The 112,275-nt window shown below is 35.4% G+C and overlaps 3 protein-coding genes across 4 annotated transcripts; all 3 read left to right on the top strand.

Moving 5' to 3' along the window:
* The first annotated feature begins 5,950 nt into the window (after positions 1–5,950).
* LOC128993355 (FERM, ARHGEF and pleckstrin domain-containing protein 1-like) lies at positions 5,951–86,730 on the top strand. The gene is made up of 24 exons (XM_054417201.1): positions 5,951–6,096; positions 24,174–24,331; positions 39,455–39,664; positions 49,610–49,714; positions 50,130–50,352; positions 51,264–51,387; positions 52,216–52,303; positions 52,927–53,082; positions 53,797–53,957; positions 55,473–55,547; positions 57,975–58,081; positions 58,965–59,120; positions 75,106–75,265; positions 76,235–76,334; positions 76,583–76,672; positions 77,303–77,497; positions 78,123–78,309; positions 78,614–78,723; positions 79,553–79,696; positions 80,342–80,481; positions 83,149–83,279; positions 83,635–83,879; positions 84,611–84,762; positions 85,633–86,730. Exons 3-24 carry the CDS (start codon positions 39,458–39,460, stop codon positions 85,715–85,717), a joined length of 3,141 nt encoding a protein of 1,046 aa, XP_054273176.1. The 5' UTR covers positions 5,951–6,096; positions 24,174–24,331; positions 39,455–39,457; the 3' UTR covers positions 85,718–86,730.
* On the top strand, positions 59,137–66,200 carry LOC128993354 (uncharacterized). The gene has a single exon (XM_054417200.1). The coding sequence runs from the start codon at positions 59,366–59,368 to the stop codon at positions 64,742–64,744; it is 5,379 nt and encodes a 1,792-aa protein (XP_054273175.1). The 5' UTR covers positions 59,137–59,365; the 3' UTR covers positions 64,745–66,200.
* Positions 86,731–91,321: 4,591 nt separating the features above from the next.
* LOC128991983 (pre-mRNA-splicing factor 38B-like) lies at positions 91,322–111,381 on the top strand. 2 transcript variants are annotated; one of them, XM_054415305.1, is made up of 11 exons: positions 91,322–91,695; positions 99,358–99,495; positions 100,363–100,487; positions 102,041–102,192; positions 104,481–104,541; positions 105,450–105,569; positions 107,477–107,625; positions 108,585–108,863; positions 109,759–109,809; positions 110,191–110,250; positions 111,206–111,381. In XM_054415305.1, exons 1-11 carry the CDS (start codon positions 91,677–91,679, stop codon positions 111,225–111,227), a joined length of 1,176 nt encoding a protein of 391 aa, XP_054271280.1. In that variant the 5' UTR covers positions 91,322–91,676; the 3' UTR covers positions 111,228–111,381. The 2 variants fall into 2 exon arrangements, with proteins under 2 accessions (XP_054271280.1, XP_054271281.1); XM_054415306.1 differs by lacking the exons at positions 109,759–109,809; positions 110,191–110,250; positions 111,206–111,381 and having other exon boundaries at positions 107,477–107,629; positions 108,585–108,670.
* The last annotated feature ends 894 nt before the right edge of the window (positions 111,382–112,275 follow it).

Here is a 112,275-nt window from a genome sequence, read left to right as displayed (position 1 = left end):
GTTCTTTGTAATTACGTTGGTTAAACGCCTAATGCAAGTTTTAAAAATACTCATAAGACAACATCGAAAATGTTTAAGGATTACATAGCTTATAAAACTTAAAGAGTACGGTAATACTTTGTAATATTATATAGGTAAAAAAAAACAAAAAAAACACAGTCTTATGATAACTATATGTTTACTCTACATTAAAGTTGGACTGGTTGATTAAATTATAAGTTAGCTCTGGGGAGAATTTAATAATCCTTTTTTATAATCAATTAATTGATGGTATAGTTGTAATAAAATCTTGCTTATGAAAAGTATGATTACTCCAAATAGAAATTTCATAAGTTTAAACCTTTCTTGCTCGCAAATATGTTCATTTGCCAACATGCTACTTAGAAGGTCATTATGGAATTAAATATACAGATTGGAACTTTAAAAACAGTATTAGTTTTTTTTTTTTTTTTTCCATCTATTGTTTAAAGATGTAAATGCATGATGCCTAAAATTGAAACTCATTCTTCGACATCAATGAATTTTAAGAATTACATAAGTATTAAAAAGTAACGGTAAAATTAGAATTTGTTTGTTTTGGGAAACAGTTTTATTATTATTATCCGTTAGCTCCACATGAAAATTGATTGATCCATACATAAACTGTGGGTAAATAATCGTGAAACCTCGAGCATAAGAAGTATGAATATTCCACATTTCAAATTAGATTCTTGTTCAATCACATTTCTATGCGAATATATCAGTCATGATACATAATAGTATGTCATTATCTGGGTAGTCATTGTGTGTAGTGTTGTGCTGCCCTACTCCCTACTACACTTCATTCACACTACCGTATTGATCGTCAGCCCAACTCCCCCGCCCCGTTTTCAAATGTTGACAAAGATTTGGTCCAAATATCCGCCCTTCTCGATGTTAAACAGATGCATATTCTATTTCCATAACGTTTTTCATTCGTTATTTCTTTTGAGGTTGTATTTTTATTTTTTGTCAAGAAGATTTTAACTGTGTTTATGTTGTTTTTTTTTCTTTATACTGTAGTCCCTCTAAGATAAAGTACCGTAGCAAATGTATTACACATTTATTTATCATTACCGTAGGTCTAATGGTAAGACCTGGTCCCGGGACCGATTTACTTTTTTTGTGTTGGGGTCCCCGGAGGCCAAAAACACCATCCGTTCAAATTCATATATATATGTTAGCACGATAACTCGAGCAAAAACGATCCGATTTTGATGAAATTTGCTATAAACGTGTAAACCTTCATCGAACCAACATGGGAACAGGGGTTTATGGGGGGTTTTATGGGGTATAAATGGGTTTTTATAATTTTTCACCCTGAAAACATAAAACTTTGCAATTTATATCCAAACCATTTTGTAGAGCTGAAACAAATAATTTAGTATTTTGGCAAACAATTTAGCATTGTTGTAAGCCTAACGGTTACGGAAAAAATCCCAAAAAGTATAAATTTAAAATTACAATGTTATTCTTATGGAGAATAAATAAACTGTTGTATCTTGCTTGTCTATGGAGATGTTTTAATGAAATGTTGACATTTTGTTTACCTCATACTAAGCTATCAATATTACAATAAAAACCCCTATTTTTTCCCTGTAGAAGCAAACCTAAGTACGCATTAAAATTATAGGAAATAAATCTGTCAATTTTAAGGGAATCATTTAGTGGAATTCCAGCCAGGTATATGGAAATTCGCTTAGTCTGCAGGTTTGCTGCGGCGGGGGTATTTTTCCTATACAGTTTTAAAACTTTGGACGATTTGTAGTGTAGGAACGTTAAAATCAATTGAACACAGAAATACACATTTTTAGGTAGCCTGAATGATTATATTTTTTTCGATATTTTCACGGTTTTATGATTGTAAGTGTATAATTTATGACACTGTTTTGTAAGTTGTGCTTCAAAGGCTTCAAAATGCATAAACCTACATTATTGTCTAGTTATCATCATTAATGTACTGTATTCTGCTTTAATACATTTGTGGAAAATGCATTTCCTCAATAAAGATAATCGTATTGCTTACTTTATTACAATGTAGTTTCAGTTTAGCAAGTTCGTTAAATGCTTAATACAGTAACTTTTTTACAATACCAATAAGCTAACTAACTCTGGCGTTTGATTATGCCAATGCTGTATCTCTTTTATCATGCAATTCATCATGTTGCGATCATAGTGTGACATATAATTTCCCTCACGATTACTAGAAAAATACCGGTATGGATCATAAACATAAACAAATGACGTTTTTGCCCCAAAAATAAACATTACCTATTTAACATTGCTTAAATGGAACTGCCAAAACATATGTTCAATGCTATTAGTATAGGATTCGGGCCAACAACGTCATTTGTTTATGTTTATGATCCATACCGGTATTTTTTCTAGTATTCGTGATTTCCCTACAACAAAATAGGGACGCCACCTAGGTGCGTATTTTAGTCCAAATATGAGTGAAGGATGAGTGTACAGTTGAGGTGAAATGCCTTTTGTAGCTTTGTTACTGACTGGATACTCAATAGCCAAAGCTATGACCAGCTGTTTCATCAGCTGTTTGATTAAAAGCCTCATGATCAAGGACAGCTGGGTCCAGTTATAACTTTTCACAGTTTCGGAAGCGGCAACCTTTTGAATACTATGCCCTATTCAAAATATATTTTATGAAAGCTATTCAGATTTTCCTAGTGTTTTGCGTGCGAGAGAGACAAGACATGAAACGGTCACCGCCGGCCACGTAATTTGTAAGGAACAGGAAACCCTTATTGTATCAATTATGGATACGCCGCTACATCCGAGTGTCGTCTAGGTACAAAAACGCCGGCGGAACTGTCTAATGGCGACCAGCTACAGCGGCAGTCAACCAGTACAGCGATGGACCAGGACCACACGCGGATATATGGAAATATTTGAACATTATGAAATATACTGGTATCCTTCATTTAGATCAAACTATGCGTGGTCCCTAAGCGTTTCCTTCATCACTCAAAGTATTGTAGGCCTACGAAGTGTCAATCGCCAAGATACCAATCAGATTTCTTCTAGATTCCATTTTCTTTGAGAATGAATTTTATTGGGTTGTATCTCATAAAACATTAAGTAATTACGATTATTTTGCTCGGAAGTTATCTAAAAGTAATTAATGAAGATGATTAGTTTACTGCATTATATTGGTTCATAAAGTCATCGGGTAATTAAATATGATGATATTGGATCGTTAAGTTTTTAATCAAATAATATTAAGACGGGTTTTGTGTTGCAATAAATTTGCTTGTAAAATAATTAATTTCTTGAAGAGACTGCGTACTAAAACCGCACACTATTCCACCTTATTCGTAAAATTGCAGAATTTTAAATTGGTTGGTCATGTAATTTAAACTCTTGGGTAAATTTTAATCCTATTTGCTAGCAAACAAATTTTAGGTCACAATGTCTATTCCGATCAATACATTCGGCAACAAAATTATAAGTAAAAGTTAAATTTTAGGATGTGTCAGATACAGTGGAACCTCGATAACAAGACGCTCGATAACATGTCAACCTCGATAACGAGTTCATCTTCAAATCCCCTAGGATTTATTTTACCCTCAATCACATAGCAGACCTCGATAAGAAGTCAACCTTGATTTTCAACCTAATCCCCGTGAGAGTCTTGTTATCGAGGTTCGTACAACCAACACAGGTAGAACGTTGTTAAGTACGGATGTATTTAAATGACACCGATGTTTTGTGGACACCCTGTGTTACATCAGATGGAAATCCTTCTGCAGTACACGTGCGGTAGTTTAACACTCAGTCGTCATCCTGGATATAAATAATTCTCCAGACCCCCTAGCGACGATCACGACGCGGAAGTGTATAACGACTGTATCATGTAACAAGAGGAGAGTGTCTTGAAGACGTTTGATAAAATACTTGGAATTATGCGTTTGATAATATATTCTAAAAAATATGCAACACAACCCACTTCGTCTCGTTCTTTGGATGAGTGTTTTTGTTTTGGAAAAATTTCAACCGATTTGAATGTTTGGCTGAGGGATTATAGTGCTTGCCCTATCAAAAGGTGGCCTGAATACTGTGAAAAGTCAGTAGCTTTTGGATTCGTAACTACTGTAGACCCAGCTGGCCGATAACACATGATCCTTGCCAAGGAAACAGCTGATCGTAGTCAGCAAAACAACACTGATCAACTCAATCCATTACGCACCAGGACCTATTACGGACCTATAGTCCGTTAACAAAATTAAGGCAGTTTAATGGGAAGTCTTTCAGGGTGTTCCACAATGTTTTTAACAGCTGCCAGCAGTTTCAAATTAGGGTGTGGAAGAAGTGATGGATTCGCATCCTCCTCAAATCACCAAAATTTTTTGAACGGAATTTGAGTTTGTCACCTTCTAATTATAATGACCCACGTTTATTTTATAATATGGGGTTTAAGTAAGATATAATTCTTGCAACTTCCCACATAAACTACTCAAAAATCATCAAAATTCTATCATTGCCCCCCCTCCCAAAAAAAACCACGCCTCCCTGTTTTACAATACCAGTTTACAACTATAATAGTACATCGTGAAAATATTTTGTCAGTGTCGAAAGACGGTTTAGAATCCCGAGGTAATGTAAACAACCAAGCCCGGAGTGTGTTTACAGAAACCGTATACGACGGGCTACCAATTACGCGCGACTCCCAAAGCCGAGACAAAAGACTTCTCCCTCGGTTTCACACCCCGCTGGTCACGAGGGGCGTAATTTTCTTTTGGGCCGAGATTAAAAAAGCCCGCCACAATCACGAGTCGTAACGAGTGTAGGAATCAAAGAGAGAAGGAGTGAGACGTCGATTTTGAGATATTACTGTTGTGACTTTATTGTAATGACGTAGTTTGTACCCACATTTATGTGTTATAGTGTAAGCTAATGCAGGTGGTAGTCAGGTAGTGTGAGGCTTTTGGTGCCGGAAAGATACATTGTAGGACAAATTTAAGAAAGAATATTGTGTGAAAAGAAAAGGGAACGAGTGGAGTTTGAGAGAAGATTAGCCTAATGTAATTTGTTTTGAATGTTAAAATAAGGCAATTGTTCAGCCTATTAAATGGAGTAGCCTATGTATCTAGGGTAATGTGAGCTGTTGTGGTTGCAATGATGCCAAGACGAATTTAAGAGTTGATTTACTTCTTAATTAATTATCTTACCAGCTTGTGCCGTGGGCGGACTCGCTTGCTGAGATTCCTTCCCGTCAAGTTCAGCTGGTGAACTCGTTTGTAGAGTTTAGTTTCTCTGTATCCATGTTGTGTTGATTAGATTACTAAATAATTTCAAATGTAGCAAGTAGCTTACTTAGCCCAAGTCAATCAAGGAACGTTACTGAATTTGTATGGAAAAGTATTGACTTAAATTGAAATGACCTTTGAATACGTCTGGAAAATTATTTAATGACACTCTAAACACGGAGTACCCTTAGTTTGTGGTGATAGATTATTTTATGGGGTATAAAAATAGCTTTCAATATTTCTAGAAATTTTGTAGGTTAGTCAATCGAATAGTTTGATGTAATTGGTTTCAACGACTCGAGTTCACAGTGCAGGAGAACCTCGATAACAAGAATCTTAAGATTATTAATACGTTTTGTTATCAAGATTAAGATTGACTTCTCATAGGTTTGCAATAACATTTGAGGAGTGAGAGATATTCTAGGGTATCTGTAAATTACACTTGTTGTCAAGGACGACTTGTTATCGAGGTTTTACAATTTGATATATTTTCACTGGCGATTCGATTGTACGATTGCGGTAGGTTTCTAGCGGTTGTTGAGTTAGTTCCCGAGTTTGCCGTCGGCGCGCCACCGTCGCTACGTGTTGCGGCTGCGGGCAGGATCTGAACTGAACTGAGAAACAGAGAAATGAGAAATCTTCAGTTCGCTGTAGAATTTCGTTCCACCGTGTCACTAGGGGCGGGCCGAGGTGTAGTGAAGTGAGGGATTTTCCAAATTTTATACTTTTATAGATCAAGTGACGGTTTGTTTGACGTAGGTTATTTGTGTACATTTGTGGATATAAGTTGCTGACGTTTTGGCTCAATCAGAAGGTGAGTTTAGAGATAACCTAATCATTTTCACTGTTTAGAAAACACAGGTTACTTTTTAAGGGTATTTTTCAAAGGGTTAATCATCTATAACGGGAGGTTTTTTTAAGACATCACATTTTCGATGCTAAATCCATAGGTGGCACACAAAAGTGTGTGATGATAGTTTGGATTGCCCTCTAAACTTGTCGATATCGTATTGTTATATATTTTTTCCTAAAACGTATAGATTTCTTACGACCATGACATTGTCGAGTAATCGACTATAATTAGGAAAAAACTAATCGATTTAAGAATTACTTCTTCAATACATAACTCACTAAGACGTCAATCAACTCAAATGTAAACATTGATTATTGATTTACAATTTTGATTAGATTACTAATGCAATGAGTATATTAGATGCATACTGTAAATTTGTTTAGCATTGATACTGTTCAGTGTATATGTTAGTTTCTAGATTATTCAAAATCCACTAGATTTTAAAATTATCTTGTAGTTTTCTTGTCCAACGTCCTTATATGAACACTATTATTGTTGACCCAAGCATCAAAACCTGTAAAATTGACAAAACTGTTTTACGAAACTCTTATTCAGTTAATTACTTATTGTTACATGAATGCTTAACCTAGTATGATAAATGTTTTTTCCAATCAGCTTTTCCCTTATAACAAAGATACAATGAATCCTCGATAACAAAACCGCCGATAACAAGTCACCCTTCATAAAGTGATATTTTCTAATCCTCTGGAATTTATTCTACCCCCTAATCACATGTTATTGAAACCTCTCGATAAGAAGTCAACGTTCCTTGATAACAAATCTTGTTTAATAATGCCCATGAGAGTCTTGTTATCGAGGTTCAACTGTATAATGCCACTTCTCTATTTCTCCTCTAATTAAAAATAATATTGCATAATACCTCTTGAATTTCCTTTTATCATTTGCATTTATTATTTAAGTTGTATTTACTAAAGTGATCGTCAACTTTTTTAACGTTAAGCAACATAAGCTACTCGTACAAAGGGGCGCAGGTTACAATAGGGAAAAGCGCGGTACGGTAACCCCAGGATAAATTAACACAAGTTATGCCCCATCTCACCCTTGGAATGGGGAAGCACTAATTCAACAAAGTTGGGTTTTGTCCCAAATTCACATCCTAGGTGAAAAAGCTAGGGCCCGGAACTGTTATACTTTAACACATTACGGCTAATCCTAGAGCGTTGCGACATAATCACTTAGATAAAATCCATTGGTGATTGGCGGGATTTGAACCTGGGACATAGGTGGCCGAATTCCTGCGCTCTTCCACTATATGCTGTATGATGCAATTTGTCTTATGGCACTTCGTCTTGGGCCTTCTGCATGTCCTGACTGAGCATTGGTCAGTCCTCAGGTAGACAGGTTTTATTATACAGACTGTAGACCCAGAGAACCTTCAAAAATAGGTGGTCGAATTCCTGCGCTCTTCCACTATAGACTGTATGATGGAACTGCGTCTACTTGGTCGTTATGCTATCTTAAAGTGTTGTTCAGTCCTCAGGTAGACAGGTTTTATTATACAGACTGTAGACCCAGAGAATCTTTAAACATAGGTGACCGAATTCTTGCGCTCTTCTACTATAGGCTGAATGATGGAACTTCGTCTACTTGGGCGTTCTGTATGTCTTAAAGCATTGGCCAGTCCTCAGATAGACGGATCGGTGACAAGTTGTATTATACAGACTATAGACCCAGTTTGCTCCCCAATTCAACTTAGTCTTAACGGGGTTTAGAGGTCCATTTTTACATAAGTTTAGTCTGCATTCGGTCGTTTGGCCATCTACTACACGTGCTGTATGCTGTGGTGATGTGACGTCATCCTGAGTCGTGCTGCTTCAGTGACAAACTCTTAACTGCCTCTGGTCCGCTCCAAACGGCAGTTACGGCAATATATTGCTCTCTCATTTATTGTCTTGGAAAATATATGGCGGCAACATGTCTCTTGGGACTTGCTCTTCAAGTCGCCAAGTATCTTCTCTAAAGAGTTCAATATTTGAAGTTCAAGCAAACCATGCAATGAGGAAACGACGATTTCCCTCAGTATGAATTGCAAAATAAGTGAAAATACTATAGACATGCAGTCTACAACAAGAAATAACACGCAAAATCAAGTGAAAGCAGAGATGAGTCAAAACAAATAACTACAAACAAATACCGACATACTAAAAAAAATATATATTTTAAATGGCTACTTACAGTTTTCTTGGGAATGAGTAAAAATCATCGAAGAATAGTGGGTTTTGCAATACAGTAAAAGTTACCTGCAATAATAAAAGTTGCAATAAAGATGTTTATTTTTATTTTAGAAGACATCTGGGTAAAGACTTAATAGACGTGGTTCAATACTTATACAAAGTGATTTTAAAACTTGACTCATTTAATTTAATGTATGGGGTTTACATATTTAAAATTAATACTAACCTACCTAATTTTAAGAAGTGGGTTAAAATATGTTAAATTTTGCACGTAATGGCCCAAACCCATTGGTTTAACCCGTCCAACAGATCAACGTTTGCAAAGTTGTTGAAATACCATGGATTTAAAGTCAGGTTATTTCGCAGTCAAGGTTTGTTTGTCAAACTACGATAAGACAATACAACTGCTGTGTTCAGCGAAAAATCATGTCGTCAGCTGTTTGATGCTAATTGCAAGAATGCGTGGAAAAACGTATCAGCTGATTAGCTGGTTGGATATATCAGCTGTGTCTGATTTGTTATCAGGAGGTTGCCGGTTTCGATCATGAGAAGTCGAAGCTTTTTGACGGTTTGTAAATTGTAAGCTGTGAGAGTTGTGCTAGTTTTAAAAAACAGCTGATCGTACAGCTGTTTTACAGCTCTACAGTGCTGTACAGCTCTTTCAAAGATGTTTTCTTTACTTTAACCCATTCTAGATTTTTTAAATTTTTGATTGATTATTAGTATTGTTGCTAAAGTTTGGTGATCTAGAACAACTAAATATAATTTTTGGTAAAATATATTTTTGTTTCAGGTAAATCTAGTTCCTCTCTACTGACCCTCTTAGTAAGTATAGTAAGTAGGATAGGTTGGTAAGAATAAACTATCTTGAAGTAACACTTTTTACTATATTTTTTCAAAATGTATCAAATATCTCGCTGAACCGGAAAATGATGTGATTTTCTTTTCCTGTGAATAATTCTCTGAACCCCTTTAATGTTTTTAATCTTTTAAGTACCGTCTTACATACCGTTTGGTTTGTTTTTACCTTTGCGTGTATAAAAAATATTGATGATTATTTGTTAAGACTATGAAAGGTCCTCTAGTATTTTTGTCAAGCGCGACACGTAGGCCTCTTGTACTCTAGCGTGGTCTTGATTCAGAACAGGACAGTTACTTACGTATATGTCTGTTTGCCCATTAGGATGGAAACCTAGGCTATTTTCACCCTTCAGTTAGTTTATACCATCATTCAGTCCAAAGGTGTACCTATTTCTTCACAGATTTTACAGACATAACGTCTAAGGCGCCAAAATACACATAGAATCTTGTTGCAGCTCTTCTTAAAAATCTATAGTTCACTTTAGCGGCTGTATGCAAATGCATTGTGCAATGTTTGCAAGTTTGAGTGCCTGTATGCAATGCATCGTGCAATGGTTGCAAGTTTGAGCGCCTGTATGCAATGCATTGTCCAAGGTTTGCAAGTTTGAGCGCCTGTATGCAATGCATTGAGCAAGGTTTGCAAGTTTAGCGCCTGTATGCAATGCATTGTGCAATGTGTGCAAGTTTGAGCGTCTGTATGCAATGTATTGTGCAAGGTTTGCAAGTTTCAGCGCCTGTATGCAATGCATTGTGCAATGTTTGCAAGTTTGAGCGCCTGTATGCAATGTATTGTTCAATGTTTACAAGTTTCAGCGCCTGTATGCAATGTATTGTGCAAGATTTGCAAGATTGAGCGCCTGTATGCAAAGTTTGCAAGTTTCAGCGCCTGTATGCAATAGATTGTACAAGGTTTGCAAGTTTGAGCGCCTGTATGCAATGCATTGTGCAAGGTTTAGGTTGCGGTAGTTGCGGCAATTTTCTAGTTACGGACAGTAGGAAGTGGGCTATTTAGCTCAATCACACCGAACCGTCTCCAATGTCCCTCCGTCCGGTCCGTCCTCCGAGATTTTTAGATTCAAAGAAAAGACAATTTATGATTAAATTTCCACTGTATTTAGGGCTGCCGATGATCAAGCAAAGTGATTTGACCTTGGTTGATTCTGATTGAATAATCCCTGAGGGTCCTTCTCAACTAAAGGATTCCCTTCAAAATTTTCTTAGAACCAAGCGTTGTTGTTAAAAATCTTCAATCAAAAATCTAAGGCCAGATGGGTTTCGTTTAAGTTTAATATTTCCGGGAAGATCTTTCTACCTTTTTCGACCTGAATTTTAAAGTCAGCACGGAGCTTGATAAGAACAAAGACCTCAGTATCTCTTATCAGAGAGACAATAAAGTTAACATGTGTGTAAATAGTCTGCTTGCAATTAAACTCGTCTTCTTACCACGTTTATTAGTTTATGGTTCTAATGAGCTGAGGGGTTTTTGCACAGTGTAAAAACTAATCCATGTTATGTCATAATGTGTAAATGAGATGGTAAACAGTTTAGGTATGTATGCATAAAAAATAGCAAAGATTATTTGTAAGAAAGGTATGATCGAACCTCTATTTTTGTCAAACGAGACACGTATGTCCAAGCGTATTCAAGCGTGGCCGTGAATCTTAAGATAATGATCTTGAAGATTTGTTCAACGGTTGTTTAGGAGGTATAACGGCACTCTTTGGTGTGTTGATAAAAATGTTTGATCAAACATCAGAAAAGAAAATAGCTTATTCCCTATATGGGAAATTCGCTAAAACATGTAATGTTCAATATGATTGATCAATGTGATGTTTTGAATAAATGTAGGCATATTTGAAATAAATGAATGAGTTTGAATTCACCACAGCTGAAATCCGGGGACTTGTTTGATGTAAGACTGATCTACACTGACTGGTCTTAATGTCGCGAAGATATCTATTTCAACAAATTGATTAATTACGTTTTGATCAAACTGTAGTTGTAAAATTATATTTGTTGGGTGAATTAACTTCTTTGATCTAATCGCAGATAAGCAACGTTTGTACGGAATTTGAGTTTGACTAATAGAAGAAAGGCAAACGTGTCTATTGTTGTACGAATTAACTTTTTTGATCCAATCGCAGATGCAAAGATAGACGGAGTTTGAGTTTGATCAATAATTTATAGAAAGACAATGGAAACGTGTCTGTGGTTGTACAGTATTCGAGTTTAATCAGTCAGTAGAAGGGTAAACGTGTCTATTGGATGAAATAGTTTGATCAAACCAAATTTGCGAAGGTACAAGATAGGAAGGAAGCAACGCCGCAGCCCGAGCGACAGCTGTCGCCAATCGATTTAGACATTTCCTCGCTCTTGCATCTCCGTGTTTTGATTTCTTCGCTGATCTCTTTACACCCTGTGGTTGAACGGAATCTAAAACAGTACGGAAAACTCGCAATGGTCTCAATATGTTAAACATCTTAAATTCAACATACAGCAATAATTACTTCACTTATATAAAGGCGTACGTTTTTGATAGCGGTTGGAACTTCTGACGTCTCTAAAATCAATCTGTGGCAAACTATTTGACTCCTAATTATAGTTGAGACGAAAGACTATTGGTCTAGTCTAACAGATCGACGAGACGATGGGACAGGTCAACGACCTTCTCATTGCTCTACCTCTGCCATTGTCATCTCTTCTCTTGACAAACCCGTCTGACGCACGTCTCTTCAACAGTGACCGTAGTGACAGGTTCAATGTTATATGGGGTGTCCCACGAAGAGGTTCATGTTTTTGAACGAATATTCTTGACGCTTGAAACTCAACATGTAAAAAAATACATCCTTAAAAATTTGAGCAAGTGCCGGGAAATAACTTTTGGTACAAGTTGTGCACTGTACTTCTTACCACGACTCAAAAATACATACAGAATACCACACCTCAGTGGAATTAAAGGTAGACTATTATATTCTCTAATATATATGAACATTATTTAATATAAAATCAGAGCAAAAAAGGTATCATAGCAAACGATCAGGCAAACTTACGTACCAATGTAATTAGAAGTTCAAGTTCAAGGTTACGTTCAATGTGCAGTAAATACGCACTAGAAGTTAAAAGACAGAAAAGCTATTGTATATTTCCGTTCACATTTGTATTGTTAAATAGTAAAAAGCTAATTTCAATTAGGAATAAATTGTAAACATACACTAGGTTGCGTAGCAGACAAGTGGAGAACTGATTTGAGGGCACAAAGTAAATTTAGAGCAAGAGAAATCAGCTGACTGTTTTCCCCTTGCTTTAAATTAGAATCTTTGATATCAGCTGTTATCGAAAATAGCGCTAGGCTTTGCCTTGCTCGTAAACAAACATCTTGCCCCGAGATGGGCAATTACGAAACTTTTCCAAACCTTTCTTTGTTGCGAAACAAATGATTTGCCAAAGTGAGGTGATGGCTGTTGACAACATCTAACAGCACATCATGCGTGGGGAAAGTTACTATTGTAGTGGCATTAGTCGTCACCTTGGAATTAACAGCTGATGATATTGCATAATAAACCCAACAGCTGTGTTAATCATGTGGGCAGTCAAGGCTTACTGTCAATGTGTCGTTAGCATAATAAAGTGGCATTAGGTGGTCAAATTATATTAACAAATAATTTTAACTTCTTCCATAGTTTTACATACACCAGCACGGTTCCATCAAATACTATTTTTACGTTTATTCGTAGTAGTAGTATTTTATTACAATTAAAATAATGTGAAACAGACCAATGAGGTTCAAGGATTTGGAGAATGGATGCTTCGAACGACTAATCAGCTGTTAAGACCAATTTAATTGAGTGGTGGAATTAGTGGTTGGTACAATGAGTCGTTGCATCACTGTCAGGGGCAATAAGAGGTTATAAACGATAACATAACCTCTAGAAGTTGTGAGAAGTGATTGTGTGTGATAAAAAAACTGTCGTAGGTACAGTAGTGTACGAAATTCACGTAAATAGTGTTAAACGACACTTAGAAGTTTTTAAGGTAATCGCCAAGAACTTAAATTTCTACTCGTGTCGTTAACACTATCTTTACGCGATCGTTGCGTAAACTACTGTATCATTTTTCAAAGTTAAGGACATTTTGACCGAGAATGCATTAGAAAGCGACAGGTGGGCAATGCGACGTTGTAACGGGTTTTAATCGTTTTAATATGCGTTACAATAGAGGATGCGGGCCTTGGCTATTACTAAACAAGATACAAGCTGGTTCCCAATTGAAAGCGACAAACCTGTTTTTTGACTGAGGACTGTAGTGAGGACCAGAACTCAACTGCTGGTTAATTTTGTAGAAATTGTAGTACCAAATTTGACTGTACTAAATAAACCATCTTGGACGGTAGCTGAGTGAAACCACTGTCATCTATAGAGAAGTTTAGAAAGTGGTAAGGTTTGTGGTAAAAATGGGGTTCGGGCCGGTGATACTAATTTAGGGAACCTAACTAATAATAGAATTTAAAAAAATAATGCTCATTATTGCACACACTGTTGCTCATATCATGAAGGTTAAAGATTTTAAAATTTGACATCATTGGCTCCAAGGCCATGACATCGTTGGTCATGATGGTAAAGTTACAATACAGTAGTTTGAAAGTGCCATCCACCACACCATGTCCAGAGAATAACACGTGTATTACTTCATCGCGTGCCCTTTATATATTTTTTAAGGCTAATGACCTAATGACTAATGGCCCAATGATCTAATTGTAGTTATCTTCTTATTTTTCTTCTTCTTCTCTTTCTCCTCCTCTTCGTCCTTCTCCTCCTCTTCCTCTATCTCCTCTTCCTCCTCCTCCTACTCATCCTCAGTAAGCTAAACAGTTAGTTAATTAGTAGATTACTGATGACCTTTATTTATAAGGTCAACAAAAGAGGGTGTCGTTTGCAATTTTAGACCCAATTTCGATGGAGGGTGAGGAGGCAGGTTTCATCATACAGACTATAGAAACCAGGTATTCGGTAATTAGGTTTTTAATTTGCAGTTTCGTGGATTTACACGTATTAGGCGGTGTCACTATGAGATGTATTAGCAATCAATCCGTATAACTATAAACCATTGCTGGTTGGTATAACACGTCAAATCTTTCAAACAGAGAATTGAACTGCGTGCGAAGCGCTAAATGAAAGTTTACACTTTCACTAGTCACAGTTGGTTAGTGAGGGACAGTTGTGCGTGTAGCGTATACACCCTTCCTGCAACACGCCCACACGCGCATACGCCCACACGTCACACACACAATCACAGCTCGCCCACCAAACACTACACACCTGACGTGACGTCATACATCATAACTTGACTATAGTCTGTATGGCGGAACCTGTCTCATGACTCTGACTACCTGGGACTGGCCCGGGCCGTAAACAATTAGTCCAAGGTTTACTGGAGGGTCTGGAGACAGGTTCCTTTATACAGACTATAATTACTCAGTAGCCTACTTATAAAAATACCGTAGATCCATTTGCAGACTGCCATTCGAGTTCAGAACTACAGTATTGGACTGTTTTCGCTTGAAGGTTTACCACTACTGGTATTGGGGGTAGACCGTTTAGACCATTAGACTAGTCAAATATCCTAGGCATGACATCACCTTGTAAGGGTTCACTTCGTGTCTCTGAAAAGACCAAATAATTATGAATACTTTTTAACTCCTAGCCACAAGCTCCGCGGGTAATATATTATATAATCATAAAACGTTTGAAAACTGTAAACAAACTACATGTTTACCTTCAGGTACTACTCTATGTGTGACCAAGTGTCAATTAATTGTTTGAATTCCAATAAAGAATAATATTGGTTTGCATACACGTTGGTCTTGTTAGTTATAAATTCAAATTCATAGCTCTTTAATTCGTTTGATCCAAGTGTAGGCCTACTGCTTTATTTTGGGTTGTAGAGTCGGGAAAACCTTCCTTGAAATGCTTGTTAAGCGTGATCATTGGCTATATGCCTCATTGTTTAAGTTTCAACTCTGTCGGTTGTTACATTGTCCGAAAAAAAACCTGCCATCTAACATTTCCAGGTGTTCAGATTCAGGGTAATTTGGAAAAGAATCTTCAAAAAACTTAGAGCAAAAAATGCAAGAGAAATATGTTACAGTTCAATTTAACTTACAAGACACAATATCTATCAGTGTACTGCTAGATGACGCATCAAGTAGCCTTAATAATTAGTACATCGTTTTGAATGGCTAACATAATCTCGTCAAAGACTGCGCCAATTGGGATATTTTTAACCGATGTAATTATTGGTAAAGATATAAACTAGAACAATGTCCCTAAACACCACTGCTCACATCCCATTGACGCTCCAATAGGCTGCTCGATGGATCATTAATTCTCGCGTGACGGCTTCTATTATCTTGCCCAGACGTTGTACCGCTTTTATAACAAGTTTATAAACCTCCAAATTACGTGGCAGGGCATTTTAAAGATATGATGTATACAATACAGTAAGTCCCGCAGTTGCTTTGTAAAAGATATATTAAGTTACATGGCTGTTGTTTAAAGCGTCATATTACATACCGTAGTAACTATACTGTTGATTATTCAGTGCTGTCTACTCAGCATTGTGCTAACTGAGAATGTGTATAAGCAAGAAAGTTTACTATTACGACACTCGCGTATGTAGTATTAGTATTCCATTCCCCCACATTCACATCCTGGGTCATAGGGTTTTCGGAACATTTTCTCATAACTTCAGGATGGACCTAGAAGGTTGAGGCATCGATAAAATAAATTGGTGATTTGCGGGATTTGAACCCGGGATTTCGGAGACCGAAGGCTTCACAAGACCAGTTCACTCCCAACATAGGGTAGTGTTATATTACCAACCTATATAACAGTTTGATGATAATGGTTCGATAATAAACTGATTATTATCTAGGTGCTACTTACTGTAGGTTTCAGTATAGGCCTACATAATGTCTTTGACGTATGTTGCCAAATAACATGTAAAAAATTTTTTCGGTAAGTTAGTAAAAAAATGTTATTTTAATAACTACGAAACTATGAAGTCAAGTTTTACCGTTGTTGATTAAAATGTAAAATAATTATCTTGTGTTGCATTAGTACGTACACCTTGGGTTTCATTGAAGTAAATATTAAATTGTATATTGAAAGCTCGCCAAGAGTAAGTTCCCTTGCAAGTACGACCTTCGTATGCCACTTCAAAATTTTACTGATGTAATTAATTAATATTTCCAAAATATAACTAATTTTGGTTTGTATTGAACTCTTTGCTGTATATGACGTGATTTCTCATTTGGTTTTTGAACGTAAAGGCCTTCCCAATGTTCTTTCAAATGGTTTAAAATAAAGTGGAACCTCGATAACAACTGACATTTGTTAAACAAGTGTCGTTTTAAAACCTTTTTATTTTACCCCTAATCAATTGTTATTGCTAACCTCGATAAGAATTCAACCTTGATAACAAGTCTAATAACAAGGTTCTACTGTAGCATTTTATGGTCCAGTTATAACATACTCTGTTGCGAATCGTGCAGTACCATTGGTAGTAAATACAGTGCAATATATGATTTAGAATATAAATTAATACTTTTACGAGATCGCAAAAATCTTCATGGGTAATCACAAACGTAAATGCAAAACAATGTGAGAATATGCATTTCAATCCCAACCCATCTGTAAAACACAAGCTGAGACGTTTATGGTGTCGATTTCTCAAACCACGATAATGTCGTTTCGATCCCTTGGGTTTTTAAGGACGGAAATTTGAGGGTGCGGTACGCGGTACAGTCTGGTGGATCGATATGGGACTGTACTACTATGGGCGGCGGCAGATAAGGAACTCCGAGAATGTTGCCGCCCCCACTGCCACCCCCAGTGTAGTACTACAGGCAACAAGACTGAGGAAAAATTAGACTGTGATTGAAAAGGGTTGGTTCTAAGATGTAGGAATACGAGTTTGGTATATGGGTGGGTTTACATCCATCATTGACTTTACACTGAAGTAGAAATCCCATCTACAGGGTGTTCAAAAATACCCTCGCCGCAGCAAACCTGCAGACTTAGCGAATTTCCATTTGTCTGATTGGATTTACACTAAAATGCCTCCTTATAAATATCACATTTATTCCCCATTTAAGTAGAAATAGTTTAACGAGTACGTTCAAATAAACGTAGGTTTACACGTTTGTACCAAATTTCATCAAAATCGGATCATTTTTGCTTGAGTTATCGTGCTGACGGACACATATATATATAAATATATAAATATATATATGAATTTGAACGGATGGTGTTTTTGGCCTCTAGGGACCTCAAAACGAAAAAAAAATCGGTCCCGCGTCCAGGTCTTACCATGAGTACTACGGTAATAGCTTATTCACTATATGGAAAATTCGCTAAAAGGTTTGATTCTTGGGGTCGAAATAAGCAAAGAGTTGGTTAACGTTTGTGATGTCTTGTTTGGTATAGCTTTCGTTTGTTTGTATGTGTTTTTTTTTTATTACATATAACTACTTAACGGTTTGAGGTACAAAATTGAGATTCTGCCAAAATGTTCATCTTATGGACCACTAACTTTGTGTGGAATGAGAATAAAAACTCTAAAACTTTTTCAAAATGGCGGCTATTTTGAATATTTTACGCCAAATTTCATGAATCCAGTTATTAAAATAGTACCACAAAAAAGTGTTATTATACTTCTGGTACTCACAGTTATTTGGGTCGTGGTTTTAACACGATTCAAAGCCAACATTGCTGATACAAACCGATTGCTAAACCTATTAGTCTTCTGTTCATCACTCTAAAAACCGTTAAATCATTCATTGTTCTCGCTGTCCCTGCGTTCGAAATGCTGTCAAAACAATGAGTGTCGGAGGTTCAAAATCTATATTGACTGTTGAAACTATTCCCTAGTATTGTATAATATTTTAATACACCTGTTTGTAAATTTTACATGAAGTCAGCACTGCTACCTCGATAAAATACGTTTAAAATTAATTTCTTTTGAATAGTTGTTGTATATTTGCAAGATCAGTTTTAATTTATTAAGTAGAGTGAAACTAGACGCAGTTCCTTGATTGGAACGTTATTTCTCAATATTGAGATGGTACTTGTTTTAGTCGTATGAGATACCATGGTTGTGTAGTACTTACACACCAAATTTGATAAAAATTGGACCACAGGTGTCGTCTGTAGCTCTGTACACATTCACACATACAGACACACACTGAGCCGCTTAGGCTTCCATAACCCGAAAAAAAAGTAAGATCTGTACTGGGGTAAAACCAGTGGAACTTTAAAAGAGTATATGTGTGAGAGTCGGAACACAGTAAATTAAACAACAGTCATTAGAAATATCATTTTTAATACACATTTTGAATTTTACCTTTCTTGTTCTATTGTTTGAATCTGATTTATTTTTCCATTATTTAAAACTTGTTCTCTAACAATTTGTCTCGAGTCTTTCCAGAAATATTATTAGCCTACAATTAGGCTAGGTCCAAGTTAACCTAACTAAGGTCATATGTCTTTCCTAGAATTTGTACCTCTAAAATTTTGGAACCGAGTCAGGTTTGATTGTACTTCTTACACAGAAACTTTCATTTAATGTTACAATGTATAGGGTTATAACTGTAGTTTTTCTCATGTAAATATTTACCAAAAAAAAAAGGAAACTAGGATGTGTTAATAAATATGATATTTCTAATGACTCTCTTAACTCTCTTAAAGTTCCACTGGTTTTATTTCGGGTTATGGAAGCCTAAGCGGCTCAACACGCACACACAAACAACACTTCGAAAACCACTTTTTTGGTTCAAGGGGGACCCAAAACGGATATCCACTCAAAACTCAAATCTCGAATTTTTTACGAAAATAATACTTTCTTCATATTGGTGGAGAAAGTAAAAATTGGGAGGTACTGTGGTAAAACTCCAATGCGAAAATCATCACGACTATGTTATAAAATATATTGTTACAATATTTAAATTTGTCATATACAATAGAAGGGCGAAGTTTCTCCCTTATCACAAAACTCGCAGCGTACACTTGGCTTTGGCCTTGTTCCAAGGTAATATCAGACCTGGATGATATTGTTATATAGGAGGGGATCGTCTTCAATATAGCGTCTGGGTTTTTTCATTGGATAATTCTACGGTTATTTTATGCCAAGTGCCTTGTAGAGAGTCAGGCATAGCTATTGCCTTTGAATAATGCAAGTAGCATTCTAATTTTGTTGAAAAATTTGTGTCATGTTTTTCTGTATTTTTCATGCAAATTGAATGTTATGGAATATTATGTGCTCTATGGTTTCATGTCTTGTGTTATAACATAGACGAAGTATTTTGTATTGTTTTGCGTAAAATAAAACTATAACAGCTGAACAGCTTGTGTATTTTAGGTTTAATTGGGAGTTTAATTGTGATGTTATGGATATTATTGCAACTACAGTAAATAATTGAGCTAAACAAGCAGTTTTGGGCTAGGCCAGATGGATTGAAACCAAAAGGTATTTTGGACCTTTCCCATCGATTTATTACCATTATAAGGGTGTCCCGTAACTCTCTGGACACATGTATATAGCGTTATTGCTTAGGTCAAGACAAACACATTTCACCATAGAATCATGGGTTAGTGGTGCCTAGTTTACCGTATGTCTGTATTTATATATGTTTTTTTACAAAAAAAAATGATTACTCCTAAACTGTTTGAGATACATTGTTGAGATTTTGCAAATATGTTTATCTTCTTCAGAAATATTTTCGTTTAAAGTTATACTAAAAACTCATAAAAACCGTTAATGTTGCGCTATATACATGTGTCCAGAGAGTTACGGGACACCCTGTATAATCCGTATGTAATAATACACAATTAATTGAAGTTTTATGGCTTGTCTGGATTCTAACTTAAACCAACCCAGCCTAAAATAACCTAATGCTAAACAGTTATTGTTTACAATTATAACATTTCAACCTTATAAAACAGTGGTAATTAACGAAAAAGGTTCGACAATTTTCTATGGGGTTCCAGGTTGTTCTTATTTTTTCCTCGAAAACAGAACTTAGTTGTATATTTTAACCTCGTGGAGGGAACCATCTAGGACGCTGTTGTAGACAAATCTCGAAAAAATTATCACTTTCCTTAAGAATAAGAATATCCCCCTATCTTATGTTATATCACTATATTTTTTTTCTCTGCTCCTTAGAATGGGAATTGTTGTGTTATATAACTCGTGTTTAGCCTACATAGCATAGTTTACGCCCAGTCCCAGCTAGCTCAGCTCTGTCAACGTAGTCGAGGACGTGTTTCGAATCAAATCGTCATCGTGTTCAGGGCCGGATTTAGCATTTTGGCGCCCCTAGGCCCAAATAATTTTTCCGCCCCCTAGTCTGGTCACAGTTTCTTTCCTACAAACCTTTATCAAAAACTATATCATGCCTATTTAATAGGCCTAAGTTATTTGCTTGAACACCAATCTTATTCGGAATTTTATCATTAGAAGTTTTTTGAAGAATTGTCTTGGTTAGCCTTAGCAAAATGCCGTATTAAACACTTTTGGCAATTTTATGCTTTTAGCAAATGCTCACGCTTGTGGGACTGAAACAAAAGAATCGAACCCACAGAGCATTATTGCAAAAAAGCATGTACATTGATTCCGATTTCAGGCCCCAAAACATGAACTCCATAACAGTAGGCCTACGTGATACCATAGATTAAACAGACTCATTTAGTAGATTTGTCACCCTTGGGGATTAGCTGAAAACAATTCTTTTTATTTAAGCTATTTAAGCCAAGTTATTGTCCAAAATAAAACGATCAAATCATAAACAATAGGTCGTCCCCTGGTTATATTACAAGAAACTAAAACACACAACATAGAACTATCCCTAAAATAATAGAAACTAAACTACGTCAAAACTAACTTCCAGTGTCACCAACATATTTGAACTAGACATGAAAAACAATACTTAGAATTAACAACATGATAAGAAGTTGACTTGAGTTTATGGTTATTCTATGGTGGTACTGCATCCAGATTATATTTGCAAAGCAATAGTCCGGCCAACCATAAATATCCTCAGGTCTGAGCTGAGGAGAAAATGGCGCCATTAATGATTCTTCGTTATTGAATTTTAAAGATAAACTTATCGTATTTTTAATATTCAACAAAACATATTATATAATTAAACTTGACCCTGCAGGTTGTTGTAAACTGATCAAAAGATTAGTTAAATAAATTTTCTTTTTGTGAGGTGAGGGTGGTAACGGTGTCTAACACGCATGCGCCCCTAATCACTCTGATCAGTAGCGCCGAGCCAGCATAGTGGCAGTTCAAAGAGTAGCCTACAGTGGCAATACTATGCGTACCGCTCGGGCGCTTGTCAACATCCCTACAGTCTACTCCCGTATAACCAAAGTTTTAACAAAATTGATGCGTAATGTTGAAAAATAGTTTAAATTTTCTAACAATTTTTTGTTCCAACGAATTTCAAAATTATAATGCTTTATTTGGCAAGAGTTTTTTTTTTTTTTTTTTATCAACTCGCAAAATATGTTAAGCTATGGCTATTTATTTTATTTTTAGATATTAAAACATATGTTTCCTCTCGGCCGTGCGCCCTCTGGGAGCTAGCGCCCATAGGCCCGGGCCTATTGGGCCTATTGGGAAATCCGGCCCTGATCGTGTTGATTAATGACAGTGGGTGTGTTGGATTTGATTTATACATGAGGAGGGTACCGTCGACGCACGTTATGATGACGTTGAACTCGTGCTGCAAATTGGGCAATTCAACGTGGTAATGATATGTTTCCAACTGACTGCTAATGTTGGGAGTGTGGAAACTTTGTGATTGGGGTGATAGTTTTGGATTTTGGATTGTTGGGGGTAATAAATTCACTTGGGGCTGGCCCTGATTTATTGGCTAGAACGGGACTTGAACCAAAGGTACTTAAAATCATACAACCGGTGTATCTTAGCTATGTGATGCGGATGCATTGCACGACGCCCAAGTGTCAAGACGTCCAATGAAATAAACCGACGTCCAAAATATAAGCTTTGAGCTGTTTCACGACGTCCAATGAGTATAAAGTGCGCTGTCGCACGACACCATGACGTCCAAAGCGTGTAGAAAGACTCTTGCAGTAGTTACTGTACTTTTGGACTAGACGTCATGCAACAGTCGAATAGTTTATATTGGACGTTGTGACACCGACTTACTGTATATAATTGGACCTCGTGAAATTTGGACGTCGTGCAATCTTCCCATGTCATGCCTGGGTAATTCACAGAAAACTTCAAACTATACGCCAACCTATATAAAATAAAACACCCCGCAGCAAACCTGCAGACTAAGCGAATTTCCATCGGCCTCGTTGGCAATTCGCTTGTAGGTTTGCTACTGGAGTGTTTCACCTGTGGGATAGAGTAATTCGACAATTCGCTAAATGACCTTGGCACGAGTCATGCCGCGCAAGTAGGCTAAGTGATAGCGATCTGTCAAACGTCGATGAGTCCGTCACGACACGGCACGGCACGATATGCTACCGTCACGGCAAAGTCGCGCCGAGGCCTCCAGATGTGGGCCAGTGTGACGAGGTTGGTCCGCTTTCCTGGTCTTGTGGCCTTGCTTTAATATCCTCACACTGCCACGATTGTGTTTTTTTGATAACTTTCCTCCATCGTCAATATCCCCCCGAAGATTTGTGTTAGTGGTTCTTTTTCGTTATACGAATGTCCCATTATTTGTAGGGATTGCACAATTGAAATTTTGAGTCCTGCCTCGGTTCGTACTTAACCTAACCCAACCTAAAACTTACATATTTCCATTGTCATTCGTACCCCAGTCCATACTTCTCAACAACACAGCACCTCTATCTGTCTCTGTCCTTAGAATCTTCTTCAATTCACCTAACTCATGTCTTGCTGGACCTCTACCACAGCCACCTGGTGGCTGTGCCTCTACCCAAAATCTAGTTCGTGGTCTTCCCCTGGTTCTACTTTGAACCTAAAACTACCTAATTCTAAACAGGATTTGCATATAATTATGACTATCCATATACTGTAAGTACCAAATACTTTTTGTATCGTCGTATTCGTTTCATCAAGAAAAATTGGCATGACCTTGATTGCTTCACCTTCACCTTTCGTACGTTGAAATTAAGCATTGTTCGTGGGAAATAGAACATGAACAGAAGAAAGAAGCGATATTGTATTGTTTAAAGGCTTTGGTCGTCGTAGATATCTGTTACGTTGCCTAACCATTTCGGGTTTATCAGTCGATAATGATAATGTATGTCATTTGACCTTCGTTGTTGTTGTACTTTACACTGAATCGAAAAAGGGAATTAAGCGATATTAAAGTTAATGTGCAAGTTGAATATATTGTTTATGTGGTTTAATTTTGTTTCTTATATCATTTTTATTTTTCTATTGCAGGTAGACGTGAAGAGTAAAATTTATAAACCGGTTTAGGACCCTTTCCTTTGTAACACATGATCGAAGGTTTAGGTTTGATCTCGGTTCTAAAACTAAAATATTCTAACCCTTTAAAGGACTTGTAGATAATTAAAAATTTCAACCTAAAAAAACTGTGTGGTTGTGAATTATTCGGAATCAGTCCAGACTTTTCACTTGTATTCACATTCACGACAATATATTTTGTTTAAAATGTTAAACATTTTGTAGATGTATCTTATATCTTTTTAGTGTGGTTATTGTACTTAAATATAACGTATTTTAGATGGGTTTACACTATATCGCTGCAAAGCGCTCTAATGATAATAGAGTTTGCCTCAGGAACGCGACTAGCTTGCTCAAGAACTTGGGTGTATTGATTTTAGTCAATGGCTGTTAAACCGTATATTGAAGTTGTAGCTTGGAAATATTAAAAGATTCTATCATCCAACCTAGACCCAAGTTGTAGTTATGTACGTGTTGTCTGATGTCTGACTGATGTTTGTGTTGTTTCAGAAGGAGCCGAAGGAGATGGCAGCCCGGCCCGACCTATAGCAGTGACAGTGACTGTGCGTGTAGTGGTGTGTCGCGTAGTGTAAAGTGTGATATGTGTGTGCGGACCTGACTGTGATATGATCTCGACCCGACACGTTCTCTGATACAACTGAAAAGTGGTGAGTTGATCAAATATTGTATCCTGGGGTGTTGAGATTGAGTGAATATTCTGGACTATTGAAGTCGAAGTATAGATATCGGTCTAGCATCGGAGTCAAATCGGTGCAGGTCAATCATTGGAGTCAAATTATCGATAGTGGCCAATCATTTGAGTAAAAGTACTCCGACAATAAGTATCGATACCGATACTTGAAGTCAAATTATCCATACCGGTCCTGTATCGGAGTTCAAGAATCGATACCGATCTAGCATTGGAGTCAAATTATCGATACTGGCACTGTATCTGAGTAAAAGTATCGATACCGGGCTACCATCGGAGTTCAAGTATCGATACCGACCCTGTATCTGAGTCAGAGTATCGATACCGGTACAGCATCGGAGTCCAAGTATCAAAACTGGTTTAGCATCAGAGTCCAAATTGTCGATATAGGTCTAGCATCGGTGTCCAAGTAGATTGAGTATCGATAACGGTCCTGCATCGGATTAAAAAAAATATCGAAATTGATTAAGCATTGGATATCGAATATCGATCGATTCCGGCCCAGCATTGGAGTCAAAGTATCGACACCATGCCATAATCGAGGTCAAACATTACCGGAGTCAATCGGGTCCATAATCGGACTCAAAAGTATCGATACCTGTCTATTATTGGAGTCAAAGGATCGATAACATTCAGGGATTGTAGTCAATGCATCGATACAGTTTTGGACATTGAGTACGGGGTTAACATCAGAGTCAAGGTATTGATACCGGTCTAACATCAAGGTCAAAGTATCGATAGTGCAATTCGGCAATAGTATAATTTTTATTGCTATCGAATGATTTTTCTCAAGATTCCGTGTGTAAAAGTTTTTTTTTAGAATCTCAAACAAAGGGTGTTTCATAAATTCCTCTCTTTATCTTTTTGTAAAAATGAAATTGACTAAAGATGACAACTTAACACTCATCACTTGAATAATCGGTAAACATTATATTTTCCTTTATTTTTTATCTTACGGTGACCAGAACTTTATTTAAAAATAATATGCCTCTGTTGTGCTGTGTTTCTTTACATTGACTTGACGGTATTTTGCAAAACAAATCAACCGTAGTGGATTTTGTTCCACGAGCGTCTAATCTTTCCTGACGAACGAACGCAGAAATTAATTAGAGACGGTAAATATCTCGTTAACGGGTGGAAAGCCGGTTAAATGGCGTCCGTGATAATTGGACCCCTTTATATTCGGGGACAATAACAGTCAATTAAGTGATTCGCATCTTTATTCAATAACTTTCCAATACTTCATTCACTCGTCGAAATTGATTCGGTAATGCCGCGTGTTTAATCAACTTTCCGCTTGCTGAGTGTAGGAGAGGAGAAGAATAACTCATGACGTCACAATGGGGCTATATAGAGTTGGTTTGACATTCTTGATTTATTTTCTCCGATGTTATGGTAAATAGACGGTATCAGCTGACAACTTATTTTCTTCTGTCAGTTTGGCCATAAAATTGTTTGTGGATGTGCACAGACAGGCTTTACATTTTATCCGATTATGATTAAACTTGGTATGTGTGTTCTTCCATGGAATCTCTAAGAGTTTTTTATGTTTATGGAAATTAGTGGGTTTTTATGGGGAGGAATTAGTCTACGAAAATTGCAATAGCTTTTGAACCTTATGTGTACTGCGTTGGTAAGTGCGTCAATTTTTCAGGGTTAAAAGGGTTGTAACGTAAATTAATTTAAATCAAAACAATTAGAACCGGCTTTGTGGAAATCGTATTTTTATAATTTCTTAAGTTTTTTGGGGGGGAAATCACAATTAAAAATACAAAGAAAATAATTACTTAAGTATTTGTTGTGTTGATAAAGGTCAGTGCAAAAACGTCTATATGGATACTTAATTGAACAGAATAATTAGCCTTAACGTTTTTTTAGATAAGCTAGTTTAATAGTGTTGATCTTTGTACTCGGTCCTTAAGTCCTGTGTTCGAACACTACCAAACACGTATTTACGCTAACCCCACGTCCCTGTGAGCATTGTTTCACGCACACAAAGCATCATTTGTCACTTTGGAGTAAAAACTACATGTTTATATATATCTACTCAATTCCAATATAACGGTGATCAGTGATGGTGCGAGACCCGGATCAGCTGTTTCCAAGGCCGCGGTGGACTAGATTGTTGTGAAAGCTGGAGCAGAAAGCTACTATTTCCCCGGTCACAAGTGTGAAGCATGCTGCTTCCCTGGCCTTGGCAATGAACCTATACTATATGCGTACTTCGTTCACAATATTTAGGCGGTTGAGAAGTTCCCCCACCACTTTTTTGAATTTAATGTATTTTGCTTTTGCTTAATCAGCTGTGAGCTATTTTAAAGGTGAGGGGCAAGTGGAGGGGATAGATTTCATCCCCTAACCACCTAAATATTGTGAACGAAGTATAGTGTTGTTAAATGTACAGTGTGTGTAGATTCTGATTGGTTGCAACACATTTTGGCGAAAAGAATTTGTAAGGGGATGCAATAGTAGGCCTACTCTTGTCATTAATTTGATCAGTTTTATCTAACTAGTGTGCTTGTAGGTTGTAGCTTTTTACCTTGAAATTGTTATAGATTATGTTATTTCTAAGATTAGGCTTACTCTTTGGTAGCTAACGCATTTTTTATAAATTAAATCCGAAACTTTTCGTTGTATGCGTATTGTTGCCTTGCCCTTTAATTTGTTAGCTCATTTTCAACTTTCAATTTTTTTATGTTAAAATAATTCACAAATCCTATTTAGGGTTAGGTTATTAGTTGGGTTAGGTTATGTTAGAAGCGAGGTATAACATAAACCTTGTATATTTTCAACTGATAGTAGTGAATTATTTGAAAAGGTCCCCGTATTGCAATAATTTTATATAATTTGAATCAATATACAATCGGTCGATACTTAACCTTAATTTAGACCCGGGAAAACGGCCTAGTGTCTATTTACTAAGTTACGTTTCAAACATGTTCATGTGACTAGTATCGGAAAAGCTAAACTTTGTAGAGATGAAACCAAAGTTGGCGTTTGTCTAAGCGATCAAATCTAAGGACTTGTTTTTCTTTCCAAAGACCAACTGTCAAAGCAAAGATCTCAATAGCTTGCCAATGTTGGGAAAACCACTTCTTGTTCGTATTGTACTATTGACTCTGAGGTGGATGATGGCCAAGATTCTGGCTCGTAAATATCGAGATTACATTTTAGTTGGTTCAGAATATTGGTTTACTACTACTATTTGTATTCGAATAGGCCTACTGTTTATCCAAGCTTTTGTTTGGGGTTTTTGCGAATTAAACAATTGACAACCATACGCATACCATTAATACTTGTCTAATTATTTGTTATGTCCTGTCTTCACATTCTAGTACGCTAAGCTTTATCCTGGAATCATTTATAGTTACTTCAGATTAGACCTCTAGGTTCGCGGCATTAGACAAAAGTCATTGGTCATTGGCGGGATTTGAACCTGGGACCTGGGGGACCGAAGGCTCGCGCTCTACAACTAGACCAGAACGCTCCCCGTTACACTGTAAATGTCTGTAATTAAATTAAATATTCCTTGGCAAACCCTGCCTGTAACCAAAATAATTTAAATGAAATCCAGTGCAATAGTTTGATCATGTTTGTATGTTTTCAATGATTACACCCACAGATAAAATAAGATAAATATCAGCATTAGAATTATAATGTTTGAGCGTAAGGAAGTGTAGTGAAGCGTTTCGTTGGTGTCAAGAGGAACAGGGAAAAGTCAGCAATTTGGATAAATTGAACAGGAAAGGATGATGAATACGATTATAGTAGTAAAAATGGGGATTTGCTTAATTTTCATCACTAATAATTTATCTCAACTGTTGAAGCAAAGTTGAATTTTATTAAACTTAAACACAACTAATACGGATATCGAATTGTAAACGACTCTTTACATTAGTTTGGGCAGTTAAATGATGCAGTAGTGAGGTCAGATAGTGAAACATTATTTTCAGTAGTTTAGATTGTGAAATAAAGTTGTAGGACGGATGCCAGATAGTGAAACACCATTTTCAATAGTTAAGGTTGTGTAATGAAGTTGTAGGACGGATGCCAGATAGTGAAACATCATTTTCAATAGTTAAGGTTGTGTAATGAAGTTGTAGGACGGATGCCAGTTAGTGAAACACCATTTTCAATATTGAAGGTTGTGTAATGAAGTTGTAGGACGGATGCCAGATAGTGAAACATCATTTTCAATAGTGAAGGTTGTGTAATAAAGTTGTAGGACGGATGCCAGATAGTGAAACATCATTTTCAATAGTTAAGGTTGTGTAATAAAGTTGTAGGACGGATGCCAGATAGTGAAACATCATTTTCAATAGTGAAGGTTGTGTAATAAAGTTGTAGGACGGATGCAAGATAGTGAAACATCATTTTCAATAGTTAAGGTTGTGTAATAAAGTTGTTGGACGGATGCCAGATAGTGAAACATCATTTTCAATAGTTAAGGTTGTGTAATAAAGTTGTAGGACGGATGCCAGATAGTGAAACATCATTTTCAATAGTTAAGGTTCTGTAATAAAGTTGTAGGACGGATGCCAGATAGTGAAACACCATTTTCAATAGTTAAGGTTGTGTAATGAAGTTGTAGGACGGATGTCAGATAGTGAAACATCATTTTCAATAGTTAAGGTTCTGTAATAAAGTTGTAGGACGGATGCCAGATAGTGAAACACCATTTTCAATAGTTAAGGTTCTGTAATAAAGTTGTAGGACGGATGCCAGATAGTGAAACACCATTTTCAATAGTTAAGGTTCTGTAATAAAGTTGTAGGACGGATGCCAGATAGTGAAACACCATTTTCAATAGTTAAGGTTGTGTAATGAAGTTGTAGGACGGATGCCAGATAGTGAAACATCATTTTAAATAGTGAAGGTTGTGTAATGAAGTTGTAGGACGGATGTCAGATAGTGAAACATCATTTTCAATAGTTAAGGTTGTGAAATAAAGTTGTAGGACGGATGTCAGATAGTGAAGATTATTTTCAGTAGTTTAGATTGTGGAATTAAGTTGACGGATGTCAATAGGGAAACGATATTTTCAGTAGTTAAGATTGTGAAATAAAGTTGTAGGACGGATGTCAGATAGGGAAACGATATTTTCAGTACGGTAGTTAAGATTGTGGAATAAAGTTGTAGGACGGATGTCAGATAGGGAAACGATATTTTCAGTAGTTAATATTGTGGAATTAAGTTGTAGGACGGATTCATTTAGTGCTGGTGTCGGATAGTAAAACGATATTGAAACTATATCGTAGTTTGAATTATTAAATGACGTCGTTGCTGAAGAATGGATATTGAAACTATATCGTAATTACTAAACGATGCTGAGTAATATTACAAATATTGGAAAGTAATACGAAACAATACTGCAACGTCTATGTTGAAGCAGTATTTCATGCATATTGTAGTAAAAATAGTTAGAGTATAAAGTAGAAACTTGTAGGGACTGTAAAACAATATTTCTGTTGCACGACGTTTTAGTTGGGGTAGTAAAGCGATGAAAGTGAGGCATGGTCGGTCGTATTGCAATATTGTACCTCTTGTGCTGTAAAGGCAGGGGTCAGTTGTATTATTAACAAACTCATATTTCCGACTGTCTCGCAAACCCCCCCCCCTTCCACACCCCCTGACCGTCGTACTTTCATTACCTTCTCTACCCTCTTGTCTTCTGTCTCACTCGCTCATCCACTGACATCCACTTCCATTTACATTGTACCAATGTTTAACCCCTTGTATCTTGTAGAACACTTAAAAATGTGTTTTTGATTGTTTTGTCTGTTGATCAAGTTAGATTCTGCGATGATAATAATAATGTAGAAGTGTAACCAAGAGATTTAAATATTGCTGACGAAAAGAACTGTGTGTTAAAAATAGTTCAGTATAAATCTCAAACGTGTTTACCATAGGTAGATTATCTTATAAGTGGGAAAATTTGTTCCTAAACGTAGCTATGTTTTATTAGTTTACTCCAAGACTTCCCTAATATTCAATTGGTTTTTCCCCGTTATACGAGTTCCACTTTCAGGTTGAAAATGTATAATATTATCTATTTTATAATTTGTATATTAATATTACGTATAAGGTTTGGTTATTTTGAGGTTATGTTAGGGTGTAACCAAGGCACCTGAAACTTCAATTGTGTATGTTACACACAACTATGGTTAGGTACCTATTCAACTATTCTAGTACAGGTATTCTGATGAGGTGCTTTATGGTTCTCGTGAACTTAAATCATCAGCGGAAATTAGTACCTAGGACTGTTGAAATTGAAATGAAATCATACGGGTTGATAAAATGTTATTCATGTAATCAAACATAATTGTGATAACCATTAGGCTAATCGAGAATTTCATTTCAATTAAGTGTAATGCTATCTAATAAACTTAGGCTAACAGACTAAAGTCAATAATATTTTTTCACGAACATTCATGTAATTATAGTACACCGTTACAATCAGAGAGCACAGAATAGAAATATTTATATTTATATTCTGTGCTCTCTGGTTACAATGTCAATGTATTGCTGAAAAAGGAATAACAATTGCTTTAAGTAAGAATAATGTGTTACTAATTTTGTTTAAATTCAATTATGAACGGCATTTCAATTATTTTACCCATGTTTTACCACTGGGTTTCTTCACGAGGTGCTAGTAGTTGAGGCAAAGACTGATTTCTAATTTGTTAATGTGCCTCTTGGGCCTTCATTCATCTATTTTATAGCCTATTTTGAAAGTTACAATTTTGGGGTGAATTTAAATTGATTATATTCAAATGCATGTTTAATTATGTATTTTATTATATTTTGGTAGTTCATTGATGGGTACAATTCGAACTAAAATACGTGTTCGATACATTTTGTATCAGGTCCAAAAGTATAAGGCTAAACGTGTAACAGCTTGGCATACAAATTCTGTTAACTGTAATTTAGTGCTCTTTAAACCGAAAATGCTCAACATTATAACTTCTCCTATAGGGTAGGACGTAACAAAAATACACGTTTCCTAAATTTAAATATTTGCTCAACTAAACTGCAACTTGTACTTTCACAGTCACTTGGCAGTCCAAACATCAAAAGCACCAAAGCAGGTGTCACAGTAAATGATTGAGGCCCTCCACCTCCCCCACGTCTACATTATGTATGTGTTGTGTATAAGTGATGAACTCTTCCACAGACCTCATCTCTCACTTCTGACACAAATTACATTTCTAAATGTTTAAACTACTTTCTGTTACAGTTCAACTTTTACTCATTTTTTTTACTTTCTCTCCCTATACACATTTTCGAGTGTCAGTTTTGGGTTGATTATTTGTTGTGGGCCCTACTTAAAGGGACAAGTGGTTTCCAAAGTGATGTAAGTGTGCGAGTGTGTTTTATTTGTTTATTTTTATATGTACTAAGCTACAAACTACACTGTAGTAAGATTTTGAAGACATTTTATTATTTGTTACTAATCTATGCAGTTTTTGTCAACCTTTCTTGATTTATATTCTACCAGCGATATTGAATCAGGTTGTATAAAGGTTGTAGTTACTCTCACCGCTTACCTGATAAAGGCTGTTACTCCCACCGCTTATCTGATAAAGGCTGTTACTCCCACCGCTTATCTGATAAAGGCTGTTACTCCCACCGCTTATCTGATAAAGGTTGTAGTTACTCCCACCGCTTATCTGATAAAGGCTGTTACTCCCACCGCTTATCTGATAAAGGCTGTTACTCCCACCGCTTATCTGATAAAGGCTGTTACTCCCACCGCTTATCTGATAAAGGTTGTAGTTACTCCCACCGCTTATCTGATAAAGGTTGTAGTTACTCTCACCGCTTACCTGATAAAGGCTGTTACTCCCACCGCTTATCTGATAAAGGCTGTTACTCCCACCGCTTATCTGATAAAGGCTGTTACTCCCACCGCTTATCTGATAAAGGCTGTTACTCCCACCGCTTATCTGATAAAGGTTGTAGTTACTCCCACCGCTTATCTGATAAAGGTTGTAGTTACTCCCACCGCTTACCTGATAAAGGTCGTTGACAAGCTAATGGGAGAAAGCGTATCACGTTAATTCCTATTGCCAAACTAGTTATATTGCGTTGTGGGCCGCAGCATCTTTTAAATCGTGTGCTCCCACTATCTCCACGTTCCGCCATCTCCGAACCCAAATCTGTCCCGCCACCTCCGAATTCTTGAGTGACCCTTACAATCCCATCACTGCCTGCGTTGTTAGCTGTCATTGCAGGGCTGCGAAGCCCCGTGGATGAAAGATTTAATGAAAATTTAACCCGTGGGTTATGTTAGGTTAGGTTTGGACGGAAAGTCTTAACGCAGGAAGTAACCGAGGATTATAGGTGTCACTCTGAAATTCGGAGATAGCGGTACACGGAGGTGGCGGGACGCGGAGATAGCGGGAGGTAACCTTTTAAATTACCAAAGAAATGAGATTTTCTACAACCCCTATTGTTTGTCCAATGTCCCACCTGGGACCAACAACGCACTAACGTAAGGAAATGAAGACGACCGTTTACAGTGTTTGTATGTCGGATGTTCACAAAGACAATTCTCGCGACGTCCGCATTCCTCTAGTGACAGTTGCTCAGTTGCTCAGTTGCCGCTTGTTCCGGGTAGTTTCCCTCCAGATCGACAACTGACAACTGACAGCAACTGTTGCCTAATTTTACTTTCATGTGCGCCGTCGGGCTTGCAGCGGTGCAAACCCGACCCGACACGGCGACGCCCACACTCGGCAACACTGCCATGGATATTAGAACAGAAACGGTACATCGTAAACATAAACAATGACGTCACTGGCCCAAATGTCTATAGCTGTAACAGCTGGTTTGACTGTGCCATTTAAATAGTAATAAAATCGTGTTTAATTTTGGACCAATGACATAGTTTGTTTATGTTAATGGTACACATGTTTCTGTTATATTCCGTTAGTGTGTTATCTCTCCGGCGATTAAATGAATGTGTTTTGTAATGTTTTCTTGTTGTAGTAGTTTCCCCCCTATTTCTCTTTTCTATGTGTACCACTATTAAATTTGTGTTTGACAATACTCAAAAGTGGTTTTATAGCCATGTTTTGATTCTAACCTAACCTAATCCAACCTCAAATAACCTAATCCTAAACAGTATTTTTAGATTATTAAAACTTTTTATAAAAACATAACGTAGTCATTTAACAGAAAAGATCAGAGTTTTAATTTATTGCTTGTTTTTAATCGTATGACCTAAAGAGATTTTTCATTTCTCGTCTAGGATTTTTTATTAGCAAATTTCCCTGGACGAAGCTATTATATGTATGTATATGTATATGAACTTATAACTTGAGTAATTTTGGTCCGTTTTTAATGAAATTTGGCATGAAGCTTTGGAGCTGTATACAGTTGAATGTGTTTGCGAACCAGCAACATTTGTTTTCTAAATTTAGAGTCAGGGTGTTTTAGAGATTTTATTTTTTTTTAAATTGTTTTTGTTAGGCCCAAAGCATAAAATTTACTAGGGCCTAATTCTGACTAGGCCTACTGCCATTGATCGCGTTTAGTATCCAAGCATAGTTGTTTGGAAAGGTTACAAGAAATCCCAAAATCTCTACATTTAAAATTATCATGTTAATCTCCTGGAAAATAAGTAAACCGTACTATTTTGCTTGTTTTACGGATATATTTTCTTCTACGCTATTTGGAGAAAATATATATTTGCATGTACCCTACGCTAACACAGATACCACATTACATTGCACATAACCATAGATTAAACTCCCTAAGTAGACTTGTCATTCTTTTGGATCATCTGAAGGCAATTTTATTGCTTAGAACCAATGCCGCTAAGATTAATTTTTTTTACAATTTGTTTCTTTTTCAGTTATTTAATTCCTCGATTGACCAAACAAAACGATCAAATCGTAAACAATAACTCGCCTCCTAGTTATATAAAATAAACAGGAAAGCACAAATCATGAAATTAACCCTAAAATAATATAGATAAAATGTTGTCAACACTAACGCCCAGTTTCATCAAAATTACATTGAAACGAAAAACGAGCTTTAAATTTTACAATGTGATAAGAGTCTACTTGTGTTGGTTAGTCATAACATACATAACCTAACATACAATGCACATAGGTCGTAGAACAGCAAGCCACCGTAGCCACAGGTAGAGGGATCACGTATACAATATTCAGCGTCCCATCCTCACAGGAATCGTAAAATTCTACCTTTGCTGCTCAGCATGCTACCACTGTCACTATGTCACTAATTGCATCACTAATACTGTACTATATTCCTACATCAATATATATTCTGAAGTAAGGTGAGGGTGATGCATATTTTAACCGAAATATTATTAAAAAATTACATATGTTTAGTCAATATCAACCATTAAACGAATAGGCCTACAGTAATGTGGGATAAGTATTTTGGGTAAGGGTATAAAAGGGGATGTTTTGTGAGTTGGTAGCACAGTCGGTGAGTCAATGGCACAGTTGGTGAGTCTGTCGTTCAGTTGGTATGTCGGTCGCTCAATTAGTAGTGCCACAGTCTTCGGGCCCAAGGCAGCAATTTCATGGGTTCGGATACAGGTACCTGCCACTGATTTTTATCAGTACGCTTCATCCTTGTACTGCTCTAATTTACCGGTTGCTTTGCTGATGCTTGTATTGTTCCATTCGCATGTCTGTAGCATATGTGGACGGGCGAATGCAATATATAAAAGAGGCCGCCAACCTCTAAAAGAAATTACTAATTACAGTATGGTCCTATTGTTACCCATAAGCCTTAAGTAGGAATTCTGGTTAAAAAAGTACCAACAGTATACTGTAGGTTTTAAATATCGATCATATTTATTTGGTACATTTATGAAATTTACTGTTCACAGGTTATGTTAACAAATATATCGCTACTATAACCCATACAATCCACAAAACAAATATAACTCATTGTACAGTTGTCTAACTGAAGTAAAAAATGAGTAAAAGTTGAACTGTAACAGAAAGTAGTTTAAACATTTAGAAATGTAATTTGTGTCAGAAGTGAGAGATGAGGTCTGTGGAAGAGTCCATCACTTATACACAACACATACATAATGTAGACAGGGTGAGGGAGGTGGGGGACCTCAATCATTTACTGTGACACCTGCTTTGGTGCTTTTGATGTTTGGACTGCCAAGTGAAAGTGAAAGTACCTACAAGTTGTAGTTTAGTCAGATATTTAAGTATAAGTGTATGCGTGTATATACATATATATATTTATCCATGCTACAGTTGTTGCCTAAATAAATGAAGTTTATTCGGAAAATAAATTATATATAGTTAACAAAAAATTGGATTAAAAAAACCCATATTGTCTCTAAAAGTCTAACATTTCATTCCATTTTACAATTGCAAAGGGTTTTAACATTAAAGACTTACCGATTTCTTTATCTAACCTTAAGGGAGGTATACGAGTTGTTAAAAGTTGTCAGTTCATTTTCCCTCTCTACGCTATTGGGAGGAAAATCATAACGGCACATCTGTTGAACAGCATCTGTCAAGGTCTATAACACCAATGTACTAATTGCAATGTTTTACTGATCTAGTTTATGTTAACTTGATTGTGATTCACTTAACTAGATTGCGCTGTCGACCAATTAGAAAATTAGTCTGTAGCCGCAATCTAATGATTTCCTGTGTGTCCCTTGTTTGTAGATAAATTAATTACTTCAACTGTGTCATCCCCTGTGTGTTTAGTTTCTTATTAATTCTTTTAGGTTAAACATAGTAGGGAATAGGTTTTAATGTTTAACTTATGAAAAATAAAATTGGGTAGAACTTTCAGTGGTTTAAACGTATGAAAGTACTAAAATCAGTATGTTTCATTACAAGTATGAAAAGTGGTATTTTCCAGTGTGCAATTAAGTTTCATATTTGAGACAAAGCTGAACTTTTAGTATTGTTAAGTATAGATTGTTAAGCAATAGAAACAGGAAACAGCTGATTTAAATCATAAAACAATATTCAAGTGTGTTGTTGGCAATTGGAGAACTGATTCAGAGTAAGGGAAATCTGTTGATCAGGATTTTGAGAAACAAGTCTTAATTCTTGATATCAGCTGTCATGGAAAATACCTACTTTCTGTAGGGATGGTGGAAGTTAAATTTACCAAGTAAAAGATATTTAATACTAGTCAATAGAACCGTTTCCAACGAAAAAAAATATATGTACAATTGACTAAATCCAATACATATTTCTTTTTCATGCCACTGAAATAAGAAATTTCAATAAGAAGTCTTTAAGAGCATTTATAACCTCACTTTCCTACCACCCTAATGATTGGGAATATTTTAAAAACTAGTTGATGTAAAAGTGTTAAAAAATGCCAAATAAATGTATAATCATATCTTTAACAACTGAATGGGTTTTAAATGGTTTTAAAATTAATTTTTAAACATTCTTTGTATCTGCTTCACAATCATTTGTGTATAGATAACAAAAAAGTGTTTTTCATAATTTTACTTTATCCTGAGCCAAAGGTGGAACCTCTGCAATATTCCCTGCTGTTATTATGTGGTATTTGTTGGCTAAGTAAGGCAATGATCTGCTTAACAATTAGCAGACTGCAGTGTTCCCAGTGTACCTCATTAGCTTTGCAAGATCCCAAATGTTCTAGGGTTGTGTGTTTGGAAAATATACCTGAATAATTGCTTTTGTGCTCTAAGTTAAACTAAATTGATTTTAACTCATAAGTATTAAGTGTTTTTATTGATTATGTTTGGTTTATTGGTTTATTTTTTCAGTTGTCTGTGTATGAGGGTCGACTAGGATGAATGATTCAGAAAAATAGTGTTTGAGTAATAAAAAATAAATTGTTGTAAGGAAAAAACTTTGTAATAAATTTAAAATTTGAACAATGATGCTCAACAAAATTATAGATTTTTGCAATTTTATTTTACTTTATTATATTTTATTAATTTTAATTTTGTTGTCTTCTCTTAATGTGGGGCTTAGCTATTAACTATTATAGTCAATTCCATTACTGAAGGTCTCATGGTAAGACCTAGACCTGAGGCCGAATTTACTCGTAAATTTACTTTATTTACGAATTTATGAACTGGAGGTCTCCAGAGGCCGTAATTTATATATTCGAACAAGTTCGTTAATATAACAAAACACAGCTTTTTTAAAATTCTAGTTGGAAAATATGTTTGTGAGGATGGCAAAAATAATAAATTGTGAACATGCAATATATTATATACCTTCTCGTCTTATGGGAATGTACATAAAGAAAAAGGTTTGGAAACACTGTGTAGAGCTAGCAGTCATGTTCTAGCAGTGTGTTGTGCGAGTTTGTGTGTTGGTGTGTGTGTGTGGGTGCTATAGAGACCATATGGCAGTGGTGATTATTGCTCAGCATCACACTAGTGGGAGGGTTTGAAAACTGCTGCATTAGTTGACTCACCCAGGCCCGGGTCAAAGGTCAAACTCATTTAGATCCTTAACTCGCTCCAATCTTGACCACAGTTTATTGCAAGCTCCAACACTATATGAGATCATCCTTGCATTCTGCGCGAGTTTGAGTGGTCAACTTGTTGGGTTTTAATGTTCGCTGTATTTATGAGTTATGCTACATTTTTATTTAATTTCTCAGATTTGGGAAAAATTTAGTTTTGAGATTATAGTAGTTCTTAGACAGAATTGTGTTTAAATCAACCTATAGAAAAATATTTATTTTATTTATTGGTTTTTGAAATTTTGAACAAACGTATAAACCTACATTTATTCAAAAGAGTTTGCGAACCAGCATGATCGAACTTTGCAATCGGATTTATTGTGGGATTTTATGAGATAAAAATTAGTTTTCTCCATATTTGACCCTAAACACATAAGATTTGAAAATTTCCTTACAAACCATTTTGTAGTGCTTAGAAAACAAATAATTTAGTTTGTTGAATCGTTGTTGGCCAAATGGTTACAAATAAAAATAAAAAATGGTACCGTAAATTTCAAATCCATATCTTATTTTTATGTAGTAAACTGTTGTAGTTTGCTTGTTTAAGGATATATTTTGATCAAATTTGGTGAATTTATTTATTTTATAACAAGCTATCAACATTTTTCCCATAACACACCTTGTTACTTATCTTTAAGTAAACCTAAGTAGGGAATAAATGTGACCTTTTAAAAAAAATATCCAAGTGAAAATACCATCAGACAAATATGAATTGGCTTAGTTTGCAGGTTTGCTGCGGCGGGGGCATATAATTCTCCAATACTTATCACAATGATTCTTCTAAAACTAAGTTAACAAACTCAAATCCACAGCACCATTTAATATCCCATTAGGAATGTCATCAGTGACTCACTTCTTGAGACACTTATTGATGAATGAGTTTGTTCTCTTTTTGGATATCTATAAGAGGAAATAATAACCATTAGCTTAAAATGTGTCCAAATATTTTTCAGCTTTTTACTGTGCTAAGTATTTATTTTTTCATACCACTACAATATATTTTGATAGACTCAAATGTATATTTTAAAATAATGATGATTGTTGTGTTGAATCTATTACTGACTAAGATTATCAGAAAGCGTTGTCGGGATCATTAATAATTGCAAATAATAGCGAGTGAATGATGACAGCTTTGTTCAGTTTCAATAATTCATAATTGTATCTGTTCGAGAATAGTCTCTTTTATTAAACTGGATTGCGATCTCCACTTTTCAGTGATATTATATTTGTATTATGGCTACAGAAAGTCACTACCAATGTAAAGGGTGAGCTGCAAACTAACTTAGAGATAAGTGGCTTTGAGTTGGTTTGGTTTTAGATTAATCTGTTCTCCTAGAAGAATGTAAATTATAAAAAAACAAGTAAATGATCAGAATTTAGTTTGTAAATTTGGCTATCAACTCTGTTGTTTTTTATGGTTATTGTATATGCTACATTCGAAAATTTTTTCATCTCCTGCACTTCCTTATAAAATAAATTGCACATGCTTAATGTCCTCTAAACGTGATAATGAAGCCATCGAGGCCTTTAAACCATGGAAACTACAAGAATAGGATTACTTGGTGATACATAAGGTAATAACCTAATTATCTGTTTGTTGCAGAGGATGGCGATGATGAACGACTCTTCGCTGAGTCACTCGCGAGCGTCGTCATGCTCCAAGCTGCCGCACTCACACTCTACCCCTGTAGGGGTGGACGGAGGCGTGGTCGGCTGTAGTCGGACGCCTCCCACCACACCTAAGAAGGGAGGCAAAATGTTGGCCATCCGGGTACAGATGTTGGATGACTCCGTCACCATGTTCCAAGTGCAGGTGTGTACACAGCGTGATGGGTGTAAAGCTGAGGTTTAAGTCAGGAGGAGAGAAAGGAGAGTAACTAGTCTTTGTGAACGACTCTTTAAAACTAATCTTCTGTTTCAGATCTCAGAGAGCTATAATAACGGTATTGGCTAAACCAATCAAAAAAGTTAACGTAAAGAGAGGGATTAATCCTAAAAATTCTTACTTGTGTCATTTGTTTCATATTTTGGATGAGTTCATTGAACCATAGCTAAAATAAGATAATTCTGTGCAATAATCCTAACTTAAGGAAACCTAACCTAACGATCAAGGATATGAAGTTTATAAACTATGGGGTAGGTATATAACCCATATTTTATTCTATTCTCACTTTTAGAGTTTATAGACTGAAAATTATCATAATAATATTAATTTATTGCCATTTTGTATTGTAATACAAAATTATTGTAGCAATCCGTGAGCCAAAACAGGAAAAGAGTCGTTTCAACGAGTCATTTTCAGAGCTTTTTATGAGTACAACTTTCTGAGAGCACATATTTTCACCTCAAGTATGATGCTTGGTATAGTCTTTGTTGAGGCTTTTTTTAAATAATGATTGGATCTACCACAAGAGTGATTTTTCATCTAGATGTGATATGTATGGCTATGATACACGGCTTGAATATTGAATGTTATTGGATATTGTTTGGGACATAGTGTAGGCTATTTAAATTGTAGAATTTTCATTAGGGGTATAGTTTAAAATATGAAAAGTAGTTCTAGAGATTTACAATGGAATGAAACTTAAAACCAAATAAATCAGGCAGTTTTAGTTTGATTGCATCTACAGGTCAAAACCAACATGATATTGACTATCTCAGTACAATTCAGTTTAAAATTTGTTGACGATGTAAACCAAAATAGGTGTTATTATCAACGTTCTATCCAAAACTTTAACCACATATAAATTTCCAGTATGGGTTTTGAATTGAATTTTCCCTCCTATAATTTATAGCCAGGTTATTGTAGAAGGAATGTTTCTTTACAGAATCTTTGTTCAGCTAAAGTACACATTTGGTACAAAAGGCTGGCAATTTGATCAAGCAGCTGTTAACATTAACGGAAGACGTGGTGGAAGGTAATTGGATTTTACTAAGTCAGAGGTGGAATTTACCAGCCTTTCTGAATCGTTTGGTGCCCAACAGACCTCCTTGATTGTCACTTAAACACGTTGTGTACTCCCTTTTGGGCACTATACACTTAAAAAGGTGTTTTGGACATTTGGGAAGGTCTTATACTATTTTTAATCTTTTTAAGTGCCAGTGTCAGATGTTGTTGACTGCTTTACAGTAGTTTTTCTGGTGTTTGTCAAAACTGCTCGCCTACAATGTCGCAAAAACATATCAAAACACATCTTGCGATACATTGTGGTGTGATAAATGCCTAACTACTATACTGAAAGGTGTCACAATAGCGATAGATTTGAACCAATCACTTCAGTCCATCATGTCTAGTTGGAAATAAAGTTTTACGAAGGTTATAGTAGATTCGTATAGTCCGTATATAGCTAACAGATTCGTACAGTATAACTAACATGTAAAATGCTAATGTAATTATTTAATTTCACCTTAAGAAAACCGAGAATGTTCAAGTTAATTAGGTACTTCTGCAGCGTGACAAGGGGTAAAGGTTCTTAAAAGGACTAAGGGTTCTTTTTATTTGCTAAGGAGTAAAATACGAGGAACGGTTTCTAACAACAGAATCTTGTCATATTTATACTGTAATTTCAAATTATTTAACCGATTTTCCTGTATTAGTTGGTATGGGAAAATTCAATTTGCAAATTTTGCTTCTTTAAAATTAACTCTACGATATTTTATACTGTGCTTTCAAATTATTCTAAATCGACAGTCCAGTGGGATTGAGATAATGAATCAGTCAGATGTTATTTCATTTCCAAACAGTTTATAAGATCAGCTGTTTATAGTTTCTATAGTTCTGGGCAACTAATGACGAACCAGTGTCCTAAGCTGTGGCGGCCAGTCCTACCCTTAAACTGTGGGGAGCGAGCTGGTCTAGTGGTTAGAGCGCAGGACTCCGGTTCCTGGGGTCCCAGGTTCAAATCCCGCCTTATCACTAATGGATTTTATCTAAGTGATAATGCCGCAACCCCTAAGTCTAGCCTGAAGTAATGTGAAAAATAATTCCAGGCTCGTGCCTAGCGTCCTAGGACAAAAAAACGTCTTAAACTGTGTTCTCACTCAACAGGTCTAAGGGAGCCCAAGTGACAATTGATTTTCTTTTACAGGGTGAATAAAAAGTCAAGACCCCCCCCTCTAATATTTTTCCAAGTAAATATACAGAGATATCCTTTTGGTGGTCAAGCAATCGTAGCAGGAAGTTTCATTTTATCATTTTGAAATTTTTGAGTGTCCCCCCAAAAGGGGGGATTTGGGGGGCAACTCAAATATTTTAAATGTAAACCCCCTTCAAGTGACACCTCATTTTGAAGTGTTTACAAAAACTTAAAGAATGCTGAAAACTAGAGGTCGCTATCCCTTCTCTATCTAAAATGGTAGCCTGTCAAATGTTGTGGAAAATCAATGGTAAAATTGTTAATATTGGCTGTCATTTTGGATATAGAAGAGATAGCGAGCTCTGGTTTTCACCATTCTTTAAGTTTGTTTAAACACTTCAAAATGAGGTGTCACTTGATAAGGGTTTCTATTGAAACATTTTTAGTTGTCCCCCGAATCCCCCCTTTTGGGGGACACTCAAAAAATTTAAATGTAAACCCCCTTCAAGTGACACCTCATTTTGAAGTGTTTACAAAAACTTAAAGAATGGTGAAAACCAGAGCTCGCTATCTCTTCTCTATCCAAAATGGCAGCCAATATTAACAATTTTACCGTTGATTTTCCACAACATTTGACAGGCTACCATTTTGGATAGAGAAGAGATAGCGACCTCTAGTTTTCACCATTCTTTAAGTTTGTTTAAACACTTTAAAATGAGGTGTCACTTGAAGGGGGTTTACATTTAAAATATTTGAGTTGCCCCCCAAATCCCCCCTTTTGGGGGGACACTCAAAAATTTCAAAATTATAAAATGAAACTTCCTGCTAAGATTGCTTGACCACCAAAAGGATATCTCTGTATATTTACTTGGAAAAATATTAGAGGGGGGGGGTCTTGACTTTTTATTCACCCTGTATATTACAAAACATGGAATATTTCACTTTCTCTTTAAATTTCTTATATCATGCAAATCTGTAACCATTTACACATTTCATTCAAGTTTACATATTTGTTGCGAGTAAAAATATAAAATATGACTGATTTGTTGTGAAATTCGTTGCAAAAAGGGATTTTTAGTTGCATGGGATGGATTGTATGGGAGGTGTCAGTTGCACAGTGTCTGGTGGTCTGGACTGGAGTGGAAGCCGTCTCACCAGTCCATGTATGGACAATGTAGACCTGAGACATTCCTAAACTCTACACTAGCTGTTGTCAACTGTATCATCTATACACAATTCTATATTGTGTATTTTTCAATATGAACCAACACAGTTAGCTTATTGACTTTAATAGGATAGCTGAGTGGTTATAGTGCTCGCCTAACTATCTAAAGGTTGCGGGTTCGATCCTTGGAAAAGTCTTTAGCTTTTTATGGTCTGAAACTTGACCCAGCTGTTCCTAAACATTAGATGATACTGGTTGAAAAAACAGTTGCTCTTTGTCAGGAACAAACACAGGTTTTTTTAGTACATTCTACACTCATTTTGCATCCATATTCAGCTTAAAAACATAAGAACAAAACATAAAAATATAGTGTGTATCGCTGTCTTAAAGTAATGATATGTTGAGCTTAAGTTTGACCACTTAAAATATTTTCTGGGTAGAAATTCTGCTTTTAATTTTTGGATATTATTTTTGGTGTCTCGTGGCTATGAAATGGTATTTTACTGGAACAAAAAAACCATGAGGAATTAGTATTTTACAGAGGAAATGTTGGTTGAGCTAAAAAATTATCGAGAGCGTTGTTTGAAGTATACATAAAATCATACATCACTAAAAGTTCAGCACTACGTATCTTGACACGTCTAAGTCAAGAATTTGTAAAAGGACGAAATTAAAATCAGCCAAGTTGAAAAGCAGCAAATATTATTTATATGGTGCTAGTTATTGATTTTACAAAATAGGTAGCCTACATTTCAATTGCTACTTAACCTAAAATTGGTTAGAAATTATTTAGAAGTTTAATATTCATATTTTCCAATAAAACCCCTTATTTTGAGATTCTTGTGGCGTTATTTCCAGTGCTGGAAGGCATTTTCTGTAGAAAACGTTTGTCCCATTGACCTCAACAACAAAAGTGTCCGTCTTAATGTGGCTTCATTTATAACTGACACCTGTACATTAATCTTTCCGAAGTCCTTACGTGGGCAGCGTTAAAAACACCCAATTATGAACCAAAGTCCAAGTGAAAAATTAACATAAAAATTTCCTCACTGAAAATCCCCTAGGCAAGATCATTCCACTTCATTTCCTCAAAACAAACAAACAAATGGAAAAGAGAAGTTGTGTTTGTTTCCAGATATCTGTTATCTACAAGGCTACAAGATGAGTTTGTTTTATAATACCTGGTTGTTTTAAACACTTCTTTGTCACTTGGAAAAATTTAGATAAATCAAGTTGTGTAATAGAAACAATAGTCTGTCAGCATTGTTTTGTGGCATAGGCTGTGTGTATAAGTAGGCAACATTCAGTACTAGTACATTGATAGTACATATATTAACCATGGTGATGGCGGCTGCTTCTAAGTCAGGTCCAAGTGTTCAAAGGCAAAAGTCAATGGCCGCAATACCTTAGTCGATTTTGTTAAGAAGGAACATACTATGTTCAAACTAAACATTGAAGCGTGTTTTGTGTGCATTATAGGTTCTGTAATTGGGTTGACTAACCTATCCTAATTTGTTAAGTTTGGATATGTTTAGCCATTAGCCTGGTGAGTTTAAAGAGGTTTTTAATTTTAACTGATAACTCCACTTTCTTAAATTTCAATTTTTAACATCCAACACATTTCAGATTGATTGTTTTATTCATAACCGTTGTTGAAAATACAAAATTGATTTCTTCATTTAATTAATTTATCTAAATTTTTTCTGTGTTAGATTAAAGACTGAAGTTTTAATCAGTGATTAAAGACATGCCCCACGTTTTGAATCTAATTTATTAATATTTTTTATTTCTTATCCAGTTAACTGCTAGGAAAAGAGCTTACTAAAGCAGGAAAAAAGACAAGAACTGAAAACAGAGAGGTAATGTTCGAGAAAGAGGGAATTGTGAAAGGAAGTGAACCCAACAGGGCGTTAGCGGTAATAAAGATAAATCTTGTGTCTTGTTTTACCACGGTTCATTGAACTTATAATCAGCTGTATGATTGGTTATATTCCAGACGAAATCATAAAAAACAACTACATGTTTCAAAATATTCCAAGCAATATAGATTGGATGTAGGCTAGATTTGAAATTATTTCATTCAAAACAAAAAAAAAACTGGTATAATTTTTGTTGTCGGGTTTGGTAAAAAGTTATTTCTTCAGAGCAATGTTTCAGTTCCATCTTTAGATTGATTCAAAACAATCGAGAAGTCTTGTCGTGACTATGATTTTGTAATCAAGAACCTTTGACTATCGATAGAGCTAGACATTTCATCCCATTGTTAAAGTTGTTGCAATGTTTAAAAGTTTAAAGGGACAAGTGGAATTGAACCATTGAAAGATCGTCCTGATGTAAAATACTGATTTTTGTTGGTGACTTTTAACAAGTCAAACTGATAGGACGATTTATTGTAGGCTTTAGCACCTATTATATCATTTCAATTCTATCAGTATAAAAGAATGAGTTGGAAAACCAAATTTTAGACACTAACGCACTCTGTGACTCGCTCATTTAACTTGTTTCGTATTGAATAACAAACTGACAATAACAGGTCCACATGTGATGTCTATCAGTATCTAAATGTCAATAGTAGAACTTAAGCCCTAAATATTTTGGTAGGTTTTTTGTGTACTCTACATAGCAAAATATCCTTCATAAAAAAATAACTAGCCTAGTGTAAATTCAAACTAAATTTACATATTTTTCTTTGAATTATCATTACCAATCGATGGGGACGCCTTCTAGGTGTGTATTTAACCCAAATATCAGTGAAGGATGAGTGTAGAAGTGTGATGATTGGTGTAGCTTTGTTACTAAGAACAGCAGTCTTATTAGCCAGAATCGTATTTAAAGCCCAACGATCAGGAACAGCTGGGTCCAGTTTCAAACCATATTCCAGCTCCATCTATTGTTATCTATCCAACATCTTGTTACATATTTTTACATGATGTTGTGTATCCATCTTGTTTTGCTGGAATAAAAGACATCGCAGTAAAAAAAAAACTGATTATGTCTTTTAGTATAAAAATCAGAGCGAGTAAAGACTGAAATAGAAAGAGAAATTCCCTCAATTTCAGAGTAAATGACTCTCACTGGACGGGTCACACACTTCGTTTTCTCGTTTGAATCCTCTTGATTTCACATTGTGTGGTCGTCCTGTTTTCAAATATGTGTTATATTGCTTATTCTTAAATCTTATAGGATCAGGAATTTAATGGATATTTATAAGGTAAGGGGAACAAAAAATGTTCTTTACACCATAGAAATGATCTATGAAGGTTGCTACTGTTTATCAGTAATCGTTATATGATAGTTATGGAATCTTGGAATCGTTATCAATACTGTTCAAAAGGAATTTTGATTGGGAGAAGTGGTATTGATTGAGTGAGTTTTACCACAGAGAAATGTTTTGAATAATGAGTTCTCAGACCTTTTTCTGTTATATGTTTACCACTAGGTTTTTTTCAGGATAAAATTTAAGAATTATCTTAAATCCTAATTAAGGTTAAGTTGTTGTATGCTAAGTTTTAAGTTAAATTAATTAAGCCTTATATCTGAGGCATAACTTATACTGCAATTGTGTATTTTTATATCCCACCTTCACATCTATGGACAAGGCTGTAGCTCAGAAACGTTTCTAACATTACTTCAGGCTGGGGTCTAGAGGGCTGTGGCATTTTCACTTGAATCCATTGGTGATTGCCGGAATTTGAACCGGGGACCTTGGGGACCAAAGTCTCACGCTCTACTAGTAGATCACCTTGCTACCAACAATTTTGTATTGTTACATAACTGTAATATTGAAACGGAAAAGGTTTGAGGCCTTTCTCTTAATTAAAATTCATTGTAGTAGCCCTGGAACTGTAATAATGACTAATATTGGTTTTAATAAAACCAATATTAATTTCTCTTAATGCTTGGCTTTACCTTGGAAAATATAAGCACTAACTTTTGGAACACTAAACACACACATTTTACAATTTTTATTTTTCTAGAGTACATAATAGATTTAAAATAGTTTATGAAAGACAAATTTGTCAAGAGAAAATTCTTTGCTAAGAACTCATTCCAGAGTTTTTGTTGTTGTTGCAAGATTACTTTGCCACATACATGGTTATTACAACTGAAAATCAATCTGAAACAAGTTAGCATTCAGTAATGGTATTGGATGTATTCCAACCATTTTACACAGGTTATGGTTGATATTAGACATAAACGACAGAGGAGCGCTGAGCACATTTGTGTTTGACAGTGAGTGGATGAGTTATAGCTCTGTTGTAAGGGTTGTTGGGAGGGGTAGCTTTGGGATTACTGGCTGCTGTTGATATTATTGTTAGTGGATAACAAGCTAGTTGTGGCAAGCGTTCAATCTATGTTCAAACATCTTTATTTATTTTCATTTATATGGTAGGCCCTACAATGAACAGCTTCAATACAATTCTATCACTAAAATATGCTTCCATTGCAGCAAACCTGTACACTCGAATTTCAATTAGTCTGATTTTGGATTTTTACTTAAATATTTCCTCAAACGTTTCTGATTTATTCCCTATTTTGAATAACATTAGATTTAATGAGTCTAGGTTTTGCTGTTACAGGGAAGAAAAATGTTTTTTTTATGATAAAAGTGTTAAAGTTAGTAATAAATTTGCCAAATTTGATCAAAACACATATCATTGGCATTTCCTGTCTAAATTACTAAATTATTTAAGGGAGGTGGAGAATTCTTCAATGGAATAAATTTCCATGTTTATTGTATACTCTCTCAATAATTAACTGAACTTTGTTAGTCATATTCCATTTTTTCGACTAAAGTATTTGGAAGTATTTTATCAATTACCTGCTTGGTTTGGCGTTTTTCCTCCAAAAAATTGTAGTATATGGTGTTGTTTAATCTCCCGTCTGTTTCTTAAATTGTAAGAATGAGATATTTGTTGTGGTCCTGTGTGTAATTTTTGTTATTTGCAATGATAATTGTCTCATAAATGTATTGATAGACAGTTTAAGAATTTTCGGTTTTTGAAATTTTGGTTGACTCAGTTTCATTTTGGTTGCAGCACATCAGTAGAATCCCGGTTAACCGAACTCGAGTTAACTGGAACCCGGGTTAACCGAAACGGTTTCATAAAATAATACAGGGCTAAAATATATATAATACATAATATTAGTAAGATAATGTAAAATGCTTTAATTGCTTTAGATGTTTACTTTAAAATATTTTCTAACCCATTGTAACATTTCTGTAGCTGAAATAAAATACTGTATTATAAAGACATTGTTCTAAATCCGTTGTTGTTTTCCAACTCACCGAGGTAATACATAGGCTATTTTTAGCATATGACAGGTTAACCGAAAAATCGCTTATCCGAAACAGCTCTCCCCCCCTTCATTTCCGTTAATCGGGGTTCTACTGTATAGTGTAATCTTATGACCTGAGTCGCATCAAAAGGTAGAATTAGAATCATCCATTTTTAAACGGAAGTGTGTTGAAGGTTTATAACTTTAAACTTCATTCGGCCCAGAATGTGTTGAGTTAATTTACAACTGTAACTTGCATGAAAGAGCAGAGCAGGTAAAGGCTGGGTTCAGCTATTATTCAGCAATGGTAGACAATGCCTCCACTTTACTGTTGAATACATTCAATTGTTAGCTACGCTCCCGGCCCCGTCATAACACTGGGGAAAATATATCTCTTAGTTGTTACAGTATGTTGAATTTCTATACCTATTTAGGTTCATACATTAAATTTGTCAATTAATTATCAACAAGAGGCTGTGTTATGTTACTGTCCCAATTAAATTGCTGTCTAATGTCGACCAATTTCAACACTTATGGTTTCTTCTACAAACAAAAAAAAAATTACCCAAAGTAGGTACATTTTACAAGTCTTTAAAAATCACTAACACAAACAGACACAAACAAACACAAATAAAACAAGATAAAATGTAAAACCTTGATAATAAGTCACATGTGTTAGATCTTCGTGCGTTAGACGCTCGATGGTGTTTTTGGCATTTGGAGGAAATCAAAACGAAAAAGTTCTGACGAAGTTCCGTAACGAAAGTTCTGGTTACGGGTCTAGGTCTTACCCCTGAGACCTAGGGTATTTAGCCTCTGGAAGACGTTTTTCCCAATAAAAAGGTTAAATCCCTGTTTATGATTGTACCTCAGTCATGACTTTTCTTCTGATCCACACCATGCAACGCTATGAGTATTACAATTTCTGCCAAATTTTTGTTAAATGTATTTGACGACTCTTTGCAACCGCAGGGATGAAGAGAATTTTTTCAACTCGGTAGACAGTTTGAAAATGAACCTTAAGGTTCGAAACCTTTACCGCTGACTAAATACCGGATCATTGACAGTGCAACAGGTATTTAACCTTTTTACTTGGGTTATAGCTTATTTTCCAATAGGAGGCACCAAAAATAATGAGACACAAAAAAACTGAAGGTAGTTTAAAACTTTAATTTGATAGTGAATTTTCCTCTTTCTGCTGATTTTGCTGTTTTAACCAGTGATATGATGTTTACAGGCGAAGGCCGTTGGTAGAGTGTTGTTTGACCAAGTATGCAAACAACTACATCTACTAGAGGCTGACTACTTTGGGCTGGAGTATCAGGACCCTACTGGAACTAGGGTAAGTTACCACGAGAACACTTAGTAGTAATTGTGATTGATTTGTGTGGAATCTTCATTCAAAGGCTTGAGCAGTCAGTGCCATCTCTTGATTTGGGTATTCAGACGAAAGCTGTGAGAGATTGGTCAAATTTGGGCAGTAGCTTCGAGCCACATGATGCCACATTTTAGCATGGTAATAATTAAATGTCTGGTACAGTATTGTAAATTTTTAAATGATATTGATATCCTAACATACCAATTTGATGCTCTCAGCTGAAGACCAAGGATGACTTGATTGGTTTATAACCTTCTTAAAGTATTCATGATTAGAATGTCTCCTTCTCCTCTTTCCTATTCCGTGCCTGTTCTCTGAGTACTTTCATATTGAACTTTTATATTGCGTTTACAATTCTAAAGTCTATGTTGTGACACAGTATTGGCTGGACCTGGAGAAGCCTCTGGCCAGACAGGTAGGCCTCACTTTGGTCGACCCTCTGCTGCAGTTCTGTGTCAAGTTTTACACACCAGACCCGGCCCAGCTGGAGGAGGAGTTCACAAGGTACCTGTTCTGTCTTCAGATCAAACGAGACCTAGCGCAAGGTCACATACAGTGTAACGAGAACACTGCCGCACTCATGGCGTCTTATATTGTACAGGGTAAGTGTAGCCTTTCACATCATAATAGATAAACATATGTTCAAGTAAATGCTGAAATACAGCAGACGCTTGCTAAATTCATTGGGGACTTTGACGGTGCTGGATTATTAAAAAGTCTGGATTTCTGAACCTCTTATTAAAACAGCTGTTACAACACTTGCTAAGATACCGCTATTTTAGAGCATCAACTAGAAATTGTTGGTTGGCGAGCCATAATTTTGTTTTATTGTGCTTCCTAATATTTTAGTTATAATATAAAATCATAAATAAAAGAATAAATGAAAATCAAATGTAATGAATTCTTTTTGAGCTCAAAAAGTGTGCTGTTTGCTTCTGAACTATTCCGATTGCTTTCCGACTCTGCTGAATGTAAAAGCTTTAAAGAGCCTTAACATTTTTTTTTTTTTTTGCCTTAAACATTCTGGATTATTTAAACTGTCTTTAGTTATCTGATTTTGAGAGACTCAAGACTCAAACGCCCTTAGAGATCAGAAATAGTAAACAAAACTAATTTTATTTCTACACAATGAGCAATCAGCCATTTGTTGTTCTTAACAAATCAATAAGATAAACTACACTGTAATTTTAAACAATTAAATCATATGACTGTCAGTTTAAATACATCCCGAAAACAAAACATTCTATCAGAAAAGGTTATTTCAAAATAGATATTGGGTTTTTAACTATTATATTTACGACAAGTGTGACCTTCAGCTTGTTTTCAACTACAGTATTATAATCATGCTTATGATGTTAACAACTATCTGGAATAAAGCTGGCCTCGGCCAGAGATTTATCGAAAATATTTTTAAATTGTCTCGAGCTAGGTTTAAAAACAAATACTTTTAACTATGAATATGTACACTGAAATGTTCTTTAAGATTTTATCAAATTTTTGCATTCTCTTCTAGCCGAGTGTGGTGACTTTGTAGCCGAAGATTATCCAGACCCTTCGTATCTCTCCACGTACAAATTTGTGCCGCACCAAGACCGCGACCTTGAGAGGCGGATCATGGAGAACCACAAGAAACATGCGTAAGTTGTCAAAACATAACTTGTTCATAATTTTTCTCTTTACATTAATTAATTAACTACTCTTAATGTTGGTAAATAAAGACTCGGAAAATTAAGAGGATAAACTACGGGGGCCATCCAGAAATCAACAGAAATTTCGCATTGGGCTGCTTAGGGCGGGGCCATTGCCACCTTCTTTAGCATCAGAGCGTCCCTACTCAGTAAAGTAGTACGCATCCAGCTTCATTAGCTTGTGCATTACACCTCTCCTACTACTTTGCCTACAGTGGATTGCTTGATGAGCACTGTCTATGTACTATCCCACCAGTTGTGGTTTGTTGCCTACTAAATTCTGACCAAAGAGCGTACATTACATCTGGCGGGACAGTACAATGTCAGCACACATTTTTACATTCCACTGCAGACAAAGAAAGTGAGATATGATGCTCTGGCTACCGTAGCTAGATGCGACTGAGTGTAGGAACGCTCTGAAGGTAAGATGGCGGTGATAGTCTTAGGCGGAGCAAATGCGAATTGTCACTTTCTGGATGGAGGTGGTACGGTCAAATGAAGTAACTCAATTATCAGTACTGATCAAGAAAGAATATTTATGGCTGGCACTACTGCCAACTTGTTTTGCTCTTGGTAAGGTTAGTCAAGACTTTCTAGTGCAAGCGGCACTTTGATGGATCTGTAAACGTTTTTTGAAAATAAATTATTGACTTGACTTATGTTTATAGTAAGTTCTTTCGTCTAATCCTAATGAATGAATTTCCTTGGCGTACATTCCAAAATCTGAACATAAAGACAATATTCTTTATATTTGCCTAATTTATTTCCTTATTTCAGTGGCCAGTCACCTGCAGAAGCGGACCTAAATCTTCTAGAAACTGCTCGTAGATGTGAACTGTACGGCATGAAAATGCATGCAGCTAAGGTAAAGACCCTTTTTTAAGTAGTTTAAAAGTAATCGCTTTTCTTTAATTTCAATACTTTTTCACTACAAATTTTACTCTGAAGACATATGGAAATATGTTAAAAATGTATTTTGTTTCCTAAATTAATTATGCATCAGTTTTGTAACATGGTTTTTGTGGTATCGGTGAGTAATTTTCTTGTTATCATCTTTAAGTGGCTCACTGTACTTTGCCATCCTCTTACTTCAATAGACTTTATGTGAATTTTTTGTCCGAAAAAGAATGTCTTAAGAATACATTAAGGTATAAGGAATGGATACACATCAAACTTACTTAAGAAATGAGTAGCAGGTAGTTAAAGCACAGTTTTGTAACTTCTATTTCCATTATCTTCTTCAACTCTAAACAAATTGGTACAATCCCCATTGCTGTAAAATATATGGTTCAAAGGCTATTGCAATTTTTGTAATTTAAAATACAGTTACTCCCACCTCTCACCCATTATAAGGGTATTTGTCAAGCTAATGGGAGTAAGTATATGTTGTATGAGTCAGTTTGCTGATGGCGTTTATTTTATATTGACCATGTCTATTGCATGATTTGCAAGATCATATTGTGTGAATGATTGTTGTTCGTTCCGCAGGACCACGAAGGTGTGCCTCTAAACCTGTCAGTCGCCCACATGGGCCTCGTTGTCTTCCAGAACTACACCAAGATCAACACCTTCTCCTGGGCGAAAATCAGGAAAATCAGCTTCAAACGGAAACGGTTTCTGATCAAACTGCATCCGGAGGGATACGTAAGTTTTTTAATGATTCTGTGTGTGTAAAATGTTAGGGAAATTGTTCAGAAGATTCACTCGGGTTCATTGAGAGTTTGGATAGTATGTACAACCACCTCGATATGACTTGTGCAGTTTGCAAAGCTTTAATTGCAACAAGTGAATAAAGTCACTTCTGTTGTCAAGTGCTTTAGGCAATTTACTAAATTTGCTAACATAATTTGTGGTTTTAAAAAGTATTCAGATATGTTTAGTTAGAATAAGAGCTCAATTCTCAGTTGTCCAAACGAGAGGGTGTAGGCCTACATTGTATTTTGTTGTCAAAAAAACAGAGTTAAACATTTAATTATCGGTGACCTACCGGTACTTTAACATTGTCGAAACCCACCAAATTTTTTCAAAATGATTTGTATTTAAGTTATTGTGCTAATGGACACAAAATATATATTTTAAATGGGCGATACTTTGGCCTCTGAGGACCTCAAAATGGGAAAAATCTGTATTACCTACGGTAATAGCTTATTTCCTACATGGGAAATTCGTTATCAGAATTTCCACCTTTTATCCTATACAGCAGAAATTCTTTTAACTACACTTTAGTAGTATGATACTGACAAGTGTGTTTCCTTGATGATTTGTTTCTGTGTTGTGCTCTACTTGAATTTGAATTATATTTTGTTATTGCTAGTTTTTGAATATTTATTTAGTTGTGATCCTTTATTTGTATTACAGGGTTACTACAAAGACACAGTCGAATTTTTCTTTGAGGGACGAAACGAATGTAAGAACTTCTGGAAGAAATGTGTCGAAAATCATGGCTTCTTCCGCTGTTCTTCCGTTAAGAAAGTGCCGAGACAGAGAACGAGAGTTTTGAGTCGAGGTTCATCCTTTAGGTAACGAATTCCATCAATCTATTCAAACTTTTAAGTGATCCGTTGAGGTTAAAAAACCTAGCTTGTAATATTTGATAAAGTATTTTTATTAACTCTAAACTAGTGAATTCTGAGTTTGAAAAAAAAAGATAATGCTATGTTTGGAATGACTTTGCTGCAATAGACATTCAGGATTACGTAAATTACCTGCATTTGATACTTTGGCGCTATATTTACTAAACTTTGGAACTATTCGTTCACAAAGCGCTTTAATGTCGTATTTCCCAACCTTTTTCAAAATATAATCTAATGTTTTTAAAGTTGCTTGTCTATAATTATTGTTAAAAATTGCAAAAATAAAATTCTAATAGTATTGCTTGATCCTGGGGCCACTGAAAACAAAGTTGGTTCTAAGCATCACCAACATATTTCCATAATTATTCTTAAAACATCATTGTATAACTCTCACAGATCTTTGATCATTCTCTTTGTCAAATAAGCCATCTTTCTGAACTGACTGTGGATATTTTTGTAAAACTTGTTTTCAAAATACAGTAAACCTTCGATAGTTTGACACGGGCTGAGCTATTTTGTCAAGTGATATTTAATGGTTACTATTGTGATGTAAACTGACTTTAACATTAATTTGTCATTTATTGTTAACTTGAGTCTAATGAACAGTGAAATTGTTAAGCTTTTTAGTATTTAATAAATTTGGGTGGTTTCTACATAGGCTTAAAACTTGTGTTTTTACTTTCCTGTATATTAAACTCCATTTACTCCCAATAGTTCGACACCCCTTCAGTCCACTAAGTGAAGCTCGACACTTAGTGGACTGAAGGGGTGTCGAACTATCGAGGTTCTACTGTAATGAGTTGGGTTGTTTATGGGATTGTCTGTGAAGATGCTTCTACCCTGATCAATAAAGTCAAACGGGTATTATGATTGGGTTCTGTTTTTCATTTTTTCTGGTTTGCATCTTACTATTAAGTAAAGTAGCTTAATAAGCGTCCAGTATTTTTTATTATTGTTTTCACTTTTATTTTCAAGCTAGTTGCAAATGTTTACAAACAAATATGCTATACTTCGTTGACAGCTTTAAGTTGTAGACATTTATAGACTTATAGACACATGTAGAATAATGTCTACAACTTGGAACTGCTAAAGACAGATATTTGGCCTATTAATTATTTCCAATCTTTGACTATAGATAGAACTAGACATTCCATCTCCATGTTAAAGTTGTCACTTTTTTTCTCAAAATGAACATTTTTTAACTAAGCCACCGACAAATTTCGCTGATGTAAATTACCGATTTCTGCTGAAAATTCAAACTGATAGGACGACTTTTTGTAAGCTATAGGATCTTTTTTGTCACACCAATAATCTCAGTAAAAAAATAGGGTAGAAAATAAGAAGTTCACACACTAGCACTCTTAGTGACTTTATCCAAAAGTCAAAGATTCTACACAATTTCGGTGCTAATTCAATGAATTGAATGAATCAAGTTTCTCATCACTGTACGTGTTCTTTCAGGTATAGCGGCAAGACGCAAAAGCAGATCGTAGAGTTTGTCAGAGAGAACTACGTCAAGAGACAGACATTCCAAAGGTGAGCGGTTGTCTAGAACTACTGCATGTAATATCAGATTCCCGCACGGTCGCTACACAAGTAGCGGCCGCTCGTTTGCTCCCCTCCCCACCTGTAAATGTCGCTCTTTACGCTCCAAAACTGTTGTGTCCGTGTGTTCTTGTAGCCTTTGTGTTTCTACGCCGCTCTTCGTGTTTGTATTCTGCTTATTTCAGGATATTTTACCCTTATGTCATGATTGTTCCTATATACATTGTGGATGAAGCAGTTTTGCAGTTTACCCATTGCAGTGCCGAACAATAAATGTCCCCTTTCATGGTCCAGGTTTGTTATTTTTTATGTATTGTAATCTTGTAAACTTTGAATCTGTTATGAATTTAGATGTTGCATTTGTTTTTAAAGTTTTTGCAAAGTTATTTATACATGTCGACTTAATAATTTAAACAGATGTGTAGACAGTAACAGATATTTCAAATACATATTTAATAATTTTGATTTTTTATAGTAATTTTGATAATTAACAACTGTGTTTAGCATTATAATCTCTAGTATCTAAGATATATTAAAATTATAGCAAAGCATTTAAAAGATTGAGAAACCAATATTTTTCATTTAGTTAAAAGAGTTATTATGCAATTTACTCTAACTTATTTGTGGCATTTCGTTAAGTTTTGGTTCTTTAGGAAATTAATATAGTAGAGCTTTGAAGGAAAGCTACAGTACTTACCTAATGAACCCCTTATCATGCAATGAATGAATCCTCATTACTGAACGTTATGTAGGTTAACCAGGTCTTGTACAAGGTGTTTTTATAAATACTGTGTTAAAGTGTAAGCAAGCATTTATAAAAAAAATGAGTAATTGTAATGTCTGTGATTAATTAGCATTTAATGGTTACACACATCTTTTTGAATGCTGAAAAGATAGTTGATGTAGGGAGGAGGAAAAGGTGAAATGTGCCAATAGAAGTTTTTTTTTCAAACTCCAAAGATCAAAACAGAAATTCTTAAAGGCCAATTGTGCATTCCTCCTTTATGACAGATTATTGGTCATAAAAACTTAAAAGAAGACAGTTACCACTTTTTTCAGTAAAAAGTGTCTTCCACCAAACCAGCTAATAATTTAGCTTTTTGTATTATATTTTTGTCTTTTAAAATTTAGAAAAGTACATAATTTTCCTAGCTTTACTTATTTTAGTTTTAATGTATGAACCTATCAGATATACCTATTTTATATTGTTTGATGTGTTATTGCTATACATAAATAAATTATTACTGAAGTAAATGATTTTAAAAATAAATAAATAATGTGTGATTAAGTTTTAGTCCAATTCAGTAATCTTTGGATGATTTGGCTTTATTTTGTAACAACAAAACAGTACTCTAAAACACTCTACGATAGGCAACAATATTAATTAATTAGAATGAGAAGATATTTTTGATTGAACGTTTTAAAATAACGGCTTTTAGCATATTACAGCATGTTACAGTATTTATTAAATATTACAAAACTCAATTTTTATGACGTGTGAACCTATGAAGTAATATAATTACAATTCTGGATCTAGTTATGAAATTATATGATTATCTGCTATAAATATTTTTTATAAATTCTCCCTTTTAACATAATCATTCCAATACCATCAGTTGACAGTAAATACATCTTCAGAATTTTACGTGTTATATAGGTAAAGTTATACATTCATCATTTTTCAATTTTACAATAGTAGGACACACCTAATTTTATTCATACAAATGAATTCATGTATTTCACACACTCTAAGGTGTAGTGTAACCAGGAAATTTTGTAGCCAAAATTAATAATTAATAATCTTTACTACACATTAAAGATCCCAAAAAATGGTACAAAACAAAAACACACTTGAATTCCAATTAAAATCCTATAAGCCATAGTACACTTTGTAGACAAAAAAAATACAAAACACGCAATATTTGTTTCCCTTGGCAACCTTGCGTGCTGATACACTGGTAATGGTAATACAGTGCTGTGTTTCTTTATAAATTTATTTATGTATTTATGTTATTCAATGTGATCTGGCCTATCTGTTTTTTATTTTGATTTCTCAACTAAGCTAGCTGCTTCCCCCCTGATTCCTAAAAATCAAAATCCTGTTCTAGCTCATATATCCTTCAACAAAACTAAAAATTGTATAGTGTATTTTTTAAACCATATGTTTGAATAACAATCACAAACATAACACTGCTAGAAAATGACCAGCAAGTAATACCAATGATAAAACCACTCACTAAACAAACAACAATTTAAACTAGCAATAAACACATAACTAAAACATAACATGGCGGTTTACACAGTAAAAACCAATTGTGTTAATTTCGATGATAAAATTATGTAAAGCAATTTAAATAATTTAGAAAATTTAAACTAGCAATAAAAACGTAACTAAAACGTAAAATTGGTGGTTTACAGGTCTCAATCATTCCGGCACTCTTCTTCAGTTCACTCGTCGGTGGCTACAAACGTAGGGGGGAGTATTTCAGCCCACCCCCTCCTACCCCTAGGAGACAGTTCCATCGGTATGTTGCCTGCATGCTAGCTCTCTCCCTCTATTCTCTCTTTCTTACTACTTCTCTCTCTCTCTCTATCATTCTCTCTTTCTCACCCCGTCTGTATTGCACCCTTGTGGGAATCTGATGTATTCTAGCTTTCTTTTTGTATTTTTCAGATGCATTGCGACCTTTGAAATTCATAACTGTAGAAACATTTTAAGGGAATAGAGCAAAAGTTGGACGGAGTTTAATTTCTCGCTGTACATATTTAGCTTGGCTAAAGAAAAAGCTGCTTACTTTTATATGTAATTCTTAAAATGGGACAAAAATATTTATTGTGAACGCAATGGCAATGAACAATTAAATTATATCGTACAATCAAAAATGCGTCCATAATGTCAAGGAAGGCTGCATGGCATAGTGTTTTTGGAACAACATCTTTGCAGGGATTAGACGCCATGCTGTTTGGGTATTTTGTCTTATAACTTTAACTTTTTAAAAAAATGAACCTGTTAGCGGTTTTTAACAAGAATCAACGTATTTAAAAGTATGTTTCTAAATTGCTGACTCTTATTTCAATCATTGTATTTGTTAACAAACTTGATATGCATGATATTAACAATGGCAATTTAATAATCTCATTTCTCTTTGGTATTTTTATGGAAGAATTGTTTAACTCTTTGTGTTTTTATATCAATGTCTAGTATTCATTTGTGTTCAACTAATTGAGGGGAGCAAGCTGGTCTAGGGGGAGAGCTTGGGACTTCGGTCTCAGGTTCAAATCCTGCCAATCACCTATGGATTTTATCTAGTGATGCCATAACCTTATCTAGGCCTAGCCTAAAATAATGTTTAAAATAATCCCGGGCTAAAAATAATTCTTTTTGATGCATTTATGTGTGTTTTGCAGTGTCCCTGTCATGCGGCTCGATGAGTCTAGCGGGGGTGGGCCCGGCGGGTTCTCAGAGCCCGATTGTTCGCCGCCAGCAACAGACGACCAATCAACAGACGACGACAGCGATTGCGGAGCGTACAGCTATCGACAGCCGCGCTACGTTTACACCAGGTCAGCCTTACACTAGTTCGCCCCAGTCCAGCTTGACCGAGTCGTTCTGTCGCCACTGCGGGGAGGGCTTCGACTCCCTCCCTTCGTCTCGTAGAAGTTCTACACGCGCATACAAGGAAAACCGATCCAGTCAGACGGACATCGTGGATATCGAAGACTTTGAGGAACCGGTCACTGTGGACAAACGGTATACGCTGCAACGGTCGGCCAGTTGCAAAGAGTTGATAGGGGAAAAAACAAGACCCATGGAAGTTAAAATTGAACGAACCGACGCGCCGGTGACACGGTACGATGAAATGCAAAGGTCTTGTTATAGTATTGCCGGAAGTAAGACTCCGTCTTTGGATCGCAGTGGAGTTGAGCCGGTCGAGACCAAAGTGTACTCTAGCAGCTATCCCGGTACCACGAGTAGTTTGTCCACCGAAAGCGGAGGAAACGAAGAAGGAGTTTTGGAGCCTGGAGGGAGTGTTTTAGTCATTGATACTGGAAGTTCGAGAGAGGAAATGATACTGAGTCATGACGATTTAAGCCATGACTCTTACGAGCTTTTAGAACGAGAAGATTTATATGCTGAATCACGGTCTTGTAGTATCGACTCTACCGGAGATCAGATGCTTGACGATGAAATGTTTGTGATGGACGATGACTTTAGTGGACACAACGGATCAGGTGAAGTAGAGAAGAGATTGGGCTATGTGGAACCTCGATTCGGTGATCTGGATTTCAAGGAGTTCAATGAAAAGTGCAAGCAAGGATTCGCCTATAGAAGAGCGGTCGAGTTTGGTGAATTTGACGCAAAGTGCAAACCTGGAATGGTAATAGGCTTTGATGATGAAATTAATCAGGGTAGTTTGATGCACTACCCAGTTGAAAGAACCAAAAGTGATCCTTACGTCAGTGATTTCTGGAGAGTTGCGAGACAGCACCGTGCAAGATTGTTGCACCAGAAGTCAATAGATCTAACTCCTACTGAACCGTCTATTGACCCTTCATCTTATCTAGGTGATGATATGAAAAGTAGTTCCCTTGATATACCTTGTGGTAGTAAAAGTGCAGTGGATATTCCTTACACGCTGCACAAGCGACACCATATGAATGGGACTGAAAGTATCTCTCCTCTACTTCTGTCACCTCACAAACTGAGTCCAATTTCAGGAAGGAGGTCCCCAGTTAAATTGCCAGGAACTGCCCCAAAAGACATTTCAAAACCAAAAAAGACACCGGTTGATCTAGACCCTCTTACAAAAACTAAAAGCAAACCTGATCTGAATTCCCAAGATTCAGGCCTGTCTTTGTCTGTGGGAACTGAGAGTGCAGATGACTTGCATGACGTTCTTTTAAAAAATGTAGCAAACTTTGACCAAACCAAAGACGTAGAGGAAGACATTCAGTTGAAACAAGCGGTAGATGAAATAATATCAGAATCTCTTGCAGCCCGGAGAAAGGCAGAAAAATTAGAGTTAGAAAAAGAAAAAGTTCCTAAAATGGTAAGTAGAGAAGTGTCTACAGAGAATGAAGTTAATACTAATCTATTGCAAGTTCCAGACGATACAGTGCTGAGGCCTAAAACAAACAAAAAAGAATTTGTAAAAGGAAAGAGTGAAGACACAAAGTCTAAGAAAGGTTCTTTAAGCAAGTCTAGACAAGTTCACAGTGCAGATGGGGGTTTACGAAAAGATTCTTCTTTTGAAAAGAGAGATTCAGCTGTAAAAGTTATAAAAATTGACAGTGATGACGGATTGTGCCATTGTGATAAAAAAGACAGATTGAAAAGTTCATCATTAGACAGTTCAGATCCGGATGTTATTATTGTAGAATATAGAGGAAACAGGAAGAGGGCATTTCAAAAAAGAAGTTCTTCTGGAAGTAAAGGTTCTAAAGATTCAGTTGATAAAGATATTAAAAGGAGTTCTAGCTTGGATGCCCCAAAAGATGGTAAAGACAAGAAGGATTCAAAATCGGAAAAGGGAAAAGATGGAAGACTAATTCGAAGTAAATCTGATGGTAAAGACGACAAGAAAAAAACAAAACCTGATCAAAAGAAACCTATAAGAAAGGATGAACCAAAATTTGAGAAGAATGAAATTCAGGTTGAAGTTGAGATTGAAACCAATAGAAGAAGTAATCCAACCAATGATTCATCAAAGCCTGTTGATATAAATAAACCTAAAATACCAGTAAAACCACAAATACCTACCAAACCACTGAAACTAACGTCAGGAGAGTCAAAAGTACAATCAGCTAATGAGAAGCCACTGAAAACACCAGACAAGCCTCCGAGATCATTTGATAAACCAGTAGTTCCTGATAAACCACAAAAGCTTCCTGATAAACCTAAGGAATTTCAATCAAATAATGTTGAAAAACCTAAAGCTGATGACAAAACATTGCAAACCAACGAAAGGAAGGAGAAGATTCCGAGCCCAAATACTGATGCAGCTCTTAAATCTGCTAATAATTCTGGATTAAGTAACAGGGATTTTAAAGACCTCAATTTAAAGCAGAAAGATGAAAAACCCGACACTAAAAAAACTATTACATCTCCTGATACTTCTTGGAAGAAGTTTGGAGACCTTCCTGCTCCGATATCACATAAAAGAGAGAGGTCGCCTGTACTGTTTGCGAGGCTTGGTTTATCTGAGGGTTCTGCTTACTCTCCAACCCATAGACAGTCTTCTGTGACATCTCCGTCGTCATCGAGAAGATGTAAATCTTTAGACGCTCCAGTTGTATCTTTACACCGTCTTCCTCCAGTCACATCTTTCTCTAGCAAAGACGACACTCTTGATAATGAGGAAGATGTTGAGCTTGAAGAAAAAGCTCTGCGTACATATAAGTCCGGCAAAGGCAGTAATGTGTGTCTTCAAGATTCTATAATAGAAGAAAGAAGTCCAGAAGGTAAGGAAACTCCAGACGATGAGAGACAAAATGAACCACCCAGTGAGTCAAATTTTAAAGTACCAAACCTTGAAAAACTTGAGGGCGGAGAGCTAAGTAAGGAGATAAAGACACAAGGAAAAAATCAAGATGATATTACAGTGACTTTGGAAAAATTAGATGAAGTTGTCGACAGGGTAAAGGCCGGCGACAGTCTTCAGGAGGAAAATCTTTTACCTACCAATACAGTTCAAAGTGGCCACAGTAAGGTCTCACTGCCTCCATTGTCTCCCATCACCGATAGAGCTTGTTCTCCCATTATGGATTTGCCTCCATCCCCATTTAAAAGTCCTATGTCTCCTTCTTCAAGGACACCAGGAGCCTTATCTCCTGCTCCACTTTCTCCTTCACCCTTATCACCCACTCCGTCCTCTCCTAAACCACCTCTTTCTCCGACTATAATAGAACCTCCCATGTCACCATCGGCCGAGAGAAGACCCAGCACTCGTCAAGAAAGGTTGGATTCGTTCAAAAACACAAAAAGTTACTCTGTCGATATTTGGACTTCTGATGAAGGTGAAAATCAGCCTGTTCCAACCATGGAGATAGAAGATATAGATTTTACTTCTAAAGATTATGAAGATGAGACTTTCATTATAGAAAAGGAAGACGAACCTGATGTTAGTAGTACAAAAGTGGAAGATGTAAAACTAGTTGAAAGTGGAGGAAGTGATATAATGGAGGATCACCAAGAGTCGCCCAAACATGCAGCAGAGGTGGTTTCTACAACAGAAGATGAATGTTGGGTGTCTGTTGAGGATATTAGACAAATAGGCGAAGATTCAGAACCTGGAGAGGTGAAAAGTAGCGATAACCAAGACAATGAAGATAAGACTGATAGAAGTGATTCTTTGAAAGTAGAGTTGGACGAGAATACAGATGTGTCTAAAGTACTTATTGTGAAAGATTCGGAAAAACTTGAAAGAACAATAAAGGATTTTATGGAAGTTATTGAGCCGTTAGAAGAACCATCGACTTCTGGCATTAGAATGATACCTGAGAAAAGGAGTTTTGACGATGAACCGTCCAGTTCATCGTCTATTAAGCAGGTTGAATTGTCATCCACATGGAAGCCTTTCCCTCTGGAAAGTTCAGGAAGTTCAAGCCTCGAAGAAGCGATATTTCCTCCTGATGATACAGGGCATTACGCTGATGAGGAGGAAGGTTCAAGTCATTCCAATGGTCAGGATGATTTCCCCTCAGGGTTTGGATACTCGATGACGGGTGCTGAGATGATTATAAGTGGGTACACTGGTGGTATGTTTGGCTTGTCTAGAACACTTTCTCGAATCAGTGAAAGAAGTACTACATCAGAGCAGGAGCGATCGGACTTTGAAGACGATATTTCAACAAAGCCCTCATCGCGATCTCTGTCAGTTGACGACGAATCTTTACTCTCTAGCGATCGGCAACCAAGTCTCTCATCTGACCCTCCTTCAGGCCCCAACCCAGAGGACCAACCTCTGCCTGACTTGCCTCCTTTACCCAAAGAACCTGATGATGTAGAAGAAGATGACACTCTTGAAGGAAAACTCGGTTTTAAAATTCCTCCGCCTTTATTGCCAGTCGGTGAAGACGAGTGGCCTTCTCCTCCGAACTCATCACCCTTTGATACACCAGTTGTTAGCCACGTTGAAACATTTTACATGGAAATAAAACCCGAAGAAGCTACCAAAGTAGTTGTAGACTCAGCGGAGATGGACAATGAAGCTGAGGCCGAGAGTGATACTGATGAAAATAAAACACTTCAAGAAGAATTCACAGGATTCGATGAATCTTCAGTACAGGACGAAACAACTGTTAAATTGGCAAAAAGGCCAAAAACTTCTTCGGGGATGTACGCTAACTCTGCTAGTGAAGATACTTCCGTCGGAGTTTCTGATTTCTCTAGCAGCACAAGCACTGTAAAACATTGTCAGTATTACTCGTGCGCTGTGAAATCAGACGATAGTTCCCTTGCAGGTGATTTTGGGTTGTCTCTTTCAACCGAGATGTTGTCTAGTCGCAAAAGTTCGGCAGATTCCGTCGACACATTTCAACAAAAAAGAGGATCTGGGATCTTCAAAGTGAGTCAAAGGTCGTTTGACGATTACGATTCACCTTACAGTGAGTCAGACGATGGACAGTCCAAACCCCCACCTAAGCAGCGAATGGCACATCACACGTACTACTCCAACGTATCCAGCCCTACAAGCACAACAGCTCCTAAACAAAAAGTAGAACGCTCAAAATTCTCTCGGTCGGGTTTAAAGACGCCTTACTATTCCACACCTACACCTGTCAGCCACGAACATCGAGACGTATCTGAACTCTTGGAAAGAAGAGATCGAGATCGGGAACGCAGTTCAAAATCTATAGCTCGTTCAAAATGTTATTCCTACTATTCGTTAGCGAGAAGTCCACCTAGTGACGGTTCCTCTTCGTCTTTGGATAATCCCGAACCCCCTTCAACACCAAACACCATCCCTCGTGTGTCGAAGCGCAAACGACACATTCCTCCTGCCAAGCGTAGACACAGAGTTTCTGTAGACATGGAGGTGAGGGATGGTCACATTGTGTCTGTGTCGAGCCCATCGGTCGTGGCTTGCGGCAGAAACAGACATCCGAACTCATCGCACAGAGATCTGCAAGTGATAGATCCAGCGAGACAGCACTCCTCCAACCTATCAAAGCAATCGTCAGTCTAGTGGGTCGGAAAGGTGCTAATACCTCAGTACCTTATTCTAATAAATAACGGTTGATAATAAACCGCGTCTCGTTTGTCACCGTGATAGTTTAATCCCTTCTCGTTGTTTTCTTTATACTTTTGTATTCATTCATAGGTTATAGTCATATTGATTATAAATAATCTATCGATCCGTTATTACCCGTATACACGGAGAAGTGACCAAGTGAATCGACTACTCTATTATCGTATTTCCAGTGTGTTGTTACGAATAAGGCTGTGTCATTTTATTATAAGTCTTATGTTTACGATCATCGTTAATGTATAGATAGTCTTAGTGGAATTTAGATTACGATACGGGATAGGGTGATTCTCCTTATTTGATCTTCCAAATCACAATTTGTTGTAAAGGATGAACTATCAGGGGCCGAACTCTTTCAATTACATTTTGCTCAATTAATTATACAGTTGCTTCTCCATCAGTGTCACATTCACACACTCAGAAGCCATATTGGTTTTGCAACTTATGACAAGTGTAATGTGATTGAAATACCACTGGCGTTTATTAAAAAAAAATGCATTTGTTAATTGTATATGCTAATGATAATTAATTATTAAACACTGATTGCTTGTGAAAATAGTCTAGTAGTTTTATAACGTAACAAAATTTTATATTATTAATCATAAAATGTCCTTTATATTCTAAACTCATCTAAATGAAAAGGTAAAAGTTTGTTTACTCTATGAATAAATATTTTACATAAAATATAATTAACGATCTAACAAATAATTTTCATTGTCTATTACTGAAGTCACATTATATTTCAGAATAATATTAATCCTGTTGTTTGCACTGGAAATTTGATCTTGGACAAATATGAATCACGTTACCCTCGTAACATTGTTGAAATATCTCATTCTTAAAAATATATATGTGTAGATTTTGGAAGGTTAACACGCATTTCATCACTGAATTATTTAGATTTTGTAAATGAACTGCAATATACATCTCAGGGCATAACAGGAATAACAATTGTGCATTGACATTAAATTTTCATAAGTGTAAAATCCCTCTACAGTGATTTTAAAAATATATTGGTGGTATGGAAACAATTTGTTTCAAACCATATAAATCTTAGTATCTGAAACCCAATGAAAGAAGAAATACTCTTCTTGACAGATTCATATTCTTTTGTTTCTTATATTTCATTAAAAATACAGTTTCTTTATCAAAAATAAAAATAATCCAATATTGAAATTTCCTGATTTTTAAAGGTTTTGAAGGTACCAAACCCTTATAAAGATGGTTATAATTGAAAATAAAAATCCATACTTTAGTTTAAAGCAAGCTTTAGAAACTATCTTTGATTCTTCTTAATATATCATGGAATGCGTAAGACTACTATCCAAATGATGACATATGGTTTATGTAAAATAAATATATTTTTATCGACAATCACATGTTCTTTTTTAATAGGCTGTTTTCAATTTACATGTCTACTTTTATGTCAGACGGCTTCATAATTTATTAATGAACACTCGATTTAATAATTAATTTGGTTGTCTAAATGACTGATTAAAATATAATTTAAGACTGATTGAATTTTGTTTACTGTCAAATTTTGTTATTAACAAATAGCCAAGAAGAACTGGAAAAGGTGTGTGTTTAATAAAGTACCAAAGTTATAACACTATCGGTATATTTTATTTAGGATTATTTGTGCTGAAAGCCACATTGTAAAACATGCTAACTTTATCCTCGTGATATTAATATTTATCCTCGTGGGATTATTAGTGATAACTTATGTTAATTCTACAATTTTCTCATGCCTTTTCTAGTTCTTCGGCGGTTGGCGGTTAGCATTTAATGGTTTTTAAAACGTCAAAACCAAAATCGTAACTGGTAGAATGGTGCCAAAGAATGATACTCGACTTGATAGTTGGAACATTCCCATAATTTAGACTTTAATAAAATTGTAAAAGTATATAACATGTAGATAGAAAAATAACTAAACTAAACTAATTTAATTGAAGTTGTAACCCCACATTGGAATGGGTTAGGAGAACCCATAACGCATGCTGGGTGACCCATTTTCTAGTCGGTAGGCCTAAAGACAACTCTTTCATATTTTTTTTCCTCTGGAATTGTACAGTTTTTTGCAGGAAATTCAACCTATTAATATCCTTGTGATGGGTTTGTGTACGTTTACATATTTTACAAAGTAGAATTTTTTAATAGATTTTTTACTAAGTAGTGTTTATTTTGTACTAACTTTATAAGTACTTAAGGAGTGATTTTTTAACATTCCGTAAGAGTAAATTATCTTTTTGTAAATGTTTAGTTCAATTCTCTACAGTTTTTAGTAACCGTAGGAAGCAATGCAAAAGACTGGACGATTCCTTGTACATAAACGGGATAATCAAAGAAATGCTAAGGCTTCAATGCTCAATATAGGCTAGATCTGACTGTTAATTTGTAACGTTCATGTTCTGTGGACTCACTCTTGGCCCTTGTGTTTAGTCTAATTAAGACAAATTGCCAATTACGTGGCGGTAAATATTATTTTCCTACGGTTATCTCAAATCGCGGCTGTTTTCTATTGGTTATAACCTTGCAAAGTAGCTGATTCCCAATTACTTTTTTATCAGCACTCCAAATTTCCAACCTAAGAACATAAAATAGTATGTAGCCAGGTGAGATTTTGGGTCGCCGGAATTCTACCCCCGGATATTTACCCCCATGAAAAAACGCCTACGTCATTTTGACGTCACGAGGGGCGGGGCCTATACACGGTCGAGAAACAGCCCGCGACTGGAAATCTACCCCCGGACAACTACCCCCGGACATCTACCCCCGGACATCTACCCCCGGACATCTACCCCCGGACATCTACCCCCAGACATCCACCCCCGGACATCTACCCCCGGAAATCTACCCCCCTTGGTCAGCTCTGCCACGTATCGGCCAATATTCATTGTTGTAATTGATTTGATTAATTGCTTTATGTAAATCAACGGCTCTTCGGTTAGTCATTACCCTCTAATATCTAGTATTAAGCATGTGATATGTCATTGTCTTGTTTAACATTATCTATCTTCCTAATGAAATAAGCTGTAACGGCCATTTTGCACCCGAACTACTTCACCAATTTTTACGATTGAGGTGCAATTTTAAATCTTAAGATGCAGCGCAACGCGAAATGGTAATTAAAACGATATTTTGATAAAGGGCTTCAAAAGTTTGACCCTTAATCATTTGATTTATTTATTAAATATGCAAACCTGTAGAAAACACAAACTTTTGAGAAAATTGAATTTAAAAGTTAAAAATATTTAGCATAGGGCCTTATGAGTTGCCATGCTGGTTACAAACAATAACAAAGAAAAAGAAAATAAGGAATAATATTTGCTGGTAAGCCATTTCATACTGTTTTGGCATGTTACAAATAAAGTGTAATTGAAGTTACCTTAATACAATTGATTACAAATTGTTCATGGAATAAACTATGCTTTATTTCAAAAATCCAAACGGATAAATCTGATTTTCCCCCGAGCACCGCTCGGTCAACCATATATTAACATATAATGTAGGATGGGGCATCTATTGTAGCCACTAATAGAATTCAAGATACAACTCATGCGTTCAATGATCAGTATGGAACATAATTAAAACTTCTAGGCGAAATGCTGGAAGAACGAATTACATTTTCTTACCGTGAAGTACTCAGTAACCTTTCCCGGGAGGCAGCGCAGATGTTCAAATAGTTTCAACCACCGGCATTCCGAAACGGACCTGATAGCATTTCCCGTTCTTCGTAGGATTGTTGTTGATAGGTTTATGAAGTATTCTAATTTTTTAAAGGGTTTGTCTGTCTACCTGATTGACACAACATGTTCTTCGTACAAGTGAATACCCTTTCTGAGATTTTTTTCTCAGAAGTTTCGATAAAACGTTTTTTAACCCTTTTCTGCGACAAAATACTTGTAACCGTTTGCAATATTTTAAAACAATTACAGTTTTGATATTCGTCAAAATAAATTTGATTTTTGTTTTTATGTGCGCCTAAAATAAATGTACGTGTTTTAAATTTTATACCATGATAGTGCATGTAATAAATTAAAAACCTTTACGCATTGCATGGAAAGCTTAACATTGTACAACAAGCCATTTCAATCAACAGTGATGTACTGTATAAACAAAATCATAAACATTTACCCATGCTAGGTGCAACTTTGTTAACTAGGATTGCTTTCATGGTAGTGAAAGCCAGTTGAGTGGAGAAATCACGTTTCATGGTTTTTAATAAAGCAATAAATAAACAAATTTTTATAGATATAATACAAAATACAACTATTTCATCAATTTAACTTATCATTTTCGCTCACAGCTATCAACATCTATAACAAGTTTCATAAGTACCACGGGGGTAGATTTCGGGGGGTATATGTCCGGGGGTAGATGTCTGGGGGTAGATGTCCGGGGGTAGATGTCCGGGGGTAGATTTCCAGTCGCGGGCTGTTTCTCGACAGTGTATAGGCCCCGCCCCTCGTGACGTCAAAATGACGTAGGCGTTTTTTCATGGGGGTAAATATCCGGGGGTAGAAATCCGCTACCCCGAGATTTTCACATGTGATGATAAGTTGGGTTGTAATTACTTGTAGCCTACAATCCGCTCTTGCACTGTTTTGTTTATGTTGTGAATAAGATGGAGTAATAATTGATGGTTGTTTAGGCCTAATATAAGACATTGAGTAATTTTTAGTTTTGGTCAGATAAATACAAATGATGATTGTGAATGGGGCTATAGGAACACATCAAATGGGTTGACATAAATAGCCTTTTTTTAACTTACTCCCAGTTAAATCAAAACAAAAATGTTAATGCAAGTAAGAACGTTTTTCTTATTGGTGTGTCAGTTAGAAAAATCAATCAAAAATTAATTAGACTTAAGGAACAAACACTCGAGAAACAATTTGTCAAAAACTAAACTAGTCTACACAAAGTAGAAAAGTCAAAGAGAAAACTTTATTTTGCAAGGCAAGTGGACTAGTTTCAAATGTGATTCTACTATAATTATTTACTCACAGCTTATCATCGGTTTCATATATATCTTTTTGCTTGTTACAGAGTATATATTGTACCGTGTCCTAAATAAAGTTACTTAACTGTACTTAAAGTTCAGCATCAGTGAAGTCGATCAGCTATATCACAACAATATAAGTGCCCAGAGTTACAATTGAATTATCAGAACTTTTTGAGATTTATTAATTAGATCACACGATTGTCTGAATTAGCCGCGATTTGAATACAACCAAGTGTTGAAGCCTAACAATTAGTATTTTTTATTGACATAGTCAAGGGTGAGTTCACTTTTTTAATGATTCTCAAGTTATTAAAATAACACCATTTACTACGGACACCCTCAACAACCTGTGTTCACTTATTTGTCTCATACAAAATAACATTTTGATTTTAGTTAAGTGTTTACGTTTAATTTCTTAGATCCAAAGATATTTGGGCAATAGAACTGCTGAAATCTTTCAGTTGGAATTCGCAAACCGAATTTCCAAGAGACTTTTTTAAGTGAGCACTGGCTGCTCTAACGGCAACGACCCTATTAACTGATATATCGTGTACAGTATTAAATTAGAATGTATTTATTACTTTGTTGTGTTTTAGGTTGATATGAAATTTTTATGGACTAAGATGTTATTTCTATTGTTTACTTTAATTGTGTTTCCTTTTTAATAAATGTTTATATTCGATCCTCGTGATTAAAAACAAGTTTTCTAGTGATTGCAGTTTTCTTGGTCCCTCGTTTTGATGAGTACTAACTGTGAAATTTGTGTGAAACAAATGGTTCATCTAAGTTTTGGCATTTACCATACACATCTACTAGATTTCCTATGCAATGTTATAATGCAGTTATTTTAGAAAATTGTGGGAAATGCTTTGTTAAAACATTTATTATACAGCAGCTTAGACAAAAAAGCTTCCATACATTTACACATATTGTGCTTCCTGTCGTAATAGTGTACCTAGGTGCTAAACAGAGAGTAATTCAAATGGTTCACTAAAACTACTTCCTCACATTGTCAAGTTTGCTTCAAACTTTGTTTGCAACTCATATGCATTGAGGCTTGTATCAAGTAGTTTTGTTAGTCACAGGTTTAACAAAATTTTGAAATCAAAATAATGTCATTGTCATTCTTGTTCTGTTATTATGTTGTTTATTTTAAATCACCTTACTTTACCTTACCTAGTTGGCCTCTCAAAAAAAAGTAGGTCAACAGCTTTTCGCCATCTTTCTCGGTCTTCCATCTAGTTCTTCCGTAACATTCATTCTTCTCATGTATTTTCAGACTTATTTTAAATCACAGTAAAAGTAATTGTTATGCTGTTATATTTGGAGTATACGATATTGTGTCACTCACGTCTTTGGTTGAAAGGTGCTATTTTTTCTTTGAATACTTTTCTTCATATAAACATTCAATTTCGCTTTACCACCACTTTAGAAGGGTTGTCTGTAAAGTAAAGAATGTTAAGTTGAATTACCTTCGCCTAATGTGATGTTTTTATTACACTATCTGCTCTTGGTTCTATACTCTTCTACAACCTCCCTTGATGCTCAGTTAAGTCATGACTTGTTGCTGAAACTAAGTGAATTGTTTTGTTTAATTGTTTTCAATAATTAATTGTTTTCAAATCGTCAAAAAATCTTCTGCCATATGAAGATTGTCATTGTTTTGGATGCTTTTAATTCAATTGTTGTTTTTAGAGATAAATTCCGCATAGTAGGCCTATAGTATATCCATATGGCTATGATACCCAGCGGATTAGGAACCTTCTCGGAACTCGACTCTCCCTTCAGACCCGCTCTCCAGGCTGGCCGTTGATAAAAAGTATACCTACCTACTGTCACAGTCCCACAGATCTGTAACTTGTTTTTATTTTAAGTTAAAAATAAATTTTTCTTTGTATATTTGAGCTCTACATTAAATTAAAAAAATAATGAGTCCAAACACGATGTGGATACTACGATCTGAAAGTCGGACAAAGCTGGTGACGATACAGAGTAATTGTACTACTTTCAGATCGTAGATATTAAGTATCCACATCGTGTTTGGGCTCATTATTTTTGGAATTTCATGTAGAACATAAATTTATAAAGAAAAATTTATTTTAACTTTAAACAAAAAACAGTTACAGATCTGTGGGACTGTGACAGTGGGTGAGTCACTGTTTGTCTCCGGCCAGCCCGACAAACGGGTCGAGAGGGTGAGTTGAATTCCGAGGAGATCCCTAATCTGCTGGGTATCATAGCCAAACGGACGGACTATAAACCTCGTTTAGTCAGTAACACAGTTTTGAAATATTAAACTCAATAGTGCTGCTTATGACGTGATGTAGTTACTGCTATCTTAAAACACAGAAACTATATCTATGACAAAATAACGACTAAAAAGCTTTTATACTCAAATAATCGTGATGTGAATCCAATTAGGTAGAGTATAACTAAATTTCTTTACTTTTTAAGAAGTCTTTGTGGGTTTTGGTCTCTTCCTTGGCTGTGCTTTTTCTAATGTAAAATTTCACATGCTTTCTCCACTTACTAACAATTTTGTCAAGCAATTCCAGAACAGAAAATCCACAAATCACATGCTTTTTTCAGCTTTTGTAACAATTATTTTAAAATCTTTTACTAATTTTTACTCTTAACTGTCATTTTTTAAGTCCTATATATACAGCAAAACTATCAGTTACATTGTAGAAACCAACAGTATTTTGGCCATAAGTATTAAACAATCGTTGATTTTAAGTAATAAATAAACCTTTAAGCTTTTTAGCATTCGACGTTCAACGATATGGTTGAACATTGTGTAGCCTATTACATAAGATTTGTGAAACATTTTTGTTGATGAATAACGTTTGTACAGGAACAACAAAACAAAAATATCTAAACTGTAATAATGTACTATGAAATTTTAAAAAAATTTAAAAAGTAAAGTTTTAGCTGTTGTAGAACTTGTATAAGAAGAAAAATTCATATTATCTTAATATTTTAATATAAAGACCTAAATCCTCTAACTACTTACAATAGAACCTCCATATCTGATCTTATCTGTTATAAATTTGTCTTGTGACATGATCCCTGCATATATTGTTTTCCAATGTGTTTTATTTTAATCGCCTCTCAAATTTACCCTTTAAACCTGCATCAGGAAATGTTATATGTGCCTCACCTTCGAATCATTTCCCCGTCCCCTTTTTTCAACTATGATTAAAAAACGTTTTTCTATTCTTACCATGTCCTCTCATTCTCAACAGATATGAAGGGTTCTACTGTATAAAAAATCATTGTCTAAACCAATTTATTCAACAAATAGGTTGTGTTAAATAAATTAAATTTGTTAATGGCGTTGCCAAAATATTTTCTTTTTTCAAAACAGTAAACAAAAGTTTTTAGACTAGCTGAGGGGACTTAAGTCTAGGGTGAGTACCAGAAATGTTGTTGGGAATGCTGTATGTGATTGTAGCTGCTCACCTAGCTTGCTCGGCTCGCATTGTTCGTTTGTAGATTGTTTTATACGTTCTTTTGTTACTAGGATTGATCTGGCGGTGTGTTCGTTCGCGACAAAGTATAGTTTAAAATACTTTGAACTGTGTTCGAACAAATGTCCCAACATTTTTGCTGTGTTTTCAATGTTTTTACGTCAAACCAATAACTTGAATTGCAATAGATCTCTTTTTCAATTTTGTTTATTATTAGAAAAACGTAGAACAATGGGCAATATATAAAAAAATAACCGTCAGCAATTATGGTCATGGTCTTTTTCATGTTTATAATCGTGTAAATATTGAAGGATACAACAGTTGATAATTTTTCAGAGGTTGAGCTAAAATTTGAATTTATTTAAATTTGTTTGAGCTTAAAAACTAGACTTTTATAAATTGCACATATGTTATATATGTTTTGACTGTAGGAAGTCCTCTTGTTTGAACGCTGATTGCATATAGAGTCAAACTGCCCAAAATTAGGAGTTTGAACTTATTCTATAAAAGTCTACTAGATGTTCTTTAAAACCTTTAAAAGCATGTTAGATATTGGCTTTGAGTTTTAAAAAGGGAAGCGCTAAGCTTTTTACATTTGTTTACAACATTTTGAAACTTCATAATTTTATTGCTGCTTTATTAGATTTAGAATACTTGTGTCAACTTTTGTTACACATTTTGTTTCAATTTCGGAATGACATTTTTGTGTTTTTCTTCTATATTTACTTGTGCCAACTATTATTTTTAAGAGGTTTTTGTAAAATATATGTGCATATTTACAAGTTTTCGATAAAATATATTTTGCAATTTTGATGTTTTATTATTTTAGCACATTTTACATACCTTTGTACATAGACCTAACACAGTTTTATAATAGCTGTTTTTCATTAGTTTTGTTAATTTTAGTTTCCCCAATGAAAATGTACTATAACTTAGTTTGATATTTGTTTTTACTAGTTATATTGATTGTTTAACAGAAACTACAATCCTTTATTATTCATACGATGTTTCATAAAAGCTTATTATTGTATGGACTTGGATGTTTATTGGAAAATTATTTCTTCTATACATATATTACTCTTCTTGTCATCCAAACAATTTTTTATTATTTAAATAATAATATTCTTTATTTTCTTCTCTTTGTTCATGGTGTCATTAAGCATTGAGGTTATAAAATTATTCTGTACATGTATTAACATTAATCTGAGTTTTGTGATACAACTATTAGGTGGTCCATTTGATACGTTTAGTATACTACAGTACTAAACTAATTTATTTTCAAATTACTTTCTGTAAAAAGTTATGGTTTTTGTTGATTTTGTTTGTTTGTTATCGTCTTGCTAAGAAAAAGTAAAAGATTAACTAGTTTAAAAAAGTCATTTAATCGGCTTAACTTAAGTCTTAAGAACTTACTTAAGCCTTCAATCTTGTTATGCTTATGTGTTGCATGTCGATGTTATTATCATAACAGCATATCACAAAAATATGCCATAGTTAAACTTGTTAGCGTTGTAGAATAATTCTAAAATTTAAACTCAGAGTAGTTTTTTAATTTTATTCATAGCAAAAATTTATGAATGATTTAAAATTAGGTACATGAGACTATCTTTGTACAAATTTGAAATTGTCTAAATATTTGCTTTTTAGCCTAGTTTGTGTTTGAAATTGAAAAATCTGCATTTAATCTAAAATATTAAGAGGTGTCTTACAAAAAATTTATTGAAAACTAAAATCATGATTTTGATATTAATTTTAAATAAATACACGATTATTTATTAGCTACAAAGTGATTGTTTTAGCGAGTGTTTCACCCTGTTGTTGTTTCACAGAGCCGCCAGGCAGTGTAATCAGTGTGGGCAGCGGGGATGAGAGAAGCAGTCCAGCGCCTCCTGTAGTGACGCAAGTCATCACACACAACGTACGAGAGAACAACAACATCGTCTCGTCCACACCGACTCACAAGACCAACGGAACACTCAACAATTACAAGTAAGCTAGTTGATAACTTGGTGCAACCCAAAAATGCTTTAAGAACTTCAGTTGTCTGTTTTAAAGTATTTTCTATCCCATTGTAACATTTTCGTAGCTGAAATAAAACACTGAATTATATAGACATTCTCTTAAATTCATTTTTCCTACACACTGTGGTGATACATTGGCTATTTTTAGCATATGATGGGTTAACCGAAAAATTGGTTATTCGAAATGGCTCTCCCCCCTTTATTTCGGTTAACCGGGGTTCTACTGTACATCAAGGATCGTTTGACGCAAAAAGTAACGTAAAACATTTTATATTGCAATTTTCGATCCAGAGGCTAACCTATCATGAAAAAAAAATTATATTCAGAGAAATCACAATATCGCATTTTGTTAATTTCATTTGTAAAATTAAAGAGAATAACTCGTTGCTATTAGGCTCCTAGTCCCCTTGAACTCAGTTAAGCAGCTGTAATACAAGCTGTAACAATAACACTGCCAGTTAATGATTCCCAGCTTAGGACACAGACCCAACCCATGGTTCACCAAAGGCATATTCTTTTTGGGTGTGTTGCTAGCCTACTGGTTAGTGTTTCGGACTTTGGTGTGGGAGGGACGGGTTCAATTCCCGACACATCCAGAAAACTTTCTCATGTTGACCTCTTGTAAAATGCTACTGGTGTAAACAAAAATAAATAAGACAGCCCAGAATTATGACAAGACCTTTTTAAATTACCCTCTCTTTGCCCTCCCTCTCAAGTAGAGGAGTTAAACATAATCATTAAACAGTGTATTCTTTTGACAATTTTCTTCAAACACACTCCAAAATATAGCCTACTATGATAGCTTTTAGTATGACATGTTTGATTTTCAAGTCTGGTTAGCTCTTATTCGATCAATTAAAATTTTACAGTTGTATCGTTTTGGTGAAAAATGTTGTCGTCTCTTCCTGCTGTGAAATAATTCTCAAATGTGTTGCAGTGAGGTGTCGCTAACTCCAGATCTCAGCCCGCTCAAGAGTATCAAGGATGAACTAAACAAGGGAAGCGGAGATTTGGTCGACGGAGAAGTCAAGAAGAAGGTGAGGCATTGACTTATATTGATCAAGATCTTTAAAATTTAGACAAAATCTCCCTAAAGGTGTTCTTGTGTGACTGAATAGCGCACTGACGCACCTAACTCTTGAAATCTTAGGGAGTAATTGATTTTATTATTCATCAATGATGTTTTCCCTTTTGGGAACATTTAATACACATCTTATAAAGCAAAATCTTCATTAAAGATTCTGTTGTGTTTTGGTTTAATCTAATAAAACAATTATATTTTCAGCGAAACACTTCAGACAAAGCTTATTTCATTGCCAAAGAAATCCTTATGACTGAGAGAACATATCGCAAGGACTTGGAAGTCATTAATTTGGTAAGTATTGTAGTTAGTTTTCAGTATCGACATATTTTAAAAAGCTTTTGATTTAGATTACATTTTGAAACATTTTTGTTAAATATATCGTCAATAATGCTTTAGAGCACTAGGAAACACTTTGGAGTGTCACAACATTATTGTAGGGAATCCTCCACTATGATGGGCATCATTGTGCTAATCTCAAGAGAGATTCCTGTGTCAAAACCCCTTAAATTATTTCAATCTTACTCAAGAAATCTAAAATTACCTCAATAATTTCCAATTTGTTTGGAAAGATCCCCCAATCAGATTTGGTTAGTGCGTTGAACAAACGCATGCGTTTTAGTAATGCGGTTTCAATGGATATAACTACATATGAGATTTGTTTAATTCCTCATTGAAGTCAGATGTCAACTAATGTTCTTGAAATTGGGTAGATTTTCAGTATTGTGTTTTCAGTTAAATAACACTGATCGTGTCTTCCTATTAACAGTGACTGGCTGAAACGTACCAGACGAAGAACTAGTAGGTGGCCAAAATATTACATTTATACATTACTGAAAAGCTAAAAAACATTTCTGACTGCTATTGTAAAGTAACGGCATTTCCCGTCTCTAATCATTTTGTACTAGTCTATAATGTTTCCAGTGGTGGAGAGATGAGGTGTGTAAGGAGGAGTGTCCGTCGTGTGTGGACACGTTGCTCAACCTGCTAGACCCTCTACATGATGCTCATTGTCTCATACTACGTGATGTAGAACTACGACTCGCCAGCTGGGAGACCCGCAACTCTCAACAGCAGCGCATCTCCGACATACTGCTGCGATCATGCGACTACTTGCCGGTAACTCTAACAAATCATATAATTTTTCAGGGCCCTCATTTTCTTTTTCATAATGTGTTCTCTTGACATTCAAGATTGCTAGACTCTAGCCAGAATTTTATAGGTTTTTTTTTTAGGTTAGGCCTAGAAGTCAGGGAACCATCACCCATTTAATTGGTGATTGGTAGGATTTGAACCTAGAACCTCAGAGTGTGATGCTCTGTGTTAACATTAGACCAGTTTGATCCTTTAGGGCTCAGTGTAGTGAAGTGTTTGATATTAATACCAAAATTTAACAGAACCAATATTTTGGTTCTTGTGAAACCTTAGGCAAGGGAAGGGAAGTAAAAGGTGGAAATTGAAAAGAACTCAGTAGGTTTTACAAAGGGCTTTCTAATGTACTAGCGTATGGTAGAAACACTAAAGTGAGACATTACCGATATTCCAAATCGCACCGGCTCAGAAAACGAACCCAACCCTTGGTTTGCCGTAGAAAGTTCACAACTTTAGCGTTAGTTCTAGTCGTGAAAAAAATTTGTAATATCATTATTACTATTATCATTATTATTATTTGGAATAATTATATTAGATAATTATTTAGTGTTATTTAGGTTAATAGTTATTCAGTTTGTCCTGATGTTCCCAGTTGTACGAGAACTACATAGACAGGCATCTAGAAGTACTGGAGCAACTAGACGTTGAGTTCAGAACCAACCCCAAGTTTGAACAAGTTTACCGAGACTTTGAGAGTCAGAAGATCTGCTACTTGCCGCTCACTGCGTTTGTTCTCAAACCCCTTCATCGGATCTTCCATTACACCAACCTCCTGGACCGTGAGTATTACCAGTACAGACGGTAAAGTAAAACAGTTGGACCTTTCCTAGGGAGGAGAGGAAGCTTGTCCTGTTTTGAAGTGACCTTATATGCTAACCCTAAATATAGCTGCCTTGAAAGAATATATGTTTAATGTGTTTTATTTTTTATAGAGACTTGTTTTTTAGGTTAGTTTTTGGTTATATTTTTTTACGCCATTCCATGTACTGATGTACAAATATGAAATAAAGACGATTTGATAGCTAGTGTTTGAATAGTTAAAGATCAAGTCCTATGTGAGCCATGATCATTTTAATGTTACAGGACTTCTGAAGCATTACACCAAGGATCACATAGACTACGAAGATTGTCTCAGTGCTAGAGACAGACTTAAAGAGTTGCAGCCTCATTTGTCTGAGCGACTACGAGTCTCTGTAAGTATCAGTCAAGTGTGACAGTTAAATCTTATAAGGATGGCACGAATTTTGCTTGCTCAAAACATCAACAATACGTAAATTTGGATTCAATAAAAATTTTAGAGAATATTGCAGTTGTAGCGGCACTGAATATATATTTCTAATATTCTAAAACGGCTTTCGCATTTGCTCAAATATCACAGGATTCCCGTTCCAAAGAAATGTTGAAAGTATCAAATCCTGCTAGAAAGAACGGAGAGGTGATAATTTAGTGATCCAAACAAATATTTAAAACATCCCCATTTTGAGCGCTCGGTTAACATTAAATGAATAGGAGAGTGATTAGTGTCAGCACTGATTTGTGTTCATTACGAGACAGAAGTCGCAGACCACCTTGACCGTCAGTGTAGACTTTACTTCAGCTTGGTTGCGTCGCTTATGTCAATATCCTTCTTTTCTTTCCTTGTTGTTTACGCCAGTGGAATTTCAAAGAGAGAAAGTATGAGAAAGCTGTCCAAACCTGTATGATTTTGTGGATGTGCTGGGATTGAACCCGTCCCGCACTGAAGTCCGAGACGCTAACCACTAGACTAGCAACACGCCCCAATAATTCCCCCATAAGTCTTAGTGGCCATACTGCATTCCGTTTGATTTGTATTTTGGGGAAAAGTATGTTTGTTTTATAAATCTGTTTGTCATTTATTGAACTCTATTAATCTTCAAATGAAGTGACCACTTTTGACTCATTTTAGTGATTGATCGACCTAAGAAACTTAACTGCTGATACAGCAACCAATGATTGCCATTTTAAGTAAAACTTTCTGATTTTTTTTGACATGTGTTGCAGGAAAACTTTGTAGCGCTGTGTGAGCTACAGAGAGACACTGTAGGGTTCGATCACCTCACTTCACCACATCGTCAGTTCCTGAGGCAAGGCTGTCTCAATAAGTTCTCTACCCGCAAGGGCTACCTGCAGCGCATGTTCTTCTTGGTATGTGAACGATTGTTACGTGATATTGGGACTGCCTGAATTTTGCTTTAGAGTGATTGAATTGGAATAATAACAACGATTACATAGCATGATCGTTTAGTTATCATTTTAGTCATCGTTTAGTCATTGGTGAAAAATTACTTAAAATATTTATGGACTTCAAGGTATAATTGGTATTGATTTGTGTAAGGTGTATAACAAATACTACCCTTGTTTTTTTCACAAAAATTCAGAGTCAATAACTAGTGGAAATGGATATTTTTAGTGTTCTGGGCCTGGGTTTGTACTCATTAGTTTTTTAGTTGAAGAGAAGTTGCAAACATCCATGGGCATCTTCTTTTCTAGCAATCTTAGAAATAGGCCTTTGAAAATCATCTCCTGCATCTCCTTCCTGAACTATTCCTAAATTAATTTGATAGAGGGGAGCAAACATTTCCTGAAAAATATCAACCCTTGAACATCTCAATTTGTATTCACATTTACTGCCTTGAACTGCAAAAGTTACAGTAAAGCTGACAAATGCTAACTGATAAAATCGGGAATCTTTGGGATTTGGCTTTGGCTTTGACACATCACTACTAAAAATACTTGGCAAAGTAAACACTTGCAGTTGTAGTTGTGTAATTTTGGTTGTTCTGTTATCAGTTCTCGGACGTACTGCTGTACACTAACAGAGTAGGTCATATGTTCAGTGTTCACGGCCAGCTGCCTCTGCATACTCTTGCTATAGAGGAAAGATGTGACACTCCTACAGCTAATTCCTTCATCATCTATGGCGGCAACAGGTAAAGTTGTAAACTAATACTTTAGAGTGTTGAATTTAAGGATGTACTGTAACATAGAGGACAAGGGCCTAGGTTATAAGGATTTTTTGTGAGGATTGCTGGTTTGCCTGAATGGGAAAGAAACCAACACAAGAAACACAACATAACAGAATTTTCAACAAAGGAAGGTATGAGTTGAAGAGAAAGTTGGTTTGCAATTAGCGATTCCGGAAATCATCTGATAAGTTTGGGCGTGAAAAAATTCAGTGCCGTTTTGATTGCTAGAGGCTCTTAAATCGGTATTGAATCCAGTGTTGGGGAAGCTACTTTTAAAATGTAGCTAGGTACAACTACTGCTACATTTCCAAAAAAGTAGCTTAGCTACAGCTACAGCTACAGTTCCAAAAAAGTAGCTAGCTACAACTACAGCTACAATGAAATGTAGCTACAGCTACAATTTTAGCTACTTTTCCAAAGACGTTACTTTTTATTCCACGCAAATTAGGTAAATGTAAAATTAATTGCAACTACATTTTTATTGAACAAACATTTAAACAAAAAATGTCAGTATTGTATCATTGTATAGGCCTATATACCTACAGGTATACAATATAGTCAATGATTGTGGAACACAATCCATGGACATTACATGGAAAACAAATTATTCCTAGATTGTATTTAATTTGTTGGCATTATATACCTAACATTAAAACAACAGAACCAAATAGTTGGGTTTCCCATCATATTTAGTACTTATTTTTAAATATTGCATTATTTTTAAGCATCTTGTATGTAAATTTTATTAAGTTTAAAGGACATAGACCTTCAACCAAACTATATTTTAAAAGCTCATTTTATTTCTTTAGTATAGATTCATTTATAGATGTCTTGTATAAACAATTAAGACCAATAGAACTGTAATACGATTATTTAAAAATACTTGTTGGTGTTACAGAGCCTAAGTTAGCCTACTGAAATTGGAGTTTATTGCCTTTCTTAACTTTTAATGTTAAAAACGACATTGTTATAACTTTTAACCAAAGTGATAAGTTACTTGTTCAATGAATAACACTTTTCAATGTCAAGAAATCGTCTTTTATTGTCATTATGCATAGGGCAAATTGCAAATTGTGCTTCAACTTAGTTGGTACAGAAAACAGTATTCAGCAACTTATCCTGAAATCGGCTTTTAATTTAAAAATGTGGAAATTTGTAAAGTAAAAATAACATATAGGCAAACTTGGTGTTACATAGCCAAGTAGGCCTATATGTTATTTTTACCTTTACTTTTAGTTGGCTATAGTAGGCTTGTTCTTGCAAGGACTAAACAGATATATTCCTAATAATTGAACTTGGAACTTGGTATTCGTCTTAAACCATAGCATAGCCTAGGATTAGCCTATACAAGAGCTGTTAGCAGGAGCAAACTGTGCTATTTTTTCAATGTAAGTTTCATGTTATATGGAGATTTTTTCGTTACAATTATCATTTAGTCTAGGTATATCTTAAATCACATCAGGTAATTTCTTCTTTGTTAATTTAGTAAACCTTTGAAAAATCTTCGTAATCTAGCCAAGGAAGGGCTTGTGATGATGAACCACAATCAACAGCTGAAGCAAAGGTTGATAGACCAGCTTTCTCATTATTTTGAGGTTTAGTGTTGGTTTCCATTAAAACCCAAGTTGAAACACTATCGATATAATAAAGAAACTAAATTGATTACTAATTTCCCTGTCAATCACTTGCAAGCATTCAATAGCTTCTCTTGTCACCGTCACCGCCCCCCGGTAACGTTTAAAAGTCGTCTGCATCTAGCGATTTTATTTAATCTGACAGTAATCATAGAGTAGTAAATTAAGGAAATGAGAGCCAAAAATGTGGATAACACTCATTTAATGGCCTCCATGTCCACACAACATTGTATAGGGAATGAAACGGATGCAACCAGCTGTATGAAGCCAAAGTAGGCCTAATTTTTTTGAAAATCTCAGTTTGAAAGGTTTCACGTAAGGTTGAGGTTATGATAAAAATCACTATCTCAAACAATGTTAATGTAGCGAGAAAAGTAGCTAAAATTCCGCTACAACTACTTTAAAAATGTAGCTAGCTACAGCTAAAGCTACAAAATCTTAAAAGTAGCGTAGCTACAGCTAACGCTACAAAAAAAGTAGCGTGCTACTGTAGCGTCGCTACTTGTAGCGCGCTACTTCCCAACACTGATTGAATCCAATGTCCAATTATTGTGAAAGTTTTGAGTAGCAAACTCTCTCTATAACTTATATCGTCAAGTTTATAGTGCTGTCAGTGACAGTGAAGTATTCTAATATTTTTTAAAATTATTTTTAGTATATTTTTTATTCATAGTATAATGATTTGTGTTTCTTTGCCAATTTGGACTCTTTCCCATTCAGGCAAGTCTTCTATCCTCGCAAACAACTCTAAAACCCTAGTTACAGCAGAGTCTGTCCGATCTTTCATGCTTCTTCACCCCTCCCCCCCCCCCTGTGGTCGATTGAGTACCATCAAACTGTGTGCTATTTCCATGTAGTATGACCCTTAACACACTGGGGACTGGGGAGTATGTCAAGGCAACTCCTTTTGGCGCCCCTTTAGTATGTTCTTGTTTGGGCTACTCCAGTTAGTGTGTGTTATCTTCCCCAACTTCTTCAACATATTGAAATTTTGCAGAGTCCTGACTTTGGCGGCCAGTTCTGAAGAGGAGAAGGACAAATGGTTGGAAGACCTGACGGAAGCTATGGATTACAGCAAGAATCTTCCCAACGACGAGAAAATATCCTACCTCAGCCTTAAGTCCTGTAGTAAGTTACCTACGTGTATTCATGATGTGACTTTTGTGTGTATGGAGAATATTTTCAAAATCCTTGAATTTATATTTATTGAACTAGTTTTTTTTGTAGGAAAAGTTACAGGTTATTGATAGCACACTAAAATTCTACAAAACTATTAGTTTCATGTTTTACGTATCACCTATTTCTAAGAAAACTTTGTCAGTGCGGGTTTTGTAACAGCAATTGGACTACTTCCTTCTGAGCCCTCATGGTGGATTAAAATATCAAGTTAAGCGTGTTGTACACATTAGAAGTTATTTAAGTATGTTAGTTGTGAATCTATTTCTTCATCAATAGTTTCATCACACCTTTGATTGTGTGTCAGGTTCGTCAGACGACGTGATGGACAAGTGTGGCACGGAGGACCACAGAGTGTCGCCACAACGTAGTAACACGACCGTGCACGTCTGCTGGCATCGCAATACCAGTCTCAGTATGGAAGACATCCTGCGTGCCGCGCACAACACACTCAGCGGCTACCTGCTGCGCAAGTTCAAGAACAGCAACGGCTGGCAGAAACTCTGGGTCGTCTTCACCAACTTCTGTCTCTTCTTTTACAAAACGTTCCAGGTAAATAGGGATCGGAGGGTCAGTTGGGGTAAGAAGTGTTGACCTGATTGCGTTTGAAATTGTGTTACGTTGGAAAGTATTGTTTTTTTGCACATTAATTGATGTATGTATACATTATTTTACAATCATAGTGATTATGGTCTTCTGCAGTCACTGCAAAATCGTCTCCTACAGTTGTGGTTTTACTTTTATTTAAGGCTTTCTGTAACTGTCAGTAAATAAACATGGTTTGCTAAAAATTCAAGCCCCTAACATCATTTGTTATCATGGTGTCATCATGATAATTTTCAAAGATCCTGGCATTACAGAGATTCTCTCTTGCAATCACAGCGTCGTTATCATCTTGTAATATTCTGACAACATGTATTGCCAAGTTCTTGCTTCTAAAATTTAGAACACTTTAAATCTTGCCTAAAATGTTTTGAATTTATATACATTTAAGACTTTGAGTATTTAAATTTAAATTCTATCACCTGACCACTTTTAACAATGCATGGATTGTGGAAGAGTAGGAAAACAACTAATATTAATAAAGATAAATTATTCGCTTATCCAGGTAATTTTGAAGTGGAAATATTTTTTTGAGAACTTCATTTTATATTACTAGAACATTTAAGATTAACAATCCTTTGTAGTTATACTGAATATATTGTATCATTTTCAAATTGTATATTAATCTCTTGATAGTTAACAATGTATATAGTATACCAATGTTTGTATGATGTTTACAGGATGATTGCCCATTGGCCAGTCTTCCGTTGTTGGGCTACACGGTGTCGCCTCCTAGTGACAAAGACGCAATACACAAAGACTTTGTGTTCAAATTACAGTTCAAGAATCACGTCTACTTCTTCCGAGCAGAGAGTGAATACACGTTTGGCCGGTGAGGATTCGAAATATATTTTATTGTATAGTTTATGTTGAGCCTACTATTTAATGTACTCTAATTAAACATTTAATCTGCATACTTTTAATTTGATCTGTTGTAGATAGTTTGACGGTTTCATTGAAGATTGTCTTCATAACGTCTAGTATACTACTGTAGGCCAATAGTATTTTGATTTGAACTGTTTCTTTTTGAAAATAACTATAGATGAAACATTAATAATGAGATGTCATTTATATGGCAAACATAAAAATTAATCAGTCTTATAGCTGTAATGTTATAATCATTTAAGATTTGAAGTGTACTCTATATTTTTCTGCGTCATTGGCAACCTTTTTTTTAAAGCAGACTTGTTTATTTTTATTAATCTTGATGAGGAATTTTCCAGAAAAATATTAGTGTTTTGATAAACTCCTCTTCTAAGGGCACGAATCGCAACTGACGTATTTGTAACATTCCAAATATTGAATATGTGTCTGTTATTTGTGACACTAGTTTTTATTTCAAATTGTTTATTTGCTGTTTCCCTGAGTTAAAGTTTCGGTTCTTGTAGAAAATCTTTTAAATTATAATAAAGTTTTTAATTTTCATTCTGCCAAACAGCTGATTGCAATATATAAACCAAAGATATCTTCATTAAAACAAGCAATAAGCACAATTGAGTTTTTTCTTTAGATTTAAAAAACCACATTATTTTCTTCTGTATTTTCACCCCGTTGCAAAGCCCAGTTATAGCAACTGGTTTTTGTTAAAACTATTAAATATTTATTTAAAGGTAAATAAAACAAGTATTTGGATATCAGGACGGTTTTACATCTGGATATATAATAGATTAGTTAAAATATGTTATCGTGTGTCGTCTTTCAGATGGATGGAGGTGATAAGTTCAGCCACTCAACATGCAGGCCGCACTAGACTCTTCAGTCGTAAGGACAGTGCTTTAGAAGACTGAAACATACGTCCGATATACAAAATATACTTAGATATCAAACTGTAAGATCTGGTTCTGCGGTTCATTCGATTTTTATCTGACATGGGTAAATTTTCAAGGCTGGTTCCCAATGAAACGCATGAATGTTTAAAAATTCCAGATCAACATAAATTTGTCACCTTAATGTACCTTGTAAACCCGATTTATAGCAGTTGTTTAAAATAGTGGTAATTTTTATAGTTTTTTAAAAGTTTTAAAGTAATACAGACAATAATTTTTAAGTAGATCTGTAATGTTTGTATCTTGTATAGTTGCATTTGGAAACCGTTGTTTACAAGTTGGAAATGTGTTTAGTGCACTTATAACTTTTTATAACACTTTTTATTGGTTTACGAGCAAGAATTTTACTCAATAAGCTCGTGCATTTTTATTTGTAGTTTTATCTAGGATTGTGTTTTTATAAATTGATTTTTTTATAAAAAACAAAAAATTCAAATTTTTATTTTAAAAGAGTGTAATTACTTTGAATTTATAGTTTTTACAGTTGTTTTTTTAATTTTATATTTTTACAATGTATATACTGTACAATGTACAAGTACTGTATAGATTTTTGTATCTGGGTCAAATAACTTTTTAACACGTAACCCCTTTAACGTTCTAACACGTCCCAACAAGTAAGAAAGACATGCGAGACGAGACATTCCTTAGTCACTTTGCACGTCCAAACACGTTCGAACACCTCACTCACATCACCATTGCCTTACCCAGTGGCTTTAATCCATTAGAATAAGAGTTTTCATAATGTGTTATATTGTACATTTATATGCGAATTTTGGTAAGACTTCTTATTGAATTTATGAGAGATTTTAAAGTATTATTGCTGTTTTAGCACAAGTTTGTAATTTAAAGATTTTTCGAAGAAAGAATAATATTAGTAACAAATGAATGTTATGTTTAATTATGTATATAGAAATTTATAATTTTTGTTGTGTTGTCTCTTATGTTATCTATGAATAAATAACTTGTTTAGTTAATTGTTTTTTGAAATCTTTCTCAGCTCAGCCATTTTTCTCTACAAACTCCTACACCAATCCTGACCCAAAAAATGGAAAACTTATGTTCATGTATACATTATACAAGGTGGTTCAAAAGTCACTACCTATTTTTTATTAATTTTCATGATTTTTTATAGTGCTGGAGAACAAATAAAACTTAACATTTAACATTGAGTACCATTTATTGTGGAACATGTCAAACATCGAGATATGAAACTGCATTGTCAACACATTTTCTTAATCCAACGCATAATATGAACAGATTTTTGTATACAATCTTGTGGAACATTACCAAGAACATCTAAAATGGAAACTTCCAAGTCATGGAGAGTTTTGGATTCCTTCTGTAAACCTCTTCTTTTGCCTATCCCCACAAACTCTTGTCTTCTGACTTTTCGGGCTTCCCTCAAACATAGCTGAACAGTGTTGACGTTTTCTTCTCGATTTTCTGTTAACCCCTTCCGGATCTCTTCCTGGCTTTCACAGTGCTACTTTTAAACAGTTTATGAAAATTTATTATTCTTGCATTAAGAGAGTGATTTCTTCCATTATGTGCTCTCACTGACCTGGTCAATAGACTGCTACACTTCAAATCATGAGGCAATTTTCGCCCTTTCCTCAATAATTAAAACGCCAGTCCTTGTAATAGACATAAATAGCTTCAATCAGCTTACAATATATGAAATACTAACAAAGGTATTAAATTATCATCAATATGAGGCCAATATAGACTATGGGGTTTTGGTGATTCGCATTTAAACATTTTTATTTGGTACAGACTTTTCAGCCACCCTGATGACAACTAAAAATTTATATTTGTGTACTATTTTATGACATTAGCATTTTTTTATGTAGCATTTCATTTGTTTATATTTTGTTTGCCCCTGTTTCAAGTATGCTCTTGCCCCCCCCCCCCCCTAGTTTTGATCCTGGGCTGGGTACGCCCTTGGCTTCATGGCAACTATAAATGGTAGCCATTTCTGGGCGTTTTTCATTGCTATGTGAATACAAATCAGAACATATCTTGTGCTATGACTGCATGAGTTTTGCCCTGGACTAAGTTTATGTTTGGAAAATGGGTTATGATTCGCTTTCTATTCTAGTGACATGAGGAAATTATTGGATCAAGAACTAACAGCTTAATGGATAATGTTAAGATATGACTTTGATTTAGGAGTACCCCTCCTTCCTTCCGCTTCAATTTTGAAGAATTACTGGCCTTTTCAAATAGGTTCTTGGGGTGTGTTGCTAACCTAGTGGTTATCGTCTCAGACTTTGGTGCTGGAGGGGTTCGATTACCGACACATTCAACTTTGAGTTTGGACCGCCTTTAAAGCTTTTAAATTTTACTTAATTATAAAAATGCTACTGGTTTAGACACAAGAAAAAAGAAAAAAAACATACCGCATCAGCAATCTGGCACATACTTCCATTAGCTTGTCAACCTATATCATATGGGTAAGCGGTGGTGGGAGTTTGATACTTTATAGGGAAATGATAAAATTAACATTAACTTTTGAACCGTAATTTTTACAGCAATGGAGGGTTGGACCATTTTGTTTAGAATTGAGGACCATAACATACTAATTTTTATTGAAACCGGTTTTTTTTTCAAAATCTGATTTTCCGTTATGGTATTTTATGGGAAAATAACAAACGTTAAAATATGGTCGGAATTGTAGTTGTACCATTTGGTTCAGAATTTAAAGGACAATAACATTCTCAATTTTTATTAAAAGATTTGATTCTTTCGGTATTTAAGAGGTTTTTTAATGGAAAATTACCATTAAAAATCAAAATTAAAAAATTGAAAAAAACTGTCAATACCATGGATTAGTACCTACCTACCAAATTTCATCAAAATCGGACTGTGTAAGTGGTCTGTAACTAATGTACACATCCACACACACGACAGACAGACATCACTTCGAAAACCACTTTTTTGGGTTCAGAGGGAACCAAAACAGATATATCCAATAAAAACTAAATCTCAAACATTTTGACAAAACAATACTTTCTCTATTGGGAGAGAAAGTAAAAACTGAAGAACCCCAGGTAGTGAGGTTTTTGTCTTAGCTGTTTGTTTTCTGCTAATAGTTCCTCAACTAGACTAGTCACTAAAAGTGGTATCTCCACTGGCAAACAACTCATAGTGACTAGTCGCTAATAGTAACTAGTTCCTCCACTGGCAAACAACTATAGTGACTAGTCGCTAATAGTAACTAGTTCCTCCACTGGCAAACAACTTGACTAATGACTAGTCGTTAATAGTGCCTAGTTCCTCCACTGGTAACCTATTATAGTGACTAGTTACTTAATAGTGATTCTCTCAATTGTAAACAACTGGTGACTAGTTGATAATTGGGTGGTTAATCCTTCACTAGCAACTACGAGTTACTTTATTCCCTAATAATGGTTTCCCTGCTGGGCTGCTGGCAAATAACTAGTGACTAGTTTCTAAAAGTGGTTCCTAGACTGTCAAACAACAACTAATGACTAGTTCCTATTCCTAAAGGGTTCCACCACTGGTAAACGCCAAGTATGAATGGGGATGAGTGTAAGAAGCAGTTCAAGTTCCTCCTTTGAAGTGATAAGTTGCTAATAGGCCTAGTGTGGTTCCTTCTTTGGAAACTACTTCTTATTGCACACATAAAGCTTAATTGGAACCCCCATTCCAATTCCTGAGTTGATTTTTAGTAAAGAAACCTTATTATTTTCCTGGTAAGAAAATATAACAAGTCAGCACTCACTGAGTGAGAAAATTGTATGCTGTCAGACCACTGTATTGCTGTGGGGATAAGTTATTTGATTTCATTTGCTATTTATGTAAATTTTAAAATAAACAAGGGTTATAGATTAAAATACCTACCAAAAAGAAATAACAAATTATCAAGTAACTGCTCCCACCTCTCTGTAAATTCACATTTATTCAGCATTTTGTTAAAACGTGGATTCAACATTTATGTAAAAATAATAATAAAATGGTTTATGGTGTTTTATATTTATAAATAAAAATATTCAAAGTATATTTATGGTTTGTATAATGTTTTAGAAATTCATAGTGTAGATCCTAATCCTCGTCATTTTTAGAATTCAACTCCAATTTGATACTACTGTACCTCCTGAGTGACAGACAGACCCTATACAACTATACAATACACTATACTATACAAACTACTACTATACTACACTATACTATACAATACAATTTGAGGAACTACAGTATATATATCCATTTATCGGTATAACAATTTCTCATCACTTTTTTTCATTTTTACTTTCTCCCCCTATACCAAAGTATATGGAGAAAGTATTGTTTTCGTCAAAATTTTCGAGTTTGGGTTTTGAGTGGATATATTCGTTTTGGGCCCCCCTGGGCCCAAAAAAGTAGTTTTCGATGTGATGTCTGTGTGTGTGTGTGTGTGTGTGTGTGTGTGTGTGTGTGTCTGGATGTGTACAGAGCTAGGGACTACACCTGTGGTTCGATTTCGATGAAATTTGGTATGTAGGTTCTAATCCATGGTATCTCCAGGCGTTTTTTTCATTTTTTTGAAATTTTGATTTTTAATGGGGATTTTCCCATAAAAACCCATAAAAAACCGGAAAAATCGGATTTTCTCGAAAATGGCCCGAACGATTTTGATAAAAATTTAGTATGTTGTAGCCCTTTAAACTCTGAACAAAATGGTACAAATCCCATTTCTTTAAAAATTACGGTTCAAAAGTTATGGTAAATTATGTTATTTTCCCATAAAAACCCCATAAAATAACGAAAAATGGGATTTTAGGAAAAATACTGTTTTATTTTAACATAGTAAGTTATGGTCCTTAAAAGTTTTAATAGTTTTTTCATTTAAAAAAAAAATGTTTATTTTTAATGGGAATTTTCCCATAAAACCCCATAAAATAATGTTAAAATAGGATTTTCCCAAAAACGGCCCGAACGATTTTGATAAAATTTTTGTATGTTATAGTCCTTTATATTCTGAACAAAATGGTACAAATCCCATTTCTGTAAAAATTATGGTTCAAAGGTTATTGTAAATTATGTTATTTTCCCATAAAAACCCCATAAAATAACGGAAAAATCGGATTTTCCCAAAAATGGCCCAAATGATTTTGATAAAAATTTAGTACTTTAAATTCTGAACAAAATTGTACTAATCCCATTTCCGTATATTTACTCTCACCGCTTACACATGAATAAGATTGTTGACAAACTTATGGGAGAAAGTATGTGTCAGAATGCTGATACCGTTTATTTTAAATTCACTGATAACTGTGTCTTGGCTGACTACTATTGTTGTAACCCACTTTGTAACCACTGAGGTTATAATTTTAGCTAAGTGGTTTTAACCATTGACTATATAACCACAACACTTCTAGTTTTATAGTCAATGTTGTAACCGATTTAATTTCCATTCTATTCGACTCCAATCTAGTCCAATTATGACAGAACGGAATGGAATGGAAAACTGGATGAATCAGAAGAAATTCAGAATCAGAAAAGATAAGAAAGCAAAGCAAAGCAAAGCAGAAAAGAAAAGCAAATGGAATATGGAAATGGCGGACGTCGTCTCGTCGTCACCTGCATTTCGTATTTCGTAGGCAAATCGTTTAGCACACATTCAATTATTTTCTGTTTTTTCATGTGGTAATTGCCATAAAAGTGTTTCAATTTTAGCTGAGGGTTAAGCTATATAATCGACCTAAATTTTCACATCGATTCTGATCGGTGTTAATTATTATTACTTGTAGGAGCTGTTAGACTGTGGAGGTTATAGTTGCGCTTGGTGACCAGTTAACAAATAATTCGCCTATTTTAGTATGCATTTTTAGACTGATCAAACTTTACTCCAGCCTTTATCTCGTATTTCAGTTTTAGAAAAAAAATCAAATACACCCAACCACAGCTAAGGCCAAAAATGGATGATGAAAATGAGGGTAAGTAGGCACTTGTAGCCTATGTTAGAAAGTAGGCCTAGCCTACCTATGTTTAGTCTAGGCTTGCACATCTTAAAATCTTTTACTAATGGTAGGCCTAGCATAGGTTAGCCTTTCAAACAAACTTACTGAGTTTTACTTCCTTGCGTTGTTTAGTTATATACTGTAGTGAATAAGCTAACCATCACAACAACTTTCTTAACACGTTCCCTGCTACGGACGTTCCAGAACGTCAAATGGGCCATGGCGCCAGGAGCTAGGAACGTTCCGGAACGTCGCCGTTCATTGATGTTTAACATTACCTAAGTACCATGGATCAGCCAGCTCGTCACGAGGGTCCTATATTTCTTTGCAGCTCGTGGGGACGTACTTTTCTGACAATAAAAAATATAGGTAGTTTCCGAAAATCACCACCAGGGTTGTTTAGAACATGCCTTTGTCCTACCTCTTTCCTTAGATAGTGACACTACTTTACCGACTGCAACCTGGGTACCTAGTGCTGCTATATATCAGAGTCACTTAGTAATATGTCCAAAGCCAGTTTTATTGCAGAACATTGCCATCCAGTACAACCACTGTTGTTTTTACTGTAATTCAGTGTATCGGCAGCAATGTTTACACAGCGGTGAGCGTTGGTTCGGCTCCTGGCGCCGTCCCGGCATCTAGCGGTCAGCAGCGAACGTGTTAAATGACTTTTTTGTCGCTGAGGCTTCCTGAAAAACTTGCTTAAACATCGTGACAGGGATCGTTTCCTATACTAGACTCCTAACCAAGATTGCTTGACACCACGCCCAGATTACTAGACACCATTACCTAGATTAACCCTAGGAGTGGCCAATGTTAGAAGTGGGGAATGGCCAACCCATTTTGGCGATTTTGCAGACCTTTTTTTGAAAATTCGTAAAAATTCAGCCGTACAAGTAAACCTAGCCAACCTCATATTCATTTTGTTTGGAATATCATAATGATTTAGATAGTGTATTTTATCGGTAAAGTGAAAAAAATAAAAAAAAATAGAATTTTTTTTGAAATTTTAAAAGCGGCCTCGGTATTTTTTTTCTACAGATTTTTTATGGGAAATTCATTAATATACATTTTGTAGATAATCTAATTCCCTACATAGAAATATATAACATGTTAGGAAAATATTTTTTTTTATAAGTTTTTGGGGCGAAATATAATGACAAACGGAGAACCGAAAAAATTGAAAACCGTACAGTGTTAGTTTATGTTGTAAAAAGTTCTATATGTGTATACTATAGAATGATACATACATGTTTGTAAAGCTAATGAAGTAAGGAATCAAAAAAAGTCATAAAGTTTATGGTAAAAATAACTTTTTACCTATAAACATACGTATATAAAATAATGTTTTTATATTTTAGCGATTTCTCGAGAAAAAAAATTCACAGTACTTAGTACACAACTTTTGTACCAAATTTTTTTACTTCAAACCAACATAATAATCTTGTAGTGTATTCAATTACCTACATAAAAATGTATAACATGTTAGAAATATTTTTTTTTTAGGTACGTAATAGGGACATAATAATACAATAACCGCAAAACCGCAAATAAGTGTAAACTATAGCCTACAGTGTTTGCTTGTGTTGTGAAACATTATGTAGGCTGATGATATGTAGCCTACATATTTGTAAAGCTAATGAAATAAGGAATCCAAAAAAGTCATAAGTATGATGGTAAAAAGTTATTTTCACCTATGATTAGGCTATGTATCAATTTGAGAACGTTTTGAATTTTTTGCGTATTTCGAGAAAATGGAGTGTACAGTATTTAGTAGCCTAGCCTATATAATCTAATATATAAAATTCTCCTGTCACAGTGTTTGTCTGCAAACTCCTCCGGAACGACTTCACCGATCGTTATGAAATTTGGTGTGTAAATTCTGTAGGTATGCGAATCGGACGTAAACTATTTCCCGTTTCGAAATTCTTAAAAGGGCTCCGCCCCAGTGGCTCTGGAGTTTCCCATGTTAACCTTATGAGAAATGGAATTAATGAATCTTAACAGCTGTTTCAATTAAACAAGTTGGTTCTGTTCTATGATGTTCAATAGCATTAAAGTTACAAGGATTACCAACAGGGTGCAGCACTATTATTTCTTTTACATTTATGACAACAGCTAATTTGCAACCAAAAGGTGAGTGAGCGTAGCGAACGAACTTCAACCTGGAGGCGAGTTAGCGTAGCGAACGAGCTAACCTGAAGGGAAGTGAGCGCAGCGAACGAGCTCCAACCTAAAGGTGAGTGAGCGTAGCGAACGAGCTCCAACCCAAAGGTGAGTGAGCGTAGCGAACGAACTTCAACCTGGAGGCGAGTTAGCGTAGCGAACGAGCTAACCTGAAGGCAAGTGAGCGCAGCGAACGAGCTCCAACCCAAAGGTGAGTGAGCGTAGCGAACGAGCTCCAACCCAAAGGTGAGTGAGCGTAGCGAACGAACTTCAACCTGGACGTGATTGAGCGATGCGAACGAGAAAATTAAAACATCTTGAAAATTAAACGTAACGGTACTTTCTTTCCATCGGTCTGTCTTAGGGGAAACCTATAACTTAGGCGATACGAAGTTCGCCGGGTCAGCTAGTTTTTTTACAAAATTTTTTACACCCAAGCCAATATAAACATGTTGTAGTGTATTTATTTACCTTTATAAAGATGTATAACACCTTGGGTATATCATTATATAGGTACAACAATCTCTGAATGTCAGAAACATCATTTTAGGACATGATGCTAACAAAATACAGTAGTAGGCCTATTTAGTATAGGCTATAACTTTTTTACAAAATTTTTTACCCCCAAACCAAACATGTTGTAGTGTATTCATTTACCTTTATAAAAATGTATAACACCTTGGGTATATCATTATATAGGTACAACAATCTCTGAATGTCAGAATCGTCATTTTAGGACATGATGCTAACAAAATACAACCTTTTATGAACACTTTTCACACAATTCAGTAATATTTATGCATGAAGATTACTGTTATACACACACACAACACTTCACTAACACTACGAACTAATAACATATTTAGTAATAAATCGCGGATAAAACTATTACCGGCAACAACACAAACAAACAATGGCAATACAAGACAGCTGACAGACTGTAGCAGTAATGACTCACTTCCGTCGTCTCTACATGCGAGCATACAGAAATAACCCTGAGTGCAGGGCTGCCACTCTCTGAATCTAAATTTCTTCCTCTTCAAAATGATATACTATATGACTAGTAATAATAACTTTTACTGTATATAATTCGTAATTTCCATGCTGTCACCAGACGACTGTTGGCCATTTGTTAGAAATTTCGAAAACAGCGGTTTTCTTAAAATCGTACCGATTTTGCAATCAATATTTAGTTATAAATATCACTACCACAATGAAGATAAAATCAATGGCTACCACCCATTCCAGTGGTACCACCCGCAACATCCCAAGACGAAAATTACCCGAGTAGGGTAATGCCAAACAAGACGTGTTTTGCCAGTTCCCAAGTGTCGGCTGCAAAAGTCGTACCACGCCAAAATTTCATTTGATTTCTAATCGTCGTGACATTGTTATATACCTGCTACAGGGTTTGTTTTATGTAATCAAATGAAAGTTCAGAATGTGATCTTTCGAATGGTATATATATTATTCTCATCTGAGTTGATTGTAAGTGTTTTTTTTACCGTTAAAAAAATTTCGGCCCATACCGTCAACAGACGACATTGGCCATTCTAAGCATCAATGTCATACCGTCACCAGACGATGGTTGGCCACTGCTAGGGTTAACCATAATCTGATCGTGATGTCTAGTAGTAAGTTTTGCTTGGTGTCTAATGGGCCTAATCTAGGTAAGGTGTCTAGTAATCTTGGTAATGGTGTCTAGTACTTAATCTGGGTGTGGTGTTTAGTAATCTTGATGGGGTGTCTAGTAGGCCTACTGTACAATAAACTGCCCTGTCACGATGTTTGAGCGAGTTTTTCAGGGGTGGTGTCTTGTAATCTAGGCGTGGTGTCTTGTAATCTAGGCGTGGTGTCTACAGGAAATGTCGGCGACCTAAAAGTCAATTGAGAAAGTTGTAACTTAGTGTTTGTGTCTAGGAACAGTTTAAAAACGTCTTATAGGACATTTTTGGCGTCTTATAGGCTCTTGAACGTCAGCCGAGTAGCATACTCTATCCACTACACCACGATCACCGACGGCATTCCACCGTGTATCATTGTGTTAATGGTGTTCCGGGCCCCCACAACCCGGTGGTGACGTCACTGCCGGACGCCTAATCCACGTTTGGTTACCGAACGCGTATCCTTTGCGTTTTATATTATTTTTAAAGGGTTGTTTTTAGGGGTTGAAATTGTCAGCAGATCTACCCTATTGCCCCCACTATGGGAAAATCGGTACTAGCTATGAATACTGTTGTCAATTGTTAGGCTGTTATTTCCTTGAGAAAACCCCTTTTTTTTGGTCTGCAGCCCCCTGAGGCCTGGGGCCCTTAGGCAGTTGCTTATTGTACCTAAAGGGTCTAGGCCTAATCCTCAACTGCCTACCAATGTTCATGATTTAGGTTGATAATCTAAAGCCTTCCCCCAAAAGAGCTTGTGGAATAACTTCTAGGTTATGTAATAGTTGTGTGTCCCGTATATTTATTTGTTTATATTTTTGACGAACTCTACATGAGGGATTAGCAAGACATTCTGGACCTGAAGATGTGCTATTTTTTAAGCACGAAACAGCTGTAGTCATCATACTACTAAACTGATCGTTTTGACAGAAAACAGGTAATTTAAACCTATATTAGTTTATTCAGACGATCTAGAGGCCATTCCATCATGAAATTGGAAACTTGTCAGTTAAAACTGGCCTATTCATACAAGAATGTCAAGCTAAAACTCTTTAAGACAATAGAAAACATAAATTTCAATAAAAAATGTTTAGAATACGGAGTTGTGCCAAAATATGTTTCTGTAAAAATCTCTAATACATCTACCGCTGCCAGAAAGGCTAAACAGGTTGCTGTGAAAACTTGGATTAAAAGTGAAATAAAATCTCTATACGCTAAAAAAAGCATGACCAATAAATTACTACTAGGAAAACATCTCACACTCTTAAATAGCCTACATCCTTCTCAACAGAATGATGTATTTTCTCAAATAGAAACTCAAATCCAAAATAAGGTACAAATCAAAAAGAAAACACAATCCAAAAAATTCGACGCTTTAGTAAAGGCACAGATAAAAATTGAAACAATCACATGCAACCACAAGTTCCATCCTAGAGTTGTCAACAAAACAAATATACAATTTTCAGACCAAGAAATGTCTCTACTAAATAAAGGACTAAACTTTAACTTCCCAAACGATAGAAAAAACAGTTTGATTTCTGAATTATTAAATGCAGAAACTGCCGTTAAGTGTTTAAACAACAATATCGAACGTGATACTGCTAGAGCTATGATATCCAACAAAATCCATAAGTTAATGAACAACCCCAAACCTAGAATCAAATATTTGTCAAAATACAAATCCTTGAAACAAATTGCTCAGAGTATTAGGAACAAGTTACAACAGAATAATGCTGTTATCGCAAAAGCAGATAAGGGAAACTCCACGGTCATAATAGACAAAGGCGATTACGTCAGCAAGGTCCAGAACTTCATTGAGGCCAATAATGTTGTAACTTTACACAAAGACCCAACCCCATCTTTCTCCAAAGAAATCAATCAAATAATTTCGTCATGCAAGAACCTTTTAACACCTGAAGATATAAGAAATGTTAAAGTAACTAACCCCAGAGCCCCTCAGTTAAGAGGACTGCCCAAAATTCACAAGCCCAATATTCCCATTAGACCTCTGGTAAACTTCACACCTGCTCCGACTTATAAAATCGCCAAAAAACTGGACACAATTATTAGGAATGAGATAAAATTGGAAAACAATCACAGCGTAAGAAACACAGTTGACCTAGTGAACAAACTATCAGACGCAAAGCTCAAAGACTCCTATATTTTAGCTTCGTTTGACGTCGTGAATTTATTCACGAAAGTTCCCGTAGATGAAACAATAGCCTTGCTTAAAGACAATTTGGACAAAAATTCATCACTTTCAACAGAAGCTAAGCATGAACTTTTAACTCTAACTCAAACCGTTCTAAAACAAAATTATTTCGAATTTGAAAACAAGTTTTACATCCAAAATGAAGGACTGACCATGGGATCACCTCTTTCGAGCATTCTATCAGAATTATTCTTAAATAACGTAGAAAACAAACATCTTTGGTCTGATTCAAACCGACACAAACACAGAATAATCCACTACAGCAGGTATGTAGATGATACTCTTGTATTATTTAACGGTAACGGCAGGCAACTCAATTTACTCCACGCATACCTAAATAGAATACATAAGAACCTACAATTCACCCTCGAAATAGAAAATACAAAATCAATCAACTTCCTGGATGTCACTATAACGAGAAACAATAGCCAATTACAGTTCAAAATCTATAGAAAACCAACGACCACGGACCAGACTATTCATTCACAATCACACCATCCGCATAACCATAAAATCGCTGCTTACAATAGTTTTGTACACCGCCTACTCTCCATCCCATTGAGCCCAACTGATTATACCGATGAAGTAAATGTCTTAAAACACATCGCAGTCGCCAATGGTTACAACAGTTCCCTAATCGATAAACTGATTAATAAACAACAGAATAAAACCAAGAACCAACCACAAGGCAACAAAAGATACATCAGTGCAGATTATGGTGTTGTGTTAAACCACACCTTAACAAACGAACTTGCAAAAAGAGATGTCGTAGTATCTTTCAAAACAAAGAACAAACTTTCAAACATAATCACTGAGAGAACTAAACCAGATTCTGATAAAATTAATAAAACTGGAATTTACAAATTGATATGTGATGATTGTCCTAATTTTTATATAGGTCAGACAGCAAGATCATTTTCCACTAGGTTTAAAGAACACATACCGAAGAAAAACTCAAAATCAGCCTACGCAAACCATCTTATATCCTCCAACCACAATTACACCAACATACATAATAACTTAGAAGTATTACATTTTTGCAACAAAGGGCATTACATGGACACTGTTGAAGAATTTGAAATTTATAAAGCATCAAAAAGTCAACCACAAAACATCCTGAACGAGAAATTGTCATTTGAATCCAACATTATTTATAACACCGCCATCCATATCACCAGTAAGCAGACAAGAAAAGAGCGAGATAAGGATAACACAGGGGTAGGGGTCAACGCTGCCGACACGTGACAGTCGCGACTTACCTTCCACCGGCGCCGTGTCTCGTGAATCAGCGTCTGGTCGACCAGTTTATTAAATGTATTTTCGTGTGTGTCGTATCCGTATGTGTGTCCCGTATATTTATTTGTTTATATTTTTGACGAACTCTACATGAGGGATTAGCAAGACATTCTGGACCTGAAGATGTGCTATTTTTTAAGCACGAAACAGCTGTAGTCATCATACTACTAAACTGATCGTTTTGACAGAAAACAGGTAATTTAAACCTATATTAGTTTATGTAATAGGCTGTGTATGTTGATTTATAAGTTAAGTTTAAAGATAAAATGATACTTCTGCTCTAATTAGATTGAACTTTTTCAGTATATGATGATGAAGAAACCAAAACTGTTAGCCATGGAGGTAAAAAGAGCAATATACTCCCTTTATGGGGGAATGAACGAACCATGAACCTGAATGCTCTAATTTTAACAAATATTCAATCGTCACATTACTTTAAAGGTAAGTCTAAACATATAGATCATGAGATGGGCTTGTTAGGGCTTATTTGTTACAAGGCACAGTTATCAATAGCCTGCTTAAAAACTTTGAGAAATGTTGCACAGTTACTTTAAAGGCTGCTGCTTGGTGGCATGATTAAGTCTGAAGTAGCCTACATTGGACTCTCACTGACCCTTCCTCATATTGAACTAGTAAGTTAGGTCTTGTGTCGGAGTAATGAAAGTGCCAGAGGTTATTAATGTTAAGTTGGTGATAGCAAAGAGGGAAATAGGAAAATGTAAAATTTTAATCCTTCATGAACATTTCTTACGGTTACTGAGACCCCCACAATCACGACAAAATCATAAAAATATTCTATGAAGACATTGTGAAATTTAAATCACACAAGTACTTCAAGACATTATACCTGTGATCTTAATATGTAGCAAGAATTGAAAAGTTTCGGCCCAATTTTTTTCTAAACTTGATGTTCGGTCGTACTTAAGCAGTTAGCCTCAGCTCAGATCCATAATAAAGCCGCTAAAGTGCATCTTAGTTAAGTCACTTGCATCTTTGTTAGGCCTATACTTGAATTCTTTATCTTTGACCAACATAAGTTTGATGGATTGCATTATGATGATCACTTAACTCATACTCATAACATAACTTAATTAGATCTATCTCAAAACCGTCTCAAATCTTCATGCTGTATCTTAGGTGTAATGTTCACAAACATAATTTGAATGCTAATAGAACTTCATTGACATGAAAATAGCTAAAAAAATAACCTAAAAAAAGGTCTGAATCTGTTGGATTACTAAAAGGCTATATGTTTGTTTAGGCATACATCAGTTGCTAAATAACTAATAACTTAAATGTATTTTTCAGTTAATCTGTACGAGCTCAAAACATACCACGAGGTAATTGATGAAATCTACTACAAGGTTAGTCATTTGGAACCATGGGAAAAAGGTAGTAGAAAAACTGCTGGACAGACTGGAATGTGTGGAGGTGTAAGTATGTTTAAAATTACTATCTTTTTTGTTTCAAGGTTTGATTTTGTTTAGGATCGAAAGAGCAGGCTGGGTAGCGTGGTTTAAGTGCTCGCCTAACAATCAAATATGTCGCCAAAATCAAAAGGTTGTTAATTGAATCAAACATCAAGGCAGATTATCATGCACATTGTCACTGGAAAATGCCTAAATGGGAGAATGGAAAGGATATGTGCACTGCTGTAGCAAATGAGAATTTATTCACTGGCAACACTTGAGCAGGTCTTTCACTGAACTTGTGTTTTGCGAACAATTCAATTTCAATTTTTAAAATCTTTCTTCCTTAATCAACTGTTGTTTAAAGACTTTATGCAATGAATGATTTTAAGGTCACACAGTTCAAGATTTTCTGCGATCGCAGAAAACGATGACGATGTTTTTATGACCGTGGGAGACGATCATGTCTATCAACCGCAGAAGATGTTTAAGATTTGGCCGTGGTCATGAAAAACTTGATGATGTTTCCATAACCACGGGAGACAATAACCATGTTACAGTCAATGGTCAATTGTTTATTGTGCGGGGTTCACATGTCGTAAATCTTAAGAATTTTTCTTACTGATTATTAACGAAATACCTTCTTAGTTCTAAGTTACAGCTATTTTAGTAGGCCTAGCTGATTTTCAATCCAAAATAATCAGGAAAACTCATGAGCCATATCTAATTGTTTTAGTATCACAACGTTTTAGGACATCATTGAAGTAGGCCTAGGTTTTTTTAGGTTCGGTAACAGCTCTGTCAGTTAAGGTAAAACCTATAACTTACTTCAGCTCAGTGGCTAAACATGGATTTTAATCAGCTGTTTATTTGTGTTGTTTTATGTGTATTTGAAGGGGCAGCTGTTCTAAAGAGTTTGACTTTGTCAAATAAAATAGGTTTACATACCTTACGTCGTCAATCCTATTGTAGTCTCAGGTGACTAGTTTAGAAACAACTGTTGTTTCATCTTCAAGTCTTTTGTCGTCATACATAAAATTATTTAAACACAATGCCGTCGTCAATATACAAAAATTTAACAAGTCAGCTCAGTTGAGTTTTATCTGTTGTGCTTGTTGTGACAATTCAATTTATGTTAATTCAATTTAGCTGATTCTTTGTGTGTCCTAAAGCCTAAATTTTTGTATATTGACGACGACTTGTGTCCACAGCCTATTGCTAACTGTTGTATGTTTGATTTGACAGGTTTGGGGCCGGCAGGAATGTGTTCACAGCCTATTGCTAACTGTATGTTTGATTTGACAGGTTCGGGGGGTTGGGGCCGGCAGGAATGTGTTCACAGCCTATTGCTAACTGTATGTTTGATATGACAGGTTCGGGGGGTTGGGGCCGGCAGGAATGTGTTCACAGCCTATTGCTAACTGTATGTTTGATTTGACAGGTTCGGGGGGTTGGGGCCGGCAGGAATGTGTTCACAGCCTATTGCTAACTGTATGTTTGATTTGACAGGTTCGGGGGGTTGGGGCCGGCAGGAATGTGTCCACAGCCTATTGCTAATTGTATGTTTGATTTGACAGGTTCGGGGGGTTGGGGCCGGCGGGATTGTGTCCACAGCCTATTGCCTGCTCTATAAGCTATTTACCTTGAAGTTAACTAGGAAGCAGGTAAATGGGCTAATCACCCATCCCGATTCACCTTACATTCGTGCTCTCGGTTTTATGTACATCAGGTAAGTGCTAGGCCAGTTGTGTGGACCGATCATTCTCAACAGTCACCGCTTCCGAGCGGTTCAAAGGTTATTTTGCTGTCCTGTGTGGTTCAATTGACTTGTAAACTGTCAATGTTGATACACCTAGGTGGTTAAATAGTAGGCTTACCGTCGTGAAGTGTATAAAGTAGTGTGTAGTAACTTTTTACTATGATTAGAACTAGGCATTCCATTCCCATGCTAATTATGTAGCCAGTTTTAGAGTAAACATAGTTCAATTGGGGTGAGTTGTTAGCCTAGTGGTTAGTATCTCGGACATCAGTGGGAGAGGGGCGCGTTCGATTCAAGGCACAAAATCAAAATTGGTTAAAATGGGTTAATGAGTTTGGACCACTTCCCAAATAGGTGTTTGTGTAACTCCAATACCTTTTTTGAAAATACCTCAGTGTCGACAGTGAGAAAAAAATTGACAATTGATTTCTGTCTAATACAACAACTTTTAAACTAATCCAGACTAATAGGACTACCACGACTAATATTGCTAACGATAGCATTTTTTATACTACAGTAATCTATTAAGTATACAAAATTAAGGGAGAAACCTGAATTTTCATAGGAATAAGAATAAACTCTGTGAGTGGCTCACTCAAATATATTCTTTTTAATAAATATACCCCCGCCGCAGCAAACCTGCCGACTAAGCGAATTTCCATTTGTCTGAATTGATTTTCAGTTAAATATATTTTAATAACATTAGGTTTAACGAGTACCTAGGTTTGCTGCTACAAGGAAACTAATAAAGTATGTTTTTGAGTAAAATATTGATAGCTTAGTACAAAATAAATAAATTTGCCAAGTTTGATCAAAATATATTCATAAACAAGCAAACTACAACATTTGACAATATTCTCCATAAGAATAACATGGGAATTTTAAATTTACAATTTTTTAAATTTTCTCCGTTACTAATATTCGAACAAAAATACTTTTATATACTAAATTATTTGTTTTTTTAAGCTCTTTAAAAAGGTCTAAAGAGAAATTGGGAAATTTTGTGTTTTGATGGTCAAAAGTGAGAAAAACCAATTTTTACCCCATAAAACCCCCCGTAAAGCCCCGTTCCCATGGTCCGATCGTGCTGGTTCGCGAACTCATTCAAGTTTATCATGCTTTACACCTTTAAACCAAATTTCATCAAAATCGGACAAAAATTACTCAAGTTATCGCGTTCACGGACATATATGTATATATATATATAAGTCTATATATATATACATATATAAAAATTTGAACGAATAGTGTTTTTGGCCTCTGGGGACATCAAAATGAAAATGTAAATCGGTCCCGGGTCTAGGTCTTACCGTGCCACCTACGGTAATAGCTACTTCCCTATAGGGAAATTCGCTAAAAATTGGCTAGAGCTGGTCCAAATTGAGGGAATTTTGTTATACAAGATCCAAAAGTCATTGCTATAGTTCGGCCGCTTAGAAAGCGACCTCCTCCAGCATTGGTTTAGCATTAGCGCGCAGGTCGTTTTCTAAGCGGCAGGACTATAGTAGGCCTCAATTTTAATATTTAAATATTCAAATTGTAAGTAGGGTTTCCATTAATTGTAACAGAGGGGCCCAATTAATTTGATTAATGATATTCTGATAAAAATAAATAACTAAATTGGACTGAAAGAGTGTGTTACCCTGCCTTACTGATCACATGTTCACTACACACAGTTATTGCCTTAATTTCACATAGGACTTTGTCATTGAGATAATTTTAACAACTTGTCTGTGAGTTAGTTTGGAGTACCGGTATGTGTTTTTCAGATTTAGGACAAATAGTTGTAATGTATGTCATTACCAAGCATTGCAATCCTTTAAAATAGACTATTGTTCAAGCTTTTGTGGACTAAACTCAAAAGTAGAAGTTTTGTATTAAAGTTATCTGAATTCATAATATTTTAATGTTGATTATTTAACATTTCCCATCGATTAGAAATGTGGATTTTTTTAGATAATCTCTAAAGACTTAAACTCTTTTTTTATCTACAATTATTGATTACTCATAATTGTTTGGTATAAATTATGATTTTCATCATGGATTAGTCTATCCGGTCAAATTTTTATGTCAGGAGCTTGGTCCCATGGTGATATGAGGGTTTTTACTGTTATCCAATCAATTTTGTAATCCAGGGTCCTGATAGTTTGTATAGCGAGACTGGTGTTCTGAAGATATGTTTTAGTTATATGATAACAAATATATTTTTAACCCCCACTAGGCCTAGTCGAGAGACTAACTCGTACGTTGTGTTGCAGATACACGCAACCACCCGCAGATCTCTGGGACTGGTATGATGCTTACTTGGAGGATCCTGAGGTAGGTAATGTACTCATCTTTTCCACTTTTTTTTTAATTTTTAGGTAACCATATTGTTGACTGTTGGGATCATCTTGTGGAAAGTATTGTACAAGGTAAATTCTAAATCAAAAGATCTTATTTGTATCGAAGGTTCCAATAGTAAATCAAGTCAAAGATAAAAGGACCAATTAACAGAATATTCTCTGTTGTATTTGATCTTGTGTTCTTAATTTGTGAGTTGATTTTTAGGATTTAATTTCTTCATTTTACTAATGGCTTTGGTTGCCATAATTAACAAAAACTAAAGATCAAATCCTAAATATTCTATTATCAAGAGTGGGAATGTTATTTTTTCGATTTTAGTAATTTTTTCTGTACCGACACTGGTATTCAATTATGAAAAATAACATTAAATAACAGTACAGTTGGCTTACAGTCGTGTTGATATTTTAAAAATGTGTTTGGCATGTTAAAATTATTTTTTAACATTAACCATGTATACATGGTTTTTGTATACATTTTTCTTTAATCAGTGTTATTTATGATTCTTTGAAGTGGGTTTTAGTACTAGTAACATAAATATGTCAGTTAGCTTTTTTAGATGGCAAGTTTTGTCCTGGGAATTTTTAATGTTGGATGTGGAAAATTTTCTAAAAGGAAAATAGGCCCTGGAAAATTTGCGCTGGACACACTGATATTCTAAAAACATTATTTCAATTACTTTTATCAGAGTGGTTGTACCTCACATTTTTACCGCCTCAAAAATCCCTTAAAAGTTACTACAGCATCTCGTGCAAACATGTTCTGTCTCAAAACTTGCTGAAGAATTACAGACTGTTTCCAATTCATTGCTAAATCGTTAAACATTTTCAATCAGTCATTTCATCGGATGGTTTTCAGTTGTGCTTAAGTGAGATATTTTACAGGAAATGGATGTTAAAGCTGGTGGAGGTCAGGTGATGACTATTGGAAACATTTTGAAGAACTTTCTGTGTAAACTGGAATGGTTTTCGACTTTATTTCCTCGGATTCCAGTACCAATTCAGGTATGTAAGTTTCACTGGGCTTTGTCATCAGTCTTACTTAATGAGTTTAACTTATACACTTCCTTTATTCTGTGTTTTTAAAAACTTGTCTCTAGTTAGAGAATAGGTGATGACCATAAACAAAACTATTACTTCCACATATTTATTATAATCTAAGAGTTTTTCCCAACCTGAGGTGTGCAAAGGCCTTTGAGGTGATTTGTTTTGGAGATCTAAATACAAGTATTTCACACCTATATTTAGTTATTATATTTATCAGTCAGAGAAAAAGGTTAGGAACACTGGTCTATAAAGCTGTGTTCACACCAAGTCAGTAGGCAAGCAGGTTTTCTGCCTCAGTAATAGATGTAACAGTATTAACCAAATTAAAACATACCTCGTCTTGCAGTTCAAATAAATAGTGTCTTTTTCAATCCACTACATGTTTCGCCATGTTGGCATTTTCAAGTGGGTAAACAGAAACATTGAGACTTGAAACATTATAATATCCGAATTGGACTCGTCAAATTGTAGAAATTTACATTGAAACACAAAACTGTACATACATTTGACACGTACGAACGAAACATCATGTAGGCCTACAACACTTATTGTAACCCGATCACGGCACTGACTGAGACAGAACTGGCAGGAAAACTAAGAAGTCTCAGCTCCTCTGTTATCAGAGGTACAAAGGTCAACTTGCTTGTGTCCAGAGCTATGGGAGATGATTGTATTAAATATTGCATGAGAATTGAAATTTAATTTTTCATTTAAAATATTTTGCTTTGTTTCTTCTTTATTGTAGCTACTGTATATTTCAAATTGTTCCAGAGAATCTAGCTTATTCCCTTTGTTGCAAATGTGTAAAATTTGTAAGCTGTTTTCTATTTTGTCTACAGAATGATTAGTATATATAAGGTGTTGGGCAAATATGCCACTTGAAAATGCCAACATGGCGAAACATGTAGTGGATTGAAAAAGACACTATTTATTTGAACTGCAAGACGAGGTATGTTTTAATTTGGTTTGTACTGGGCAGTTCAGGGGCTACAAAATGGAATGTAACAGTATTTCAAGTTACCTGAGGTAATCTGCTTGCACCTGGCCACGTGTAAACACAGCATACATTTCTTTTGTTAGCATATCTGTGACAGGTGAAATACATAATGTGTACCCTACGTTAACACTTTCAGCAGGTAAAAGCACATCTTTCATTAAAAAATAAGGAAGTGTTGTAAGTACTCTTTCTAAAAATTAATGCGGTAAACGTGATTTTTGGCACTCAAGAAGTTGAAGAAACTTGGTAACATGTTGGACGTCGTAGTTTTTACATAACCTAAACAGTCAACATTTTAGGGATGGGAAATACTGTAGTTTTTCAACATTAGTTAGAGACGTTCTTTAGCTTTTTTGTACTAGGTGAAATAATACAATTTTTTCCACATTTTACTTCATTGTCCAGAGAGTTTTTGCTGCTTGTTCCAATACGGGGTATTATTTTTTTTGTTTTTATTCCTTAGTACTATTGTGTTGCATAGTAGTTCCTCAGACAGACTGTTACTGTTATTTTTAAATGCTTGGGTGTTAATAGGAAGAAGCAATTGGTTATTACTGGCTTGTTCTATCAGTTCGGATGACGTAAAACAAAAATAATATGGTTTTCTCAGTTATCTATTAGGAAGGCCCTATTATCTCATGCTACTCGCTGTCAATAGGAAAAATGATCAGTGGAATAGTTATTTCCCTCACCTCATTCAAAAAGTTAAGACTACGTAACAATAATAATAGGGTAGTCTTAAGTAATCTATTACCTACCAAGGTAATATGTGACGTTTAAGCAATAGTATTATTTATCCTATTACTTTTAACAACACCTACCTCTAAAAAACATAAAGTGCATCTATCTGATTGCAAATTGTCTACAGCAAAAGTTGGAGAAGATGATGAACGAGAGGTTTCCTCCACCGGCGGCTGGCACTGTTGTGGCTCGTAAACCTGCTGCTCCTGTAGGTCGTCACATTCCCGATGAAGAGGCTCACTACGGCCAGGCTGAGAAGGCTTCGAGGATACGCGGGTAGGTACGAAATGAGACGTCTTTCAATTTACTTTGTGTCATTTCACAAATTGAAATGTGTCTGTTTATTTCATGTACTATTTCATTCATTCACTCAATCGAAATAAAGAAAAAAGTGCTTTTATTTTTACATCCTCAATTTTACTAAGTTTTACATTGCACAAAAGCTACATTTTACTATTTGGAAAGTTACTGAAGGTTTATTGAATCAAATGTAGTATTTGAAGATTACAAGTAACAAGGTGTCAACTGTCAAGCGTAAAACTATTCATTAATGTTTCAACTTAAAGTAAAGATTCGTTGGAGCCTAATTGTACTAACTCATAAAACAATTACAAAACTACATTAGAACCCCCCGTTAACCGAAATAAAGGAGGGAGAGCCGTTTCGGATAACCGATTTTTTTGTTAACCCATATGCTAAAAATAGCCAATGTATCACCACAGTGTGTAGGAAAATTAATTAAAGAGAATGTCTATATAATTCAGTGTTTTTTTTTTCAGTTACGAAAATGTTACAATGGGATGGAAAATACTTTAATCCAGACAACTAAAGTTATTAAAGCATTTAACAGCCCTATATTATTTTATAGATCCATTTAGGTTAATCCTGGTTTCGGTTAACCCAAATTCCGATAACAGGTGTTCTACTGTACAAAAAAAATTTTAATCCCACAGTGCCCTAGATATTTAAATTACAATCATTTTGGTATTCAACAAAATATTTTTGAGAGTATATACGGTAACTCTTCAGCGGCTGTTTGAAATTAACATTGCTCTTATGGCGGGCAAATCCAAGTTGGCCGTTAGCCTACAAGATTGGAGATTAGATTATTGAGAATTGCTTAGGCTGCATCGACATACCTATTATCATTGACTATTGTCAGAACTATAACTACTATAATTATAACTATACATTTTACTGAAACTTATCTAGATTACTTATTGTGTGTTATACAGGGAGCCAGACAAAGACAGACGAGGGTATAGCAGAGAAAACGACGATAGACGAGGCTACAGCAGAGAACACGATGACAGACGAGGAAGCAGTCAGCTAGACGATCGCAAGGGATACAGTCGTGAGAGAGACAGGGAGAGACATGCGGATAGTCGTGGATACAGTGCGGACAGAGACAAGGACAGAGCTAGGGAAAGGGACAGGGATAACAGGGACAGGAGGGACAGAGATAGGGACAGGGACTACGACAGGGACAGGAGAGATCGCACCAGGAGAGACAGGTAAGCTACTGGGTTCCCGAAATGTTCAAGTTGGGTCGGGGCAACAGTTGGCCCAAGGAATACGTTGGTGCACGAAATAATTTTTAGTCGAGACAAGATTTTATTTTTGCCATCACAGAAAGCATATGCGTGTTTGGAAATTGATGATTTCCCCCAATCGCAGGTGATGTTCACTGGTGTTGTGGGAGACAATGATGATGATGATGTGACCTCGGAAAATGTTTATTATTTGATCATTACCACTTCACGATTTCACCGCCAGAAGTATCAAGCGCTCAGAAGCAACGTTTCTGAAATTATCTCCTATGAAACAACCTTTTCGAGGCCCAAGGGTCAACATTTTTTACTCTATCTGAAATTAAAAAAAAGTCTGGTCCGCAAAACTCCTCAAGTTGTCATTGAGCTGTACAATCAGCCAGGAATTTCTCTAGTGTAATCAAATAACCAAAATGACTTTCTTAACTAAAGTTAGGTTTAAATAGAAAGGGCTTATGCCTACATTTCGAAGGGCAAGCCTGCTTATCCTATCCTTAAAGTTAGAATTGTTTGCTGTTCGTCACAAGTCAATCTAAAAATGAAAATGAAAATTAAAAATACATGCCAAAAATTAAACTCAAATAACTCCCAAATTGAAACACCACCGTGTGTGTAATTCCTTAGATTACTAAGAATATGATCTTCCACTGCGGCAGATTGCAGCCTGACTTATTGTAAACATTATGGTTTTGCTACAAATTCATACTCTTACTATTTTTTCAAGATTGTAAAAACCACATGTGTAGAATATTTCAGCAATTATTAACAATTTCTGTGCTAGAAAGCAGCTTTCTATGTTCTCTAAACCACAATTTGTTCCAACTTAACGATTAAAACTATTGTTTTTTTTTTTTTTCAGTCCAGTAAGAAGAAGAGACGATGACAGTCGGTACAAAAGGGATAGAGACAGGTAAAAAATGCTTAAACTGTTGTAATGTTTGGATAAAATTGTGTCTAGAGCAACTAACCTTACACTGTACACAAAACTAGACTATTTCACTGTCACTACAAAATTTTTTACCAAAGGTGGTTTTAGCCGGGAAGAGAGATAATTTTTTATTCAATTATAACCAGTAAGTGTCAACGTCCAACTTGGTTGAAATTTCTGTCATAGACATTGAAGCATTCTAATTTTTGTGTTTAGTGTACTTTTTGCGTTTCTTGTGTCAGGGTTGAGTCCTTTTCCATTCAAATAAGCATGCTATAACAGAAGATTTGTAATAATCTGTTTTGGAATGGTTGTAGGATATATACTTTTGAAAGAATATTTAAAATGATATTTTCTTTTTAGTCCTCCAAGAAGAAGAGATGAGCATGATGATAGACAAAGACGAGACAGAGACAAAGATAGGTGAGTTGCTACTCTAACCTTTAATTTGACCAATTTTATTTTAAGTTTTAGAGTTTGCAATGTTAACATTAAAAATTTCTAGATGTGCTCTTAGGAAGGGAAGGTGGTTTAGCTAGATTACTTGAAGAAATTATGTTTTCAATCGTCATTATCAGTTCAGACGGGGACACAACTGGGCGATATGTGCGTAGAATGGAGTGAGATGTCTTGCGTAGCTTTGCTCATGACACTGACCAGCTGTTTCTATACAAACGTTAATAACAAACTTCAAAGAGTTTTTTTACTTTTCTTTCTTTTTCACTTTTGAGATGTGGGTCGCAATATCGCAAAATATATTTAAAGAGACCATCTGAAATCATACTTATTAGTATAAATTAACATTGAGCATTATGTCTAGTAACAGGCCCGAAAGTAAACATAAATATTTAAATGGAATTGTCAAAAAACGTCCTAACCAGCTGTTACAGCTATTAGTGTAGACATTCGGGCCATTGACGTAATTTGTTTATGTTTATGATTCATACGTTTTCTGTTCTAATATTCGTGATACAAACTGTATTTGGTAAAATTATCAAACTAGATGGATTTATGCTTAAATACATATTTGAATAAAGTTTTTTCAAAAATAATTTTTTTTGTGTTTTTTAGGTTTGATATTGAATGAACTATTGTACAGTAAAGCTTCTATTGTCTACACACTATAGCCTACAGTGTTGCAAAAAGTAAATTTTTTTTAAGATGAAGACTATATATTGACACTATTGTAATTCTTAACGAATGAACAATAAAGAATATTGTATTGTATATTTTTCAAGCAGTGAGTATAATTATCTTTATCATTTATGTATGTGTGTAAGCATCATAACTAATATATGACTGAAATAATAAAAGTTTTATTTTTTTCAAATTTTACAGTCTAACTCAACCCTTACTTGATTTCTTTTATTTGTTTCAGACATCATCGTCATCGACACTGAACACATTTTGTAAGGACTCCGCAATTTCGACATTGACAACAATTTTCAGTTTGCCATTTTCCAACTAAATGATGTGAAATAGATTTTTTTCAACTTTACCAGACTGTATTAGTTATAATTGTGACAAGATAAAAAAGGGACTATTCTTTTATAATTGTTGTTTGATAATTTCCCGTTTGTCTCATCTCAATATAGGTATATTTAAATAGTTAATCTTAATAAGCTAGATAGGAATTAACAACAACTACTTATAACTTATCAAGTATTAGCATAGCATGAAAAAAGATAAAGAATGGATTAGATCCATACTATTGGCTGGTTTACTTTATCTATATGATCCAATGGGATTAGAGAATCCGATAAAATACAAAAAAAAAATTAAAAAACTAGAGAATCGGTAAAAAGGATGTTTTAATGGGAGATGCTGCAGAGTCCCGCTAAACCCCCTGTCACACAGCTGGTTTATTCACCGCTATGAGCTGGTGCCTCTAGCCGCTGGAGGGTTTAAACAGTTTAATATTGCAAGCTCTTGAAGAGTCACTAGCAGGACAAGTGACCACCCAGCTGTAGTATCTAGTGCCATAAACTATTCTTATATTATCCTCGGCTTTATTAATGTTTATTCAGGGATTTAATAATTAATTGTAACCTACCACTAGCTTACCTAGCTAAGTTTGAGTGTTGCAATTTAGCAGTATGCGATGATTGCACTGGATAATTTAGCTATCTATTTCAGAAAAATAAAGTTACGTGCCTTATTCTACTCCGTTTCAAAACTTATATACATAGTACATAGGCATAATACAACCTAATATACATGATCAGTTTATCATCAGTTTATTATCAGTTTACGTGGTCAGTTTATATACCATTGTTTTTTTTTTTTTAGTAAGGATTATTGTGCCTTAATTTTTGTATTAATTCTGGGTACATGGGTATTTTCTTTAGTTTGGGCCATTTAGGGGAACCAAACAAATTGTTAAAAACTCTTCTATCTCATAATTTTAGTAAACTATGATACTATTATTAGAAGTTAAATAGATGTCAA

Source organism: Macrosteles quadrilineatus, unplaced genomic scaffold (assembly GCF_028750875.1).
Source record: "Macrosteles quadrilineatus isolate MER2022 unplaced genomic scaffold, UCM_ALF_1.0 Scaffold_4__1_contigs__length_99947679, whole genome shotgun sequence".
Classification (NCBI taxonomy): Eukaryota; Metazoa; Arthropoda; class Insecta; order Hemiptera; family Cicadellidae; genus Macrosteles; species Macrosteles quadrilineatus.
Note: the sequence above shows the minus strand (reverse complement) of the source record. Positions and strands in the feature narration are given on the sequence as shown.

Coding starts and splice junctions, on each gene's coding strand:
- LOC128993354 (XM_054417200.1), top strand. CDS start 59,366: ATGGAAGTTAAAATTGAACGAACCGACGCGCCGGTGACACGGTACGAT.
- LOC128993355 (XM_054417201.1), top strand. CDS start 39,458: ATGGCGATGATGAACGACTCTTCGCTGAGTCACTCGCGAGCGTCGTCA. Junction 76,673..77,302: donor ACTTGGAAGTCATTAATTTG/GTAAGTATTGTA, acceptor TAATGTTTCCAG/TGGTGGAGAGATGAGGTGTG. Junction 83,280..83,634: donor CCTCAGCCTTAAGTCCTGTA/GTAAGTTACCTA, acceptor ATTGTGTGTCAG/GTTCGTCAGACGACGTGATG.
- LOC128991983 (XM_054415305.1), top strand. Junction 102,193..104,480: donor CTCGGTTTTATGTACATCAG/GTAAGTGCTAGG, acceptor GTTGTGTTGCAG/ATACACGCAACCACCCGCAG. Junction 108,864..109,758: donor GATCGCACCAGGAGAGACAG/GTAAGCTACTGG, acceptor TTTTTTTTTCAG/TCCAGTAAGAAGAAGAGACG.